The sequence below is a fragment of the Paramisgurnus dabryanus genome, chromosome 10, assembly GCF_030506205.2.
Source record: "Paramisgurnus dabryanus chromosome 10, PD_genome_1.1, whole genome shotgun sequence".
Classification (NCBI taxonomy): Eukaryota; Metazoa; Chordata; class Actinopteri; order Cypriniformes; family Cobitidae; genus Paramisgurnus; species Paramisgurnus dabryanus.
In genome coordinates, this window is record NC_133346.1 from 8318471 (window position 1) to 8462649 (window position 144179).

At 37.3% G+C, this 144179-nt stretch overlaps 8 protein-coding genes and 2 long non-coding RNA genes across 19 annotated transcripts in view; 4 read left to right on the forward strand and 6 right to left on the reverse strand.

Moving 5' to 3' along the window:
- Positions 1-9048: 9048 nt before the first annotated feature.
- ovca2 (OVCA2 serine hydrolase domain containing) lies at positions 9049-11115 on the forward strand. The gene is made up of 2 exons (XM_065260551.2): positions 9049-9419; positions 10095-11115. Exons 1-2 carry the CDS (start codon positions 9254-9256, stop codon positions 10607-10609), a joined length of 681 nt encoding a protein of 226 aa, XP_065116623.1. The 5' UTR covers positions 9049-9253; the 3' UTR covers positions 10610-11115.
- Positions 11116-11451: 336 nt separating this feature from the next.
- On the reverse strand, positions 11452-22121 carry LOC135742341 (uncharacterized). Its single transcript, XR_010530006.2, has 3 exons — positions 19519-22121; positions 13860-14184; positions 11452-11566 (listed from the first exon to the last, which is right to left on the reverse strand). It is a non-coding gene; the product is annotated as an uncharacterized lncRNA (long non-coding RNA).
- smg6 (SMG6 nonsense mediated mRNA decay factor) lies at positions 14226-43807 on the forward strand. Of its 2 annotated transcripts, none has more exons than XM_065260548.2 (19): positions 14226-16963; positions 29486-31748; positions 31937-32129; positions 32556-32666; positions 33566-33672; positions 33764-33842; positions 33970-34080; positions 34650-34862; positions 35499-35560; positions 35653-35798; positions 36596-36712; positions 36837-37008; positions 37085-37301; positions 37838-38005; positions 38162-38317; positions 41434-41578; positions 41658-41875; positions 42062-42143; positions 42224-43807. In XM_065260548.2, the coding sequence occupies exons 2-19, from the start codon at positions 29626-29628 to the stop codon at positions 42352-42354; spliced, it is 4551 nt and encodes a 1516-aa protein (XP_065116620.1). In that variant the 5' UTR covers positions 14226-16963; positions 29486-29625; the 3' UTR covers positions 42355-43807. The 2 variants fall into 2 exon arrangements, with proteins under 2 accessions (XP_065116620.1, XP_065116619.1); XM_065260547.1 differs by lacking the exon at positions 14226-16963 and adding an exon at positions 28653-28785.
- Positions 43808-43815: 8 nt separating this feature from the next.
- Positions 43816-63912, reverse strand: zdhhc20a (zDHHC palmitoyltransferase 20a). 2 transcript variants are annotated; one of them, XM_065260549.1, is made up of 14 exons: positions 63771-63912; positions 62602-62628; positions 62048-62142; positions 61479-61599; positions 61036-61105; positions 60927-60959; positions 59473-59593; positions 58754-58789; positions 57704-57836; positions 56584-56710; positions 48483-48566; positions 48085-48194; positions 46265-46312; positions 43816-45918 (listed from the first exon to the last, which is right to left on the reverse strand). In XM_065260549.1, exons 1-13 carry the CDS (start codon positions 63886-63888, stop codon positions 46269-46271), a joined length of 1119 nt encoding a protein of 372 aa, XP_065116621.1. In that variant the 5' UTR covers positions 63889-63912; the 3' UTR covers positions 43816-45918; positions 46265-46268. The 2 variants fall into 2 exon arrangements, with proteins under 2 accessions (XP_065116621.1, XP_065116622.1); XM_065260550.1 differs by lacking the exon at positions 58754-58789.
- Positions 63913-67981: 4069 nt separating this feature from the next.
- On the forward strand, positions 67982-72834 carry LOC135742256 (uncharacterized). The gene has a single exon (XM_065260546.2). The coding sequence runs from the start codon at positions 68235-68237 to the stop codon at positions 70719-70721; it is 2487 nt and encodes an 828-aa protein (XP_065116618.1). The 5' UTR covers positions 67982-68234; the 3' UTR covers positions 70722-72834.
- A 1975-nt stretch (positions 72835-74809) lies between these two features.
- Positions 74810-111873, reverse strand: phldb2a (pleckstrin homology-like domain, family B, member 2a). 5 transcript variants are annotated; one of them, XM_065260540.2, is made up of 21 exons: positions 111600-111873; positions 108630-108753; positions 107995-108162; positions 101310-101426; positions 96457-97415; positions 89580-89903; positions 86194-86328; positions 85932-86069; positions 84201-84329; positions 83740-83895; positions 83555-83665; positions 83378-83467; positions 83123-83269; positions 82911-83010; positions 81690-81740; positions 80473-80665; positions 79583-79673; positions 79375-79491; positions 78545-78764; positions 77457-77542; positions 74810-77348 (listed from the first exon to the last, which is right to left on the reverse strand). In XM_065260540.2, the coding sequence occupies exons 1-21, from the start codon at positions 111642-111644 to the stop codon at positions 77208-77210; spliced, it is 3642 nt and encodes a 1213-aa protein (XP_065116612.1). In that variant the 5' UTR covers positions 111645-111873; the 3' UTR covers positions 74810-77207. The 5 variants fall into 5 exon arrangements, with proteins under 5 accessions (XP_065116612.1, XP_065116614.1, XP_065116615.1 ...); XM_065260542.2 differs by lacking the exon at positions 81690-81740 and having other exon boundaries at positions 74816-77348; positions 86194-86331; XM_065260543.2 differs by lacking the exon at positions 81690-81740 and having other exon boundaries at positions 74936-77348.
- LOC135742245 (uncharacterized) lies at positions 92342-95792 on the reverse strand. Of its 2 annotated transcripts, none has more exons than XR_010529996.2 (5): positions 95502-95792; positions 93856-93912; positions 93655-93718; positions 93311-93372; positions 92342-93151 (listed from the first exon to the last, which is right to left on the reverse strand). It is a non-coding gene; the product is annotated as an uncharacterized lncRNA (long non-coding RNA). The 2 variants fall into 2 exon arrangements; XR_012337773.1 differs by having other exon boundaries at positions 93655-93741.
- Positions 111874-112696: 823 nt separating the features above from the next.
- On the reverse strand, positions 112697-119438 carry LOC141282902 (uncharacterized). Of its 2 annotated transcripts, XM_073816013.1 has the most exons (7): positions 119067-119438; positions 117208-117516; positions 116445-116720; positions 116039-116365; positions 115820-115927; positions 113582-113803; positions 112697-113512 (listed from the first exon to the last, which is right to left on the reverse strand). In XM_073816013.1, the coding sequence occupies exons 1-7, from the start codon at positions 119158-119160 to the stop codon at positions 113343-113345; spliced, it is 1506 nt and encodes a 501-aa protein (XP_073672114.1). In that variant the 5' UTR covers positions 119161-119438; the 3' UTR covers positions 112697-113342. The 2 variants fall into 2 exon arrangements, with proteins under 2 accessions (XP_073672114.1, XP_073672113.1); XM_073816012.1 differs by having other exon boundaries at positions 112698-113803; positions 119067-119435.
- A 73-nt stretch (positions 119439-119511) lies between these two features.
- LOC135742173 (HERV-H LTR-associating protein 2) lies at positions 119512-130959 on the reverse strand. The gene is made up of 7 exons (XM_065260539.1): positions 130797-130959; positions 123064-123348; positions 122410-122685; positions 120356-120682; positions 120189-120278; positions 120041-120103; positions 119512-119836 (listed from the first exon to the last, which is right to left on the reverse strand). Exons 1-7 carry the CDS (start codon positions 130867-130869, stop codon positions 119784-119786), a joined length of 1167 nt encoding a protein of 388 aa, XP_065116611.1. The 5' UTR covers positions 130870-130959; the 3' UTR covers positions 119512-119783.
- Positions 130960-134715: 3756 nt separating this feature from the next.
- gabrr3a (gamma-aminobutyric acid type A receptor subunit rho3a) overlaps positions 134716-144179 on the forward strand; it is a 26559-nt gene continuing 17095 nt past the window's right edge. Inside the window, exons 1-2 of one of the 2 annotated variants that reach the window (XM_065260537.1) lie at positions 134716-135246; positions 138439-138551. In XM_065260537.1, coding sequence (XP_065116609.1) covers positions 135104-135246; positions 138439-138551 — 256 coding nt within the window. In that variant the 5' untranslated portion in view covers positions 134716-135103. The remainder of the gene's footprint in view (positions 135247-138438; positions 138552-144179) is intronic. The other variant, XM_065260538.1, reaches the window with a different exon arrangement.

Here is a 144179-nt window from a genome sequence, read left to right on the forward strand (position 1 = left end):
TTTAATTTTATACCGTACACTGTCAAAAAAAGACATAGGCTATAAGCTGTCAATGGGACGATACCCTTGAAAAATGCACCATTTAGGTACCGATTTGTACTTTTTAAGTTCCAATATGTACCTTTGAGGTACTAATATGCACCCTTTAAGTACAAATGTGTACTTTTGGAAAGGGTACCATTATCGCACAGCTTTTGTCCCTTTATTTTTGAGATTTAGGCCTACTCTATATGATACCCCATACCCTAAAATTGCTTGGTTATAAATGGATGAACCTAACCCAAAATGCTGGATTGTTTTTTATATACAAACATTTTCCAGAGTCCAATTCGCTGTGTTTGTCCTTAATTTTTACTTAACGCTACAGGTTAAAATTAACCCAGCATTTTTAAAGGGGAAATATGATGAAAATCTGACTTTTTCCATGTTTAAGTGCTATAATTGGGTCCCCATCTATCAATCTAGAAAACCATTCTCTGCAAGCAGTAGAAAAAATGGTCATTGAAATTTGGCTCTCCCTGTGATGTCAGAATTAATACCGCCCCTTAATCTGCACGCTGCAGTCTCATGAAATTATGTATAGTCACATAATTTTTTTGATTCTTTTTCATGATACTGTCACGAATTTACGCTTTTTTCGTGATCGTATCATGAATTTCTGTTTATGTGTGTCATTGTCATGTATTGGTTACTCAACTGTTTTGTCCTATTTTCAAACCATTGTCGCTTTGGTTTAGGGTTAGATTTGGTGTTTGCGCTAGGATGTGACTTTAAATATTGGTTTATACAAATTTTTCTGATTTTTTTTCTATTTTCTGATTTTTAAACCATTGTCGCCTGGCGTTAGGGTTAGAGTTGGGTTTGGGTAAGGATGTCATCATTTTATGTCAATCTAAACCTAAACCGAAGCGACGATGATAAGAAAATAGGAAAAACAGTTGAGTAACCAATACGTGACAATGACAAATAATACGATCACGGAAAAACATGGAAATTTGGGACAGTATCATGAAAAACAATCCAAAAATACTTGACTATAGGTACATCATTTTTTTAAACTGGGCTGCACTATTCAGAGATCAGCTCATTTGCATTTTAAAGGACACACCCAAAATGGCACATTTTTGCTCACACCTACAAAGTGGCAATTTTAACATGCTATAATAAATTATCTGGTATTTTGAGCTAAAACTTCACATATGTACTCCGGGGACACCAAAGATTTATTTTACATATTAAAAAAGTATTGTGAAATGTCCCCTTTAAAGTGTATTTACTGCGCTATTGAAATAAATTTGAATGAAAATTGAACAACTGATTCATAAATTTGGGTATTGTTAATATTTCGTCTATGAATAATGAATGTATATCTGCTTCAGAACTTGGCCTAAATAATATAAAGTGGCAGTACAATTGAGTTGCCCACGTTTTGAAACAGGCTTCATATCAGAAGTGCTCCTATGATGCTTTAAAATGCCACCTGTGTACTCACAAGGGTTCGGAAAAATTGATTTTAGTAATTTTTCATCAAAATGTAAAAACTCGCTCCAACGGCCGATATTACAAGTCCCTATTTTCCAACCCTTCCCTCCAAACCACCTGTCACACAGAGATGTTTTACATCCCAATTGAAAAAAGTCAAGTCCTCCCTACATTTTTCTCTTTGAAATCTTGTTTCACGAATGCTGTTTCATGTTCACTGTGTCTTGCGTATTTGCGTTCCAGGATCGGTCTTGGCTACGTATCACATTGGCAAGACCGCCTCATGAACTAATTTTAGACAGGGACCTGAGCTGAGATGAAAGACTTAATCTTCGCCGGTGAATCCATTTGTAGTTAGTCGACGTAATTGACCAAATTGATCTTGGATCAGGCCAAACTCATTTCTGCTCCTCTGTTTTGCAGATGTCTGAACATTCACTCAGCTCGATTTCAGTTTTTAGCTGTCTGTCACGGCACAATCTCACAATTTAAAATTTACAAACTAAATCAGACAAATCCTCGAATAAAGTTTTCTGCAAAATAGATCATATCTATTCTAACCTGTCTGCCATCTTTGGATTGTGCCCTTTTGAACACAAAGGATATCTCATTTATTTAACCTTTCCACCTCTTAAAGTTTTTCCTTCCATACTTTTTTGATCACAGATTGAATTTATCGCTATAAATAGCTGCGGTTAGTGCTAATTATCATGTCCTCTGGAAAGACTTTAAGTATGCTTCTAATTATCAGCCTAACACATTTAGTATGCGCTCCCAGTTACAAAGTATGTAATTCTGCATTAAATATTGCAGTTTAAATTCAACATTTATATTACGTCACAGACAATATATTAAAACTGAAAATATGCACTTAATACAAAAACCACACAGATGAAATCTGACAGCATTTATTGTGTTCAAGATGCAACGTTACATATTTGTGAATTATTCCTGCTGATTCCTAACTGAGCTGATGTGAACCAAACAGAGAGGTCACTCAGCAGAGGTGTAAATATTTCGTCACAATAGCTGCGGGGAATGGGAATAGATGCATGCCACCCACAATGATAGCAGCACGGTACGATACAGACAAGCAAAACACAACAACAAATCCCCTCTCTTTGTGAGCAGAGTATTACAGATAGCACACTGTGACACCTTTCTGTGTAAAATCTGCAGCTGGTGTGCGTGTGTGTGCGCGCGCATGAAAGAAAGAGATTATAACCATATGGTTTTTAATGGAGATTGATATGACTTTGGATTATAAAGAAGCTTTGTGATTGAAATGTGCACATGCAGTAACAAGAACTATAATACTGTAATGCTTATGATATTATGTTATACATCTGAATGGTATAACAGCACTGCCCCAATTTAAATTTAACTCTGCAATAATGCATTCCTGCATCCATTGTCTATATTCTTCTAGTTGGACATATTATCTGTTATATGATATTCATAAATTTCTTATAATGTACATTAACTTAATTCACATGTCATAATGTGTTGAAAACTGACAGTTACTAAATTAATATGTGTGACTCATGGCTGGCATATGTCTAAGGATCCTATTATTGTGATCTCTTTTTTCAGCTGTCTATATTCTGAATAGTTTTTTTTTTTTTGCATGTTTAACTGATTCAGTATAAATTGGTGTCCATATTATAATAGACATAAACATCATTTGTACTCTTTCATTAGCTTGCTGGAAAGACAATATTTTTATTTAAAACATTTTTGCACAAAGATTTCATTAATATATTGAATTATTTAATTTTAACCTTTGAAATAATGAGATAAACGAAATGTGATACAATAGCGCCTATTATTGGTCAAATCAATCCAAATTATATTTAAATATATTTATAAACAAAAAATGACTGTATCTGCCACATAATCTCACGGAATGTTTTGTTAGTCACAAATTTTTTTATTAATTCATTCATGTCCATGGCAAGAAATTCAGCTTTTCTTCTATAAATAGGTTCTCGTGTCTGTGGCATGACTTTCTTTTTTCCTGTCATTTTATGTATTAATTTCTAAAAAAACAATTCCTATTTTAAAAACATTGTCGCTTGGGGTTGGGTTTAGATTTGGGTTAGGATGTACTTTTATGTATTGGTTTCTACATGTTTTTCTTCAGCTTTTAAAACTATGGTGCGACAATGCGTTAAAAAATAGGAAAAAACAATACATAAAATGAAACAAAACGAAAAAGAAAGTTGTGCAACAGACACGAAAAACTATTTATAGAAATTTGGGCAAATGACACGAAAAAAAATTGTGCTCAAGGCACGAAAAAATCTGAATTTCATGCCATGGACACAAATAAATAATCAAAACAAACAAGACATTCCCGATTGACAGGTGGCTCTTTTTTTACTAGGAAGCACGACAATCTTTTTTGTAATCTTCCTCATTCATATCAATACCAGTGACCCGTCTTGTTAATATGTATCTATATTATATATATATATATATATCGTCTTGTCCCAATATTCTATGCATAGCCGTGCGCGTGTAATGTGATTGGTCGAGCCTGGTCGAGTTCGATAAAATGGCAGCCAAGAAAGTGGCTGGAGCACAAATTTAGTGTATATAAAGTTTTATTTTCACTTTTTACACCTTTTAATTGCATTTCTAGCAAGAAATTAGTAATGTAGTATTCAAATATGCGATAAGTTATTGCAAAGATGCTCTCTGTTTAAACAGAATTCCATTACACTGCCCATGAAGGCTGTCCGAATGCCTTTCCCAGAGCTGCCTTCATGCTGGCAAAGTCATTGCTTTATGAGAAAGTGAGGCAACAAGTCAGCTGCCTAAGCTTTCGGACTCAGCCTGGAAAAAGAAAGCTGTCTTTGTCTCTCTGCTTTCTGTTTTCATGTTTGAAGTATTAACATTATTCGGCTATTGCAAACCATTGCAATATGCATAATGCAATATTTACGTTTGTGATATTTCAATAATTCCAATATATCTTGCAACCGTACTATTTTCATCCATGTTTATGGGTTTTAAAAAATTGCAAACTCTGCTAAAATAATTGTATTAAGACATTGCATGCATAAGGGGCAGTTTCCCAGACAGGGTTTAGATTAATCCAGTCCCAGATTAAAAAGCAGTCTTGAGCTGTTTTAAAGTTCAAGTTCGGTATTTTACACTTAAAGCCTGTTTTCAGATTGTTTATGATGAAATAGAACGGTTTTGACTGAAATTTCGACATATGCGGCTGCCCCGAGAATTTTCGGGTGTTTGTTTTTTACCTCCCACCTCTACAATGGCTGCATAGGTGCACTGGAACAATCCTTTCTAAAATGCATTAAACTTTCGTTTACAAAGACGTGAAACTCACCGAGTGGTCAGGGGTGTTCCCTGTTATGCTCACACAAAAATTGCTGCAAAAGATGCTTTCCAACAGATGTTTTAGCATTGGTTGTAATTAAACTTGTGGACCTATTTTTCCAAACGCCTCACACCCGTACATTCTTCCGCTGAGAGCTTGAATAATAGACACTCCAGCCCAGTTGGTGGCGATAATCCGCCTTTGCCAATTGCAAGAATACAAACAACGTTCCCGGCGCGGAGTAATACTGTACCTCACAGCACATCTAATACATGTCAATGGAGTTGGACAAAACTACGATAAAACCTGTTGGAATGCGTCTTTTGCAGCGATTTTTGTGTGAGCATAACAGGGAACACCCCTGACCACTCAATGAGTTTCACGTCTTTGTAAAAGACAGTTTAATGCATTTTAGGAAGGATTGCTCCTGTGCACCTATACAGCCATTATAGAGGTGGAAGGTGATACAAGAAACACCCGAAAATTCTCGGGCCAGCATCATATGTCGAAATTTCAGTCAAAACCGTTCTATTTCATCATAAACAATCTGAAAACAGGGCTTTAAGTGTAAAATACTGAACTTGTCCTTTAACCAAAAACTATTTGCCCTCACATATCTTAAAGAGCACCTATTGTCAGATTCACGTTTTTACATTTCCTTTGGTGTGTAAGTGTGTATTAGTACACGTTAACAATATGCCAAAGGTACAAACCCCAAAATAAATGATGATGCAGTTATTATCTTCAAAGTAAATCTAATTTCTTGGATTACAACAAACACACAGATTGTAGGCAACAGTTTACTTCCTGGGATTGGTGACATAAAGAAGACCGACATTATCATAATAACTCCCGCTTCGGACTCACGGCCTGTAAGTTAACTCCTGTTAGCATTGCATTGTGACCGAATCTTTCAAACATGGTAAGGAGCGTCACATTTCCGGCTGACATCAGAGGTATTCAGGCCAATCAGAACGTACAGATTAGCTGGCCAATCAGGGACCCAGAGCTTTTCAAATCCATGTGTTTCCGGAAGACAGTAAAATCTGGAACTACAAAAATGTACGATATGTGGAAAATAATGTGGGTTTTTTTTTACCATAATCCACGCGAACACATTGTATTATACAAAATACACAAAATAACGTCGTTTTTTAGCAATGAAATAGGTGCTCTTTAAAATATCAGTGACTTTGTTTTGTATCAAAATGCACATCAGTAATGTTTTCAGTAATATCTAGGTCTAATCAGATTCAACGGATTGTGCTAAGCTATTCTAAAAGTGCTAGCGCCAGACCCGGAGATCAGCTGAATGGATTCCAAAAACGGTAAGAATTAGATGTTTAACTCTAGGGGAGCTGGAAAATGAGCATATTTAAAAAAAAGTGGAATGTCCCTTTAAAGGGGACAGAGAATGAAAAACCATTTTTACCTGGTCTTTGTTGAATAATGGTAGTCTACCCACATTCACGAACATACAAAAAGTGCTAGACATGCTTAACATCTCAGTCTCATAGAAATTCCTCTTTTAGAAATGTCAGCCAGAAAACGGCCCAATCTGAAAAACTGATGCTTATGACATCACAGGCATCTCACTGCCCCTCCACTTTAAAATAATTGGCTAAATTTTTTGAGTGGCAGCAAAGTCAGCCAATCAGTAATGAGATTGCAAGTTAAGCCAGTAGGGGGAGCCAAATAGGTGCAAAACCACTTGTTTAAAATCCCCCACCCTAATAGAGCTATCTGAGAGAGGTTTTTAGAAAGCTTCTAAGGCATTACAGACCCAAACAAAAAATTTTTTGTCTACATGTTACATCACAGAACAAGGATAAATACTCTGTTCAATCATTCTATGTCACCTTTAACTTGTTAACAAATTTTTGCTTAATCTAAGCCTTGGGCCTAAATGACCTCTTAAAACAGACAAAAAAAATATTTTAGGGAAAAAATCACCATTACTTTTCTAAAACCCTACTTTTTTGAAGCCCTGCTTTTAATCTACTAATGGGAAGGGACCGTTTTAGTTTTATTTACCTAATTTTTTGGGTACCCTGCGATTCTTTCCCTGTGGTTCATTTGTTAAATGACTGAGTATGTTTGTGAGTGACTGTGGAATCAAGTGTGCTTTCACAACCCTGCAATCCTGTTCCTGTGAAAATCTGTGATCTCATCTGTATTCTGCACCGCCATTCCTGCAGGGTAACTTCCTCCCGCAAAGAGTGCGAATGGGGCACCGTCACCTGCCTCTAACAAGCCATATTTGAGAATAAATCACTTAAACAGCACTGGAAAGAGGGCTGGCCTTAGGGCCTGCTTTATTTATTTGCTCTCATTTGCGACATCTCTTCGGTTGATCGTGGTGAATATTAAAGAGAGCGGCAGTTTGGACAGAAAACTGAGAGGCACTGTAGTGAAGGGATGCAAACAAGCTGTTGGTTGATAGAGGAGAACCCTCGAAGCAAAATTTTACCATGAAATGCTGTGCACTGGAAAAAAATTGTTTTTTGATGCTTAAAGGGTTAAAGGAAATCTGTGTACGATGAGAGTTAGGGTGTTTACAGGGAATGGCTGTTTTTTAAGCTGCTGTGTACTTCATTTGCACAGACAAGACAATAAATGAGAGAGGCTGTATCCTTAATTAAACTTCTTTTCTTTTATAGCTACTAATTTAAGTTAACATGGCACATCACCACAAAACCCAGACTTAATTATAGCTTAAAGCATATGCTAAGTGTTAGTTTATGTTCTCGTGTGACAGAAACATTCATTTATTTTAGGGATGAGGGCCGTACCCGATACATACTTCAATTAGACGTATACAAGTAATAAACGTCTGTCACCTTAGCAATGGTAAAACTGGCCTCAGATCAGCAAACATATTCACCGATAAACTGTGTCTTGTATAAGAAGGATTAGAAGATTCCCGAGGGTCTCTACACATTTTAGATTAATTGTCAAGTGCACATGAGGCACAATCATCTAGAAAACTCTGTTGCATCAACAGAATGAAATAATCATCTAACCAAATTAAGAACCTTCCCCTGTAGGATAACATGAAATATTAAATTCATACAGATTCCTGCTAAACTTTTTCGACTCAGAGGCGTGTTTGTATCTCTTGTTATGCAAACATTTGGAAATATGAGTAACAGAGTTATGCATATTTCTTAAAATGTGGGAAGACATTTTCTTGCACTCACCTTAAATCATCTAGCATTGCATTTTATATACATAGGCCTATTTTTTATAACTTAGCCCATGCATTATGATTTAAAGGGGACGTATCATGAAAATCTGACTTTTTCCATGTTTATGTGCTATAATTGGGTCCCTAGTGCTTCTATCAACCTAGAAAATGAGATCAACTTAGTTTTGGTAAACCATTCTCTGCAAGCATGTGAAAAAATAGGTAATTGAAATTTGGCTCACCTTGTGATGTCAGAAGGGGCCCCTTAATCCGCACTATCCAACCACTGCATTGCTATTTAGTGCAAAGATCAGCTCATTTGCATTTAAGGAGACACCCAAAAATGACACATTTTTGCTCACACCTACAAAGTGGCAATTTTAACATGTTATAATAAATTATCTATATGGTATTTTTAGCTAGAACTTCACATCACACTCTGGGGACACCAACGATTTATTTGACATCTGAAGTGTGAAATTTCCCCTTTAACCAAACTGTATTAGGCTACTGTTTTACATAGAGACCTCTTCTTAATCATTGTGCACATATTAGAATGTTTACATATAAGTTATTTAAACGTGTAACTTTATGCTATTATTTATTTCACAATCACATTTGCAAATGAAAATAACACGCATTTCTACCATAGACCGTAAAAAAAATACAGTGAATGATTGCCCTCTGGTGTTTCGTTTCGGAAGTGCACTTTTATTTCCGTTTTTGTAAAACTATTAAAAAGGGTAATGTCAACTTTATAGTCATACATGCAAGTTTATTGAAGTCTTACAGTAAAATAAATATATAACGCTTTATAAAGCAGTATATAATATATATAAAGCACTAAAACAGCTTTAATGATGAATCAAAGTGCTAGTTTGTTTAAACAGTCATTTTTTTGTTTCTAAAAACATAAAAAATCAGGTTCACAGAAACGTACTAAATTCATTAAATACTAAACAACATAAACATTAAATTATAATCAAGCTGCGTTCAGCGCCCGCACAAGCGGAACCTTTAATCCGTAATGTTTCCACACGAACATGAATCAGTCGGACATGCAGGAAGCATGTCAGGTTTTAGTTTCTTTTAAATTACTTTTTAATATTATTTACAGCTGCTGTAACTCTTTTTTGTTTATGTGTGGTAAACCGGAAAAAGTGTTGTCGTGGTCGGTTTCTGATACACGTGTATATACCCGCTATAAATCACAAATATATTACGTTAACTGACAGATCGCAATGTCTAAAGCTGCGACTCCTCTCCGCATTCTTTGCATTCACGGTTATCGACAGAATGGAAACTCGTTCAGAGAGAAAACAGGAGCTTTACGCAAACTCTTAAAAAAACAAGTGGAGTTGGTGTACATTAGTGCACCACACCAAGTTCCAGCCATTAAAAATGAAAGTGAGTATAACATCGGTTATGTACCAAAACCTAATGAGTTGCCTAGCAACCTTAAACCCAATTATGATAAAAGTGCTGTAACCTGGGGGTAACTTTCCGATATTGAAGCCACTACGGAAGTGACTTAAACTGCAATTCATCGACTGGCCGCTAGAGGCTGGGTCAATTCCCATAGACCCCTATTTTAAAATGCCCAACTTTACAGCGGAAATAAATGTGTTTACAGCCTGGTACAAAAAGTGTTTTTGGTCTTTATAGCCAATTTTGCCATTCATGACAACTGTGAGGGGGTTGAATTTTTTGTAACTCATCCGTTTTAATTATATTAAGCCTTAAAGTTCTGCATAATTAAGGGCGTGGCCACTTGAGTGACGGGTGCACTGCCACTGCTGTCACTAGAGTTGAGCTAGGCGGGCATGGTTTTTAGCAACCAGCCACCTCAGCTTTACCCATGTCCCACCTTTTTACCCATTTTCGGTTATCCATGAGTGATGCACTCTGATACACGGCCAAGTTGGTGACGGCAGGGACCGCCTACTGTTGGCTTCAAAAAAGCTTTTCATAAACCTATGGGTGACATCACGGACACAACGTCTATATTTTTACAGTCTATGGTATAAACATTGATATTTATATGTATTTAAAGTCACAGTTGTATTTTTCTTATAAAATTAGCCAATCAGGAGCCAGAGAGGACTGGTGGTGGTGATGAGGACCAGAGAGGCTGGTGGTTCTCCAATGTTCAGGCACGCAGTTTCAATGCAAATGAGGAGTGTGAGAGCAGTCTGGGCCTGGAAGAGAGTGTGGATACTGTAAGGACTGCAGTGAGGGAACTTGGTACATTTGATGGCATCCTGGGCTTTAGTCAGGGCGCCGCCCTGGTGGCCATGCTGTGTGCCCTGCAGGAGCAAAAACTAGAGCCTGATTTTAATTTCCGCTTTGCCATCCTGGTTGCCGGATTCCGCAGTGCTTGTAAACAGCATCATTGGTTCTACGACGGGCCGGCAATTACGATTCCCTCCCTGCACGTGTTTGGACAGGATGATCGAGTAATTCCAGGGAAGATGAGTCAAGATCTACTGCCAACATTTGATGGAGCTCAAGTCCTTGTTCATCCTGGCGGACACTTTGTTCCTGCGGCATCATCGCATAGGCAGACTTACCAGGACTTTCTTAAAAAGTTTCAATGACAGAATTGAGGAAAATGTTTATGGAAGAATGGAATAAAGTAGATTAACTGATAAAGCATTGGAAATTAAGAAATCACTTAGTGATCTGTCACTGTACTCAGGGTAAACTTCCCTATAATAAAAACTTTCAGATTTATGCACATTCAAAGGATTGTATCAGAGTCAATGCATGTTAAGCACTGTCACAGAATATGTGTTATGAAGTTTATTATCGCAGTAAAGTCATATGTATTTATACAGCGCTTTTTTACAATGTTGAGTTGTTTCAAAGCAACTTTTATATGAAAGATGAGAAAAGAAACCACAGAAAAGGGAAAAAATATTAAACATAAAATTAATATAAACTAGACATGCCTTTCCCTGTTACATGCAAATGTCCCTTAAAGGTATACAAAAATGTTTAAGAGCAGGAGTTTTACATTACATAAAGAATTTGCAATAATATTGTAAACAAAAGTAAACAACTTATTTTCATCTTCATTCAGAATTAGTAAACAAATTAATACTCTAAAAATATTTTTTGCATTCTTTTACATGTTAAAATTGTAAAAAAGTAAAAAATTACATTTGCTGTGATTATTTACCACCCATAAATAAACCTGCATTTTAATTTATGGTGACTAATGCAGTACCACCAGTTTCCTGTGGGGGCGGTAGTGAGTGGGTGAATTTTTCATTGCAGCTGTTTATCATTTTGATTTCTCTGTTAGTGTCTGTGTGTGAACTCACAGCAGAGTGGGAACTCTGTGTTCTCTTGTAGCTTAAAGGGAATTTGCGGTCCAAGATTTTTTTATGCATGATGATTTCCAGATGTTTGCGGAAAGCACGCCTCTCTTCTCCCTCACTCTTTCCATGTAGCCAGAGCGTCCCAACACCTTCTCTTTCCGTTTAATGACCTGATCTCTCACTGTTCCTCTAAATATCTTACTCTGTCCCTGGCTCCATCTCCGTCCTATTCTTGTAAATGATAATGAAACAATTTAGTGTGAAAGCTCAGCTAGACAGGGATTTATAGTTTAAAGCCACCCACACTATGAGCGGTTAAAAGTCAAAGTGAACTCAAAACCAACAGTATAGGCCTATTTATCTTCCTAAAACACTTTTCGTTTGTGCTTTTTGATGCATCAAGGAACATTTAAAGAATAAGTAAATAAATAACTTGAATCCTAACTTTTTAGGATCCAGTTACTCATGAAATGATATCACTCAAAGTTGTAATTTTAAGGAAGTTAGATGGGTTGCAAATGACATTTTATGTCAACTGCAATTTATGAAATGGGGTTTTGGTTGGTTGTTTTGTTTTTTTGTCTGTGTGTTGATGGTGTGTATGAATACAGGCGGTCAGACAGACTCAAAGAGGAATGGATAAATCTGGCTGCAGGATAATGTGGTTGACAAGTTTGTTCATGCTTGTAATATAATTCTGATGCTTAACGAAATATAAAACATTGGATTATCCTTGCACATCTTTATTTATAGAGACCAGGGGTCTCCAACCTTTTAATCAGCAAGGGCTACCACAATGGATAAAACAGGCAACTTTTTGATATAGTCTACTTAAAACATTTTTGTTTTACTTATTTTATTTTACTTGTTAATATGTTTTATCATTGTTTAAAATGTTAACATACATACAAGCTAATATAAAAGTATGTTATAAATAAATATTACAATTGAGGCTATTTATAGAATGTGCTTTGGCGGGCATCTCACAGACTCCGTGGGCACCATGTTGAAGACCACTGATATAGACTATTCATGTTGGTTAAAATTATTAGTGTATATATTTTGGTGACAATTATCTCACCCTTAAGACCTAACTTTTTTACCATTAAAGGAGCTGTATGTAGGTTTTCGACTGTACTAAACAAAACAATTAAATATGCTAAGTTAACGTATCTGTTTCTTTGAAAAACAATGCTATAGCCGTTTTCTCTCTCTTTGAAATGCGCCTTTTGTGTCGGAATGTCTGTTGTTGTGTTAGTCTTTATGATCCCGCTCACTGCCAATTCACTCAATAGTGTATTGTGACAGCTCGGTTGCCAGTTATTACCGTAACTCAAATAAGACCTCCGGAGGGCGCAACCTCCGAAATGAGCCACAGACTGGTTTATAAAAATCTAATTTGCAAACATCAAAAAAAATGCAACAGTAAAAATTAGCAGATAAACTTACTGTGTAAGAATCAATGCTTTCAATCCTAGTTGCACTCCTGTAGGTGTCTGGCAACCCATATCACCCAACAGGAGGAGGAGGGGACAGGGTAAAATCATCTCCAATGTTTTGAATTTAGACTGCGGTATCTCTAGATCCATGGTTTTCAAACTGGGGGCCGCGAGATGGTGCCAGGGGGGCCCCAGTTATATGACATAAAAAAATACATTAATTAATCATGAATTCTGTGTAATTGAACCTAAAAAAATAAGGCTACTTACCAAAAGCACTACTTCTTTGTATAATTTAATGTTTTTTTATAAAAATGTTGAGTTTTAGAAAAGTTTTTTGTCACAAATTTTCTTTGGGGGGCCGCGAAGAAATGCACCGTACGCAAGGGGGGCCGCACGCTGAAAAAGTTTGGGAACCACTGCTCTAGATGCCAATAATACATACTGCTCCTTTAACTGTTTTTTATAATCAATAGCATCTGAAGAGCTTGTTTTGAACCCCAAACACATAAAAAACAGCATTTGTTTATTCTTAAAATTGTTGTTTGATGTGGCTAGCAAACCATTTTCCATTGCATGGCAACACAATAAAGACACAATTATTATTTTCCAAAAAGTATAGGGAACTTTTTCATATTTTACCTTTACTTATTTCAGAATTATTTAACACTGCACTGTTAGAAAAAATGATAAAAATATGTACCCCTGCTGTCACTGGGGCAGTACCCTTTAAAAATGTCCTAATATGTATGTACCATTAATACATTTGGTAACAATATATACCTTTGAGATACTAATAAACTCACTTTGGCACTAATATTTACCTCTTAGGTACTTAAATAAAATTAATTATTTAGGTGTAAAGCTGTACTTTTTGAAAAGGTACAGCACCAGGGACAGCTGTGGTACATATTTTGAGCATTTTTCTGGCAGTGAATAATACATAAAGAAGTAGTAGAACTGTCAGAAGTAGTAAAAAGGCTATTTTGAACTTATATCAAATCAATGACCAGGCCACGCACACTAAAGACCCCATTTTAAATATTTAACAGCCTATTCCAATTTGATTTAATTTCATTATTTACCTCTTTCTGTAAATCCCTCCTTTTCACGTTTGTTTTTCCATTCTTCTCCATGCCACGTGTCTCTTTCCCCAGTCAAACACATGGTTTTGATAAATGGGAGACAAGGGAAGAGGAGAAACACAGAAACACCCTCTTGCCAGTAAGTTTTACAACAGCCCTGTGACTCCATCCTTTGGAATCCATGGACTTACACAACAGCATGTGGCCAAGGTTGAGTGAGATAGTTGTGTAAGTTTGGGAATGTCTGGGGAAGGGGGAGTCGTGTGCATTAGGCTGTATTTTGACTCTGGTCGGCCACGGCAGAAGACAAGATGATGCCAGCAACCTGTGTTAAACATAACAGGAGATGGTTTTTTATCTGTGGAATGAGGAAGGTGTGGTTTGGAGAATGGGGCGGAGCTACCAAGTGTTTTATAAAAGTATTTGGACTCAGTAGCCTACTTTCATCCTCTATTACTTCAAGTGACATTTTCACATCCAAGGAATGTACTCAGGGAACGTCACCAGATGTTTTCTCTCAGTTACTGCCTCTGGACCTTTATATTTCTTCTGTTGTGGGTTTTTAGGATAATCTGAGGAGTGATGCAGTTGGAGCAATGATAGTCTTGGGTGCCTAGTATATCTGTCAACGTAACGTATGTATTGGGTCTTACAGTGACGTGTTGGCTATGGTCTCTTCTGAGGTGCTGGTAAAGTGATGTTTGAATCCCTATATTTTAGGATCTTGGGGATTCTTTTTAGGAGAAGTGGTTTATTTACCGTATCGATTTATCTATCTATCTATCTATCTATCTATCTATCTATCTATCTATCTATCTATCTTCTGTAAACTTTAGTTTGATCTTGTTTTGTCTATTGAGAGCAACAGCAGAGGTGTGAATTATATTAAATTGAAATGTGAGGTTTAAATAGGTAATTATTTCATTTAGATTAATTAAGAAGATATGAGCAGGAGAGACTGATGGCATGAAGAAATAATTACGTAAATAAAAAGCATGTAAATGTTTTTCTGGATTGAATCAGCAGACCTATATAAAGAAGCGTGACATATCATATGAAAGTTAATTATTATGAGGTTTTCCAAAAGACTACATCAAGCTTATATTAAAATAAATCTGTTATAATGAAGAGGTCAGGGCATTGCTTAAGAGGTGTGGCATTGAAAGGGATTAGACTAAATATTTATCAAAAAAAAAAAATTATTGTGAGGTCACTCTGATGTCACTCTGTGATAAAGCACATGGATCCTATTTACATTCTAAAAAAATGCTGGGTTATATTCAACCCAGCGTTGGGTCAAAAAGGGTCGAGCCCAGCCGTTGGGTTGAATTAACCCTGAAAATGTTTATATTTGATCCAACAATGTCTTTAAACCACCCAGCATTTTTAGAGTGTAAATATGGTCCATTAAATTACAACCCAACAGGCTGGGTTTGTCCCTTTTTGACCCAACGCTGGTTTGAAAATAACCCAGCAATTTTTAAAATGTACAAACAAAGAATAAGAGGGTGCTCAAGGGTAATATTGGCATGCTACTGTACTTTTGAAATTATCTTATTTTATTACTTTTATTTCAGTTACATATATACAAGTAATTTGCATGATGTTCACAGTAATTGAGCATTAAAAAAAATAAGTTAAACTATAAAAAGTAAGTCTTATGTTATTACATGACAAACAGCCCCAGAAGGCATACTGAGGGTTTGTCTCGTGGGTTTCGTGACCGGGTTTCTTTTTTGCCTTCCAAGGGTCAACAAGTGTTTTATAACCAAGCTACAAAAATTCTCAGGAATTTAGGACTTCCTCCAGCGAAGTGTGGTTTGAGTTACTTATTATTTATTTCCAGTCTGATCCAAACACACAGCTCTGCCGCTTCATGGTTTTCCTGTTTATGTGGACAGTGTGTACCATGGCAACAGCCAAAAATCCATCTGTCTTCTACAGTCATGTGTACTTGCATTTGTTTCTGCTTTATTTATTTTTTTTCAGTAATAAGTGATATCAGTGATATTATTAAGTTTTGAGGGAATACTTGTGGTTTGGCTGTTCCATCTGGTGCCTTTTTTATGGGACAGAGTGGGGTCAATTGGAGGTGGAGCTGATAAACATTGATAAATGCTACCTTTATCTTTCTAAATTTAATGCATACATTTGTATTGTATGGTGTTTATTTCTGTAAAATAGATATGTAGGCAATTAAAATCTATAAAAGGTTTTATTAGGACAGTATAATGTATTGATGACCTCTTACACTTTAAAGATTTTATTTTTTCAAATACTTTGCTATGATTATTTAGTAATATATTATTGTCAGCACTGCTATATGTCTATTTATGAAGCTTTTGGCCCTGAACAGTAAGAGTTTATGTGCTGAGGTTCAAATATTAGCACATGGTCTCTTACTTGTAGGGAAAAGAGTCTCTATCATCAACCTCTTGTTATTTTTGAGTGCCTGGATTAAATTGATGTATTTACTTGGAAGATTAATTTTGATGAATTATGTTTGCATGAATCTTACTTGGGCAAACATATGATCTTAAAGAAGAGACCCATAAAAAATGAAACATTTAAGGATTCACATCTAAACTAAGCAAGAACTAAATGTTTAATAAAAATAATTTGAAATAATGAAACAAAATCTATTGTCTTCACATGCCGAAATTTTATTGAATCATTTATATTTACAAAGATTTCACTTTTCATTATTTTATCAAAAATCTAGTCTATTCTGCAGTTACATTCTCTTTCCTCCAGAGGGCGACATATGACTGGTAAATATTGACTAAAAAAGGTCCATATTCTGTTGCTAGTCTCTGCAGTGCAAAATAAAATTATACGAGACAACCTTGTTAATTAAATATTTGTTAATTATTCAACTGAGTACACCGGGACACCTGCCCTACTATCACAGATGGCACTGCAACCAATAAAAAAACATGTGTTTTATCAAATGCATAACATATTCTGTCACTTATTTAAAATCTTACTTTCATTAAATTTGCTTCTGTCTGTTCCACAGGAATGTTTTTGGAAAAGGAGCCTTTATTGGCATCCAGTATTAGAATGAATCACTTGGCCATCAAGAAACCTTCTGTATCATCAAGGTACAGAGCAGAAATTACATTTATTAGATCAGAAGATATATGAGGTTTCATTAATCTGTATATGCTTGCTAAAAGAGTTATGTTTCATTTGTCATTCATAAAAATAAAGTTTACAGTAAGTAAAGTTTCATCTAACAGTGATCTTTGTGTTAGGAGACTTTGACCTACTTTCTGAAATCAAATCATTCTGCAAATGCCTCCTCACCATATTGTCTGGTAACACACATAAAACATCATTTAGCCTGCGAGTAACAATCATATTTGGTGCTTCTTGTTGTCGCTATGACACCTGCCCCTTGGCGACCATGGCTGTAGACTGTTACCACGTGCCGTCGCTACAGTAACAATCTAAAGCCACGGTCACCATGGAGACAGCAGAGGTAGGAAAAAGGAGGTGTTGGCATGGTAACTGGAAATAGTGCAGTCCTATTGGCTTGTCAGATGAAACGCCAAGCCTCCATAGCACAGGGCTCCCCCAATGCAGGCTCAGTTACACACAACTGTTTGCCGTCACAGCAGAGTATTTTTGATGTGTGTGTGTGTGTGTGTATATGTGTGTGTTCCCTTTCCAGCTGCTTTAGCTCTGTATAACCATCCTCTGTATCTGCACCGTCTGTTTTAAATGTGATGTTGAGACACCGTATCACTCTTTTTATACAGTAAGTCAGTGGCTGGATCCAGACTTCAGTAGCCATGACTGTAGACTGTTACTGTACTGTTGGACTCCATAATCAGTAAGCAGTCTAGAGCCAAGGTCATGAAGTACTGGCATAGTCTGTGAAGACTCTCATTAAAGGCATGTTGGGTAAAACCTGGAGGAATTCTGCAGAAGGAGAGATAAAACTGATACTGCAATTAAAGAAAAGCAATTACAAAAACACAAAATCTGTCGGATCTACACAACACAAGTAAAGCAAGTTTTATTAGTATAGGCACAAAAGTGTATGAATAAAAAACTAAATTACTGTTTAGATATCAATGATATTTATGATATTAATTATACTGTGGATTCACATCAGTGTTATTGCATTAAGGAGCAATGGCCAAGCAGAGTGTTCGGGGAACATTGTTTCCCATGGGCACAGCTGATGGGTCAGTGACGTAGATGCCGGCTTGAACCTCTTTAAACATTTCCTGTAAGTTTATTATTAGTGTTAAATTAACCCGAGACCCCCTGATTCTCGGTGTCATTTACTGTATTCACTCTTATGTATTAGTTAAGTTACAGGCAGTAGTCTGAAAGGCGGATGTTGCCGCTGTCCGTGGTGCTGAAGCACCATATTAACTATTCAGACAACCAATTTAGCATAGCAATCATCACATGGGTAATATTGAAAAATATTGCAGTTAAACGTATGCCGGATTAAGTTGTTATTAAGCATATTAACCACAGCCTACTAGAAGCAGATGCAGTTGCTTTGTTTGGCTGGCGGATGCAACTTTGGAGAGTTTTACAGTTCACGTGAAGGGTAACCAAAAATCGTTCTCTAAAATACGTTTTAAATATTTGTTTTAGCCTTCCAAAGTACAGACTACAAGAGGCACAGTGTCGGCTATGCGAATTTAATTTTATGGTCATTTATATCAATAAATAAAGGTTTTCTATTTGAATGCAAAGCAGATGCCCACTTCATTTCAAAACACCCCCGCATAAAATTAAAATAAAGGTCTGTACTGCAGTGTGTGTGTGTGTCAATGTGTGTGCGTGTGTGTGTGTCAATGTGTGTGTGCGTGTGTGTGTGTGTACTGTCTCTTTAAAGGGTTACAGTAGGTGACTACGAATCATCTGCAAAGTGCGCAAGAGTGACGCAGACCTGACTTCAGAGCTTGAAAATACGTCATAGGATCCATGTAGAAAAAAAGGTGAACGGAAACGTTGGGTAGGAAGGAAAACTCTACGTTCAAGAGAGGGAGGTGAAAACCCAATCTGTTGGATATAACGGCGACAATTAAAGGATGGAGGTAGAGGTACGAGGGCATAGACCGGAAGGGTTGGGGGGAGTCTAGAAAGGTGTACAGAAACACAACGAAAGTGGTCGAAATCTACGGATGTCACACATTGGCGAATAGTAGGGGTCATTGGATCCTTTATATGTTTTTGACATTAAAGTATTGGCGTTTTACATAAAATCAGTCAATAAATACACATACATTAAAAATATATATTTGACCTCTGATGATGTCACTATAGACTGCAAATAATTCTTCAAGAGGTCACAAATTAATTATCTTCTTTATAATTTTTTTTTTTGAAACATTATTTAATTGATAAACTCAAGAATGTCTTTCCTTTTATTCCCTCGCCACCTGCTTTATTCATTTGTTCGCTCGCTTTAATGAAATGAGCTTCATGCTGCCCACGTGCGATAAAAGTGAGTCACACTGCAGTAAGTTTCGAGTCATCTGCAATATGCCGTACAGCATTTAATAAACCCGCATAAAAATGTGTCTTATGAATAATAAAAACTTCTAAGACTTTTTTGTCACATTTGAATCATTCCCACATAAATAAACAATTTACCAATTTAAACCAAAGAGTGGCAAATCCCACTTACCTGGAAATACAAGTCTCCTTGTGAAAAAAATAGGATTTTAACGGCTGTCCGGATAGCTGGTGCTCCAGGTGGACAGCTCGCTTTCCACCGGTTTACACCTAACTGAGTGAAGAGTTTAACCGGCCGGTTCCCTCTCATCTGAACGTCTCCATATGGGCCACTGTCTACATTCGTCGTTTTCCTGGTAGAAACAAGCAGCTCTCACCCGTTTCTCCATCTACCGTGCGCTTTTTATAGCTATCTGATAGTACTAGTAAGATGGAGAGGGAGGGGGACTCATTCACTAAAAAGCATCACCTACTCAACTACGTGCGTGCACTACGTCATTGACGGAATTTTGTCAACGGGGCTGCTATTTATAAAGACCAAGCGGAGAGTTTGGATTTTCACAGTGATCCTGAAGCAGAGTTAAACGAGCAATGGTTTTTGTATATTTATATGTCCAATTCCTGTTAGTTCCTGTTTTTGCTTGTGCCATCCATTAAAAAGTAGTGGTTGATGTTTAACCTATTTATATGTGCATTTTGTGTGCTGTACTTTTAAATTCGATTTAGAAAAAAAAAAACTTTCTTCCAATTTAAGTACATCAATAATTTATTAACCCAACGAAAGTCTAAACAGGTGTTTATCTCAATGTTTATCTCCAGAGTGTCTTTGCGAGTGATTCTTTGCTTATCGTTCACCATATAGCGCGAGGGCAGCTTGGCAAACTGGCGGTAAAATAATAATTTTATATCGATATGGACAAGGGTTTTAATCTTGCACCCATCCGTCCCATCCAGTAGGATTTTTACCGTAGCGCGCAATCTCTGCGTATCGCGTCGTTAAATCATTCCCAATTGCTGCGTTTTCACATTACTTATTCAGATAGACGTCATACGGCACAGGATTGTAAGCATCCTTAAATCGATACAAGTGTAACTCGATTTGAAGTCTCTAGGTGCATCGAGATCACGAAAATACGCACAACCGTAGTCTACGTCCTCATGACCAATTCTGGATAGAGATTTGGGGAACCCGGAGACGTAACGCTCGTTTGAGACGCTCTCGTATTCTCCTCCTGGACGTGGGCTGATCGAGACCGCGGAATACACCGCGTGCCCCCGCAAAGGGTACGTCCCCAAGGAAGTTTGCACATTTTCGCACTTTTGCTGTGCTTTTTACTACCACCTTATGTACAATATAATAACATATTATTTAAAATTTCATTTATCGAATTTAACATTTTCATATTCTCTCAAATAAATGTAAACATATAGCTTTGGTACCAATTTGTACATTTTAGGTATTAATATGACTATTTAGGTATTAAGGTGTAGGCTACTTTACCACCAGCTTTTGTACTTTTATTTCTGAGAGTTTATGCTTGGTCTTTACTGAGATAATAATGTTTTAATAAACTAAGCATACTATAGTTTTAAACTAACTTTATTAATTATTATATTTTAATAAAGACATTATCTGGCAAATATTTTGGTGTCAGTTCTACTATTTTATGGACATTGTAAAAATGTGCACAAGAAATACAGTATACTGGCTGTCAAGTAGGTAGGCCTATAGAAAATTACAGCTAATATAACTATTAAAGAATATATTCGGTATACTGCCACCATAAATACAATACATCCACCATACAAAGATACAATTATTACACAACTTGACACTATACGGGGTAAGTTGTCACATTCTGTGTGTATCATTATGTTTGCAAGTGCCAATACCACTTACCTATTTGACATATGCTTTGATCCAAAATGACTTACAGAGCATTCAGTTATTCATCAGTATGTGTGTTCCTTGGGATCAGACCCATGACCTTTGCTTTGCTAGCACAATCCACTACCAGTTGAACTACATGAATGTATTACATGAACCCATTATCATGTAGCTAAGTGTATTCTATATGTGTACAGTAATTAGTACTTATAATTATTAGAAATACAGTACCTACTCTATAATTATTACTGGCTGATCCAAAGTTACTTTGTTTGCCTGTAGTATGACTAATAGCTTTATTATTACAGTAATACAATCATTGAGACAGATCTGTTGAGAGGCTCTGTTTCTGAACCCTGAATCTTCATTGACAATTTTTGTGCATCTGTATCTTCAAGAATTTGGAAACTAAAAACAAAGCAGGTGCTACAAGAAATGCTAATAGGACAATATGACATTTATTAGCTTTTGCTTGAGGTTTAACTAGCTTTTTAAAAAAATATTTTGGGTGAACACATGTTATCCTCTTCTTTGAAACATACAGAACAGATTGCAGGAAGCTCAATGGCACATTTTAAATCTTTTTTTATTTCAGAGCCGTCGAGAGAAAATAACTAAGGGAGACGCTGAGTGGGTCGAGTCTTTGGGAGGCTGCGTTTACTTCCGTTCTATTTTCAGAGGCCCATGTATCTCCTCATCAGGGCTTTCTTTTTTTGTCATTTCTGCCTCCTCTCTGCATCTTTTGCTTGTTTGATTCAAATTTGCTTATGAGTTTCATCCAGCTGTGATAAGTTTTTATATTTTTGGACTGTACGCTTTAGACTGCAATACAGAGTTAATAATTTTAAAAACATTTTAAACTCCAAATTAACTCAAAAAATATATATATAGAGTTTATTATTTATTGATTTATCTTTATATATTTATACAGGTTGTTGGTGGTGTGTGGGCATAATTTGCACTGTGCTGTCTGTTAAGCTTCCATAAAAGAAATAACTAGATGCTGTATTTTGTCATCAACTCTCTCTCTCACTTTCTCTCTCTCTCTCTCTCTCTTACGTTGTCACTTCCGCCCACCCCTCTCATCCTGCTCTCTTCCTCCCTCTCCCAATGTAATCGCCCCCACAGAAACTGTCACCTCCCTCTCTCTCTTTTTCTCTACCTCCTTCTCGTGTCTCTGCTCGTTGTCGCTGTATTGTTCTGTCTTCCCACTTGTGCAGATGTTGTTCGGTTTGCAAGCAACACTGATAATGATATCTGAATTTTTGATGATTGATTCCGAACAGCGAGACTCACTGTCTGGAATCAGTGACAGTAGCTCGGTATGCCCTCTGTCTTTTGTTTGCCTCGCTTTTCATTTTTTGTGTCTTGGTTTGTATTCACCACACAGAATGCATTCAGATCAATATGAAAACCCCACAACCCTCCCTAACTTTCTGCTTCCCTTCTGTTCACCTCCACCCACCCACCATGTCTCTGTCTCTCTCTCTCTCTCTCTCTCTCTCTCTCTGACTCATGCAGAAATCCCTGCATGCCTGAGCCTAGTTTGTGTCTTCTCTCTCTGATTGCAAGGCTGACTCGCATATAATGAGGTTTGCTGGAGAGAAAGAGAGAAAAAGCATGAGGGAGAGGCAAGTGGGTTCTGATTGGTAAAACCCCCTCCACCCCCGCGTGTTCATTCACACACGCACACACCTTTAGTCCCCCTTCGTACACATGCTCATATTCGTATTCCACCTGCCACACCCACCCCATCACTCAACACATGCAACCACGCATTTACAGATGCAGGCAGAAAGTTAGACATCAAAAGAAGTTCTATTAGCATATGTGTGACCAAAAATGGTCCAGTGCACAGATGACTGTATTGTCACTACAGCAAATGAGTGTATTTGTGGGTGGAAATGTAGGTTGTGTGGTCCACCAACATAGCAGCCACATAGTGACACACACAAAAAGAAAAATCAGAATGTGCAGTTATTGCATTAAGGAGTTTTGGAGTTAAATGAATATTTCACACAAAAATAAAAATGCTGTCATTTCATGTTATTCTAAACCTGTAGGAGTTTCTATCTTTTGAAAAGAAGATCATTAAAAAAATGATTGTACTGTAAGCACACATGATGGTACCCACTGACTTCTATATTAAAACAAATATTTGAAAGTCAATGGGTACTGTCAAGAAGTCTTCATGGTCTACTCAGATCCGAAAACCCGAGGTCCGACCCGAGACCCTACCGGGTGATTCTCACGAAATCCAGACTTAAAAGGTATCCAGCATCAGATTTTTTTTTAAAGCCATTGAAGCCAATAATTTTTTTTTGCACATAAGGTCTGAACTTACTATAACCATTATTTTGAAAGGATTTAAAAAATATTTCCTATAGAATTATTTACATTTTTTAGATTATCATTATCAAAAATTATCATTACCGCAACATGATATTGCATTAAATATATGCATTTACAAACTCATGTTTTGGTAATGAGAACTAAAAAGTTGGTACTATGACAAACAAAATGTAAACTTTTATCTGAAGAGAAAAAATAAGAACTGCTTACCTGGTAGCCATCTTGAGTGTCACAGTCAATTATATCCAGTGTTGTGGATAACGCATTACAAGTAATGTGCATTACGTAATAATATTACTTTTCTGAAGTAACGAGTAAAGTAACGCATTACTTTTTAAATGTACACATTAATATTTGAGTTACTTTTTCAAAAAAGTAATGCAAGTTACTTTTTTAGTTTAATTAATTTGATAAAAAAATTATGTACTGAATTAAACTAAACATAGTCACGTCATGCATTCTATGCGTACACACCTGTGCAGGAACAGTTTTAGTCAGAAACTGAGATGGTATGCCAAAGCTCGACATTTTTGTGATGAAATATGCAATTTCTGAATGCAGAACTTTTCAGTCATAAAAACACCTGCAAGGCATGAAAGAGATCAAGCCTCAGCCAAGAAAAAGTAACGCAAAAGTAACTAAAAAGTAACGTAAGCATTACTTTCCATGAAAAGTAACTAAATAACGCAATAAGTTACTTTTTTTGGGAGTAACTTAATATTGTAATGCATTACTTTTAAAAGTAACTTTCCCAACACTGTTATATCCCTTCCAACATTTTTTTTTAAATGTTAGTTCCTTGAGGGCTTAAACAATGATTGAAAATTGTTGCGGAGGATGAGAAAATTTTTCTTGGACACATTTATATTCCTTATTATTGTCTCTACATTTACCAATGATCACCAAATACCACATGTTTCTTTACTGTAAATGTTTATAGTAAAACATGCACTGAAGCTTTTTATTTTTTTGATTTTTTTAATTATAAATATTTCCATGTCAAGGAACCCAAATCCAGTCATGGACACATTGCCGTAATGAACATTTTCCCCTTAAATGTGGGAAAAACAAAACAAAATTTTTTGTATGATGTCATTTGAAATCATGTGCAAAATAGTACATGAAGAGATGTTTGTAACTGTATGCTTCTTATTTTGATACTCTTACATTGCATTTACTTTTTTTATCAAAATGTTTCATGACACCTCATAAGTCTAATTTCACGAGAATCACCCTATTATGTTCGGATCTAAAACTTTCACATGCGCTTCGGACATGGGTCGTGTATAATATTAGTGGCATCGGGTCTCGGGTAACGTAAAATGAATGTGTTTTTGCCGAACAAACCTGAGAAGACCCTAACTACCTCACGGGTGTGCATCGAGTCCTTTTCCAACCCCTCCTCTGTTTGCCAAGAGCGCTTGTGACTTCATGTGACTGGCGGTAGGTGCCTGATGGTGCGTGTGGGACTGCAGACTGCACACACGTTGGTTTCATTTACATTAGGGTCCAGTCAGGTTAAAAAAAATTGTCACTGGGTCGGTTCGGACTCAAGTCTAATTTTCTCAGGTTTGTCTTGGGTCAGGTCTTTCTTTTTTATTTTTTATTTATGCACATCGGGTTCAGGTAAAAAGTGATTCAGGTCATTTCTGGTCAGGTACATTTCTCTGGACCCAAGAAGACCTCTACTGTCAAGTATGTGCTGACCAGCATCATTTATCAAAATATATTTTCTGTTCAACAGAATAAAGAAACTAATTCATAGAGGATTAGAGAAACATAAGGCTTGAGTAAATGACAGAATTTTTTATATTTGGGTGTACTATCCCTTTAAGAAGCTATCTGGTCTTGCTTAATGTAGTCAGGTTGTTTTTGACTTCTATGAAACCAATTTATTTAGATATTGCCAGCTTACCTCTTTAATAAATTTTACAGTGAACACTAACTATGCACGGTATTATACACAGTATTCACATTATACACATAATATAACCATTAAACATATAATAATTTGTAAAAATCAGTTCATTGATTAATTTATATGAGTACACTAAAATATTTAACACCATTGAAATAAACCTAAATACATTAGGTGTAGTAACAAAATTTAATGAAATAAATAATCAGCCAGAAGTAGATTTAAATACCAGTACAAATGTATTATAACATTTTATACTGAATACCAATTTTTTGTTAGTACACTAAGCAGCTTGCAAATTAAACACTTCCTTTGCTTTGTAGGAAGTTCAGTATTTCTGCTCTCTCTCTCTCTCTCTCTCTCTCTCTCTCTCTCTCTCTCTCTCTCTCTCTCTCTCTCTCTCTCTCTCTCTCTCTCTCTCTCTCTCTCTCTCTCTCTCTCTCTCTCTCTCTCTCTCTCTCTCTCTCCCCTTTCTCTTCTGTACATCCTCCTCCCTAGAGCTTTACTGTGAATTAAACATTAAAAAGCTTTCAGAGGTTTGGGGTTATTGGGATGCATATGTCATTGCTCTATACCTTCACTCTCTCTCTCCGTTTACTAATTCCTTCGCCTTTCTTTTTTTCTGCCTGGCTGCTCTCATCGCATTATCTCTACCTTTCTTATTGTTCTTTCTGCACCCTCCACCTCTTCATTTAATTCTCTCATATTAATCAATGTCTCTTTTTTACCCATGTGTCACCTGGATCACTTCATACCTCTGTTCACTATCATCCACCTCTTCCCTCATTACTTTTAAAAGTTGGCTTCAGCCGATCACCCACCTCCCCTCTGACATCCCAAGGGAAAGCGGGGGAGAGAACGACGGGAAGGGAGGGAGGGATAAATGAGGGGGCAGGAAAAACCCCTGGTGTTCTGAATTCACCTGCAGAAAACTCCCTGCCTTTCCCACCTCCGCTTTACTCATCTGTATTCTGATCCTTTCTCTGTGCTCTCCCTCCCTCTTCCTACCTTTATATCCCTCACACCCCCTCCTCTGTTGGCCCTCTGTATTATTTCACCTGCAACACAGTGCAGCACTCAAGCATCAATGGCAAATTACTACTTGACAATATGTACGTCAGAAATGCAGTTTTACACTTTTTATGTGGTAATTCACAACAGTTGAGATGTACTAGATTAGTGCATAAACTGGTATAAAATTAAAAGACAGCTATTTAAAAGTACTGTTGTGGTGTGTACCGGTTATACTATAGTACTAAGAAGCTACAATAAAAATGTGTTGATTTTTTTGTGATGTACTATGGTAATTTAAAAGTGCCAAGATGTTATATATATATTATAATTCACAGTATAATGGTATTGTCAACTTGTACTTTCACTTTATATCATCACAAACTATCTAACTGACAAAAAATATGTATTCATTTGCATTATAGGATCCCTGAGTGCAACACATATGTAACATCCTACATAGGTCACGTGATACTGTACAGTTGAGAGGAAGATCTTCCATAAATGACGAATTCGGACAAAAATGGTGCCTGTCTCTTTAAATGCCTGGCTGATGCCATGTTGCTAGGGAAATGAAGCTGTTTACTCCAACATCAGTGTGAGCTGTCCGAGTCTCCTGTGTCCATGTTTTCTCTCTTTCTCTCTCTCTCTTTCTCTCCCCCCTCTTTCTCCAGCGTTTTCTGCACTTCTTTTTCAGTCTAATGGCACTGTTTTCCTCCTATTTGCCCCATGCTGTCAGAAAATGTCATTAAACAGGACCAGGCTAAGTTGTTATTAGTGATTTGCAGAATCTGTCGTACGGATCTCATAAATGAGTGTGATGAGTGGAATAATAGCAAACTGATCCTATAAACCACATTTAAATAAAGCTTATTATCACTGGAATTCGCCTTTTTTCAGCTTGTATGTGTTTGTTTAGACATAAAGTTAACACTACAGAATGTAATAGGTAATGTGTAATGCAATAATACAGGTCAACATAGCAGTTCAAGGAGACGTGAGAATTAAAAGATAAAACTATGCAGAGAAATGTCTGACGGACGTCCTTGAGGATGCACTCTATAATGCAACAACACTGACACCTCTGGCCATGCGCTGGAACTACACTTCACAGTTTTAACAAAAAAAAGATATATATTATTACAAACGAAAGAAAACGTTTTAAGATATATATATTTCAAGTGTTTTTCTTGTTTTTGTTCCCGGTTTGTCGTGATTTTTTCCCACTTCTCCCATTTACACACACGCGACCACATAGCACATGACTCACAAGAATGACTCATAGTATCCACCTCTCTGTTCTCACTGAACCCTGCCATCCCTTAGAGAGAGAAAGAGAGAAACAGAGAAAGAGACTGATGTAGTAGGTGATGGCTGCGTGAGACAGGGAGATATTTCATTATTTTCATTAAGCTGTCATCAGGACTTGATAGCTGAACAATGTAATTGCTGGCTGTGAGGCTGTGTCCAAGCCAGAATTTTGTAATTTGATCTGTGATTTGCTTAGATTCAAGCTGTTATTGTTTTCTAAACGGTGTATTTTAAATGATAATCAAATCTTCAAAATAAAACCCACAACCGAGTGACACGTTAATTTCGGCTTTTTCCTCACTAAGAAAATGATGCTTCATTTCCCATAATAACCTGACTAGAAATAACATGTTTTTCACTGCAAGAGTTGTTAAAGTGAGAAGGGAGCCGGGTCTAATTAAAGTCAAGGGGAGAGCAATGTTTAGCAGTCTATTTTAATCACTGAATATACCAGTCACTATAACAAAGTACTTAAGAACCTTGTTCATATGAATACTATGGTAAATGGTTAATTTCATTTGATAAGCATTCAAAGCTATGATTTAAGCCACTAAAACAATAATTTGCATCATTGATGGCCAGTCATTCTTTGTAAAGTAATTATAATTCCATTTTAAACCCTTAAATATTACAAAATAAAGAGCTTTTTTTTATTTGTTTTGTTTGCATAATAATATATTGATTATTGTTTAGTATGTGTATATCTAATATATTTTGTGCATTCATTATTTATTTTTCTTATATAATAAAAATAGCCTACAAGCCACTCCGCCTGTGATTACGTCAGAAATTCCAAACGCGTTTTGATTGCTCTCAAGATTTTTGGCCCGACAGAGCCACCGTGTGTTTGTGTTTGGTTCCGACGAAAATGGCGGACGAACTGGAGCGAGTACGAATTACAGCCGCGGAGCTACGAGCAGAAGCGGCGAATTTCATTACACAGTGCGATAATGTAAAAGGTCAGAGTTTCCCTAAGTATTTTTGCAAAAGCAAGGACGACAGTAGTCAGGCATTAGCTTAATTTTGAGATGTTATTGAAAACTTACGGTTCAGTTTGCTAATGGCTAACTAGCATAACAGTTAATAATAGTCTTCGCTCATGTGGGTTGAGCGGCGCCTGTTTTAAAAACCTTTCCCATCTTTTGCGTGATTTTTCACAAACGTCACGTAAGCAGTCATTCCATTCGTACGTTTCTGTATTTGTGTTGACAAGGAAGTCTTATGCTAACTATATCAACAATGAAGGCGGCAAACTAAATTAATGAAGTAAATTCATTAATACCGTTTAACTTACTAGAATCTAAGTATCACCAGCTTTCAAAATCCATCTCTTTATCTTCAATATTTACGATTGTTATTGCTGTCTATTTGAGTTCAGTTAATGACAGTTACAACGCTAGCCTTAACAGTAGGCTACATGGCAACAGGTTAGGATGTCATAGCAACAGCGTCTAGTCTAGATTGTTTGATCACCAACCGCATTATACATATTGTGAATTATCACATTTTCTCCATGCTTGAATAATAAATAAAACCAATGTATTATTTTGGTATTGTAACAAATTATCATAACGCATGTGTTCCTTAAAATGATATGTATGGTAATTGTGATGGTGTAATTTACCCAGTAAAATTATTAAAACTTTCTTTTATTTCCAGAGTTCAAAGAGGAAGGTAAAAAACATCGTCCACGAGAGGGTAAACATCCAGACCTGCAGCGGTACAAACCTGGTTCTAGTCAGCCACGTAGACACAAGGACAGCATTGAAGAAGACACACACGGTGCTTGTTCAGACCCTATGCACACGTTTGGAGACTGCAGTTCTGAAACTGACATCAAACGTCCTGACAGCTCACCTACAAGTACTGGGTGCTCTTACATCCCTGTTGTAGATAACACAGACTCAGCGAGTGAAAGTCAGCTGAAAACAAAAAATCCTAATACTAAAGAATACCCAAGTGGTAAAAATCATCAGCTTACAGACGAAAATGCTGTTAAAAGCACAGATGCACCCAGATCACCCAAGCAGTCACGCAAGATGCGCAAACCCGACCGTGAGATATATCAGCCAGGTGGTCGAAGATCTCAAAGCAACAAAGAAACTGGGTCAAGCAAAGAACAAGAAGCGGTCGCAAAAGAGGAGAGAACGAGGAAAGAATCCGTGAAATCTTTAGAAAAAGATGATGATAAGAATTTACCGGTGGAGGAGGGGAGGGACAAAGAGGAAAAGAGAAGAAACAGACGAGGGAAAGATGGCAAGAAGAAGCAAGATCCAGGAAAACAGATTAAAGGAACTGTAGACTCCCCTTCTGCAGAAAAAACTGAACCTGATGTCGAGAACATTGCTGGGAAAGTCAGAAATCTTAGCATCCAGGCTGGGGTCGAATCTGAGGAAAGCAAAGAAGGAGGAGGCCGGGATGGTGCGAACATGAGGAGAAAATCTGGTGGGGAAGGACGACGAGAGCAAGCAAGTGGAGGTGATGGAGGAGTGACGGAGGATAAAAGAAAGGAGAGAGGAAATGGGAAATCCAGAGCTGGAAATGAGAAGGGTAACAACCATGCAAGGAAAGATAAAGGCGAGGGAAGAGGCTCTGAGACAGCTCTGCCTGACCAGAAAGTAGATGGACGACAACAGCGTAATACTGGAGGAAGGGACGGGAATCGTGACCAAAATGTGAATCACGATAAACAAAAAGGCAACAAACCAAAAGATAATAGAGGGGAGAGAGGGAAAAGATCTGAAGGGACTGATTCCAACCGAGGTAACTCGGCTTCAAAGCGCTATTCTCAGTCCGATATCCGAAGACCACGCAATCGCACCTGTAGCACAAGTTCTGCCAGTAGTGGGACTAGTATGGACGGGTTTGTTGAAGCTGAGATACTGCGGGGAGATGGCCAACAGTCAACTGCACGGACTGTGGAGAGGACAGTTGGACAGAGAGAGTTTGTCCACGGAAGTCATATGCGCCCGAGGAGACGGACAGCTCGAACTTTGTCCTCCACAGACTCGCTGGAGGAAAATGAATGTTGGGAGAGAGAAGATAGAAGGGATGTTGAAGACAGCCGGAGCACAAACAGACGTCTGGCAGGCGGCAGTAGAGGTCAAAGATCAGTTGCCGCTTGTGGACGAGGAGGAATCTTGAAGGTTACTTTAGACAAGCCTGCATGCACATCATCAGGTGCCAACGAACAGCAAGTGAGCAAAAAAGCTCAAAACCCTAGAGGTCGGGGCAGGGGCATCCTGATACTTCCTGCCCACACTGATCTAAAAATGACCTCTGAGCCTAGGCCTCAAGTTAGCGGCATGAGAGGTGGAATGAGCCTTGGCAGAGGAAGAGGGGGCCGTGGTGGAGGGACGAGACGACTGTGGGACCCAAATAACCCAGATAAGAAACCAGCGTTGCAGTCGAGCCAACAATCCCAGCATGCTTCTGTCCAGCAGGCGTTGTACTTACAACAGGGTGGATGTGGGCCCTTGCATTTCCTAGACACCGACGATGAAACTGCAGGAAGTCCTCCGGTTCGTCAGGGGGAGTATTTCCAAAATCATCAAGCTGCTGCGATGGCTTACTACAAATTTCAGAATTCGGACAACCCCTACTGCTATCCTTTACCAGCGACTTCACCAAACACCCCACAGCGCTATCCGTACCCATATAATTTTCCTTACCAAATGCCTGCCGCTAATGGGATGTATCCAGCCACTGCTATGCCACCTTTTTATGGACCCTATGGGCAGGGTGGGCAAGGTTATCCTTCTTCAGGTGGGTCTGCGCTCACTCCAGAAGAGGCAGAGGTTCAGGCCAGAGGAGAGATGGGAAAGTTGCTGCGGTTGACTGACAGTCAGGAGCTACAACTGAGTAACCTGCTGTCCCGGGATAGGCTGAGTCCAGAGGGGCTGGAGAGGATGGCCCAACTCAGGTGAGGGATAAATTCGATTTGATATTGCATTTGGGAAAACCTTGAATGTATTTACACATTTGAATTTTTTTTATCTCTAGATAGATTTGTGACTTTATATCATATTTACTGGACATTATTATAGTTTTACAGTTAAATGTAAGTATCGTTTCAATTTTTAACTCATGCTCCTTCATGTTGTTTTTCAGGGCTGAGCTCCTGACATTATACGAGCGCGTGATTTTAACAGACATAGAGTTCTCAGACTCTCAAAACGTGGACCAGGCGCTTTGGAAACATGTGTTTTACCAGGTTATAGAGAGGTTCAGGCAGTTACTGAAGGACCAGTCATCAGACACAGCCCCACATATCAAAACCATGTTAATGACCATACTGGAAGAGGTATGTATGCGCAGAGCTTTCTCCTTTTTGTAATGTTTTTAATTTTCCTATAGGTTTTACAATAATATTGTTCATTTCAGATGGTTGCAGAGAGTTTTTTCCAGATTGACCTAGAAAAAAGTTTTTTAGCTTTACATGTGACACTCTTGTGATCTACAGATGGCTGGCATTTTTGATGTTTACTATATCGTATGTTTAGCTGTCACAGCCACTAGCTTTTATGGAAGTCAATAACAAATTATGAGATTAGGACAGAGTTTGATTTCAGTCAATTACTCAGTCAATATTAAATATCTCAAATTTATATCTTTACATTATATGATTTTATGTAAAAAAAAATGGCTTTAGCTGTGTTTTCCACAGGCAGTTTCACACATTATGCATTACTGTATGGGGAAATAATGCAGTGTTTATTTTTTGCTGTAGGGGGCGGTGTTCTTCGATTCACTACTGCAGAAATTGCAGACTGCGTTTCAGTTCAAGCTGGAGGATTACATGGACTGCATGGCAATACGAGCGAGACCCTTACGCAAGACGGTACACATCTTCTTTTTTCTAAGAACATTGTGTGCCCAGACATGAGAATGTAGTCCTTTGTAGATTTTTTTATTATGTGTAGTTTATTACGGTATGTCTTTTTTATTATGTCCCAACCCAGTCCTATGTGGCACCCCTCCCAGGATGTTTAGATGTCTTCCTATATATTATTATTAGGGCTGGGCATAGATTAATCTAGATTAATCTATGACCAGCTCTAATTATTATATATTAAAGGGATAGTTCACCCAAATATTTAAATTATTTCATAATTTTCTCATCCTCATGTTGTTTTAAACCTGTATGAATTTCTTTTTTCTGATAAACACAAACTAAGATATTTTAATGAATGATGATAAGCACACCATTGACTTCCATAGTAGGAAAAACAAATACGAGTGAATTCAGTGGGTACCGTCAAATGTGTGCTTACCATCATTTACCAAATTATCTTCTACATCATTTATCACAATACTTCCATAATATTTGTTTTACTACTATGGAAGTCAATGGTTACAGCAGCTGCATGCCTAACATCATTTATCAAAATATCTTCTTTTGTGTTCATCAAAATAAAAAAACGTATACAGGTTTAGAATAACATGGTGAGTGAATGACAGAATTTTCATTTTTGGGTGAACTATCCCTTTAACTCATCAGCTTGTTAGTGTGTAAATTATGGGGACATCTCCAACATTATGGGAGGAAGCTGATGAGCTGGTCTAGACGTTAGTAGTGTTTTTATCCATGCTATAGTGTTTGCTACTGTAAATACAGATCCCATCACTTCACATCATTACTTTACAATCAAATGGCAACTGATTTCTTACAGTTTATAGAGGTTCCAGGTCACACAGACGCATTTACCCATCATGAATTCCCTTTATCATGTGTTTCAGGTCAAGTATGCTCTGATCAGCGCTCAACGCTGTATGATCTGTCAGGGAGATATTGCGAGATATCGTGAACAGGCCAGTGAGTCTGCTAACTATGGGAAGGCACGCAGGTATGTTTCAGTAAAGGAGCTGTGTTTTGCAAGTGCTGTTGTTGTATTTTCTTATGTAAGCATTTAACAATGAGTATCTTGTTTTGTGCAGTTGGTATCTGAAAGCTCAACAAATTGCTCCAAAAAATGGTCGACCATACAACCAGCTCGCCCTGCTTGCAGTTTACACGGTGAGACCACCAGTATACTAGACAGTTTATTGGCCACCTAATCACTTTGCAAAGAAGTTTCAGAAATTTGTTGAAATCAAATCTTAAACTTGAAAGTTAAACAAGTACTTTACTTTTTGTCTATCAGAAGCGAAAGCTGGATGCTGTATACTATTACATGCGCAGCCTAGCGGCGAGTAACCCGATCCTTACAGCCAAAGAGAGTCTGATGAGTCTGTTTGAGGAAGCCAAACGCAAGGTAACTGACAGAATGATTCGATCTTAACACTTTAATGCATTACAGCTACATACAAAGAAATTAGTCTGTGTTGAAAACATAAACTGAGCAGCTTCTTGTGTCCTAAAATTGGTAAGGAATACACTGTTCACAAATCAGATTTTTTTTTCAAAAACTGATATCATATTTGTACGTTTTTGCTTCCTGTTTTAATGTTTTCAATTCAAAGAGAGTCATAAGCCCTTTTCACACAGACATTACGGAAAATACACGAAAAATGCATCTGGATTTGTCCGAGGTCATTTGATTTTTGGTTCATTCACACTGCCAATGATGTTCCGGAATCTGTGCATGCTTTCACACAGATACTGTGAAGATCCCGTAAAGACGTGACGTGTTTAAGGTCCTTCACTTATTTTAAGAGATGCCATAAGACACTTATCCGGGTATCTTATGGCAATGTTACTAGGTCCTCTTTCCTGGAGCGATCCCAGAACATACACGAGACGTGTTTGCGTTCACACTGCCAATTTTCTGGGACCAAAGTGCTGTGTGAATGAGGTTTTATTTGTTTGTCTCTGCCACTCCAGACTGACCAGATTGAACGTAGACAGAAGCAGGATTCAGATGGTGGTACCCGCGGTACACAAGGTCATCCAGGTGGGCGTCGAGGTGAGGACACTGCCCGTGTTGAGATTTGGATACGGCCGAGCGGGCAACCAGGAACATCTCGTACAGGAGGCAGCGAATCGGGCAAAGACTCTGAGCATGATGGAGAGTTGGGCACTTTAAGTGCTAGTGATGTGAGTACCTCCAATACCTCCTTACAATGTGCCCACCTCAACCAGACATTGTTATAAGCAGACTTGTTGCAACACACTGTAGCTCAAATTGTGGTCAAATCTTTCCACATAGCTGTAAACAAATGGTATGGTTCTTTCAAGCAAAATTTTAACAGTAAATGCGTTTCTTGATTTTAGAAATTTAATGTTCAAAGTTTTAGGAGCCCCAAACAAAAACAGGTGTGCTCATACACAGATGCACATATCCAGAAAGCCAAAGAGGTCATCACGAGCTGTTTCCCACAGATTGAGACTGTGAGTCACCCATCAATAGAAAATAAAGGGCATCAGTGGGCCGCGATGCAGCGTCATCTCCGTAACCTTGGATATTTGCCCACGTCAGTGTTAAATACACATTAACGCTTCAAGAAAGCTCACCTCCTCACCCTCAGTTTGTCATTTACAAGTGTTTTGGGATTTTTTCCCCTCGCTTTTGTCTTTAAGCAAGACAGTGATGTCATTAGATGGGAGCATTAAGTTCTTCAAGATGCTTGTACTTTTAAAGTCAAGGTGTTGGTTTAAAGGGGATAAACATGACCTATTTTTTCCATAAACACCCCAATTTAAATAAAACTATTTTTGTGCTTTTGTTTGCAGCTCAACAAGAGGTTTATTTTGAGTTTCTTGCACGCTCATGGAAAGCTCTTCACTAAAGTAGGGTAAGTCCTTATGTTTCGAGGTCGAATCGATTATTCTTTTAGAAATTGTTGTCGTACTAATTTGCATGATGTGTTGTGTGATTGGTTCTCAGGATGGAGAGTTTTCCTGCTGTAGCCAGTAAAGTGTTGCAGGAGTTTCGGGCCCTCCTCCAGCATAGCCCTTCACCCCTCGGCAGCACACGTATGCTGCAGATTGTCACCATCAACATGTTCACCATCCATAATGCTCAGATCAGAGGTACAACCACAAGTCAGTCAGGTCCCGAATTGCTTAGTGGTAGACCATTGCATTAGCAGTGCAAAAGGTCATGGGAAGTTTTTGAAAATATACATGCATAGATACAGGTCATTGAAAGTGCTTGAATCTATTTTATGCTAGAAGTTTTCTGGGAAAAAAATCCAGATTATTCCCTGTGTAGTGTAGGATAATATCATACAAATTCTAGACTTTTTAAGCACACGTGCTAAACTGTTCGCTTTAAATGCTTATATATTCTGTATGCGAATGTTGATTCATACCAAAATGCTTTTTTGCATAGTTGTGTTTGACACATGAAAATGTCTCAAGTTATATATGTAACTGTTGTTCCCTGAGAAGGGAACGAGATGCTGCGTCTCCTTTGCCATACTTCCTGCGTCCCTGTAACGCCATCTTTGGCAATATTTCAGATAGCAATATACTTCCTGGCTCCTGCGTCAACCTTTCTTTGTCGTTAAGCCTCAGCATTGTTTGAATTTGATATACACATTTAGACACACTTACCCCTGGAGGCGTCCCCAAGGTGTCACCACAGTGACGCAGCGCGAGTTCCCTCGAAAGGGAAATGTAACAATGTATCTTAAAAAGTAACACGATGTAACCTTGCTCTCACTTGAAATGTGTCGCCACATTTACTCCTTGATTTTGAGGGTATTGGACCTGGAAGGTCCTTGAAAGGTCCTTGAAAGGTCCTTGAATTTGAAGTTAATTAAGGTATGGAAAGTGTTTGCCAAATGCATAAACGTACATTTAATTGTCTGTCTTTTCTGACTTAGCTCAAGGGCAAGGTGAAGCTCGGTCCGTATTGGAGGAGCAAACCACATCTCTAGGTTTGGCTATGTTTGGTCTCCTAGTCCAACGTTGCACTGAGCTCTTGAAAGAAACGCCTGCCGGTGAGTGAACCCGTTTTGAACTGCCTGTGTAGTAAATTGAGTAATTTAAAAGACATATTTTACTTATCTGTTACATCAGTGCTGCAGTTTGATGTATTGAATGAAGGTCCCTGTCTTTTACCAGAGCCTATCCCAGCAGAAGAACTGGGCGAATTTGACGAGATGGACGATGAAGGGATGGTACGCGTCTCCGCATTCCCGTCTGACCTCAGAGAGCTGCTGCCCAGCATTAAAGTCTGGTCTGATTGGATGCTCGGTCACCCGGATCAGTGGAACCCTCCACCATGTAGCATGCAGTGAGTTCAGTTCTTCTTAAGCACTTTTTCATTTTAAACTTAACTAGATTATCTAAACTATGATGTCTGTGTGCAGGGGGAGTCCAGACGTGTGGCAGTGCCTCGCAGACCTCTGCAACTCTCTGGCACGCGTGTACGACGGCGAGGCTCCGTTGTATAAAGCTGACGCAGATGGGGAAGGAGACGAGGAGCTCAGAGTCCTGCAGCTGGAGGAGGACAAAATGCTGGCTGGTTTTGTCCCGCTGCTCGCCGCCCCACAGGACCCCTGCTATATAGACAAAGGGATAGATACGGTAATACACAAAGCATCTACCACATGCTGCCTGCTTTTAAATCTTATAAAACATACACTGAATGAGATTACATTTAAAATCTAAATTAAATTTCCAAATAGACCCACAAAGATGAGACTTGACAACTTGAGAGGAATTATACAAAATCTATTCCTTTGGTTTAATTTTTGGGGCATTTATTTGACAAAGTAGTTAAAGCTATGCTCCAGACAAATCTCGGATTGTTTGAGGTTCACATTAAGGGGTCATTTTGATATGTGGCTGGCTTATCGCTTTTGGTATATGACAGGTAAGTATATGGCAGGAAAAGGGGTAGGGGACCAGCAAAGGACCTTCAACCGGTAATTGAACCGGGGTCACTGAAAGCATTAAATGAATGAGCACATTAGTGATATTTTCTGTGTTCCTTTGTACAATAGGTCAGATTTAGTTGAATCCCACAAAATGTTTTGAAACATTCTCAAAGTATGCTGGGAAACATGAATCATCTATTGTTGCAGACTTCTTTAAGTGTTTACCATCATTCTGTATTGCAGGCCATAGCAGCTGACTGTAAGAGGGTGACCGTACTGAAGTACTTCCTGGAGGCTCTGTGCGGGCAGGAAGAGCCGCTGCTGGCATTCAAGGGTGGAAAGTATATTTCCATGGCAACGCCCTCGACATCCAAAGAAAGCACAGAGAATAAAACCCAGACACAAGAACTGGTACGGCAAACTTTTGATTAAAGAGACTTTATTATGGTTATTATTTGTGAGTTTTACTGGGCTTTTCCCAAAAAGCTTCTTGTTGTGTGTTTTTCCAGTAATCCATGCGTGGTTTACTTTCTGAGCAGAGCACTTCTAATTCTGTTGTTTTCTCAGGAGGATGATGTCATTGTGGAGGAATCTTCTCTCTCAGCATCTGAGGGAGAGATAGATGGAGACGGAAGTGAAGATGATATCAAAGAGCTGAGGGCGCGCCGTCATGCTCTCGCACACGAGCTGGCACAACAACAAAAACGCAGAGACAAGATTCAGGTTTCCAAATATTTTTCCCTTTTATTGATTACGTCCCTAGGCTTTTTTGTCGTTTACATGGATTCGTTTAGCAGATGCTTTTATCCAAATCGATATTGGCTTAAAGCAAAACTCCAGCCAAATATCAAAGTTACCACATGATTTACTTACCCTCATACACATGTCCATCATCTTTCAGACAAACACATTAGGAGTTTAGTAAATGTCCTTGGTTTTCCAAGTTTACATTGTAAAAAATGATTTTCAAGAAAAAAATTCTTAGTATAAGACAAAATAAGTCTAGTTTTTAGACCAAAAATATCAAATGCAAGTGATTTTGTGCTTAAAACAAGCAAACAAATCTGCCAATGGGGTAAGTAAAAAAAATCTGGAAGATTTTTCTTAAACACTAAATTCAAAAGTTTTGCTTACCCCATTGGCAGATTTTTTTGCTTGTTTATGCACAAATTCACTTAAATTTGATATTTTTGATCTAAAAACTAGACTTATTTTCTTGGGTCGTTTTGCTCATCAAGAAAAAGCATCTTAATTTAAGAATTTTTAGATATTTTTAATGAAAACAAGACATAAATAATAATTTTTTCTTGCTGTGTATACATTGCAAAAAGTACTTTTTTTCCTTGTATTTTTTGTCTTGTTTCCAGTATAAATATCTAAAAATTCTTAAATCAAGATGTATTTTCTTGATGAGCAAAATGACCTAAGAAAAAAATTTAATTTTTAGACAACAAATATACAATCTAAGTCAATATTTAAGATTTTTTTTTACCCATGTATTTATTATTTGCTTGTTTTAAGCACAAATTTACTTAAATTAGATTTTTTTTGTCTAAAAACTAGATTTTTTTCTTAGGTCATATTGCTCAAACAGAAAATGAACACATTGGAATTATCAAAAATGAACACACAAGGTTTTAGAACATTTCAGCGTGATACCTTTTACCATTTGGTCATAAGGCTACTTTAGACAAATTGAGATGTTTACTTTGTTTGCACGGGGTGTAACTTGTGCCAGGGCTAGCATCGCTAATCATAGCTTACATCAACTTTTACTAGCAGTGATTTTAAATGGATTTCTCCAAATAGCATGCCAAACTTTACCTCTCGAGTAGAAACTTTGCGACTGAGACATCAATGGGAAGCCAAAACTGTGCTTTTAGCGCACACCACAAGTGAAATATTCGTCTGGCCTTGTTTCTTTCCTCAAAGGCCTTTCTCTCCTTGTCATACAATTTGTAGACACTTTTTTCTTGCGACCCTCAGACATTTTGAAAAAACACGGTGAGAATGGAAACCGTAGCTCACCACACACTTGGGTCACAAACCGACCCAAGAAAATAAGTCTAGTTTTTAGACCAAAAATATCAAATTTAAGTGATTTTGTGCATAAACAAGCAAAAAATCTGTCAATGAGGTAAGCAAATTTTTCTTGAATTTAGTGTTTAAGGATATTTTGGATATTGGTTTAAGATTTTTTTGCTTACCCCATTGGCAGATTTTGTGCTTGCACAAAATCACTTAAATCGGATATTTTTGCTCTTAAAAACTAGACTTTTTTTATTGGGTTGTTATGCTCATCAAGAAAAGCATCTTAATTTAAGAATTTTTAGATATTTTTATGATTTTTTTTCTTAAACAAATATTTTTTGCAATGTGATTTCCTTGTTTTCTACCATTTATAAAGCTTGCACTGCAAAAATTATTTTTAAGAAAAAAAATTCTTAGTATTTTTGTCTTGTTTTCAGTAAAAAACATCTTAAACATCTTAAATTAAGATGCTTTTTCTTGATGAGCAAAACGACCAAAGAAAATAAGTCTAGTTTTTAGACCAAAAATATCAAATTTAAGTGATTTTGTGCATAAACAAGCAAAAAATCTGTCAATGAGGTAAGCAAATTTTTCTTGAATTTAGTGTTTAAGATAAATGTTCAAGATTTTTTTGCTTACCCCATTGGCAGATTTTGTGCTTGTTTTATGCACAAAATCACTTAAATTTGATATTTTTGCTCTTAAAAACTAGACTTTTTTATTGGGTTGTTATGCTCATCAAGAAAAGCATCTTAATTTAAGAATTTTTAGTTATTTTTATGATTTTTTTTTTTCTTAAAAAAATATTTTTTTGCAATGTGGTTTCCCTGTTTTCTACCATTTTATAAAGCTTGCACTGCAAAAATTATTTTTAAGAAAAAATATTCTTAGTATTTTTGTCTTGTTTTCAGTAAAAAACATCTTAAAAATCTTAAATTAAGATGCTTTTTCTTGATGAGCAAAACGACCCAGGAAAATAATTCTAGTTTTTAGACCAAAAATATCAAATTTAAGTGATTTTGTGCATATAACAAGCAAAAAAATCTGCCAATGGGGTAAGCAAAAAATCTTGAACATTTTCTTAAACACTAAATTCAAGAAAAATTTGCTTGACCCATTGGCAGATTTGTTTCTTGTTTTATGCACAAAATTACTTGCTTAAAGGCAAGTAAATCATGTAATTTGGATATTTAAAGGAACAGTATGTAAGAAATGTATTTCAATTAATCATAAAATGGCCCTGATATGTCACTAGATATTAAGAAATCATTTTCATTTCAAGTACTTATCTGACAACAGTGGTCTGGGCAGGATATTGTCATTTAAAAAATGGAGTTGCAGCCCTCAACTGATGTTTATGTTGTCATTTTGTCTATTGGTCACCAGTTGTGTGATTGCAGTACCAGTTTTAGCCAGAAGTTTTGTGATTGCAGTACCAGTTTTAGCCAGAAGTTTTGTGATTGCAATACCAGTTTTGGCCACAATCCTACATACTGTTCCTTTAAGTGGAGTATTGCTTGAAGAGCCAACAATAAGCATAGTAAACTTAACTACTAAACTAAAGTTGAAGATGTAGTGTTAATCTGACCTTATATTAGGTTTCTTTCCACTCTTTTTACTGCCTTCTGACATTTACACATGGATGTCTTAAATGTTGATGTGCTCACATCGGTGACATCATCATCACTATGACAGTTTAGTTAAATGGTCTTTTTGCAACCATTGATCTTTACTTTGAGAATACTTTTTAACAGCTGCAAAAAAACATTTTCAGAGGTCTTAACAAGTATCTGGTTTTGCTCTTCCAGGCGGTTTTGCAGACTGGTGGGCAGCTGGAGATCGAGATCAGGCCTTTTTATTTGGTGCCCGACACTAACGGCTTTATCGATCACCTTGACGGCCTGAGGAAGCTGCTGGCCTGTGGGATGTACATCCTGGTCGTGCCTCTTATAGGTGAGGCCATTTCTGATTTATTTTTTATTACGTTTTTTTTCTCTTTTTGTTTTTCAAAAATGTTTACTCTCCTTTACAGTGATCACCGAGTTGGACGGCCTGGCTAAAGGGCAGGACAGTCGTGAGGGAAACGGTAATGACGCCCACATCAGGCAAGTGCAGGAGAGGGCCAGGGCGGCAGTGATGTTTTTGGAGAAAGCATTTGAGTCTAGAGATCCCTCTATCAGAGCCCTCACCAGCAGAGGAAACACATTGGAGTCCATCGCCCTCCGCAGCGAAGACACATCTGGACAGAAGGTGTGTCCAGATTTTTAAAAAAATCCCCTTTTTTAGCCATTATTTCACATAAAAACAGTTGATAAAGTCATGTCTGATGCCTTTTCTTTTTGCTGTATTTAGAGGTTCATTTCAAGGTTCAAAAAGGCTCACTGCACTTTAAAATCTATTTTAAGGCACTCATTCATTGTGCATCTCTCTCTGCAGGGTAACAATGATGATGTCATCCTGTCCTGCTGTCTGCATTACTGTCAGGACAAAGCCAAGGACTTCATGCCTGCTGAGAGAAGTCAGTTACTTACACCTTACTTGTTAATTTAATCGATCTTATTTACCTCCCTCATGACCGACGTGTTTTTTTTTTGACAGACGGTCCAGTGAGGTTACACAGAGAGGTGGTCCTGCTCACGGACGACCGTAACCTGCGAGTCAAAGCTCTCACGCGCAACGTTCCGGTACGGGACATCCCCGCGTTCCTGAGCTGGGCTAAAGTGGGCTGAACCGCAGAAGGGATTTACAGCTGTACACACCAGTCGTCCTCCACGGCAAGTTCGGAGGAAGTGATGTCAGAACGGGAGGATGAATATAAATGGAAAATTAACACAAGCTGTTTGTCAGGTTGTCAGAAAGAGCGAGACATCAAGCCACTTAATAAGAAACATGCATTTTTTGCCCTTAAAAATGCAGCGTGCTAAGATGGCAGCTTGCTTCTGAGAGAAAAAGAGAGAGAGAGAGAGAAAAGGATGGAGGGGTTTGAAACGGATTAGCTGATTTAGGGTGTTGGTTTAAGCGCAGAGAGATACGAATGCACGCATCTCATTGGGTGTAAGTGTGAGAGTAACCAGCGTCAGCTGTTTAGCGTGTCGGCTTGTAGTGTTTGCGTGTAATCGCGAGTGGCCGGTTGTGCTGCGGATGAATTCATTCCGGTTCAAGATCTCTCTCTATGCAAGTAGGGACCTTAATCTGTTCTTAAACAGCCTGTAATGAGGCGAGAGCTCCAGTAGGGGGCAGTTTGATGGGATCAGGGTGATGATGAGCGATTACGCTCGATCTGATCTTGATCTATGGCCTGGGTGGCATGTGTGCAATGTGTTTTTTTTATTGCATTGTTTCATCGCCTCAGCGCATGCTTTGTTTGCTTCAAGCAGGATTGTTTTAATCTTCTTTGGTTTTTACTTGTGTGTTTGTTTCGTGTTTCGATTCGGCTAATTTAAAGTTCTTATGTGCATTTCTCAATGTTTTAGTTTCTAATGTTCAACATCTTTTTTTTTTTACCTGGCCAGAAGATTGGACACTGTATCATTGATCATACATCGTTTTCAAACTAATATATAAAGTAAAAACTGAACTGGTTATGTACGAAAAGATTCAATTGTCACAATGCTTCCTTTGTATTAATCACAAAATGTGTCTGTACACGGACAATAAAATCACCTGGTGGCTTTAATTGCGATTTATTTTAACAAATTATTTGTTTGAGCTCTGTGATTGGTTGGGACATCTTTCCATTACAGCTGTCATATTGGTTGATGAAATCAAATGTTTTTTCATTTTCATTGATATTAAAAATGTTAATTGCTTGATCACAAGCAGCGTAGTGACAATTTGTGGGTCATTCACCTTTGTTAATTATTATTGCTGCCCTGCATTAATAAGTGCTTCATCTCAGTTTTTTCTGTGTTTTTGCATAGTTAAATATTACGGGACCTACATTTTTTCGGTTTAGTAATCCATTGTAGTGTGCATGTAAATTACAAATTTATTTTGAAGCAGCATCTTAAGTACACGTTGATATGTCTCATTGTAATGAGGGATTTGTTTTTAATGTTTGATATGTTTTCATGTTTGGTCTGTAGATGTTGCTGTTTTTCATTTATGACAAATACAATATCACATACAATGTTTTAAGAATTTTAACCCCAGTCACTGAAAAGCAATAAATTCATATTTAGACATTTGCGTGCATTTGTATTCAATATGTTTTTACTTTAATTTCAATCATGTAGAAATGAATCATACAATGTTCCAAAATTGTGTTTTACAATGCATACACTGAACACTTGATTATTTTAGATAATACAAACATTAATATTAGTTAGATTTGTAAAATTTGTGCAAACTGTTCAGACTTCAGAAACATCTTTAAATATAACATCATGAACCGAACCGGCCTGGAGGCGAGTACAAAAAAGCAGAGAAAATTCTGTACAAGCTTGTAAATATAACAAAATCGGGCAAAAATTAAAATGGTCCTATATATGATTCCAGTAATATTATGCATTCGTTTAGGATTAAACTATAGATTAAAGAGTAAATATCAGTTTTTGGCATAATTCTCCCCTTAAAAGGAATACGCTATCGTTTTTTCAATATTTTACTATGATCTTACCTCAACTTAGATGAATAAATACATACATACATACCTACCTACCTTGTTTAAATGCATGCACTTTTAATCTTTGTACAGCGCCTCGTGAATGTGTTAGCATTAAGCCTAGCCCCATTCATTCCTATGGCTCCAAACAAAAGTTTTGTTGGTGGCTTCTAAATTCATCCCTGTTTGGATCCTAAGGAATGAATGGGGCTAGGCTAAATGCTAACACATTCACGAGGCGCTGTGCAAAGATTAAAAGTGCACACATTGAAAAAATAAAGGTATATATTGATTTGTCTAAGTTGTGGTAAGAACATAGTAAAATAGTGAAAAACAGTGGTGTTTTCCTTTAAAAACGTATCCAAAAACGTTCATAATAAAATGCGATGACGCATCTGATTAGTATTTTAAACCACAGATTTAGGTACAATAATGTTGCTATGGTTACATCAGCTTGGTTCTGTAAAATGCTGATGTAAGCTATATCAATTGGCAAATCACTTTCCAATATTTTTCACATGAACATGCAATAAATAAAAAATGTATGCTGTGCAATAGAATCAAAATTAACTATAACATATAAAAACTTAATTAACATAAGACCTGAAATGGCAGGACAAAACAACCTGGTTTTGTTAATCCTCATCATCATCATCATCATCACAAAGCAGAAATGTGCATTTTTCAGTTCAGGATAGAGTTTCTATAACAAACGTGAGGTCAATATCCCAAAAAATAAAACCAGCAGAGTGCAGTTGTAAAGAGACCACAACAGACTCCTCCCACTTTGGGGACTATAACAGCACAAATTTACACCGAAAACACACAATTATGTGAAATAAACTCGCTCAGCTAGTGTTACACATAGGAAACTATTGCTTCATAGGTGACAACAGAAAGCACTTCTTGTTTCTTGGCCTGAGATTTCAGCGTCACATTTCACACCAGCTGCCAAACAAAGCTTAGAGTAAAATGCTGATAGGGATGCTGACGGTCAGAAAAAAATAAGTCTTTTAAAAAGAAAAAAGAAATTAGTGTTGATGAAAGGGTGAAGCGAATGTTAAACTGGTCCATTCAATATCAATAAATACAATAAAGACTATTTCTATCTAGGTCTAGTGAATGCATTCGATGGGCTCCAAAGAAGTTGTTGACTAACATTACTATTCATCAGTTACCCAGGACGCTGCTACTGCATGTAGTAAACATAACTCTGTTACTTTGGATTAATACATTCGAATCAAATACTGCATTACATGTTACTTCCCAATCTTTCCTCAAAAATCCCTGGTGACAAAAAGTCACCACATTACCATGTTTAACTTTTTTTTGAGTAGTTTAAGAGGTTAATGAACAATAAATAACAAATATAATACACAACAAAAACCTGAAAACGAACTTAAGGTTTTTGGTCAAAAATATGTGTGTGTCCAGAGAAAACATGTCTAACTATTACCTATCATGAAATAAGCACTGATGAAAAAGTTGATAAGTCGTTCAAATCCAGTCAATGTTTGGTGCAAACAACCTGAAAGTCTGTGCTGATATTAATGTGGTTGAAATACAGCACCCACGCTGCAGGTCAATTCCATACAGATGAGATAATGCTGCTGATCTTAAGGCTATCACATGAGGTCTTCAAACAAGTGCATCCTTCAGAGGAAAACCAAATGCGCATCACTGGAAGGTCCTAAGGGAAGAACAAAAAATAAAGATCATGCTTTAAGGGTAAACAAACACCAAGATCAAGATATTGTGAGTTCAACAAACAACTTTTAGATTCCAGGCATTTCAGATTTTGCTTCAAAAACGGCGCAAAAAAATGCAACCTTGCCGCTTTTCCTCCTTTCCAATGCGTTTGGGTGACATGTGTGTCGCATTGCTCTCTATTTGAGCGACATTAAAAATAACATATTTGTCACTTTGATTGAAGTGTATGGGGACTGAGGCACTTGGACTAACATCCTTTATGTTTAAACAGAAAGTCATATTAATACCAATACCCGATAACTACTACGCACCTGACTGAGACTTACCTGACTAGGACTCGTTCTCCATGGTAACGGAAACAGCATGACATCCCTCTGGAATAGAAACAGAGACAATTCAGGCCTTTATAAAACACGTTGATTTGTACGCATTTTAGTGTAATAAAGCCGGTTACATCAGGGTAGTAATATGGTGCATATAAAAAGAGCAGTGCTGCTGAATAAATAAGCCCAAGGATAAAAAAGGAAATCATACCCTGTGGTGTCTTCATATAAAAAACTAAAATACAATTGCTACATCCCAGTGTGCCTACTTATACTTTGCCCTAAAAGTATGTACTGTTTTCGTTAGAGATGCAACAAAATACATGCATTCGATATCAGTTGGTAAAAACAATTTTTGACCCTAAAGCTAGAAGTATACATAAGGGGTCCACTTACAGTGCGCGTGAGGCAAATTTCATCATCAGAGTAATGTGCGTATTCAGTAAGTGGACCACCAGATTTTTGTAAACGCACATTATTATTTTTTTTTTTTTGAAGCAGATGGTCTGTTCTTTCATTTGATATATAAATGTTGTATTTTACATATGTTTATATATTTTAAGAAGATAATTTTCTGTAAGGCATTAAACTTTTGTGAAAATCATGAAAAATGCTGGCCCTACACTGCAAAAAAATTATTTTCAAGAAAAAAATGTTCTTAGTATTTTTGTATTGTTTTCAGTAAAAATATCTAAAAATTCTTAAATTAAGATACTTATTCTTAATGAGCAAAACGACCCAAGAATATACTCTTTTTAGACCAATTTAAATATGAAATTTAAGTGATTTTGTGCATAAAAAAGCAAAAAAATCTGCCAATCGGGTAAGCTTATTTTTCTTGAATTTAGTGTTTAAGAAAGATGTTTTTGTTTACCCCATTGGCAGATTTTTTTTGCTTGTTTTACGCACAAAATCACTTAAATTTGATATTTTTGGTCTAAAAACTTGACTTATTTTCTTGGGTCGTTTGCTCATCAAGGAAAAGCATCTTAATTTAAGAATTTTTAGATATTTTTACTGAAAACAAGATAAAAATACTAAGAATTTCTTTACTTGGAAATCATTTTTTTGCAGTGTAGCTGGCAACTTAAAAAAACGCTGGCGGGGAAAGAGTTAATCATCGTATCGGCAGAGAAATTTAGTATTGATGAATCACTAGTTTTGTTATAAGAAAGTATACACATTTTAGTGCAAATCAAAAAAGTATGCAAATATCGAGACATACTAACATGCAAGTGTAATATTTACTATACGTGACCCTGAGCCTCAAAAAAGCAGCACGGGTATATTTGTAGCAAAAGCCAAAAATACATTGTATGGTCGAAATAATAAATGTTTCTTTTATGCCAAAAAATCATTCGGATATTAAGTAAAGATCAAATTCCATCAAGATATTTTGTAATTCCCTAACATAAATATATCAAAACTTTCTTTTTGTAAGTGGATGCAGTTGCTAAAGACTTTAAACAACGATTTTCTTAATATTTTAATTTTTTGGACCCTCAAATTCCAGATTTTCAAATAGTTGTATCCCAAATATAGGCCAAATATTGTCCCATCTTAACAAACATCAATGTAAAGCTTATTTATTAAATGATGTGCAACTCTCAATTTCAAAAAATGTGACCTTTATGAATACATTTTTTTGCTGTCTTTTTTACAGGAAAAAGTAGACCCATACTAGAACACATACTTCAGGGATACTAACTTCAACTTATTACAATGTGGGATATAATAAATCTAATTTTGCATACTATTTATAGCGGATAGTATTCAAACTGGGACACAGGTAATGTCGTCTAGAAATAGTTGTTGTGACGTACCGATGTTTGCACGACTGCCGTCTTTGGACTCTTCAGAGTGCATATCGTTTCCTAGGAGATGATTCTGTGACTCACTCAGAGGTCTGGGGTTTGTCTGTCCATCAACTGCGCTGTTACCATGACAACAGTTATGCCATCAGTTATAAAACACTTAAACCACCCGAAAATAAACCTCACCCTGGATGACATTAAAGTGATAATGTTTCTAGGAAAAGTAGTACTTTAAAAATGCTTGGAATTTATAGCTCATTTCGTCTTTACATGTACATACAAATCAATAAAACAATCATGGTTTAATTTGTCCTCATGACTGTAGTATTAGACTGTACTGTAGTTTCTCATACACTAAAATAAGAGCAAAATAACTGATACTGGAAAAAAATTAAGACTGTAGTTACCATTTAATGGATTGATGTTCAACATTGCCTTGTTCTGAGTCAGTGTTGACTAGTCGAGTGGGGAATGTGTAGCCATCTCCCAAACTAGAGAAAGAGAAACAATAGCTTGTGCATAGCTTCCCAAAAACAGTAGACAGGTTTTTCATACGATTAATAACACAATTATTAATATGTAAGCCAGTCTGCAAAAACCCAGTTTAAAGGTGCATTGTGTAGCTTTAAGAAATGCATATAATATACATAATTATATTATCAGTGGTGTATAAAGACCTTAGATCAGGGGTCTTCAACGTTTTTTGGGTCGGGGACCCCTTAGATGAGAGAGGCATGGAGCAGGGACCCCCCTAATACTAAATGTGTAAAACAGAGATATTTAAGTAAGCAGTAAGGTACGAGAGGCTGCCTTTTCGTATTAGGCACAACGCAAAGTGGAGTAAAGTACAACTGATGACCAATCAGAATCAAGGACTGGGACTGTTTTATAAATAGAAACAAACCATATTGTCACACAGCCATACTATTAACATGCATAATTTTTTTTTGATAAAGTAGATTTAGTTTTTATATTACTATAATAATAATAATAATATTATAATATTATTTTAAGGTATTTGCAGTGTAATATATTTTCATTTTACTGTGAATTGGACAAGGGCTTTCAGTTTATAAAGAAGACTGATCATGGTGAATGGCACAAAGACTGTCTATTCTGGTGGGGATAGAGGTTGTGCTACTTTATAATTCTGAGGTCTGTTGCCTTTCTCGTGTATCATCATTGTCACGAGTTTAAGTAACGCAGGTTTATTTTCTGTATAGCTTCATATCAGACTCAGGAGAACAACATGCAACGAGTCCGAGCGCATCTCTTTGGGAAAACTTTTTGAGAGGCGGATTTCAACATGACTATGAATCTTGCACAAAGCACGGCGCGCGTTTCATTCATTTTTAAATGCGAGCGATAATTTTGTCACAGTTTAAAATGCAGACGTGGTGTGGTGTCATTTGCCTGTTGAATTAGCGCTTTAAATCTGAACCGCGTGAAACAGCCGTACGTCCAAGTTCAGAAATATAGATGAGACATGTCGCACTGATTCTAAAATGACATTCTGAAAGAAAGACACACATAAGATTTACCTGTTTTATGATGACTTTTCTGTCGCTACTGCTGCTTCCTGAGTGGACATTTATAATCTTTAGATATTGTATTTTGGTCTGCTGGCTAAACTGAACGCGCGCCTTCAAACCTATGCGGCCACGCACGTGCACAACTTAAAGGGGACATGTAACGTTTTGTACATATATTTTACGTTTTAAGCAAAAAATAGCTTGTCGTCAAACATCCTTTGGCGGACCCCCTGCAGTTCCGTCACGGACCCCCTGGGGGCCGCGGACCCCCGGTTGAAGACCCATGCCTTAGATAATGAACTGTATTGTTTTTATTACCGAAGAATGAGCCAGTTTTATCTACATACACCACGGGTCCCCTTACATGAAAGTAGCCACCATGTTTTTACAGTAGCCCTAAACGGACAAACTGTTCTACAAAGCATTGTCTCAGATGATGACATGTTTGTCCTGTGGCGGCCACCGTAGCTTCACTCCATTTAAAATGGAGGGGTGAGATGTTGACTGAGTTGTTGGTTGAAATTCACAGTCTCACCACTAGATGCCGCTAAAAATCTACACAGTGGTCCTTTGAGTCATTTTTACCCTTTTAGTTTCTACATAAAATCATCCTACATAATGTTAAAATAATTCTTTTTTTTTCTTTTTTTGACTGAGAAAGGTCATGCGAAAGAGTAAAATCAAAGAGTAAAATTAAACTTTGATGCTCCTAATCTCATAATTAACAAGACTTTTTTTGGTATAGCTGACATGGACAAAGACAGGGTTCTTGCAGGTTTCAGCAAGTTAAATTTAAGACCTTTTTAAGACCTTTTAAGACCATTATGAGTAAAATTTAAGACCAACACGACACATTACTAGAAGCATTCAAATGATCTCAGCAATTCTTAAAACGTTCTATTTTTATTGATTCAGCTATAGAAAAATATATAATGAACGCAGTTTTAAAACAGATAATCAAAATACATGGAAATACATTATGCTTCACTCTATTAGACCACGAGTGTTGGCGCCGACAAATTTTACCCATAGCCCTTTAGGAAGAGACTTCTGACAATGGAAGCCCAAAAATGGCTCATAGTGAGCCATTGAAATACATTGAGTTAGAGGCAAAGAGCTGTGATTTTTCTTAATTAATAGTCAAGAAATGCATTGATTTACAATATTTATACCTCACACTAATATGTGTAAGTAGTATTTTTATAAAATTCTATCAACAATGTTTTTTGACTAATAAAATTCACTAATATTACATCACTTGGTATGGTCAGCTGCTGGTTTGTGCCTAGTTTTACATTGCCTCATACAACTTTAAAGCTTTAAAATGCATCACACTCTGTAGTACGTAAGCTTATAGGGGAGGTTAGAGTCGTATAATAATAGAGTTACGACACTCACATAGACGTCCGTTGTAAGAATGGAATGCGGAAGTAACAGCGTTTCATGTAGTGACCGACGCATAGTTCCAAACGCAGCACTGAAGCCCATTCATTTCAATGGCACCTGCTGGTAAATCGATGAAATTACCGTTTCTCTTTACATTTTCGGACATTTCATTAATATAGTCAACAGTGATATTTTATGAACTCTGCTGTAGGTAATGATTATCGTTAATAATAACTAGTAAAATTTTTATATTTTAATGAGTTGTGTATAATGTGTGAATAATATAGATTTAATGGTTTAATATTTTATTACTGGTGGCCATCTACTTTATACTTATCTTTTTTATATATTACGAGTAACACTAGGGGGCAACAGCGACAAGCTAAATGCCTTATAAGAAAGTCACACTGCTTCACAATGCTGCTATGTGTTTCATTGTGTTTGGTAAGTAATACGAGTGATGTATCCTCGAAAATCATGTATGATTATATTATCATTTAATGTGAATTTAAAATATGAATTTAGTGTGTTTCTGTTATGCTTCACTGTTACAAATAACCGCGTTGGCGATCTTTTTTGTGATTTTAATATAGTAAAAGTGTAGGAATTATGTTTTTAGCAGATTGATAGCCATTTATATAGCCATATTTTGCTACAAAAATAAAAGACAAACTGTGTTGCTGTAGTTGGTATAGATAACCACAGTTATATTTGGGCCACAATTAACTGTTTATCTTTATTAACTGATTTACTATATTTCCATCACTCCCTAGTAAAAAAACGTTATAAACATAGTAAGTATAGTGATCAATTCACATTACAAGCTAATATTTATCTAAAATAGCTGAAAACCTATGCAAACAGATTGACAGCCCTGCTTGGTTTGGAACTGCAGAACGTTACATGAATCACGTGACCGCACGGCGGCGAGATCAAAGCGTTTCGTAACTCTGTTATTATACGACTCTGGGGGAGGTTTCCCAGACAGGGATAAGAGCTTTCCAAACTTGAAAACAATTTGCACTGACATATCTTAAAATACATCAAAATGCACACAAGTAATGGTTTTAGTAAGGCATGTTTATTAAAACTAGTTATATGTCATAATTAAACTAAGGCCTAGTCCTGGTTTAAGCTAATCCCTGCCCGGGAAACCACCCCATAATGTTTAATGTACAACTGACTGTGTGCTGTGTATGTATCTTGTGCCTGTTTATAAATATACAAAGAACAAAAGATCACTTTCAATTATTATTAATCCCTAAAAGCATTAATAAATGCATTTTATGAAAACAAGTTATTAATAAATTAATGTATTGCATTTAATTGAATACAGAATCACAGAGCCAAAAAAAAAACACTCCACCCATACGTTTTATGCATAAATATGCACTATATACACCGCCATCAGGTTTAATAGCCTCTCTAATTACACAATAACGGATTAATCTGCATTAAGAAAATGAAATTTACCATTAAAAGGCTGTTTGATATGTTTGATATGTGTTGCTAACGTTAGCTCGGCTGTAGCATCCGAAGAGTCGCATTTCTTATTTCAGAAATGGTTTTAGTTCAGAATATTAACTTTGAAATTAACTTTAAAATATTAATTATTATTCGTAGTTAATCGTTAATTGTTGTAATATGCTTATGACTTGCGAATGTAATGCTCAGTTAAATAAACCAGGCGATGCCGTATGCAGCAGCCGCCTATGCGAAAGGGCTCTGATTCTACCGCTGTTCATCTAACCGTAACTCCTGAACAGAGGCGATTCTAGGGTTAGAGCTTTAGGGGTGCTGAGCACCCAATGAGCTCCGCTGCCACCACCCGCTCTTTTTTCCTACAGAAACCAATAATATGTTTATTGTAAAATAGCTATCATTTTAACATTGGTTCAACTAACTCCAAAATAAAGATTTTTTTGGAGACCTTTCAGGCATGAAAATGGGTCAGGGGTGAAAAAGATGAGAAGAGAGCATGCTCCCCCTTAGAATTTTTTTTAAATAACATATTTTAAAGCATCAATCTGATGAGTTTTCAGATGCATTTTTTTGCCAACCTTTTTATTTCTAATTAATGGTGAGCTAGCACATTTTTGCCATTAATGCCATATTAAAGTCTCAGGACAAAAGGTGGGCTACACCAGCAGTGTGGGTAAGGTTTTATGTGAATATACAGTGTATCGTTTTAAGCCTTTGTCAAAATGACAAATCTCCTAATTTATAACTTTTATGCCTACAACATATGGTAGGTTTATTAATAGTTTGTTAATTTGCAGCTTTTCTTTTAACAGTCCTTTAATTGAACCATTACCTTTACTATATGTCTAAAACAAAACACTTGTGACTCCTGCACTAAGGGTTAAAAACGTTATCCCCTTCATATTAGTCTACATGTGACAAACTAAAAAATATTTATTGTCTAGTTTGATAGTCAGACAGTTAGTGATTTCACACATAACTTACCGGTAGCCTACTGGTGGTATACAGTGATATGTAGTTTGTTTTCACTCTGTTCCAAACGCCATGTTTTCATGACGACTGACCAGAAAAGACGCACGTGATGTCATGTTTACATGACTCCCGATTGTTAAAATAAGTCTCAAATTAATGATAAATCATACAATAAACTTTAACAATGGAGACACACGCATGCAACTACCCACTGAGACGCACTGCATGCGTCTTGCGGAAGAACATTGTAACCGGCGCTACTTCTCTCCGTTTAAGTCTATTGACGAGTCACCCAGCTACTGTGCTACTCCGCAGCGCGCGGGTACCCGCCGGACTAAAATAATCCGAAAAGAAACAATTATTATACGTGTACCATGGTGATTTATTATAAGACAAAAACACGGCTTGAAAGATTGATTTGTGATGTACTCGCTCATTATAAACATAAAGTAAACATTTTGTAATATTTGAACAAAAAAGTTGCATCTCAACACTTTTAACTGATTCTCACTCTGCGTGTGTTTCGCACTGAATGGTCGGGCTAAGCGATGCAGGTACGGAGAAGTAGAATAAGAGGATGACACCATTTGCTAAGCGGGGAGGTTTTCATTTTCTACCTTATTATTCATTTTAAACCACAAACTACGGAGTATGTTTTGGACATTATTTAACCTGGTCAAAGACGAACGAACATTTTAGAATAATTAAATTTCTTGCCCCAAGTTTTAGGGGTGCTGAGCTCCTTTTTAGGGGTGCTGAAGCACCCCTAAAAAGGGGCTAGCCTCGCCCATGCTCCTGAAGCATTTGCGCAATAAAAAAGTTTGAATTGTTCCTAAAAGAAGACAATTGCACTTTTTTGAAATATATGGTTTATTACGGTACTTTCTTGCTTTCCGTCTGCCAATCGCTGCTGTTTGTGGAGAGCTGAAGGGAAAGCGCGTTAGGTTCAAGTGCATCGCAGCAAAGAGCAATATTAAAGTCTAAAATATAAAACTGTGTAATACTAAAGTTGACACGCTGTTGGTGGCTCGTGACTCGACGGCCCGACTGTTTAAGTTGATTTTCAATAAAGCAGCATTGATTTTTGTTCGCTTCTGTGTCCTCTATGTTTCAGAACCTGGCAAATGCTCAGGTAAGCCACGGGCTTATAAATTACCCCGAAAAAGATTTTTGCTTATACAAAACTAAATTTAAGGATTGTTTCTCGCCAAACCCACAGTAAACAGTCAGATCACAACACCCAGGCACGTGCACACATAGACATCAAAGGGGGCTTGAGCACCTGCCCTTTTTATTCCTGGAGAGAAAGTGCCCTTTTTTTCTGGGGTGCTTTTTAAAAAAAAAAAATAATATGATCTTTATTCATATAACAACTGATGTTTGTCTGTTTCTTGTGTTTTTTACTTGTTGCTTATTTAATTTAACATGAATTTATTCAGAAATCATTTAAATGAGATTTAAACTCTTATATAAAGAAAAATAGCGCTATTTGTGGCACACAAACGGTTAAAAGATGAGTCCCGCCTCCAAAATTCAAATCGCTAATATGATTGGCTTTACCTTTCCTTAGTCCCGCCTCTCTAACTTACTTCGCTTTATGATTGGTCTGTCTACACTCGTGCTGCATCATTCAGGCTTCAAGCGCCAAAGCTCAGCCTGAACGAGACGCGATCATGTGCATGATTATGCAGGCAGCTACCGGTAAGTGTGTGAGGAAGAAAGCATTCTTATATTAACAGTTTTATGCACAAAATATGGAACACGTTGTTACACATATCGATTCAGGGACATTGTTTTCCATGGCAATCCCATATTAACCTGAAGAGTTGCAAACTTGTAACAGTGTAGTGTAGTTTAAACAGACTGCTCATAAAATAATAAAGCACAAACAATAAAATAATTGCTAACTGCCGTTGTTAGCTTTTTTGTTTGCGTTTTTTGTAATGGCTGTTAAATAAGTATAATGTGTTATACTGGAGTGCTGGAGTAGATTGGGAAGAAATCTGATGGTTCAGTATTTTCACTGACATCACAAAAAAGTAAAATATAAAATACAAATAAAATAGGCCTAATCTATATTTGTTGTTTCTGACATGTGTAACCCTAATAAATATGAAACCTAAGATTAAAGGTGCCATAGGATGTGTTGTCATAATATGTTAAATTGTTCTTTGACAATTACATAGAAGGTATGTTGCTTTATTAAGTGCAAAAATTATCCAGAAACGTTTTTACATGTCAATTTACAACCCTAGAATTTGTCATTTTAATGAAATGGTCTATTTTTGCCCTATTTGAAAGGGTCATGAATAATAATGTTGAGCTCTGCTCTGAGGCTCATGCCAGAAGCTCACATTAGTAAACAGACCTTATATTTTGAGCCCTTATCAGACAAAAATACATTTTGAGTAACAACTAACAACTAATCAGCTAAACGCTAGCATATGATATAGCATTTATTGGCATGTAGCGCTTACTCAGCAGTCACAACTTTGTTTTTAGCATTTTAACAAATTTGTAATTAATGTGTAATTTAATGTTTTCAAAACATGCACATTGTGTAATGGCTTCCTTTGCTGCATTATAAACCTAGACTACTAAGGAGACCATGGTGTCTGTGTGAACAACTGATTATTTTGTAGACATCTTTTGAAAATTAAACAATTGCGTGAGTTTGAGGAAGATAAAATTAATTAACTTTTTAAATATTTTTTTAAAAAGGAAGTCAGAATTGCGTTAATATATATACTTTTTTATACATAATTATGAGAATTGCCCTTTATTTCACTTGAGCCCCTGCCCCTCAAAATGTCTGTGCACGTCCCTGACAACACCTGAAATATACCTTATGGCACGATTTGCGTGGATTATGACAAAGGGCAGAAAGTTTCTTTTTAGAGACCCACCATCATACACTTTCTGCCTCCGCCACTGATTAAGTTAGTTCTTCAGCAAAGAGGTAAGAAATTTAAGACTTGGGTAAATTAAATTTAAGACCTGGGATAAAAATCTGGGTGTTTTTAAGACTTTTTAAGGCCTTAAATTTAACATTCTGAATTTTAGACTTTTTAAGACCCCGCGGGAACCCTGAAAGAAAGATAACTGCTAAACTGATTGTAAAAGAAAACTGTTTTACCTGCTGTAAATTGGTAAGCACCAGTATTTCTTCTGGTCTCCAAACACCTGGGTAATATTCTTGCGACAGCCCAAAGTGAAACCGTTTTTATCCGGGCCATTTCTGAACACTGGCGCCCTAAAAGCCTCTAAACGAAAGAAATGAAAGATGAGATTGAGATCTTTTTTGCACAACAGACGTCTACCACATACCATCACAAAATCAAAGCTTTCATTGTGAGTAGGTCAAATATAAAGTGTGACCTGAACTTTCTTCATGGGCGTAAGCACAATAAACCCCTACATTACACTTCTAATAGCTTGAATTTTCTTAAGTCACATTTGACTGTTATAGATAAAAGATAACAAATAAAGACTAGAATTCATTTGGCTTCACAACACTTAAAATTAAGCATTAATGTGATGTTCAAACTACTTTTATGACACTGGAGTAAGGCAGCAAGACTGTACACACATTGCAAAGGTTTGCAATAACTGAATAATTTTAATACTTCAAAATATGTTTAGCCAAAGTTTTAGGTGGTTTTTAGACAGAGAGACATGTGACACAGAGAGAAACATGCATGTTGTATTTTACAGTTTTTAAATATATTTTACCATGATTCAAACAGACTATATAAACGTAAATCATTATTGTATTGCATATTGTATCATTCAGCAAGTTATCACGTTTCTTAAAGGGATAGTTCACCCAAAAATTAAAATTATGTCATCATTTCCTCACCCTCAAGCTGTTATAAACCTGTATAAATGTCTTTGTTTTGCTGAACACAAAGGAAAATATTTGTAATCAAGCCGGAAACAGGAGCACCATTGACTTCCACTGTAGGAAATAAAAATGCTATGGAAGTCAATGGTGCTTAAAAAAAGGTTTGATTACAAACATTGCCTAAAATATATTTGTTTGTGTTTAGCAGAACAAAGAAATGTATACAGGTTTGTAACAACTTGAGGGTGAGTAAATGATGACAGGATTTTTATTTACCTTAAATTATTATTATATATTTTTTTTTGAGATTGAGAGCAGAAATGAACTCCTAACTAAAGTCTGCTGTGATGACTAGGCAGCTAGAGCTGATTTAATCTCAGAAAAATGGAGAAAGTGAAGGGGAATCACTTGCCTATAGTGGTTCTGTTTTTTGCCACGAGCCAGAGGTGATAGCTGAACAGTGACAGGACGCTGATGAAAAACATGGCCGCCACAAAAAAGAGGAACAACACGTGGAACTTTGCCTGAGTGTTCGGCAGCTGATTCTGTTGAGCAAGACATCAAAGATGTGACAACGACACAAACTCAGATCCTGTGTCAAACAAATATCAGTGTAGCTCAGCTTGTATAAAGCTACAATGAACCTATTGACACACACACAAAAAAAACTTACAATACAAATGGTTACAAATGGACAGCTGATCTGTTTAAAGTGCACCTGTTTTGACCATTACTACATGTGTAATATATGTCTCAGGTGTGCCCAGGATGTTTCTGTGAAGCAAACAGGATACAACTCGCCTGTAGGGTGGAAACTATGGTAATGCAGGACTGTGGGCGGGGCTTTACCAGTGTGACATCATATTAACAAAGAGAATCAAAACGGCATGTCTAATGAGACTGCTTGGTTTAATGGGGATTAAAAAAAGTGAGTACATTTTCTTCATTGTAGGATGGTTGTGTTCACAGACTGCCAACATACATTTATGTTTAAACACCGTTTAAAAGTGGATTTTGCATAATAGGTGCCCTTTAAAGGTGAAGTGTGTATTTGTCTTTTGGTGCATTAGGATTAAATTGTTATCATCTGGACACTGCAGTGATTGCTGTAACGTCGATCATAATGATGTAATAATAACTTTAACTTGAATCATGAAAGATTACAGCTTCTCGTCAAAGCATTACAACTACATTCCCAAAATCATTAAAAGTTACACACATCACCTTTAGCCTATGCAAAGTTATCCAAAATGGTTCACTGGCTACACATGCATCACTTTCTTTGTTCACCAAAAACTAACCGTTGTGCCACCAAAAAGTGTTTGGATTATAAAAAAAAAATATATATATATATAATTTTGCAACAACGATTTATTTTTGACAGTGAGAAAACAAAGCAACAGTGTAACATCAAACCAACGCCCACAGTGACAAAAGAGCAAAGCAAGCCGGCCTGTTTTACCTCTGGGCATTGCTCTAAAGCCCTCCGTCTGCAAAGCTTCAAGCAAAGTGTTAAAAACACAGACAGAATGTTAGGGGCACAGAAATCTCTTTGTTTCAATATATGTGACCCTGGACCACAAAACCAGTAATAAGTCCCATGGGTATATTTATAAAAACAATGTATGGGTTAAAATTACTTTTTTAATTCCAAAATTATTAAGATATTAAGCTAAGATCATAAAGATATTTTGTACATTTCCTACCATAAATGTATCAGAATTGACCCTTATGATTGGTTTTATGGTCACTTTCTCAAACAGGTGCGAGTACAAATCTCATTATTCTTTAACAAACATGATTTGGCTGCAATATAAAGTTAAGTTGCCAACACTAAAATTTAGGCAGTTAACCGCCTACAGTCAACGTTTTTGTGAAATAACTGATCAACTGTATAATTTAGACATATTGTGATCTCACAACTGACTTTCTGCTAGCTCTTTCACATAATAAAATAACTTCTACTTATTTATTTTAGTAAGTAGGTGTGTAAAAGCATGATCATTTGCAGTCATTTAACACCTTCACAAGACCCTGTTTACCCTAATTTGGTACAATATTCCTCACTTAATTGTTTAGATCTGATCTGATAGGCGAATAGCTACAGCTACAATTATCACTGTAAAACATTACAAGGTGCAAAGAGTAAAAGTGTGAGAAATTGTGGATGTGTTAACTTACTGTCCAAAACTTGATAAAGTACTGCAAAACAGTGGCGGAGATGTAGATGCAGTACAGCATGGAGTACGCCAGAAACAGCACAAAGAACTTATAGTTGGAGAATCCGACACAGTTATTAACCCTGAAAGTAATGAAAATGGTGAAAACTGTCAAATAAGCAGAAACAAATCAAGCCAAGGTCATCATATTCACCCACCCAAAAACCACTTAAAAGAAGTTCTGCTTTAAATTAGTAGTTTACTATTGTTTCTAAGGTCCAAAGTAAGAGAATTACTGTGGGTTTACACCAGACGCCAGTTCAACCGCCAAGACACGTTCAGACGCGTTATCGCGTGAGGCAATGCGAACGACACGTTTGCCGCGAAAACATGCTATGCGCCTCAAACTAATATTCAAACAAAAAAAATATTCAACTCGAGCGAAAAATTCGTATGACACAGAGTTAAATCCCACAAGTAATCTAGAGTGAGTAACGCAATGCCCCGCGTTTGGTGTGTACGTAGCATTATACTGCGTTCACACCAGCAACGGTAGAGGCATCAAGCGCGAGTGATTTCAATGTTAAGTCAATGTAAAGAATTGTTTACGCGCGTCTGGAGGTCTTGCAGCGCGAATGAGGCGTTTAGCGCGACACGACATTCAGGCAGAAATTTGCGTCATGGGAGGGACTTCTGCGACTCCGCTCGCTTACTGTACTAGAGTCTAGGAATGGAACAAAAACCGGTTTCACGATTAACCACGATAGAATGCCCTGACGGTTAGTATTATCATTTACAATTTAATTATCATAACAACCATGTTTGATTACCGTGATTTTGAAAACTCGCTGTAAATCCTGTCCAGCCAGAATCTGTTTGACGCAGGCGTGCACATGCAACATATTTTTTTGCACAATAAGGCATTTAAGGGATAATGTATTGTATTAATTCACTGTAAACTTATTAGACAGATTTTTTTATTTTTTACCACAGAAATAATTTCAGGGACATGAAATATTAAATTGAGATTTTCAAAAATAAAACTTCTTCAAATGTTTTCAGTGTGTGTATCAGCTCTTTTTGAACATTTTCATCTCATTTTAACAAAACCATAATAATACTGATAACCGTGATAACAGCAGAAAATGTGCGAGTTGAAAAATCTGAACTTTGGTGGAAAATCGTGCCGCGTTAACCAATCAGGAGCTTGCTCTAGTAATGACAGGATTACATGAAGCGAGCGGAGTCAGAAAAGCCCCTCCCATGACGGGAATTTCCGCGTGAATGACTAGAATTTCACTCGCTGCTTTTAGTCGCGAATGAAGCGAGTACACTCAAAATGTTCAACTACGTGCAAATCGTGCTTTTGCCGCCTCCTATACTGCGTATTGTGTGAATCCAGCATGAAAGTAAGAAACTTCGAAAATCTGAGGTCATTCATACTTCTCATCAAAAAAGAAAATTTAAGTTACATACCAGGGACAATGGTGATCCATTTTCAGGACACATCTGGAAAAACAAAAGTGATGCAAAAATAAATATAAAAAAGATTTTCAACAACACGATGAAATCTGCTGGAACTCACTTGTCGCAGGTGGAGCAGTGATGGCATCTGTCTGGTTTAATCAGCTGACATCTGTCACAATAACGGATAGCTGGAGAAGATAAAGAAGTCATTATTCATTTAACAGCATCCTGCTTCTAATAGCATTGATGGACAACCAATCACAAAATTACAATGTTGTCATCACTGTTAGATTTTAATGATTTTTGAATCTATCCTACTGCATTTTACGTAAGCCATTTCAGTTTGTTTTTACAAAATAAAATTCCTAAAAGCCTTCCTTCCGCTGAACAAAACAGTCCCTGACTGACCTTGCTAAGGGTGCTGCGCAGTGATACGCAGAATTGTTGGATGCAGCGGTCATAGCTGTGTTTATCATAAATAAAGGACTGGAACTCACCATTTTATAAAATATTTTAAATTAAAACGTAGATAAAGTTTTTAAGTTGGAAATATCAGCTCACCTCCAGAGCCTGTGCGTGTATATACAGGCAGATCTCGGGCCACTCTTTTCAGGATTTCCTGCTGACCCTCTGGTCTCTCCTCCTTCTCATACAGCTCTTTTTCTGCCTTAGGGAGACAGAACTGGGACAGACAACAGGATGTTAAATAGATGCTTTCCTGATCTTCAACTCGAAGCATACGAGCAAAAACAAACACAACCACAATTGATAGTCTGCTATATTTTTTGGCCTTTTCACCATCTGTACTGACAGCACCAGTGGAGAGATGACAGGAGAGGTAATGACATGAACAAGACCCAAACTGAAAATACCCACATAAGCACCACAGCTTGTTGTGTCAACGCGGGTGCACTCACCAGGCTACACCTCTGCACCACAGGAAGCTAAAAAAAAGATCTAGTTTTATGCCCCTCCCTCCTCCTGCTCTCCTTTTCTCTGTCATTATATTCTGTGGTAATGAAACTACAGAGCAGTACATTTACAGCTCCCACTGCTGCACTGCCTCCAGATGTGAGTACTGAAGCTCAGTCTGTCTGAGAGAGAGCGAGCGAGAGAGAGAGAAAGAGTACCTCTTTGGAGGGGCCAATAGGCTTGGAAATGATGGCCTTCCAGTAGGACCACATGAAGATAAAGAAGAAGATGTGAAACACTATCAAATAAATAACTGCAACAGAAAAAAAAGAGGAAAAATTATAATTTTTTGGTGACTTCAGTGCTTTGTACTTTAACCCACAATAAAATTCACAAATGCAAAGGGAACATTAGTTCACTTTGGTATGGCAAAACATGTGACTAAAAACAGAAGGAGGCTGGATTAGGAAATGTAACTGCTTTTGCAATACTTTGTGGTTGGTAAATCTTATTAGTCCTGTTAACTGGGATAAATTTTCCCCAAAATCATTATGAAGAAAAAAAAATTTAGCATAAAGAAATGTGTGATATTTAAAAAAAAAAGTCATATGTCATAAATCTAAATTAACTCTACAAACTCTAAACTCTACAAACTCTACTATCTAAAAAGGTTTAATTTCCTTCATACAAAATATTATTTTTATTCAATGAATTGTTTTTGTGATGTTCAATGCTTATTAAATTAAAAACTTTTTGCATTTTTTCCTCTTACCTTGTTCCTCAGTGTTAGTGATTGTATCTGCAGAGAGAAAGTAGCCAAAGGTTATTCAGCAATCTCATAATAAACAACAATAGGCATCATTTACAAAACCATCTGCTGAGTACTGGGATACCACTCATGCTTTCTGTAGCTTCTCACCAGCCAAGCCCGAGCGGCGCAGTATGGCCGGAGCACTGGGTGACTGGTACTGCCATCCGGCAGCATTCTGCCCATACAATACCCTGGTTGCCAAGACAACCCAATGAATGACTGACAGCTACATGGTATGTGGGCACAGTCTGTGCAATCTATGACATTTATGTTTTTAAGGTTAAAGATTGCTCACACATAAAGGTGGTGGTGGTGGTGAATAAGGAAAGGATTTTAATATATGACAGCACTTTAGTTTACTAGGGCAGTAATCACATAGGAATGCACAATGAAGCGAGTGTATGGAGACTGATGGTAAAGTAATGACTGGGTGGAGTTAGCGTGTACGTACAGCTCACTATGAAGTGGTTAACAAAAGCTCAAGTTGAAGACTTGAAAGAAACCCGACTTTTATGAAACAAATTCACATTCATGTCTGCACATATCTGCGTAGCTTTACTTTAAATGTTTATAAATATGGGAAGTAAATGTAAATAAATGAGTTAAAGATGAAATTCAATGTCAGAATGAATTCACTGCTCTACATTTCATTCATCAGCTGACCAATGATGACAAACAAAATGTTGATGTTTAGTCTGAGTCTTCCTGGTAATAAAGTCACTATCAAGTCTACCTTTAGATTCAAATAAAAGCGGTGTAATTTAAAACTATAATAATAATAATAAATCACTCTTTTATGTAAAGTTAAGACATAACTCATATTACCTCATAGATATTTCTCCTAAACCTGCTCTTAGTTAGTATCAAAACGTCTCGAACGTCTTGGCTTAAGACTTAGCTTTTATCTGTTTGACAAATTGTAAAATTGTTGAAATCACACTGCAGACTTTACAAACACTGTTGACTTCCGATATAAATGATACACATATTTCCATACGTAGTAACCGAGCGGTTTTACAGCACTAATATCTGGTACCAGTCAGTCGCAGTCACTTCCTGCCCATATCACCATTCCAGTAACTTTTAACTCTGTGACATACTTAACCAAACAAACTGGGATGCAAACTTACATATACAGAGCTCCATCACGTAAGCGTAGTAGGACCAGCCCACGATCAGGTTGATAAAAATGACAGGTATCCAGGATAAACCCCGTTGACAGCATCTTACTGCTTGAGAGGGCGCCATCTTTAATCCGTCCGACCCTCGGGAAGGGTGCCACTGACGTCACGGCACGAGGCAGTCCGAGCGACGGGCGCGAGGCAAAACAAAGAATACTCTTCACACCAACAGCGCATTAAGTCTTCATTATCGTACAATTAAACGATGTTTGACATTAAATTTAAACTGGAGTTTATAAAGTTCATTATAAATGAAGGACTGATACAATTACTGCTTACATTTCCCTATATAGGATTTTTGTTTAGTGTTACATTGTGTTTATTTTGTTTACAGTAACTCTCCATATCAAGAAATCTTAAACAAAATTAAATCGACAGACATTGTTTTATCGAGTCAATATGTTTAATAAAAACCCACTGGACATTTACTGTGCCTGTTGTATGAAGCCTAAACACAAATAAATAGCAACGAATAAAACGCTGTGTTTTTACTTTATCTATACTCTATTTATTATATAATGACCTAGATTATGTTATATTAATCGTACAAAACGTTATTTGCAATTTTATGTCCGGCCAGCAGAGGGAAGCAGCACAATTGTTTTAAGTGGCCGTTTCTCAATCGGAAGGCTGCAGCCTCCGGAGGTCGCACTTGTAGGCTGCATATTGCATACATCATTAAGATTTATGTTTTTTTTTTAGAATATTAACAATTATAAAGTTGAATGTTATTCTTAGTTAATCGTAAATTGTTGTAATATGCGTATGACTTGCGAATGTAATGCTCAGTTAACTTAAATAAACAGGATTGATGACGTATGCAGCCTGCATATGCGACCTTCGGAGGCTGCAGGCTCCCGATTGAGAACGGACAGTATCGGCGTTGTGCGTGGGCGTTTCACGTTTCATACTCTTTATCCTTCACCTTGTGTTAATAAATAATCTTTGTCAGTAGAGTTTGAACGTATTCAATAAAAACATAATTTGCATATATAAACTCAAGTAACAATATACTTGCATTAATACAAGAGCTCACGCACCATTTTAACTTCTTATCATAAATCCATTTTTTATATATTCTGAACATGCATACGCAAATGTATAACAGAGTGTCGTCTTTATTATATTAACAAGGTCACTTTGTTGATACTGTTTAATATTTACATTTACTCAAGTAAATACAGCGCGTGGTTCACAGCTTATGAATATTTACAGTTTTTCTGAATTGCTAAAACACATTTTTTGAAACCATCACTCATTTTCTCAAAACCTTAAACACAAATCCCAATTTTAAACAAAATTCACAGAACCTCTGACTCTTCTAGCAAAATCAAACAATTCCTTCAAAACCATTTCACTTGTACTCAAAATCAAACTAAGCTTTCAAATCCTACACACATAAGTCTATAATATAAAACACTACAAGCATCCATTAGACACTACCTTAAAAAATGGAAAACACATCCAGGAGATCTGCTTACAGAAAAATACATGTTTATTGTACATAACAACACATACTGTTAAAAATCTCTATTACTGTAATCACAAGTTTAGTTCAGTGAATATAGTGAATACTTTACTGTAAGTACTGCAAGTAATAGTAAGTTTTCAATATTACTGTAAGCAGCACTTGTATTTTGTAAAAAGTCAGCAATCCAACTGCAAATTTTGCCAATTGCATCGTCTCTGGTGTCCTTTTCTTCCTCATACTCTTCATCTACCTCTCAGACTGTTTCCAATTCACACAATTGGTAAAAAATACCATTAGATAAAAGTGTGTAGAATTTTGAGTTGTTGTGTTTACTCGATGATAACAGTGTTGTAATTGTGTTCAACTTTTGCCTGCCTGTGTTTAGCATTTATAAAACAAGTGCATTGCAGTGTGAAATGTGTGTTTTAGTGAGAAGTTTGTGTTTAGAATTTTGCAAAAAGAGTGCATGATTTGACAAATGGGTTTAGGCCACTATGAATTTGGTTCAGAGATTGAGGTTTAGTGTTTTAGCAATTCAGAAAAACTGTAATAAGGTAAGTTCAAAGGCAATTTATGATTGGTTACTTAAGACTGCACAGTACAGCGTGCAAAGCCCTTTGTTTTCTAATTGAGAAAGAGATGAGACAACTGGCTGTCAGTGTAAGAGATCTTATTATCCAGCTGGAAATGACTTAGGAAATGATTGATATCCTTTGAAATGTGGTCCTTCTAATTTTTGCATTATGTGGAAAATTGAAAGTTTGTTTTGTGTTGTTGCCAGATGTGTTGAATTTCTCTGTACTGAATGTAGATAATAGATGTTTTTGTCCTCATTTTCTTTAAGAGGTTTAGAGAAGTGAGTTTGTCAGAGAACAGCACCAAGAACAAAGAATAAATTGTCTGTTCATACTCTTGTGATAAAGAGATCTTGTGCTGGGCCTGATTTAGATGTCTTGCTTGTGATAACACACACACACACACGCAGTTTTTTTAAGGTTCTCTATTTGCATGACAAAATTTTGTGCATTCGCCACATTGTTCACAGCTGCATACAAATAAGACAGTGAAAATCGTAAAAATAATGGTAGAGATGAAGACAAAAACTAAATTCAGATCACGTTTTCCTACATTGTGGTAGAGAGACACTCTGAGCTTTCTTTCTTTTCCCTACTGAAAAATCCAGCTAAGACCAACATAAGCTGGTAGCTGGTAGCTGGTTTAAGGTGGTTTACGCTGGTCCTGCCACCCTGACAAAGCTGGTCATGCTGGTGGGCCAGCTGGTCCTCCAGCCTGACCAGCTAAGCCCAGCTAGACCAGCTTAAAAAGTGACCAAAACACTAGACCAGCTTGCTACACCAGCAAAACCAGCTTCATACACCAGCAAAACCAGCTTAAACCAAGCTGGAGACCAGCTAAAACCAGCTCACCAGCTTCTACGCTGGATTTTTCAGTAGGGTTTTGTTTGACCTCCTAGATACATTTTTGTAATTCTTCTAATAATGCATTATGCCAGCTTGTATGTGATCTTTCGAAAGTTATAATCACCAGTCCCTTATGTCTCATACACATATTGTTTACACAGATATAAACAGTTTGATGTGTTGTTTTGTTTTGTCTGGCGAGTCTCTGTTTACTCAGCCCAGCACCACTTGGGGAGGGAATGAATTCATTGTTTTGTTTTGATGGGATGAAGAAATTAGGAAAGATGTCTTTAAAAAAAGAGAGAGAGAATACTAAATAGATAACAACTGAAAAGGAAATGGATGGATCATGCAACTACTAGGGGTATTATTTATATAAGGTACAAGTTGCTTCTGGCTCAACACCCACTTGATCCACAGAGGGGACACGTGCAATTTAAATGGCAATGACTATTTAAAAATATATGTATACAAGAGGGCAATGATGAGAGCAAAATGAGTTGTGATGACTGGAGTCCTCATGTCAATAAGGCCCTAGAGAAATGTATAAGGTGTGACATAACTGAGCAAAGCGTGAGCATATAAGTACATAATGTATATAATGTACTGATTACATATGGGAATTTTGTTTGTGTGTGTTTGTGTGTGTGTGTGTGTGAGAGAGAGAGAGAGAGAGAGAGAGGGAGAGATTCTCCAGAGATTTTGGGTGATTGCTGGATGTAGACAAAGACAAAGTAAGAAGATTGAGTCTGGAATCGAACTCGGGTAGCCAAAAGTGCATTTGCACCATATGTTGAAGCACTGCCCGAGGCTCAAACTATTTAGGACTATTTAATCCTAAACAGTTCTCATGTGTACATCAGTGGGTCCGTACAGAAATTTAACACATGTGCTTGGAGTGGTAACATGTTTTGTTCAGATATTGTGAGTTTGTAAATTCCTCTAAACAGAAGTGATTGTCTTGTCCTCTGTTCCATATGCAGGAGAGATGCTGATATAAACAGAACAGTCACAAATATGAAGGATAAATCTGAATGAGTAACTGGATAGAGAGACGGATGAACACTTAGCTGGAAGAAAAGAGGGAGTGGATGGAGAGAGAGAGAGAGAGGGAAGGAGGAGAGTGTAGCATGATGACAGTCCCTGGCTCCGCTCCATTGCTGACGAAAGCTTAGACCCTCAGTTGCCATGGCGACCATCTGGAGCAGCCAGAGGAGAGTAGCAAAGAGAAAGAAAGGGAGGGCGGAGGCTAGGGAGGGAGGAACAGAGCGAGAGGGAGAGAAAGAGGGAGCGCTTGAAAACGAGCAATAGATAGAGGGAGGGAACGACAGTGGAGACGGAGATAAATACGTAGTGCTAGAAAAAATATTCTGCAGACATTTAAAAGCAAGAGGTAATTGTTTATTTATTTTCATTGGAACTGTTTTTTATTTATTTAATTGTGAGGTTGCAAAGAGAGAACGCGTGCGTAGACAGTCAGATCGAGACGAAGGTGAAGACACACTGCAGTGGAGCTGGAATATGGATGCACAGTCTGAGAGCTGTGAGCCGCCGCCATGTGACCCGCAGCCTCCAGGTAAAATCAGGAAAGCCTTCAAGCTGTTCGGCAAGCGGAAACCAGGCAGCAGTGTCACCAGCATCTTTTCCATGCGTGGGAAAGGAGATGGAGGCCCCAAATCACCGCCGTCGAGGAGCGATACTCAGGATGGATTAAATGAGCCTAGCGCCCCAGAAGCAGAAGCAGAGCAAGTGGATCTTGACCAGGAGGAGGAGAGTCAACAGGAAGATGCTCCGATGGGCGAGTTTACAAGTGAGAACATGAGGCAGTCCATTTCCTCTCTCACCTCAGCTAAGTCCCTGAGCTTCCTAAATGTGCTTCGCAAAGGCAGACGAGGAGTAGCGGGAGAACGGCAGGCTCAGACTGAGTCTCAGAGGCCCGGACGGCAACGAAAAGGCCTAAAGGGATTGTTTAGTAATGTACGCTGGCCTGGTAAAGAAAAGGAGGCTGAAGAGGAAGGTGAACCTGGTCCTCCCCTTGTTGCTTCCCGCTCCAATAGCGTTGAGATTATAAAGGAAAGCCTCACGTTGACACCTGGCCCAATACCTCGCACTGTGGAGGAACAGCAACAGGAGGAAAAGCAACAGCTTCACACACCACAAGAGGGCCCCACATCATCAAAGGACTTTTTAAAGGTAAGCGAGGCAACAATACCACCAACAAATGAACGTTTGAGCACACTGCTTGGAGATATTTCATCAATTTTAAGCTTTGATACGTTGACGCCGTGTGGAGATATTGTAGCAGACGTTGAGGCAGAATGGGTCAAGGCCAGCAATCGAATGGGTGGAGATACCACGCTGAAGGTGGATGATTCTGACAAAACTTCTTCTGCTTCGATCAGATCAAAGCCAAGCCCTTCACCTACATCAACTTTGAGCCCCACATCCTCCAAGCCTTCCCCTACTTCAGCAACCAAACCTATCCCTTCACCTATCATGACAGCTACCAAACCCATCCCTTCACCTATCACTTCAGCTACCCAACCCATCCCTTCACCTATCACCACAAAACCCATTACCAGCCCTTTGCCAAAACCAACAGTTTCCTCACCAACATCCTCTCCATTGACCAAAACGCCACAATCTATTTCGTCTCCCCCTATTTTTCACACTCAATCTAGCCCTCCCGCCAGGCCGACACCAACCCCAGCAGCTACGCCCATAGCTCAGCCAACCCCAACACCAATACCTACCCCAGAAGCTAAAGACACATCTACCCCGATTACTCACTTCACTCCAACACCCACTTTATTCTCTAATACACAGTCTACACAGAGTGCTACATCAAGCCCCACCGCTAAACCTATTACTTCCCCAACCAAACCTGCCCCGTCCCCTAAATCTAGCCCTGAACTCAAACCCACCACAATTACATCATCTAGCTTCACAGCTGTCTCCATTACCAAACCTATCCCAAGCTCAACACCTGCTCCTCTCTCAGTCTCTTCCCCAACTTCTGAATCCTCCCCTCCATCCTCAAAAAGTACCACCCCGACCTCTGCTGCTGTTAGCAAAATAGAACTGGCCCCGACCCCTGTTGCTAAACTCACCCAAGCTCCAACTCCTGCATCAAAACCAACTACCTCTGCAGCTAAACAACAACCACCACCATTTGTTATATATGGTAAAGCTCCTCCAACCAGTGCACCAATACCAAGACCAAAAATTATAACAACATTTGGATTATCAACAAGCCGCAATACAGCCCCTATTACCAAGCCTGATCCGAAGCAGCCAACGGGACAAACTACAAAATCCAACACCCAAAGTGACAAAAATGTCCCAACTGTAAGGAAATCCTCTAGCTCTGAATCGTCTTCTAAACCACTATCTCCTGTTGGCTACACAGTAGCTGCTGTTTCATCAAACTCTTTTCAGAGAACAGAAGAGCAGACAAGTATGAGTTCAAGGAAGGATTTAAGGACTGATACACGAGACTCTGTGGCTACCCAAAGCCTCACCAAACCAGTAAAGAGGGGCACCGCAGTCAAGCCCACAACTTTAAGCAAAATACCTGTAAGTGGCGGAGGCAGACCTGCAAAGCAGCAACATCGAGAGGCCCAGCCCAATGGAGATGAGGACCACTCCAATCTTTCCACACCAGTAAATGAGGAGCTGGGTCAATTTTCTCTCACGCGGGAAAATAGCAGCAAGGAGACCCTCAGTGATATCTCCATAGAATCAGGCGCTGTCACACCAACCGCCGGTCAAGAGGACATTTTTGACTCCAACCTTGGTTTGCAGAGTTCGGCATGCGGTGCAGCGGGTGCCACAAGCTTGTCCAGGGAATCAAAGATTCCAGTCAAACACGGAACCACTCCAACCTACCATTCAATGCAGGGAAGGACAGAGGTTGCACGTTCCAGGATACCCGTGTCCAAAGTGCCCATCCGCCGGACCAGCAATAAGCCTGCACCAACAGCTACAGCTGCCGCCCCCAGAAAATAACTGATGATCTTGTTCGGTTCATGTCGAGACCTAAAACATTTCACTGGCAACTATTTTCTCAAGATCTTTGATATTTAGTAAGGCATCACTTTGCCTGGTGCAAGCCTTTTGCAGCTAATTTCTTCCCAACTGGATTGTTACGGTTATTCGAACTAATTTGCATCACACAGTTACCTTTTTGTATCAACTAGATGTTTCCGTTCATTTCATCTTTGCACAGACTGATTCTTTGGATTTAACCCTGTGTGCCAACAGGAACAGACGGCACACACACAGCCCCTAAATGTTTCCCGTGGCAACCTGCCGTGCAAATTAAAAAGCAGGCACTAAAGCACAAGAGCCCTCACCTGCAATCAAAAGCCACGTAGGCCTTCTCTGTAGAAACAAGAAACGCTGTCCATTATCTCTGGAGAAGAGCATCAAAATGATCTGTAATGGTTTTGTGGTACTTAAAAGCCTCAGAGAAGAAACAAGCAATCTAACATGGAGTCTTGTGGGTTTTTGTCCAGGTCTACAACACCCAAAGGGCGCAGCATCATCCGAACGGTGCTTTTCTTTTTTGGCCTGCCACACTGGAAAATATTGTTATAGAGAAATGAAGCCTTTGTAGCCTTTGTTACTTTAAGATTTTCTCGTCTTGACTTTCTTTTTCAAGTGAACTTTGTGGATCAATGTTAGTCTTCTTGGAGCCCCCACGTGTTGTATGCAAATAAACAGAACCTCCCAACGTGTACAGTTGACGCCAAGACAGGATATTCAGCAGTATCTTTCGAATGTATGTAGCAGAACGCATGCCCTTCTTTCTCGACCACATGAGCCATCTCGGTTTCTGTCTCTCCTCATCGTCCTTTTCTTGCTGTTTTGAACACTGTGCCAGTCAGCTGTATGTGTATATAATGTGCCATCAAAGACCCATAAGACTTGTGGATATGAGGACATGATTGTTCTTCCTGCCTGCAGTGAACATTGTGTGAGACTTCTAAATAAGTCTGAGGACAATATAGGTGATGTTTCACAGGCAGTTGGTGTTATACAGTACTGTAGGTAAGCTACTGTAAGATTTTGTGGATGACAGCAGTGTCCTGGTTCGGATGGATGGATAGATCATTTGTTAAGTTACCGTCTTAACATGGACATGTTTAATAGAGGTTTATTTTTGGGTGTCTGTGTGAGTGCGTGGATCTTGATGTTACACTGTTTCCTATTTAATCAATAAAATGTGATTATACCTACGATGGAATGGATGTTTAAAGTGGATTCCACTTCCAGCATGATGGAAGCAGAGACTGAATTAGCAAGTGGGTGCTATTGCTATTTCTTTACGAGTTGCATTATGTAACCATGTTAGACATTAGTGCCTGAACCATACTGAGCTTTTCACTAAAAAACCCCTGCCCCCTTCCTCCGCAGTGCCATGCTGTTGTGTTGAAAAGCCCACTGACCTGAATAGGAAAACACATGAATGTCAGCGCTCCCGGTCAATGGGCTGTATGTTAAGATGCTCTAGGACCCCGACACACAACCATGCAGCCTTGTACTTTTCTAATGGGTTGACACGGGTTGAGTTAGGATTCTGTGTAGTGCTGGACTTTAGCCACATCAAGCATTTAAAATGTATTTGTGGAGGGAATGAATGAGGGTTGGCGATGGGTAGAATGAAATGACAGTGGGCGCACAGAGGGAATGGAGAGGAGACAGAGAGGGATTGTGAAAGAGATGGAGAGAGAGAGAAAATGGAAAGGGAGGGTGAGGAGAAAGCCCATTGTGGTTTCATCACAGCTGCGTTTTGGACGGCCGTGACATAGCAAGAAAGGATACTCAGAGACAGCATTAAGTATTTCATAATAGCATTGTTCAATTAAATGTTGCATGTACGATTCAGGTATTACGATAGATAAATATTATAAAAATTGAAGATTTACACACACTTGGCAGATGATTTTATCCAATGCATTACAAGGTATATTTTTTTTCCAGGATGGGTGTCCCCTGGATTTGAACTCAAGACCTATTGTGCTGCTATCACAATTCTCTAGCACTGAGCTATACAGGATCAGCAAATAAAGCTCATAAAACTAATGCAATTGATATTTTTATGTCTCCATTATGGGGATAAAAGCAGATAAGGGGGGAGTTGTGGTTTTCTGACAGAGAAAAAGATAAACAAAAGATGGATATTAACAGATGGATGTTTGTCTGATTCAGAGCCCTGGGCTTTCAGTCTGGAGGAACACGAGGACTCACAGGGTGATTAACCACAAAAGAGCTCACTGTTAAAGGATTAGTCCATTTTCTTAAAAAAACCCAGATAATTTACTCACCACCATGTCATCCAAAATGTTGATGTCTTTCTTTGTTCAGTCGGGAAGAAATTATGTTTTTTGAGGAAAACATTCCAGGATTTTTCTCATTTTAATGGGCTTTAATGGACCCCAACACTTAAAATTTTAATGCAGTTCATTATGGCTGTTTCAAAGGACTCTAAACGATCCTAAACGAGGCATAAGGGTCTTATCTAGCAAAACGATTGTCATTTTTGGCAAGAAAAATAAAAAATATGCACTTTTAAACCACAACTTGTCTTCTTCCTCCGGTGTGTGATGAGCCAGCTTGACCTCACGTAATTGCGTAATAACGTATAAAGGTCACGTGTTACATATATGAAATGCACATTTGCGGACCATTTTAAACAATAAACTGACACAAAGACATTAATTAGTATCATTCCACATACAACAACGTCGGAATGGTCCTCTTTCTCCAAACACTGGGGCATAGTTTCGATATGTCATCCGTGACCTCGTGATGACGTATTACGTGAGGTCGCGCTGGCGCGTCACACGACTGGAGGAAGACGAGAAGTTGTGGTTTAAAAGTGCATTTTTTTTTTTTTTTGCCAAAAAAGACAATCGTTTCACTAGATAAGACACTTATGCCTCGTTTAAGATCGTTTAGAGTCCTTTGAAACGGCAATTTTAAACTGCATTAAAACTGTTAAGTGTTGGGGTCCATTAAAGTCCATTAAAATGAGAAAATTCCTGGAATATTCTATTTCTTCTCGACTGAACAAAGAAAGACATCAACATTTTGGATGACATGGTGGTGAGTAAATTATCTGATTTTTTTTTAAGAAAATGGACGAATCCTTAAATAGAAACCATCACTTGCTATGAATCTGCCATCCTCCCACCCTTCAGCTTTGAAAAAGATGAAAGCCTCATGCACTTACTCATATGTGAATTACCTTCATAAGTATCTGCTTTACCGATGTCTCCAATCCAGACATACTGTAGATCAGCACCTGAGGTCTGATTCTGACTGTGAATGATGAAAATGATGTGAAATATCAAAAGGAGCCTGCAGCCTGAACAGGGTGCAGAGAAATTGGGGTTGCAAGGTAGAAGGGACATAAATCCTAAATGAGGGACATAAATAATGATAGTATGCTACGCAGTAAAATGGGTTATACACAGTAAGATGCTGTTTCACTAAAGCAGTTTTCACACTTATACGTCGTCCATGCACGCAGACAAATGCAATTCGGTTAATGCAATGGATGAAGTCATCAAGGATGAGCTGTAAGATTATGTGCATATGCTTAAAATTCATTAACATGAGATTAACACCTCATCTCTCTATAAAGAGATTTGTGTTGAACATGAAGAAAAAAAAAGCGTATGAATGCAAATACGATCATGGGATCAAAACAGATCACGACTACACAATCCTTATGTGTTATTCCCCACTGTGTATATTCACACTCCAGTGAAGAGATGTTCTCTGTTAGGAGATGCTTTACTGAAAATACGTCGCTATGGCAACCTCACTAGGTCAGCCAATGGGGGGCTTGAAAATGGAGGGGTGTGGTGAGGCGTTCTAAAATGGACTCTCGCATTACACACATAACGTAATTTTCGAATGGGGTGTGTTTAGTGGCACATACTGTAATTTTTATAGTATTAAGAAGAAAAGGCTGGGAAATGCACTGTACAGTATGTGGCAGATGGACTGTGCAATGAATTAATTGAATCACGTGTTACTGAGCGAAAGGGAGGTGAGAGGGTGTCAGATGTATCAGGACCCACATATTGAGATTTGCCGCAGATCCTAAATCACAATTTTCAGCAGTACTGCAGTTATTCATCATAACAATGATGCATGCATGCAAACAAACAAACAAACAAACATTCAGCTCAAAGCCAATGTCATAAAGACATATAAAAAAATCAAGCTGTACTTATTTAACTCATACATATTTTTAATTATAGTTCACATTTAAATGAGAATAAAATTCATGCTTATGATAAAAATATTGCTTTTATCCCATAAACACTTAGGGGTTTAAAAAATACTGAAAAGACTGAATACAAAAATATCATGATATATATATTAAATAGCTAATTATTGTATGCTACTGTCCATATGACACTTCTGTTCTTTTACAGGAATGTGTTGTCTACCTGCTGAATCTGATTAAGGACACACATAATATCTGAAGATATGGGTTCAGTATTATTCAGCTTATTTCATTCTTAACTATTGCTTACATCTATTCATAAAATGCATATTTGCAGTACCCAGGGTTCCCACACCGTAGTTAACTTCAAATTCAAGGACCTTTCAAGGACTTTCCAGGTCCAATACCCTCAAATTCAAGGACTAAATGTGGGGACACATTTCAGGTGAGAGCAAGGTTACATCGTGTTACCTTTTAAGATACATCGTTACAGTTCCCTTTCGAGGGAACTCGCGCTGTGTCACTGCGGTGACACTTTGGGGACGCCTCCAGGGGTAAGTGCGTCTGAACGTGTATATCAAATTCAACCAATGGTGAGGCTTAACGACAAAGACAGGGTTACACGGAAGCCAGGAAGTATATCGCTATCTGAAATATTGCCAAAGACGGCGTTACAGGGACGCATGAAGTATGGCAAGGGAGACGCAGCGTCTCGTTCCCTTCTCAGTTGCATACGTAACCCGAGACGTTTTCATGTGTCAAACACAAATATGCAAAAAAGCATTTTGGTATGAATCAACATTCGCATACAGAAGATAATATAAGCATTTAAAGCGAACAGTTTAGCACGTGTACTTAAAAAGTCTAGAATTTTGATGATATTATCCTACACTACACTTCAGGGAATAATATTGATTTTTTTTCCAGAAAACTTCTTATATAAAATAGATTCAAGCACTTTCAATGACCTGTATCTATGTATGTATATTTTCAAAAACTTTCCAGGGCCTTGAATTTTTTCCCCCCAGATTCACAAACTTTTAAAGATTTCAAGGACCTGTGGGAACCCTGAGTACCCCAGTAAAATAATGAAGTACTGATAAGTCAGCTAAGACTCTTTTTGCATTTGCCAAACAGATGTCTGATATATTTTTATATCCGGATGAATAACAGCTCACAACACAGCGTGATGCAAAGCTTTGTTTACCATATAGCGCCTGTACCGACATCTTAATAAATCAACCCTTTTTGCATTAATATTCACGAAATCTAAATTCAATAAATGATCCTAAATACTTCATAATATATTTTAGATACTAAATATTAGCTTAGTCATGCATATAGATTTGTTGTTAAACCATTAACATTTTACATGTTTGACTTTTTCGGTCACATAAAAGTAACCCCTACAACGTGACTACAAGAAAACTGATCTCTGCTGGTCAGTTGTGGTACTGCGCTCTCATTATAATCAATGACAAGAGGTCAGTGCATCTAATAATACATCATCAGATTCAGCTTTGTCCACATATCCCTGTCTAGATTTTAGTGCTATAAATACATCTGTTAGACACTTATCTGAAATGATGGGTATATGGCATTACATTCAAGTATGCTGAAATACAAATTCAGCTCGTCTTTGGTGTATATATATAATAACACATCCGTGATATTCCTGAGCAACAGGGAGGCACAACTGGTAAATACGAAATAACACTAATAAGTGTTTTAAGTAGTAGATGCTACAGCTAAATTTATGTACAGAATATAAAAACAGTCCTGAATACTGATTTGTTAAGGTCCACTGTGGTAACGTTACAGTCTGTTTGGCACATCAGGAAGTCTTTGGCATCATTTTAATGAGCAAAAGAGAGAAACACCAGTTGTTTCATTGAGGTATATTCAGGTCAAAGCTTCGTGGCCAGTTTGCACTTTGCAGAATGCTTTTAAAGACCACACGAGTGTTTTCTTATACTGTGTGTAGTCCTATCCTGGAAATGATGGGCAAGGGGGTCGAATATGGTCGAACAATTCAAAAGCTGTTAAAAGATACCTTTGAAGTCTAAAAGCTGCCTTTAAAACATCAAACAGGATCGTTCTTCCAAAACATCTCATGGTTGAGTGCAGGACTTCAGGCCAGGCCGTCTTCCAACCTGCTGATTTCGAGATCAGTCCAAATATTTGAGAAATAATTAAAAAAAAATGTCAGAACCGTGAAGGTCACTTTGGGTTGTTTAACAAAGACCCGATCACACCAGGAAGTGGGTGTATCCTTCCGCTCCGGTGACGATAACATCCATCCAGATTCTCATGGCCTCTGGAGAAGGAGCAACCATGTAATAGACTCGATCGTGCGTCTTCACGCTAAACGTCAGGGAGGGGTTCGGGCTCTGACGGAGAGCAGAAGCACGTGTAACAGAGAGAGAGAGGAACGTGAGATGCTAGATGCGCTAAGATCTGTATATCAAGCATCAGTGTAGCAGAATGTCGTGTCTCACCTTGTGTGCATTCTTCAGATGGTCATAGTACACTTCTTCTATGGCTTGGAAGTATATCACACCTTTCATTTTGGTTTCATGTTTATCTGGAGAAAAATTTAAATTAGCTGTAATATGGATGTTGAATCTATATAATCAAACACACACACATATATATATACACATAATATATATATATATAAATAATAAAAAATGTGTACAATAGGTGTAAATAAATATATAATACATTTAGTGTATCAAAGTATACAATATTGGTGAAAATGGTACTGATGTGGGACTGCTTTGTCTTCTGGAGTCTATGTGAAGGGTATGGCTCAGTGCTGCCCCCTTGTGTTTCGCTCAAAACAAATAATGCATTTTGCAGCTAAAATATATTTTTTAATAATTCGTTTTTACAAACTAAAAGACGAGCAGACGTTATTTTCTGGGATCATAAACACGATGCCAGAGATTAGTATACAGTCTATGTATGTATGTACAAACATATGTACATTTCCAATACAGTCATGCATTTAGTAAAAGTTCCTATTCACATTGATTCATTGAGAGTTGAACCCCATGACCTTAGCATTGCAAGACCCACTAAACTAAATGCATTTATTTTATACTTATTTACAGTGGCGGCTCGTGACTGCTCTTCCGAGGGGCGCAAATTCAAGTTTTTTCGGAGTGGCATGTGTGTTGCTCGTGTTTTCAAAATATGTGTTTGTTGTGGCATGTGAAGCATGTGCATCACGTGTCTTGTCAAAATAAGTGCCTGCTGCACACGCGTCAAACCGTTTATGATAAAAGAGACGAAATACACGCAGACACTCCCTTAACAGTAAACTCTGATTACGCATGAGATTATGCGAGTATCTGGCAAACGCGAGCGTCTCTTTTATCATAAACCCTTTAGACGCATCTTCAGCAGGAACTTATTTTGACAAGACACGTGATGCACATAACATCACTCGACGCGCCGAACACATATTTTGAAATTACGAACCACACACGACAGGCTACATACATGTTGTGACGAACTTCACATCGTGCGCCCTCGAAAAAAGAAGTCACCAGCCGCCACGGCTTATTTATGTGTTAATTACCAGCATAATACGCCAGCGTCCTGCGGTTACGGTCAAAGACGAACCAGCGCTTCTTCCAGGTTTTGATCTTTCCACCCATTTTGACCAGGAAGCCTCTGCAGGTCTTCTCGGTGATGGCCAGGTGAAAACATGTCCCGGGATGATGACCCGCTGCCTCGATGTGACCTCTCAGGTCAAAATCATCTTTCCTTACCGGCAGGTAACGTGTCAACGGCCGAGACTGGAGACATGACGGCCAAAAATCAGTCTTAACATCGAAGTAAATATGATTATGTATGTACATTAGTAGAGAGTTTTTTTAACTTGACTCTGCATTAATACCATGAGATCTAGCAAAGAAAAGACAATAAGACAAACAATATAAACTAAAATGACTTTTTTGGCTATCTATGCAATGCTTTTTGTCTGCCAAACATTGAAATACGTATTTATTAAAGTGATAGTTCACCCAAAAATAAAACTTCTGTCATTATTTACTCATCCTCATGTTGTTCTAAACGTGTATGAATTTCTTTTTTCTGATGAACACAAAAGAAGATATTTTGAGAAATGATGGTAAACACACAGTTGATGGTACCAATTAAATTCCATCATATTTTTTATTCCTACTATGAAAGTCAATGGACACTGTATGCTGTGTGTGTACCCTCATTTCTCCAAATATCTTATTTTGTGTTAATCAGAAAAAATTAATTCATGTAGGTTTTAAACAACATGAGAATGAGTAAATGATGACAGAATTTTCATTTTTGGGTGAACTATCCCTTTAAATTGGCAAATCGTGCCATTTATTCCCTCTCATCCTTTGCCAATGGTCTCTGTAGCTTCACCTCTCTCTCCACCATCTTCTGTCGTCTGTTCGTCTCCTCCTGAAGTCTCCTCTCCAACTCCTCTCTTCTCCTCCTCTCGTCTTCAAGAGCCTGTCTCCGCAACTCCATCTCTCGCTCCTATCAGGAACAAACACACGCATGAACATAAAGTCATATTTCTACATTTCTGGAAGAAAAAATCATCATCAGTAAAAATAGGTCGATGTACCCTGTGCTCCAGTAATCTGTGCTTCTCGGCTTGAGCTTCTCTCAGCATGCGTTCCATCTCCTCTATCTTCATCATGTTAGCTGTGCTGGTGCTGCATAGACCACACAAACCATTTCTGTGATGATTTTTTCATGCCAGGTCAGTTTGGGGAGTTAATAAGATATATGTGTGGTACATTTTATCAGCATTTTTGTGTTGTCCAATAAAGTTAAGGTTTAAACACCTCCACCTTATTTGGAAATGTGAATTGGAGCATTTAAAGGTTAAAGCTACTTGGAGACCACTTGGAATGCAATAAAAATTCCACAGACAGGATATGTGTATATTTGGGCTACTTAAATGGAGATTCCTGTCTATCCAGCTTCCCTAAACACATATAAAGGCTTTTAAACTCAAATAAAGCACACAGAACAGAGACGCCACACGATTTTAAAGGGATAGTTTACCCCAAAATAAAAATTCTGTCATTATTTACTCACCCTTTAAACCCATATGTGTTTATTTATTCTGCTGAACATAAAAAAATATATTTTTGATAAATTATGGTAAGCGCATTTGGCGGTATCCATTGACTTACATAGTATTTGTTTATCCTACTATGAAACATAATGGATAGAAATATCTTCTTTTGTGTTCAACTCATACAGGTTTAGAACAACATGACGGTGAGTAAACGGCATCAAATTGTTTTACCATTATTATCAACAATGCCATTAGAGATGTATTTTAAAGCTGCATTTAAGTGAATGTTACTGCTGCATTAAAAGACTTTAAAGTCCTGTAAATATAATGACTCACAATTTTGTGAAATGAGAGGAAGTAACAAGTTAAATGCGTTAATAAAAACTGCTAAGAAATTTGCACTTGTGTATAAATTTATCTAAATATACCTTGAAATGTTGTCAGGTGAACATGCGGAAATGCTGGTTTCCAGGCTCTCCGCGCTGTCCACACTCATCGTGTCAAAGTTGTGTCCGTTATCCATGTAGTGAAACGTATCCAGGTAGACGTTTGTCTCTGAAACCGCCCTATTTGACATCTCACTCATTCTCTGCCTCTCATCATTTAGAAACATCTGACCTGCTGCAGAACCAAAGGAAGAAAAAAACATTGTTTTTTATTGATTTATATTGTCTGAAAGCTGAATAAATAAGCTTTTCATTGATGTATGGTTTGTTAGGATGGGAAAATATTCGGCCGAGACACAACTGTTTGAAAATCTGGAATCTGAGGGTGCAAAAAGGAAAACACAATACAGAGAAAACCGCTTTTAAAGTTGTCCAAATGAAGTCCTTAGCACCGCATCAACTCACAAAAAGAAAAGTTTTGATATATTTACGGTAGGAAATGTATTAAATATCTTCATGAACCATGATCTTTAAAGGAAAACACCACCGTTTTTCAATATTTTACTATGTTCTTACCTCAACTTAGATGAATGAATACATACCTATCTTTTTTCAATGCGTGCACTTAATCTTTGTACTGTGCGTTGTGAATGTGTTAGCATTTAGCCTAGCCCTATTCATTCCTTAGGATCCAAACAGGGATGAATTTAGAAGCCCCCAAACACTTCCATGTTTTCCCTATTTATAGACTGTTACATGAGTAGTTACACGAGCAAGTATGGTGCCACAAAATTAAACGTGTGATTATGTTAGTGCGCCAAAGGTAGATGTGTGGCAAACTAGTTGCTATTCTGCCATACAATATAGTTCTCATTTTTATCTACTTAAAAATTCCCAATTTTAAATAGGGAAAACATGGAAGTGTTTGGTGGCTTCTGAATTCATCCCTGTTTGGATCCTAAGGAATGAATGGGGTTAGGCTAAATGCTAACAGATTCACAGCGTGCTGTGCAAAGATAAAGTGCATGCATTGAAAAAGATAGGTATGTATTTATTCGTCTAAGTTAAGGTAAGAACAAAAAAATATTGAAAAACTGTGGTGTTTTCCTTTAAATATTATCCTAATGATTTTTTGCATAAAAGAAAAATCAATAATTGTTGGTTATTGCTACCAACATACCAATGCTACATGGTTTTGTGGTCCAGGGTCATATGTGTATATTTATAAAATGCACATAAATAAATTTAATAATACGTACAATACTGCGCAAAAGTCTTAAGCCACCATGCCACCATTAGATTTTTTGCTTCTGCAATTGTGTAGAAAACAAACCATATACTTACTTCTCAGTCTCTTTATTAGAATAGAACCAGAAAATACAGGAAATTTGTATGCAGTATTAAAAAAAAGTGTTTAGTGGGAGCAATCCTTACACTTGAGCAAATGCATGAACGTGCAGGCTCTCTTAAACCTAATTGAAATGAAAGCCTTAAAGGAATATTCCATTTTCTTAAAAGAAAAATCCAGATAATTTACTCACCACCATGTCATCCAAAATGTTGATGTCTTTCTTTGTTCAGTCGAGAAGAAATTATGTTTTTTGAGGAAAACATTGCAGGATTTTTCTCATTTTAATGGACTTTAATAGACCCCAACATTTAATACTTAACTCAACACTTAACAGTTTTTTCAACAGAGTTTTAAAGGTCTATAAACGATCCCAAACGAGGCATAAGGGTCTTCTCTAGCAATACGATCTACATGACGAGAAGTTGTGGTTTAAAAGTGTATATTTGTTATTTTTATTGTCAAAAATGACAATCGTTTCGCTAGATAAGACCCTTATGCCTCGTTTGGGATTGTTTATAGTCCCTGTTAAGTGTTGAGTTAAGTATTAAATGTTGGGCTCTATTAAAGTCCATTAAAATTAGAAAAATCATGCAATGTTTTCCTCAAAAAACATAATTTCTTCTCGACTGAACAAAGAAAGACATCAACATTTTGGATGACATGGTGGTGAGTAAATTATCTGGATTTTTCTTTTAAGAAAATGGACTAATCCTTTAAGTCTCCTAAAAAAGAGTTCAAGATGTGTTTAGCACCAAGAGGGGTCAAACTAAATACTGACTTTTACCAGAAGAAGCCTTTTGTTCAAAAAATTGTGGGTTTTTTATATTTTGTGTAGCTTATTTTCAGTTTATTAATAAATATTATAAATTTTTTAACCATTATATGGCGGTTTCCTGTACAGGGTTTATCCTAATCCAAGACTAAAATGCATGTTTGAGCTGCCTTAATTTAAAAACATTATAACATCAGTGCCATTGGTTTGTCTCAGGGTGCACACCATGTATTGTTTTTTGTAAATTTTGTTTAAAAAACTACTTTAAAGTCCTAATAAAACTAAGGCCTAGTCTTGGACTATTCTAAACCTTGCAGCTTTAAGTGTGAGACACAGTATGAGGGGAATTAACGTTACCCTTGATCAGTCGGCGAGTGTCCAGGTCACGGGAGGTGACGGATAGGGTACGAGGCAGTACACTACCACAGCTTGAGCTCTGAGACAGTGGCATATGGGACTACAGGATTAAAAGAATAAAGAAATATTTAAGACACATGAAAACCTGCAGTTTGAACTTTATGCCAAGTTATTTTAGGATGGTACCAAATGTGGTGTATTTGTTTTTTCACCTTAGGAGACAGACTGCGATTAAGAGTGGCGTTTAAAGTGCCGGAACTCTGCCGATCTCTCTTACGGGACACTCTGCTGTCACTCATAATAGTTCCGCCCTCTTTAGTGCCATTGCTCCGCCTCTTTTCCTCCAGCGAGCGAAAGTGCTGGGACGAATAAACTTCAGTCAGAGCCTCAATTGTCTGAATTTAAATAATGAATGCACCTTTGATAGTTTATATCTTTTCTCAGAAAAATAGCATGGTTTACATTACCTGCTTCATAGACACAGGATTGAGAGGAAAGGCCTGACCACCTGTAAGTTCAGCGTACTTTCTTTCCAGAGCAGAGAGATTCTCACGCTCCTGCAGAGAGATAAGACTTAATACAATTCTGGAATACTTGATTCTGATTGGTCAGTTACATCCACTCCTCTGAATGCATAAACTCACCCTTTGCAGCATATAAATAAGATTGCTCTTCTCCTTTAAAAAGTTTTCTTTTTCCCGCTGAGCCTGCTGGGTAATCTGAGTCGACTGCTTCTTAAGAGTAAGCAGCCTCTCCTTTAAAAAAATATTTTTTATGGTTACAGCAAGAAATATCTCTATGTCTCTTAAAGGACAACCATTATATTTACCTTGCGATTTATGAGAGACCTCTGATATTCAGCCATCTCTTGGAGGAGATGTTGCGTCTGAGTCTCCTTCTCCTCATCTTGACGGCTTTCTTTTTCTAACTGCTGAAACTCCAAGTCTTCAAAACGCTTTGTCTGTATTTCCAAAGCTTCGTTGTCCTATTAACACGTACAGAATCTCTCAACAACGCTTGGCGGGGGGCAACAGATCACATACTTTATATCATCTGCAACTCCAAACTAAACTAACTTAAAGAAACTGTAAACACAAAAGGCGTGCAAAAATGTAGCAAAAACAAACTTTTGTAACAAAGGAAAGTGAAAACACACAGAGAAGAAGAGAAGGCCTACCAAGAAGTATTTCCAGAACTGTTGTGAAGAGGAAAGAAACAATAGGAAGTCAACAGGAAGCAGAATAGTTGGCCGCATAGGTGGGCGCAGGTAGACCGAGGTACCTGACTGACCCTGGATAGCTGATTGTGGAGCTGCTCCTTCAGTGCTTCTGGACAGTTGTCCAACTGGGTCCTCTGTTCTGAGATCAGCTCAGCTAGCCTCTCTATTTTAACTCTTTCTGCCTCCAACAGGGCTTTGTCCTACAGCACAGCGGCCAACGTAGGGATGTATGTGAATGTAAGACATATAGAGCAAGCAAACACAAATATGATGGACAAAGGGATGGAGAAAGTGCAAGGCTGGGTTAGAGCAAGAAAAAGGTAAATGGTGAGAAGGTTTAAGTAGAAGTAAATTTAGTAAATTGTGATTGCTTATGTGCATCAATACTGAGGTGAGTACTTGCAATAAATACATTTTATTTAAGCCTTAGACTTCACAATCATCTGCATATTGCTCTTAAATTTACCACATACCTTTTTGTATGAACCATGTATTTTAAATGCAGTAAAACCATGGTTCATTTTCTTCTCAATACTGTAAGTAGCCAAACTCGCATAGGCGATGTGAATGACGCAAATTAGGCGCCGTAATTGCCGCAAAAACTTGTGCGATTGGCCTCAAACGCATCTTTGCACAAGTTGAAAATGTGCAACACAAGCGAAAAATTTGCATGACATGAAGTAATCTAGATGCCTCGTATTTGATGTGTACGCACTACGCAGCATAATGGGGTGTACACACCAAACGCAAATTCAACGATTTGCGTGAGTAGATTACATACTAAGCTAATGCAAAGGCGCGTCGTTCGGAGGCAATGTGAATGACGCAAATTACGCTGGCGCGATTGCCGCAAAAACACACGCGATTGGCCTCAAGCGCATCTTTGCGCAAGTTGAATTTGCATGACACGAAGTGATTTAGAGCGAAGAACGTGATACCACATGCAATGTCAATGCATAGACGCGAATAGGGCACTAACTCACGCCAGGCGATGCGAATGATGCTAATTGGGGGCGCGATTGCCGCAGAAAAACATGTGCTATTCGCCTCAAACGTGTCTTTGCGCAAGTTGAAAATTTTTAACTCAAGCGAAAAATTTGCATGACATGGGAGTTAAATCCTGCGAGTAATTTAGAGCGAGGAATGCAATGCTTAACGTATGCAGCATAATGGGGCGTACACACCAAACGCAAATTCAACGATTTGCGTGAGTAGATTACATACAATGTCAATGAAAAAGACGCGAATAGGCACTAATTCACGCGAGGCGAATGATGCGAATTGGGTGGCGTGATTGCCGCGGAAACATGCGCTATTCGCCTCAAACGTGTCTTTGCACAAGTTGAAAATATTCAACTCAAGCCAAAAAAAGATTTCATAGAACGTCAATGCAAAGACTCGAATAGAGGCTAACTCGCGCGTGGTGATGCGAATGACACGGATTTGGCGACGCTATTGGCACAAAAACATGCGCTATTCGCCCTGAAATGTGTCTTCGCGCAAATTGAAAATATTCAACTCCAGCAAAAAAATTGCATGACACGAAGTTAAATCCCGCGAGTAATCTAGAGCGAGGAATGCAATGCTTTGTGTATGGCGTGTATGCAGCATAAGAAATCCCTTATATTTCTAAATAAAAATGTATGCATACAAATTTTATACACCTATACATCTGTGCAACCTGCAATCGAGACCCAATCATGTTTGATCTATTTGAAAACACTAATCTTTTTCCTGTAGCTTTATCTATTTAAACGTTTGACTTGTAAACATACATCTGTCACACAACTGCTGGTGTTCACCTGAGTTTGATTGTTTTGAGCACTTTTCTCCATGCTGCCCATTTTTTCCTTGAGTTGTTCCAGCTCGTCTTTATCGCTTTGTAGCTGAGCCAACTCAGCCTCCTGCTCCCCATCCAGAAGAGCTCGCTCTACCTCCATCTAAAGAGAGAGAGAGAGAGAGAGAGAGAGAGAGAGACAGATGGAGGGAGAGTGAGAACTGGTGACAATCTAACACACATTTATGTGAACTTCCATACACATAAAGTGCATTGAGCCCCCGTACCTCCCTGATCGACTCGTCCATCTGTGTGTCCAGATCTCTGATCTTCTGTTCCAGTTCCTCAATATTGTTGAGCACCTGAATTCTTTCCTCTTCTATACGTGTGACCTCTTGTCGCAGCTGCATGTCTTCAGACACCTGCTAGCAAAACACACAACACAATGTGAGAAACCTGAGAACAGACATGCGTTGTGTTAACAGATTTATAAGAGACTTTACTATCGTAAAGTCCCCCTGTAGTTGATCATTTTATCACTAACAAATTCCTGTTATAGTACTTTCTTCATGCTTTAAAACAGCTTGAATGTAACTCCTGTCTCATTTAGTATACGCATATCAAGGAATATGCAAAATAGTCCCCTGCCTCTACACAAAAAAATATATGGAGAAAATAGTGTTGAAAGATGAATTTTCACGTGATTTGCCTTAAAGCATAATAAAAACACCACATATACAGTACAACATACAACAATAAAAACATATTTTTTTACCACAGGGGGACTTTAATTATTTAAATTTAAAAAAATTTGAGTTTTTTATTAGATTGAGATGGTCTAGTTCAGGTTAGTTAGGGTGAACAGCCATCTACATCTTTACTGGTCTCCAGTCAAAATATTTAACTTACTAAGAACATTTACTGATGTTAAATATTAGATATTTCGAATTGATATGATATCGCGCTTTACAACGAAAACCCAAGTTCCTCGTAAGATCATTATGGAGGATTGTTAACTTGGCAGCCCACGAGTTTTCCAATGACAGCACAGAGGAATGTAGCTGAGCAACAGATGCAAGACTATACAGAGTCGCCTCTGTCTGTCGTTCCCATTCTGATAAAAGTGTCTGATCTCCATGCCACTGAAATTTTCCAGAAATATCCACCAGCGGATGAGCATTCTGCATTTGTTTATGAGATTCTGCAACACTGCTTGTGATCAAGAGCAGCGACTTTGTGAAAAAACATGGGTGTATATTAAGAAATGTTACGTGGGGGAAGAAAATGTTCTCTCTTTAAAAGATCTTAATCATTAAAGAGACCCAAAATGAAAATTCTCACATCATCACTTTCATGTGGTTCCAAACCCAGGACGTTTTTTCTTCGGTGGTAAACCAAAGAAAAGCAGCACTATCATATAGACTTGAAATCTTTGGCTTGAATAATATGCAAACTTTCAATCTTCATTCAGTAAATGAGGCAGCCAATACAAATTTTTATATTTTTGCATTCCACGCATAAATAAATGAATATTCTCATTTAAGGGTGAACTTAAAGGGATAGCTCGGCCAAAAATGATATTAAACCCATGCATGATTTACTCACCCCCAAGCTGTCTGAGTTGCATATGTCCATCGGATATTTTAGAAAATGTTTTAGATCTTTCAGTTGATTAAATGTAATGTTACAGGGTCCACGACCTTCAAGTCCAAAAAAAGTGCGTCCATCCTTCACAAATTAAATCCAAACGGCTCCAGGATGATAAACAAAGGTCTTCTGAGGGTAATCTGCGCGGTGTTGTTGTAGAAATATACATATTTAAAACTTTATTAACGTAAATAAATACCTTCCGGTAGCGCCGCCATCTTAGACTCCTCTGTATTCAGGAGAGAGTATTAGCGTAGTGTACGCACTTTTCTTAGTGACGTATGACAAATTCGGAGGGCGGGGGCACAGAGCAGCAGCAGAGTAGCCTCCGTAGGCTGCGTAAGCTCTCATCCTGAATGCGGACGAGACTAAGATGGCGGCGCTACCGGAAGGTATTTATTTACGTTAATAAAGTTTTAAATATGGATATTTCTACAACAACACCGCACGGATTACCCTCAGAAGACCTTTGTTTATCATCCTGGAGCCGTTTGGATTTAATTTGTAAAGGATGGATGCACTTTTTTGGACTTGAAGGACGTGGACCCCGTAACATTACATTTAATCAACTGAAAGATCTTAAACATTTTCTAAAATATCCGAAAATGTGTTCGTCTGAAAAACGATGGACATATGCAACTCGGACAGCTTGGGGTGAGTAAATCATGGGTTTAATATCATTTTTGGCCGAACTATCCCTTTAATGTGTACGTTTTTGTCTAGCAATTACAGTCACATGTGTTTCGAGCACACAGACACACCAAATCCATTGGGAGTAGAGATATTTCCTGTTCCTCTCCTCCTTCAGGAGGGGCAATAACTGACCCTGTCTCCTTAGTAAGTCTATTAAACTCATCAAACACATCCCTATATCATTATACTGAAGCTATCCAATAGAAAACACTTCTTTTACAAGTTCCCTATCAGGAGCTAGAATTGGCACCTTGTGTGTTTAAAATATCTGATTAAAGACTCTTTCAGACCATCAACACCTGATAAAATAAAAGGTCAAAGTTCACTCCGGCATGCCAATTAGAGTAAGAGATGTGTCGGGTATTAAGACTCCACAACATTCCCAAACTGTTCTGCATACTTTAAATCCCAGAAGACTACATAGTTTCCATTGCCTTATTAACTCAGTCTGAAAAACAGATCAATCTACAAATTCTTAAATTAAATAAATGAAACATAAATAGTTATATTCAGTAAGAACTAACATCATGACAAAAGCGCAGATTGAAACAAATGTCCACATTCTTCTATGGCACCATGCAGCACCTTTATTTTTAGGTGTGTACTGAATAAAAATGGACACATTGCAAAATATCTTAATGATCCTAAAAATACTGCAGGGTATATATTCTTCTTCATTTTTTATTTAGGGGTTTGATTATTTGTTTATTTATTCTTAACACCATCCATTCCAGCATCTATGGTTATATTCATGGCGAGAACCATACACAAATAAATCCAAGGGCAATTCTCCAATTGCTTGAATCTTCAATTTACATAAAAAAAACACATTTACACATGTAAGGTTCCAGCGACGTTGCCAGATCTTCTTGCTGCTGAGGACCTTATTGTTACCTCACTGATTATTTAGGGGTAAAACATGAGCTGTGCTTGTGGCATTTTGCCACCAAAATTTGAGAGTGTGCCACTGAATTATACATCCAGTCGCGACCAGTAAATTTGACATTTTTTTGTGATGTGACACTGAACAGCACATTGTACTTTCTGCATCTATCATCAAAGTATGTATTAGTAATACAGTGGAAATTAGTAGGAATGTGGATATTTGGTTAGCATGTTGATTTTCGGTGTGTGCCCCTAAATTTTCTGGTTGTGCCCCTAAAATTTTCAGTTGGGAGCCACTGTGCTCCTAGTGAAAAAAGTTAGTCTGGAGCCCTGTTGTTGTTGCTTGGCTATTTGTTTTCAGTATTAGCAATGGTAGAAGCAAAATTTCCATTTTATACAGCAGATAAATACATTTACTTATCATTGGCAAACAGTATGCGCAACTCACCTTGTTGCGAAGATGTAGCGAGGGTGATGGGACTGAGCTTCGCATGGAAGTTGTGGGTGACTGGGGTATGTGTCCACTGAGTCTGCGCTGCCTCTGGGTCATGATCTCTCCCCGAGTCTTACCCACAAACCCGCTCTCCACAGACACTCCGGCAGAGTCCGAAAACACGGACTCGTCATCCGACACCTGCAGCTTCTCCAGCTCACGATTGATCTTCTGCAGGTCAGACACGGCCGAGACGCCCGAGTCGGTCTCCGTCCGACTGAAATCAGATCGGCCAAGCTCAGAGCATAGGCACAGGATGGTTTCCAGACGCTGTCGTTCCTAAAGTGGATTTAAACGCAGATCTCAGAACATCCATTCTGAAACACTAAATGGAATTAATTACTGTTGCTTGCTGTGCAAATATTGTATAAGCAATACTGATTATATCTGCCTTTATACAGTTGTTATGTAAATACCTGATCCAGCTTTTTTACTGGACTTGTTCTTGGATACACTTCATTGTATGCAAAATATATGCTGTTTAGATTAGTTTAGTCAGATCAGATGGTGTTGTGTACTTCAACATGCAACAACAATTTAAAATGAAAGCTAAATAAGTCCTCTTAAACACATTTCAGATTCTTGTAGAGGTAACAATGGATTAAAGTAGGTTTACCAGCTGATTCATGGATTTAGTACACACTTAGCTGCAAGCATAAATTCAGTACAGTAAATCTGCATTGCATGAAAGAGTTTGTATAATCCAGTAAACCTCACTTTGCTCGCGGCTAAGCACATGAGACACATCAAAGCCCTCGAGACACTTTTATGTCTCACCACTGTGTCTAAGAAAACAAATTGAAACCCAGAGTTATATTTAAGCCTGAGAATTCAATGTATTACTATATTTTTAATGTAAATGTTAATCTATCCTGACAAACTATATATTGTTGGAAAGGTCTAAGAATGTAGTTTTCATATTTCAAAACCTTTTAGCAGTTATAATGATGCAGTAACCGTAATTTATTCATTTGTGACAAGAGTATACAGCAAACCTCACAGCAAACCAACACAAACCTCAGTTTTTTGATAATTGTATCAATTAAAAATAATATATTGCATTTTTTTATTCATTACAAATAAATGTAAACTGCTAAAAAAAAAATTCACCAAAAAACGTTAAAGTGTCTTCTTTAAAACAAGATCAAAATTTGGCTTCTAGACCAAATAAATGCCAGAGTTCCCCCCACTCAAAAAGGACTGCGCCAGTTAAAGGGTTAAGCACGTAAATATAATCTCTTACCATGGCACTAGTGAGGTTTAAACCAAAAGATTTAAAAGACCGATTTTAGGATATGGAGATCTGTTCTGTTTGTCTCAGATAGACAAAACAGCTGCATAAAAATCTATATTAAAAGGTATAGCGGAAGATTTTCCCGAATTATTTAAAAGAACCGCCCCTCGATATTTTTTAAAAAATGCTCCCGAGAGGGAACGCCTGTTAAACGCGTGTACGAGACAGAGAGAGAGCATGCAGGAGCTCAGTTCTTCTCTTCGCTCTGTTTACAAGTTTCTGTCGGCATGTTTACCGTGTCTGTGCGGTTCGTGACTTGTGCCAGGGCTAGCATCGCAAATCATAACTTACATCAACTTTTACCAGCAGTGATTTTAAATGGATTTCTCCAAATAGCATGACAAAATGTACCTTTCCAGTAGAAACTTCGCGTGGGAAGCCCAACCTGTCCTTTTAGCTCACGCCAGCGTGTGAAATAGTCTCCCATAAACATTCTGGTCTTGTTTCTTTATTTATAGTCCTTTCTCTTCTTGTCATACAATTCGTAGACACTTTTTCTCTTGCGACCCTCAGACATTTTGAAAAAAACACAGTGAGAACGCGACCTTCAATGAATGGTTGAAACCGTAGCACAACACACATACACGTGAAAGTGCGCATGTGCAGAAAGCGAACGTAGAGGCGAGCACGTACAACGGTTATACGTCAACATATAATCAGAATGATTGACATCTGGGATGACCAATAACAGTGGTGATCCACCCGGAAAACGAAAATCTTCCGCTATACCTTTAAGTAAAAGCTACTAACTGTTTTGTAATATAGACGGAAATAGTTTATAACATACAGGTATAGAGCCATAAAGTTCATATGCAGTAGTAAGCACACTTAAAAAATGTACATGAATTATGCATTTGGCAGACACTATTATGCTTGATGCCTGGGATCGAAATTATGATTTTTGCATTGCTAATACAATACTCTACCAACTGCTTTAGTAATGGGGCGTACACACCAAATGTGAATTCAACGATTTGCGTGAGTACATTACATACACAGTCAAAGCAAAGACGCAAATAGACGCAAACTTGCACGAAAACGCGCGCTATTCGTCTCAAATGCAACTTTGCGCAACTTGAAAATATTCAATTCAAGAGAACATTTGCATGACACAAAGTTAAATCCTGTGAGTAATAATCTCTCGAGTAATCTAGAGCGATGCTTCGCGTTTGGTGTGTACGCAGCCTAATACTTAAAGGGATACACTCTAAAAAAACAAACGGTGCTATATAGCACCAAAACTGTTGATTTGAATCGTAACCATAGAAGAACCGTTTTTAGTGCCATATAGCACCGGTGAAGAACCGGTGAAGCACCTGTGTAGAACCATATAGGGGCCATATAGCACCACATTTGGTTTTACATACACTGTTAACGATTTCCCTGTATTTTTACAGTACGGTACTGGCAGCACGGTTGCCAGTAAGTTACTGTATTTTGGTTTTACAGTACTGTACTGTAATAACATTTTACAGTACACAAACTAGTACTGTATAGTTACAAAGCAGTACTGTACTGTAATTTTACAATATTTTATTACAGTAGTCTATTTTTACAGTAATTTACTGTAATGTCTATATTGACCCATAAATACTATTTATTACTTATTACAGTTAATACAATAATATTATATATAATAGCTAGATATTTAGGTTTAAATCTATAGTTATTAATATGGTAAAAATGCTAAATTAAAACATAATGAATTAAAAGGCAATCCAAGCAATGTATGTATCAAAATTTTATTTAAAAAAACATTTAATTGAAACAAAACATATTTAAAACAAGATTTTAAACAATAATAAACATATAAACAAGTTAAATAAAATAAAATCAATAAGTATAAACAAGTTTGGAGACCCCTGCTGTAACATATTTAACTCTGGCAAATAGAACACTGGTCCATAGTTTGAAGTTTTCAGTTTAATGTCCATCATCGACTAAAAGGTAACATTTCACTGTGGTAAAAACAACACTGGCCCATAGTTTTAAATATTCTACTTGAATTTCATTTAACACTAAAAATAAATTAAAAATTAAACTGTGGCAGACAGACCACAGTGGCCTTTACTTTGAAGTCGTCCATTCGAACTCAATCAGGGACTGCATGAAGCTGTTCACATGGGGGTTAATGGCCACAGCTTTTCTCTGCACCAAGTTCCTTGTCTTTTTGCTTGCTCCTTGTCTGGATGTGCACTTCTTCCCATCTTTGGAATTAATTATATCCAGAAACCTGTTAGAAATATCATAAACATTAAGTCAACAAATATAAGATAGAAAAAGATTCTTAAAAAACTAAACTCAGCCTTGAATTTACTCCTATTCTGAAACCTTTTACTCTTATTCTACTGTTCCACACCTAATTACATAAAAATACAGAAGATTCACTTACCTCGGAACAAACTCTTTCCTCAATGGACAGCATCCACCTGGATCATGTCATGATTGAATGTCCTGAACAGAAAGAACAATTGTTACTGATTTGGACACAACTTTTTATTCTGAAAACAAAATCTTTTGTCAATAAAGTCCAGGGACACCTCTGCTAAATAAATACAATTATTAAATTTCTTATAACCAAAGTCTGAATATTTCTGTTTGTATATTTCTACATGGCAAACAAAGACAATTGTGTACATGTTGTGTATGGTCGTGTTACAGTGTTGTGTGTGGGAATTGTGAATGAGTGTATACATGGGTATTTAAAGAAACTGTAGTGGTAAAGTACAAACTTACCGAACATAATGTGCTTGGTGTGTGTCTGGTATCACCCGTTGTGCCTCCACATCTGCCTTAACTCCTGAAAAGTGCCACTCAGGTAAACTAGAAATAAAAAGTGATCAGCCACATTCCTGTGTACTTTTACATGTGACGTGAAAGCATTTAATATTGCAGTCAAAAAAATACATGACTTGTAACTGTACATCATGTACTTGCCTGGTGCCTTTAAAGATGATCCATCTTACCCAATCCAGCTTACAAGCAATGGTAAGACTGTAAAAAAGACAAATGTTACAAAATCTGTTAGCCATAGAAATAAGTAGACATTGTGAAAGAAATGGTAAAAGAAAATTTAGTAACACTTTACTACAATAGTTTATTACTTAACATTTGGTAATGCCTTAGCTAATATGAACTAACAATGAACAATATATTTTACAACATTAATAATATTTGATAATGTTCATTGTGCAGAGACAAAGTGATTGATTTAAAAATGTATTAATTATCATGCTATGCTAACAAATAAAACCTTTCTGTAAGTGTTTAGTCAGTTGTAAAACAAATATATATATATATATATATATATATATATATATATATATATATATATATATATATATATATATATATATATATATATATATATATATATATATATATATATATATATATATATTAGTTGTTATATTATATATTATATATAAATATCTAAATAAGTCTTTTTTTATTATTATTCTATAACATCTTGTCTACAGAAAATCTCTGAAAATGTCTCGTTTAGTGCAGAAAATAGCGATTTATAGTGACAAGGTAAAAAGACTGCCCCTAATGTTTAACCCGGACCGGCTGCGGTGTAACACGCTATTTCACGCAAAGTTTTTTAACTAAGTAGCTAGCTGCTCACTTTAAAGATAAACATGATCGCCTAAATCTGAGCAATCCTGGTGATGCCAGTTTCCTACACGATGTTATTATGGACTATTTTACATCCAGAGATGAAGGATCAGATGACAGAGACGAGAAGACAAAGGTACGTAAATGCGGAGCCCATTCTCTTTTCGTGCATTGATTTGATGTGTTTTGGAAACTTATATATACTGCATGTAATGCATCTGAAGTGGTGGAAACAATATGTCATAAAAATGTATTGGACAACTTACTGGACGTGAAAAACGCTTTAGAGAAGATATTCTCTGCTTTTGCTGATATAACGTTACCGTAATATAATAACAACAACAATAAGCGCGGCAATCCCTTCCGTTATCTGATATTAAGATGAGCCCAGGTCTGAATGATATTTGGTCGAAGTTAAAGCTGCGATGAGTTCGATGCATGTATCCAGTTAAATATGAGGTTTCTTGTTTTCACTTCTGTGGAGGAGGACTGCGGTACTACAGTATGCTGTGTACGGCGTGTCAAGTCCTGTCTGTTTACAACCACGAGTCAGCCTTGCCAAACAGTCGAACTTAATACTTTTCTCTGACGCTAACTGAACGGATGAAACGCAGATATAAACGACCATTATGCCGGGACCGCAAGATTGCGCTGGCGGGTGGTCTTTGTCCATTTCGTTAAAAATAGTTTCATTGTCACCACACTTTCAACACAATATAAACTCACCAAAACCCTCATAATTTAGTTAAAACAACCCTATATTCATTAATAAAGGTATAAAGCGAGTTAAAGCAGCGGTAGACATCTGGTGGTAACGTTAGCTTACTTTCTGAGGGAGATTGAAACTTTGTTGGCGACCGTTTTTCTCTCTCATTGCACGTTTAAAACAATATTGTGACAAAATATTGACAACATTCTTAAACTAAAAATTAAGTTTTCATGAAACAGAAATATTTCAAACTTACCGAACTGCCAGAAATCAATCGTCCTCCTTCAGCTGCAGCCAGGAGTTGTGCTGTCTGTGTGATTTGACTCTGGCGCACTTTCTCTGATTATTGCAAGTACACCTGGCACATTACAGCAATGGCTACAGCAAGGTTACATCAAGACCAAAATATACTGTAAAATTTTCCCGCTCAAACAAATTTACCCAGAATGCATTATGAACTGCAGTACTGTACTGTAATGTACACATACAGTATAGTACTGTGGATTTTTACAGTAATGTACTGCTAAATCTACAGCGACATCTAACAGTGTAGCACTATATGGTTCTACACAGGTGCTTCACCGGTGCTATATGGCACTAAAAACGGTTCTTCTATGATTACGAGCAAAGAACCACTTTTGGTGCTATATAGCACCGTTTGTTTTTAGAGTGTAGTTTACCCAAAAATGTCATTATTTATTCAAATATCCTATATTTTTTGAAGCCTGTATACATTTCTTTGTTCTGCTGAATTTAAGGGTATATATGTTTTTTAACCAAGCAGATCAGGGGCACCATTAACTTCCTGCAGTAAAAAAATAATAATACTATTATGCAAATGAATAGGGCCCCAGATCTGTTGGGTTCGGATTTACAAAATATCTTATTTTGTATTCATCAGAACAAGAAAATGTATACAACTTTGTAACAACACAGGGGTGAGTAAATAATGACAAAATTTTCATTTTGAGGTAAATTATCCCTTGTGTGCAGGTGACCCTAGTTCGAATCCGCCTCTTGTCTTTCCTCTTAACACCATATCATAACTTCTCTACTGTGTCAAAGAAAATCCAAAAGAACAATAATTACATCACTAATGCATAATTTACACCTACTGGATAGTAGGAATACTATTTAAAGCCAGTCCATTTTTGTTTAATTTGAGGGTGTGCCAAACGTTTTTATTTTTGACCCTGGGTGTGAGTGCTTACCAGTCTCTCCACCTCCTGTTCTCTGAGTCTCTCATCTCTTTGTCTCTGATGATAATCTCTCAACTCTTCTTTTCCACTCAGCGAACTGATACTACCCCTCCTCTGCCCCATCCCTGGCCCCACTCCTCCTTTACCAAAAGACTGGCGCCTTTCTCCTACACCCAGGTCCAAACACGGGGCCGAGCCCACAGAACAGAGGCTGGCCCTACGGGGGCTGCTGGGCATGCTGGCTATCACCGTCACATCTGGGGGTTTCTCCATGGCTGGAAGGCTGCGACGTGGTTTGGTGCGACGGGGTGGCAAAGAAAGCATAGGGGTGTCTCCACGATACAGCCGAGGCAGAGAGCGGCTATGTCCTCCCAGGCCATTCAGGGAGCCGGTGGAGTACTTCCTTTGCCGGAGCGTCGGCTCTGCGGCTAAATCCCCGTCTCTGGCGAACAACCTCCGCCCCAAGCGAGGGCTGGAGGGCATGCTGGCTGCCCCGCTCGGACCTCGGCGAGATGGAGGAAGACTTTCGTTCACGTAGGACGAATTGGAGCCGTTCCACATGGAGAGAAGCGAGGTGGTAGCGTTGGGTTGCCGCATGTCAGAAGATTGGCAAAGTAAGAGGTTGTCTTGTGATTGGTGACGGGTTCGGGATTGGTTTGGGACTGGGCTTAATGGACGCTCTGATTGGTGGGGGGATGGTGGCATGCTCAAGTTGCTGGTTGGTGTGTAAGGAGAGGGGACTCTGATTGAAAGAGGCGGGCGCTCTTGTAGATAGTTAGAAGCTGATTGGGGACTCGGGGGTGAGGACAGAGCGATGTAACCTCGTTCTGCTGTAGCCTTTAAACTGGCTTCCAAAGCTGATTTCCGGCGCTGTAAGCTTTCCATCAACTCCTGAAGCTCCGCCTTCGAGCGAGTGCCACGGACACTTGATCCACCCAATGTGCCACCATTTGAATGAAGCTTGGTTGCATCTGAAAGAAATTAGAGGAATGGTTTGTGAACATGGTACTTCAAGATATGTAACTTTTTAAGTTTTTTTTGGCTTTGCTGAAGAAGGCCAGAGTTCACATCAGCCCAGCCTAATGCATAGCTTAGAATGCTTTCTCAGAAACTGCAACCCACACAAATATGGATGCCTTGAGTTGTAAAGAGAAAAAAACTACTTCTAAAAATGGAAGAGCCAAAGCCAGAACGGGTTGTAGTTTCTGGCACTGAAGCAGAGAGAAAGATGTGGGCCAGAACTTTTCTGCAACCAAAGTTTGACATGTGGGTGTTGTGGTGGTCTCTGTCAGAGAACACACGCATATAGGCGTACATTTTTGTGGACCACCTGCACTCCAGCATGTTTATCTACGTTTTGGATTGTAAATCATCTTAGCTAAGAGGTTGACCTGGAGCCATATGGATGAGATTTCACGTTGTCATTTATTTACAACAGAACAAGGTCATTTGTACAGCTGTGGCAACATGGAGGTTATGTGACCGTTTGCATTAACTGAAGGTCTCTCAGCCAACACAAAGCCCACAGAAGCCCTTTTCACACAGAAATTCCGTAAAATACACGTAAAATGCATCCTGGATTTTTCCGGAATAGTTAGAGTTTTTGTTCGTTCACACTGCCAAGATTACACGGCATCTGATGGTCCCGGAAAGACACGTGACATGTTGAAAGTCCCGCCCTCTCTTCTACGCAGCGTCTGAAGTTTGCATATTATTTATTATTTCTCTCTCCAGAAACAACTCGCGTGCATTTTTGTTTATGATAAGACTACAAAGGAGCGCGTGAATGCACAGTTCTATTCTGGTGAATGATCTCAGCTTCAGAGTGGATATTTGACAAGCTCCCTGATTTCTGCTTTGATACAGTTTTCAGACATTTCTCATCGTGATTGTTTATATGCATTTAAAACCCGCATTTTGAGGAGCTGAACAATATATCTCGTTGGGATGACATGCGGGTATTTTCGTTTATTATAGCTCAAATGAGCACGTGACGCGATATTCTTTTATGCTGCTGAATGATCTCCGTTTCAACGCAGTAAGTAACGAGCTAACTTACCTTATATCTGCTTCAGTCCAGTTTGTTGACATTTCTCGTAGTGAATGTTGTAAATCCCTGATTTTAAAGAGTTGAACCAACTTCATGTTGCCATGACACGCGCGTCCTCACTACGGCACGTGCGTCATTGTTTATGCGTCTCATATATCATTTCCTGATAACTGCTTCAATCTAGTTTGCAACATTTCTCGTGGTGAATGTTTATATACATGTTAGTTTGCAACATTTCTCGTGGTGAATGTTTATATACATGTTATCTCTCGTTGTAAGGAGCTGAACCATAACTTGTGTTGTGATGATGACGCGCGCGTCCTCACTTCGACACGCCCTTTATGGCATTCTTGTTCACACAGAGGGTTACCCACGTATCTTACTAGGTCCTCTTTCCGGCAACGATCCCAGAAGATTAACGGAACGAGTTTTTGTTCACACAGACTGGCAATTTTACGGGTATTTTCTGGGACCAGAGGTCTGTGTGAATGAGGTTAGAGAGAAAAAGACGGAAGAAAAGCAGAGGTGGCATATGTTATGAATACGGTTCACATTGGTTTCCAATTATTTGCATTATTTTAAGAATCAGAGACACAAATCACATGTTTTTTGTTGTGAGGTCTATTAGATCTGTTTATGAGTTATTAACTAAAAATGAACATTATGAAAGTCAAAAAAAGTCCCAAGCTGTCACTAGGGGCAGTACCCTTTAAAAAGGTCCTATATGTACATTTGATGTACCTTTGAGGTACTAATGTCTACTTTGTGGGTACTAATATATACCTTTGAGGTGCCAGCATGTACCTTTGGGCTACCTTTGAGGTACTAATATGTACTTTGGGGGTGCCAACATGTACCTTTGATGTGAAAATATGTACATTTTAGGTACCTTTAAGGTACTAATGTGTATTTTGGGGGTACTAAAATGTACCTTTAAGGTGCCAATATGTACATTTAAGGTACCTTTGAGGTACTAATGTGTACTTTGGGGGTACTAATGTCTACTTTGTGGGTACTAATATGTACCTTGAGGTACCAACATGTACCTTTGAGGTACCAACATGTACCTTTGAGGTGCCAACATGTACCTTTGATGTGCAAATATGTAAATTTTAAGTACCTTTACAGTACTAATGTGTACTTTGGGGGTACTAAAATGTACCTTTGAGGTGCCAACATGTACCTTTAAGGTGCCAATATGTACATTTGAGGTACCTTTGAGGTACTTATATGTACTTTGGGGGTACTAATGTCTACTTTATGGGTACTAATATGTACCTTTGAGGTGCCAACATGTACCTTTGAGGTACCAATATGTACATTTGAGGTTCCTTTGAGGTACTAATGTGTACTTTGGGGGTATTAAAATGTACCTTTGAGGTGCCAACATGTACCTTTGATGTGAAAATAATGTACATTTTAGGTACCTTTAAGGTACTAATGTGTACTTTGGGGGTACTAATATGTACCTTTGAGGTGCCAACATGTACTTTTAAGGTGCCAATATGTACATTTGAGGTACCTTTGAGGTACTAATGTGTACTTTGGGGGTACTAATATGTACCTTTGAGGTGCCAACATGAACATTTGAGGTGCCAATATGTACATTTGAGGTACCTTTGAGGTACTAATGTGTACTTTGGGGGTACTAAAATGTGCCTTTGAGGTACCAACATGTGCCTTTGAGGTGTCAACATGTGCCTTTGAGGTGCAAATATGTACATTTTAGGTACCTTTAAGGTACTAATGTCTACTTTGGGGTACCAACATGTACCTTTGAGGTACCTTTGAGGTACCAATATGTACCTTTGAGGTACCAACATGTACCTTTGAGGTGCCAATATGTACATTTCATGTGCCAATATGTACCTTTGAGGTGCCAATATGTACCTTTGAGGTGACAATATGTACATTTCATGTGCCAATATGTACCTTTGAGGTGCCAATATGTACCTTTGAGGTGCCAATATGTACATTTCATGTGCCAATATGTACCTTTTAGGTGCCAATATGTACCTTTGAGGTGCCAATATGTACCTATGATGTACCAATATGTATCTATGATGTACCAATATGTACTTTGATTTACTAATATGTACCTCTGAGGTACTAATATAAACTCTTTAGGTACACGTGTACTTTTTGAAAGTATACTGCCCCAGTGACAGCTAGGGACCATTTTTCGACCATGTTTTCTGACCGTGTACCTACCTGTTTAAAATAGTTTTCATATAGACTATATGACTTGCTAAGATCAAACATTCAACTCTGTAATAATTTGTTACATTTGTCAAGCTCAACTCTTCAAATCTTCAAGTGTTTATAAAAAAACTGTAATAGATTTCTGTTTAACTGTAATGTTTGTTCATTGTTTATTGTTAAAATCAAAGCTATACACACATCAGGACTTTAATTTAATTTTAGACAAACTGCACATGTCCTGTTTAGTTGGACCTCCTGAGTTTGACAATGAACATTTGCTAAAGATCAGGTACCTCCTTTCACTGGCATTGACTTAAATGATCTGGTTCTACTTTGTGAAAAGTGCCAAGTAATGGTTAAAAGAAACAAGAGAGAAGAAAACATCATCGATGAGATTAATGCGGATATTTACATGTATAATAAACAAGCAAATAAACACAAACTGGAATAAATGAACAGATGGCACTGAATTGCGCTCTTCCTGTGTATAAACCAGCGAGGAACGATAATGGATGGGTCCAATTAAGCTTCAGGCAAGTGACTCTTTGTTTACAAAGACAGCAAAGTGGATCCAAAAGCCAGAAGTGAATGGGGGGAGGAAGACCTCACTTACCCGTGCTAAGGGACAGCGTGGGTCCGGCAGTCTTCTCCTGCAGCATGTTCTTCATGCGTTTCGCCTCTTCTGGGTGGTTGAAACGGAAGAAAGATTTACCCAGACAAAGAGCGCACCCTGAGAAAAACCAAATCACACACACATAGTCACTTTACCATGAAAATATTATGTTTAAGTCTAAGGCGCTCTAAGGAAATGAGGCATTAATAAATCAAGAGTTCAGAAAGTACAGTACACATTCACTTTAGCTTTTATGATCACATAAAACTACAGTATTCTACAGAGGCATGGTAATGACATTATGAAGACAAAACTTTTTTCCCTTCTCTCAGGAAAAGAGAGAGAAAGGGAGAGAGACAGAAAGAGAGACTTGAATAAGTGAAAAAACAGATCCAAAAATGGCTCAGATTTCAGAACCAGTCTGAAGATTCTTCTGATGCAAAGTTCACGGAGTCTTGCAGAGGACTTAAATCCACAAGATTGATTTTCCACTCAAGTCTGGGACAAATCTTCTCTTTCTTAGTCTCCGCTTATATATTACTACTGAGTCTGTTTATTTAGCTACATTCACAGCGATGCCATAGAAGAACCATTTTTGGTTCCCCAAAGAACCATTCAGTTAAAGGTTCCTAAAAGAACCATTACTATCATACATTTTATAGTGTATAGTACCTTTACCCACCACAAATAACCTTTTGTTTAACAGAATTTTTTTTCAGATGTTAAAATTTGCTTATGGAACCAGAAGTGGTTATGGAGCCAGAAATGGTTCTTCTATGGCACCACGCAGCACCTTTATGGGGACAAATAGGAGTTGGTTTAATCTGACAAAACCTACAGTACCTTTAAAAATGCATTGATAAACAGTCTATAGCAGTGGTCTCCAACATGGTGCCTGCATGGAGTCTGTGCTGGGGAAATCACTTCTTTAAGCAAATGTAATATGTCTACATCTAACATTTACATTTATGCATTTGGCAGATGCTTTTATCCCAACCATTTACAACAGTGGGAAGCAAAATATCCCATATGTAATCAAAGAATGCACAAAAAGCATGCCGTAAGCATACATGGTTTCTTGAAACATGCATAAACACAGACATGCGAATCTCTAAGCAGCCCACTCCTGCAGTCTGTGGCTGCCTACGAGGACTCTTTTCAGGAAGTGGGAGATCATTTTACGCTGTCAGCGACACAATCCTTTACCATGAGTTCACCATCTCCAGCCACCTGAGAAAGCTTTGGTTTTCCTAGTATAGACCAACAAAGCAGCACGTTGATTGTCTCATCCAGACAGAGAGGCATGGATTCAAGTCAGGAATTTCTTCCATCTTCCTCCATATGGTAATAATTGCAATCCGTTAACTTGCATATCAATTGATTCATTGTAATTATTAACACAAAGTTGTCACTTAGGAGGAGGAGACGGATGTAAATCAGCTTAAATGTTATGATATGTTATTATAATTCTGTCTCTCTTAGATGTGCCAAATACTCTGTTGCTGATGTGTCTCTCGCACTCTCTCCATCATTGGCAGACACTAACTTTCAGACACATGGACACCCACCCCTCCTCACTCACTATAGTTAACTCACATCAGTTGAATAGCAACGTTTTGAAGTGAAGGGGTGTACAATTACACACTATATGTAATAGTATCTTGTAATGTAATCACTGCTTTCTAAAGTTTTACGGCTTTGGGAAAGTGCATTTTGCTAAACTTTGGGATTTCCAGCTTTACACAGACCACAGTCTTTCTCTGTGTAATGATTTGCAGCTCTTGTCAACCTATCAGCACAAGACTCCGGTCAAAGTGATAAAGTGTGTTTTAAGACAACAAACAGATGCCTGGTTTAAAATTAATATTAGTTTTCCATTCTTAAGCTTAATCTGCAAAAAAGCCTATAAACTTCAGCACAACCCCAACACTGTGGCCATGACCACAGTTTCATTCAAATAACACTGTTATACTTAATATACATAGTGTTGTTGTGGCTTAGCTGGAAGAGCATTGCATAAGCATTGCAAAGGTTGTGGGTTCAATCCCAGGAAACACACATAGTAAAATAAAATAATAAAATAAAACAAAACAAAATAAACACATAATAAAACAAAATAAAGCTTTTGTTCTTGTAACAATAACTGTAGTATTTTGGAACAAACTGTGGTTATCATAGTAAATTTTTCAGGATCAAACTCGCCCTTGACAAAAAGTTAGTTACATCAAATTAACAACTCGCCAGAAGAAAAGGGGCGCACAGAAGTGACAAATATCCACAATGCAGCAGAAAAGATCAGTGAAAAACACAGACACCAGTGAAAGCAGTTTACTCTGTCTCACCGGCGGCAATCACGTCGATATATCGCGATTGTATGGGTTAAATATCTCGCGTGCCTCTCATCGACGCAAGCAAACAAGGCACGCGCACTGTATTTCTGTTTACACAACATGATTTACTTTGTGCTTGCCAGTCTAAAGTCCCATCTATTTCCACAAACAACATTTTATAGTGGCTTTACAAAGCGAGCAAATTATTTCGCTGTAGCTTTTGGACCAGAACATTCATTTAATAAGAATTAAAACAAATTGTTAAACAATATTACACGACTGACATCGCATTAGTAATATCTTGAATGACTTTATTAGAAGTTCGACGAGAGTTTTTATTTACAAGAATAAAACTCACCTTTGTTTATCGTCTCATTTAAGAAGAGTGATGCCCGTTCTGTCACTGTCTCTCTCTCTCCGGCCGGTTTTGCATGACAAAAGACGCGACAGACGCGACGCGATGCTGAGTGCGGTACGAGACCTTGGCCGTGTCTGCGCGGACACTCCTCCTCTCAGCGGGGACGTGCCTGAATGGAACTCAACTGGAGCTTTTGGCGGATCGGGAACGCGCGTTAACGGAACTCTGGCGTTTATACTCTGACTTTATTTATACATAGAAATAGACGACCTTTTTTAAATAAAACTGACTCACACTTTTGATCTCCTTTCTACATGTGTGATTAAATTGTTTTAACTCGCAATTTATTGTGATTCAAAACAGAATGGGAATAACCGAAAATCTCTATTACTGTAACTATGACAAATATCTTTGGGTCTGGTAACAATTACAATACGACTTCTTTCACTGGGAGTTACATTTATGTTAGCCAAAAGAAACAAAATCACTTGATTTTTAACCAGCTTTTTCATCTAAAGGTACTCTGTAATTTTAAGTCCTGCAGATGGCTCAAACATAGTAGCTTATATTATAGGACTATATACAAATGTGGGAAAATCATGTTTTAGGAATAAATAAGAATCAGCTTTTATGCTACAAAATCTAATTTGCAGCCAAAGAAAGCTTTAAAATACACATACAGAGCATTGCGTCCATGCATTATCCGTGAAAAAGGTTGAAAGTTCGGTTTTCCAAAGAATGCAAATACTGTTAAAAAATGTATATGTATTATTCACTGCAAGTCACTTCAGATAAAATCGTCTGCTGGATGCATAAATGTAACGCAAAAGATCTGTTCAATTGTCTACTCTTATCAACAGAGCAATCCAAACCCAGCTTGTGGTTGACTGCATGCATTATTTCGACCTTGCATTATTTGATTGGAGAGTGCGCTGGCATATTTTCCATTGTAAAGTTCCCTCAGTCTGTATTTGGAAGGGAGATTTGGGGAAAAAGAAGACAGACCCTCCCCCCGCCCAGCGGGCACTCTGGGCTCCATCAGTCTAAGAACTCCAGTTGCATCATGGGGAGGGGGAGCTGGAGCGCAGCCCGGCGACTCTGATTGCTTCCAGACCTCAGCTCCACATTTTAACACAGACTTTCCCCATATCACCATATTCATACGCACACACCTACAATTTAAACTCACGCACTTGTACACAAACAGATTCATTTTTAATTCCCTCCTAATTTAACTTGATAGATACCAGATGCAGATTTTTGACTTTTTCTCACTTGTTGTTAGAGGGATTTGAAATACAAAGCAGATATTAGGTCTGGAAGACGATGAGTGAATCAAAAGGAATGCTTATTTATGCACGGTGGAGATACATGAGACACTGAGTAATGTCTTTTCTGAAATTGTTTAAATGTTAGTCTAGCTCTCTTTATGCTGATTTTAAAAAGTTGCAAACTGATAGGTGTATATGCTTGTGTATCTGTCCTCTATGTTTAATAGAGTTCTTCACAACATGTAGCCAAACCTTCAAAAACACGCAAAAAACCTCAAGCAATAAAGTGAAGGGTGAGAAATTGAGGGAGAAAATAAGGAGGGGTGTGTGACCAATCAACCATTAAACACAACATTCTCTGGAAATCTAGAGTCAGATAGAAAGTGTGTGACCTCATATCACACTGATCAGACACACAGAAAGAAAAAGAAAGAAAGGGGGAATGGAGTGAAAGAAAACAAACGAAAGTTTCCCAGAGGAAATTTTTATTGCTCAGAGGTTGCTCTTTTATAACTCAGGAGATATAAGTGAGTTTTAACTTAAATTAGTATCAACTTTGTTTTAGTTTTTTTTCTAAAATAGTTTGGGGAGTGTGAGTATAGAGCTATGAGTTAAACATTTGATTTTTAGCATTTTTTAATCCATTCAGCTGATCTCTGGGTCTGGCGCTAGCACTTTTAGCATAGCTTAGCACAATCCATTGAATCTGATTAGACCATTAGCATCACGCTAAAAAATAACAAAAGAGTTTTGATATTTTTCCTGTTTAAAACTGATATGGTAAGTAATAGTAAGATCATTTGGTTTCGGGAGAATTTAATGAGAAATAATTGAGTTCATACTGAAAACTTTTGATCCAGGACTTGATTTAGATATTTTGGCCAACAGAGTTTGGGACATTATTGACATCTGATATTCAGAAGACTAAGGCAGAAGTCTTGATTTGTCCTCCATTTAGTCTAGAACAGTGCTTCCCAATCCTGGTCTACCCCCTTCCAGAAAGTTTTAAATGTATCCTACTTAAAACACCTGATTCAGCTCATCAGCCTCCTTCCAGAAAGCTTAACATGGCTAAGTTAACACTGCCGACACTCCACTTTAAAAAAATATATATGCACAGTTTTCAGCTCCCCTAGAGTTAAACATTTGATTTTTACAGTTTTGGAATCCATTCAGTTGATCTCGTGGTATCACTTGTAGCATAGCTTAGCATAATCTATTGAATCTGATTAGACCATTAGCATCACGCAAAAAAATTATCAAAGAGTTTCGATATTTTTCCTATTTAAAACTTGACTCTTCTGTAGTTACATTGTGTACTAAGACCAACGGAAAACTAAAAGTTGCGATTTTTAAGGCCGATATGGCTAGGAACTGAACTCTTATTCTGGCGTAATAATCAAGGACTTTGCTGCTGTAACATGGCTGCAGCAGGCGTAGTGATATTACGCACTGCTCGAAAATAGTCCCCTTGGTTACTTTCAAGAGCAGGGGCTATTTTCAGGCGCTGTGTAATATCATTGCGGGGATACTACAGAAGAGTCAAGTTTAAAATAGGAAAAAATATTTAGCCCGATTTTTTTGCGCGATGCTAATGGTCTAATCAGATTCAATGAATTATGCTAAGCTATGCTAAAAATAGTACCGCCAAACCCGGAGATCAGCTGAATGGATCCCAAAATGGTAAAAATCAAATGTTTAACTCCAGGGGAGCTGGAAAATGAGCATATTTTCAAAAAAGTGGGGTGTCCCTAAAATGCACAGTTCGGATTTTTGGCAGAAATCCGAAAATCGGATATTTGCGCTATTGTTTACTTTACATAGATTTGTAGAGTCCGTCGCATTTCACTGATTTAAAATCAAATAAAATGGGACATGGGTCTTCAGACTGAAGTTGCTTTGCAATACATCAGATATTTATCCGATTTAGGACCACAAATGAAAGTGGATTTGTGCTAAGAAAATCAGATATGAGTCACGTTTGGGCAAAAAAAGTCAGATTTGGGCCACTTTCGCCTGCAGTGTAGCCCATGTCTCCCTAACATATGGATGAATTAAATCAGGTTTTTTAAATAAGGAGACATTTAAAACATTCTGGGAGGGGGTACTCAAGGGCCAGGATACACTGGTCTAGAAAAAACATTTAACATAACTCACAATTGGTGTCCAACAAATTGTTTAAAAAGATTATTAAACAAATGAAAGAAAATGAAAGCGCCGTGAGAGAAATAAAAAGAAAGAGAGAGTGGGCGAGAGATGTTATTCTTGTGGTGTGTCAGGCCAAAGTAATCGGTGTATAGGAAGTCATTCGTTGCTATTGTTTGCTATGAGGTCTCTCTGAGGTTTCAGCAAACAAGGTTAGATCCACAGAACCTGCTGAGTGGCCAAAAAATACATGCCGGCATCAAATAGTTGAACTTCTCTCATAACTATGACCCCTCCGGACAGCTTTAAACATGAAACCTGGACTTAGCACTTTTAAAGGAATAGTTTACCTATATACGTGGAATAAGTATACCTAGGTCATTTGGACTACTTAACAGACACAGTCACAAGACATTGTGCTACTCCTTTTGTGTTTCACAGAAATGACCAGCATAAGTCTGAATAACACAGAGGAGTGTACATTTTTTTGGATGTAGTAGACTACATTAGGGGAATTTTTAACTGCATTTAGGTTTAGATGGCAGATTAAACTCACAGAGTTAAATCTATGTGTGCATTACCATGTGTGAGCTCCGTTGGCTTGCTGACACGAATTCCATCCAGACTGATATTTTCACCAGGGTGTAAAGTTATTACTCCATCTCTGTTGGTGATGACACAGTGGTGCGGCTGCAGCCCTGGATTATCTTGTGGTAACCCTGCATCCTCACAGGCAATGTGATTCAATTCTATATTCAGTAATAAAATGAACATTAATGACTTCTATTCAGCAAAAAGGCTGCAGTAGTAAAAATGCAACGTTGGAAAGAAAGAAAGAAACGCATCACTTTGGAAACCCCCATATTAAAAACCTGATATTAAAGTCAGCAGGGGGTCAGGGCCTTTATTCAAACTTAAGTACTGTTTAGCCATCATGGACTTGCTTTAATGGGTTATTTTATTTTTATCCAGCTTCATATTTCCTTTACAGAGCCTGGCATGTTTTTCATGAGGTTTAAATGTAAAAACAGGGTAAACATTCATGATTTTGCATAAATAAGTGAAAACCTATGAGCAGCCAGGAAAATTCTGTAGAAGTAAACATATGTATAATAGTCTGTACCTGTATTAAGGACTGTAAAAGTGCATGTACTGGGTTTATGTGCATGAAATATTATATATCAGAATATTTATAATATTTTTTAAACATACTTACCTTTTGTAAGCGCTATTAAAGTTATGGAAAAGTTGAGATGCACACTGCCCAAACTGATCAGGTGGGGTGTGGCTGTCATCAGCTTTAGGCCACTCCCAGTGTCAATTACATCCAACAGGGTTTCCTGAAGATGAGAGCAGGGGTTTTAATACAACTGACTAATAAGATTTTTTATGGGATGCTAGCTGGAGCCATTTACTTCCAGTCTTTGTGCTAAGCTGCTAGCGGTGGGTGCGTCAGACAGAGTTACGGAGATGAAAAAGGTATGTATGGACTTATTTAACTCAGGGGGATAGAGTGAATAAGCTTAAGTCCCCTAAAGTCTGCGTGTTTCTTTAACTATAGTCACTGTCCACTAACACCCCCACCACATGCATGCACATGGACACATTTAGCCCAAAATTGCATATGGCATTTTGTAGCACCTTTATTATTAAGATTGATTTGATGGTGTGTCTCAGGTATAGCTATAGTAAAATAACCACTCTGAGCCATGGTAAAGTAATTAGATTTTGCAAGCTGCCAAAGCAGTTTTATAGGTTTTTAAATGCAGCCTGAGAAAAGACCTCTTTAAACCTACACATTCATGTTAAAAAAACATGTGTATTAATTCATAGATGTACACATAATCACAGACACAGTAGATTTTTAGAGAAGAATGTGATGTGAAGATTGTGGAGGAATGTTTTCCCAGGATATTCTAGGACAAAGTAAGAGAAAGGGGACATGTGGTGCGGGTAAAAGAGGCCTGACTATAAATTGTCACGATGAAAAACAAATAATTGGAGAGAGTACCATGGTTATATGCTGAGGCACAGGATATGCAGCCAAAAAAAGCAAACACAGAAACCCATGAAATCAAGTACAATTAACTAAGCCAACCATTACACCAGTCTGATTATGTAAAACAGAATGCAAAGAATTATGGGTAAGTCAAGACTTCTTCCACGAAATGCAAGAGTTGGCTGTAATGTGGGTATTTTTTTACTTTAATTTCACTTTTAAATGAAATAATAACAGAAGTACATTATTTGTCCAAGTCACACTTTATATGCCACTTGGGTTTATTGGTTGTGCTGTAGGCATAATGTCTCTATTAAAGGAATTCTGTCTGGGATAGTTCACCCCAAAATGTAAGTTAGCCCACATTTTACTAACCCTCAAGCTATGCTAGGTGAATATGACCTTCTTGTTTCAGCCAAATACAGTTAGAGTTTTATTAGATAATATCCTGGCTTTTCTCAGCTTAGTGCCCCATTTTAAAGCTCCCTCAATCCATCAAAAACGAATCCATACGGTTATTAAATGTCTTCTGAGGTGAAGCGAAGGGTTTTGTAAAATGATGACGTTTATCTCTCTCATGTCGCTTTATTATCACGTAAAAACTGTGGACGCAGCAAATCTGCTTTGGATGATGAACAAATCTTGTTATCCTTCTCCAGTTGGATGGATTTCTGGGTGTTTCCTTTTGGTCCTTGGGGAGGAAGTGGGGATCAGAAACAGCTGAAAGCATTTGAGTCTTTCTGTTTCCAAGTTTCTCAAAGTGAGGTCATTGGGCTGGTCCAGTTCTCCCCAATAATAAAAAAAATGCTGAAGGGGAAGAAACTTATTTTTTGGAGTTAATCACCTTGACAAGAGCAAAAATGGGGTCATAATCTTGAAGAAAGAGCATATCTGATCCATCAGCTATGTTTTACGTCATCTGTGCATGTGACTGCAAATAAAGAGCCTTTAGAAATCACAGTCATTCTGTAAGAGCAGCAGAAAGAAACTATTTGCATGACATTTATTTAACAGCTAAATCATACAAATAATGTTTTTGTTGCTCAGTTGGTAGAGGATTGCGTTAGCCACGCCAATGGTCATGCGTTTGATTCCCAAAGAACACACGTATACTGATAACAATTTAAACCTTGAATGCACTGCAAGTCACTTTAGATAAAAGCATCTGCCGAATGCATAAATGTAAATAACACTATAACTTAGGTTTGTATGAAATCTCTAACACAATGGCCGTTTCTCAAAACCAAGTACGCCGAACTCGGACTTGTGTCCTTCGTAGTTCGAACTTGCAAGTTCAGACTTGGAAGAACGAACTCCTGACGCGAAATGCATTCTGGGAAACTTCGCTCTCATTAGTCCACACAAGTCTCCTCTGATGCATCCTCGATAAAATGGGCGGATCAAGAACACATCCGGGGATTTTATGTGAACTTGGGCTTGATGCGAACTTTGAATTGGAACAGTACTTGGGCCGCGACTGATGACGTTTCACAAGTCCACAAGAACACAAGTACAGACAAGAATGCATATTAAGAAACGGCTAATCTCTTTTGCAAATTAGTCTTGAAAAAATGTGATGATAAATTTGTCCAACCACGTCTGCTAATTTTTTAAAGGCTTGCTTTCCCACAAGATTAAACGAGTCAATTAACTGTATCATTAAATAATAGGTCAATTGGTGCCAAGGGATTCAATTAAGTACAATAAGGTCTGCACTTTATTACAGTAAGGGCAAATTCCAACTAAGATTGAAATCTCTGTGCTAGTGGGAATTTCCTGGTGATTTCTCTAAGTGGAAGCAGCTCTGAAGTTTATTTGCCCAGGTTTTTTAAGTTTCTTGTGATGCACTTTCAATGGACCACACCTATATAGGCCTACCGCGTAGACAACTAAATCAACCGGGCACTGACTTTGTATATACCCTCATGAAAAAAATAAGGTAGAATATTTGCTAGAGTAAACTGTAGTATGTTGTGGTACATTAACTTTGTTAATGTATACTAGTATAGTATTGACTGTTATGAAATGATAAACTGTACAAACATTTGACAGGTCGGGTGTGCGTTTATGAAGGCTTACACTACAATATCTATGTAATTTACTACAATTTAAAATGGTAAATACGTATACTATAGTATTTTTTCAGGTGGTATATTTCTTATTATATTATCAAAAAATGAATCTTACCTGTGATGTGAAAATGTCGCTCGTGTCAGTACCAGTAGAGCACATAATAAGCTCTATGTTTTTAGTGTGTTTCGTTTTAGTATTCAGTCTTCATGCTGTGAGCTCGACGGACGCTTTGATCCCTCATTTAAATCACCCTGTAAACATCTCCGGTTTCTTGTTTAACGAACTGTTGTGTTTTTATAGTGAAGTACCACAGAAAAACTGCTGAATGAATTTCCATCTCTTAACATTTAAATGTCCGTGAGAAGTTGATGTCGCAATGTAAACAGGAAGATGGGATCAAGTCCTTACCAAACTCTTCAAAGACTAAAGATCAGTCCGCAATCTGAAATATATTATTTATTTATTTTTGACAACTCAAGCAGTAGCTTTCATTCAGCATAGCCTGTAATTCATGTCAATAATATTAAAAATATTTTTGATATATTAAAAATCCACTATGGGATCATACGAATTAACATCAAAGACGAGCAATGGAGGCTACACAGTACACACTAAAGAAATATACAGTAGCCGTTCTTAAGCGGAAGTCCGCATCCTCCGGAGGTCGCATATGCAGGCGGTATACGTCATCAAGCCTGATTTATTTTAGTTAACTAAGCATTACATTCGCAAGTAATACGTATATTACAACAATTTACGATTAACTAAGTATATTAGTCAACTTTATAATTGTTAATATTGTAAAATAGGACAGTATTTATGACGTATGCAGCCTACATATGTGACCTACAGCGGATGCAGCCTTCCGTTTGAGCAACGGCCAAAGAATACAAAAAGAAATATCGCCACCTGCTGGTTAAAGACTGTCACATACTCATACATCAGTAAATCGCTTCTTTTTTTGAAATAAATATTTCAGATTGGCATTACTAGGAAAATTTCGTTTATTTGTCTTATTTAAAAATATTTTAAGTCATCTTGAGGCCCCATTGGAAGTCTGGTCCTGGTTGAAAAACACATACTTAGTTTACTGGTGTTATCTGTCCACACGGCCTTAACAAAAAAGAATCTTAAACGATTATTAAATTATGTAAATAAGAATAGAGGAGGAGTGATATGGAGAAAGATGATTGACAGGACAAAATGATCACACCCCTCCCATTCCTCTGTTTTGAACTTTATTTATTCATGAATCTCACATACCTGTAAGAATGAGACTTAATCTTAAACATTTTAAAACAGAGATAAATAAATCACAAATGAACATAGTTTAACAAAAAAAATATTTGTTAATGTCATTTCAAATGTCTAATTTGTAGGTCTATGAGCATTGTTTAAAGAAATGTAAATTATAACAACATAATACCTATAATGAAACCTTACTGTACTAAAAGAGACATTTGAGTTTGAAAAACCAAAGGTTTTGACAACGTGTTAGCATGTTTGACTATTCTTCAAAACCCCAATGTCATTATTTACTCAACTACTGCATATATTTCAGGAATGAAAATTGAAATTGAGTTAAAGGCGGGGTGCATGATTTTTGAAAAATACTTTGAAAAAAGGAGTCGGGCCAAGTACCAAAGCACTTGTAGCAATCAGCAGTAAGGGGCATGTCTACTAACCAACATTGTTGCCTGGGTTGCGTATGTGTGTGGCGGGTTCATTTAAAATAAGATATTGGGGTAGGGGGCGTGTTTGTTTGGTGATTTCAAATGTCAACGGCTTTCAGAGATCATGCACCCCGCCTTTAATATAATTATCCAGCACCAATTAAATTAATTCAGTTAAGATCCATCACCTAAAGCCATTTATCTGTGAGTGCTCAGGCATTGCCGACACATCATTGTTTTGAGTTACTGTACAGTCCATCTCTATGCCATCTTCTGCATGATGTGAATCAGATATATCAGGAGCAAGTTCATGTTTCTCGATTTCTTCATTATCACCTGCTTCTGAAATTATATCTGTGAACAGAGTTATGATGCCATACGTTGGTGTTTGTGATCTGGATTCATTGTCTGGATACAAATCACCTGTAACCAAGCAGGTATTTAGCACAGTGTGCTCTGTTGATGTAGGTATTGGGTCATTTTCAACAGGTGCTACAAGTTGTTCAGTTGTTTTAGATGGTGCTTTGTGAATTTCTGTCTGTACAGAGTCTAAACCATTGTGCCTGTTTCTGATTTTACCAGTTTTGTTGCCATGTCTTTTGATTCTTTTATGGACCTCTGAATGGGTGTGTACAGGTCGTTCACCTGAAAGAGAAAACAATGTGTATAAAGTGAAAAGTACAGGGACATTGCATAATACTGTGTATGTTATTCTTTAACAGTGACTGCATAAAAGAACTTTAAGTAAAGAAAACACAACTTTTTCACAATGTGCTATTTTGTCCCTAATTTACAAAACAATAGTCTTTAGTACTTCATAAAATAAACTTCATCTTAATCTAGGCCTACAGGTGTACTTAACTGTGCTTTTTGTCAAATCAAACTGTATGTATGTTTTAAAGGGATAGTTCACCCAAAAATGAATAATCTGTCATAAGTTTCTGACTATTAAACCTGTATAAATTTCTTTATTCTGATGAACATGAAGGAAGATATTTTGAGGAAGAGGCCGTGGCCAATCATGAGCCCAGTTCACTTCCATAGTACAAAAAAAAAACAGTGAATGGTACTCATTTCTCAAAATATCTTCCTTCGTGTTCATCACAACAAAGAAATGTACACAGGTTTGTTACAACACGAAAGTAAGTAAATAATGACAGGACTTTTACTTTTGGGTGAACTATCCCTTTAAGTAATGTAATATGAATGTATAACAGTGGCGTTTGTGAGGGGGGGGGCTTTTTTGTTTGTTTTTTGGTGTCCCCAAAAGTTTTGTCAAAAGCCCCTGATCTTTTGAGAATTGAAAACGTTTTAGTTCACAAATTTAATAGATTTTATCAGCTGTAAAGCTCGTCGTATGTGTCGAGTTTTGCAGTACAGTTTCTGCTCTGGCCTGCAGGTGGCACTGTTGACAACACACCGTTAGACATTGATCACCGTCTTTCATCAGGTAAAAATGAAACAAATTAATTTAATTAATAACTAATTTCAATTATAAATAGCTTAATAATTTAACACAGCTTACAATTTCAATGTGTACGTATGTAAAAATAAAATAACTCAAATCAATAAAATGCACTTATGCAACAGTAATGCTGTTGAAAATGTTATGACCTAACATTTTTTCAAGTTGATCAAAAAAAAAAAAAGACAGATGAAATGACAGGCAGAAGTGAGGGGGAAAAGGATTAACATAAAAATCAACAAGACCACCATGAGGACAGGCAGACCAAAGAAAAATCTGGACAACTAAAACACTGTGAAAGTTGTTTTTTTCATGCAAATATTTGCTGTGTTTGTGGGGTCAAGACCCTCATCTCATCTGACTCTACGCCCCTGATGTATAGGGTACTTATCAATTTAATACTATACTATTTTACAATATTATACTTGTTGGCAGTGGCGTAGCGTCTGGGCATGCAGGGTATGCACGTGCAAATGGGCCCGAGCCAATAGGGGGCCCGGCCCAGCTTTTAATTAAATCTTTTTTTAAATAAAATTTTTTTGTGGTCGCAATATTTATTTAAATCTACCATTAAAAGTAAAAAAGTAAAGTAAAAATATTTGACTCCCTTATTAAAAGTATATGTTGTTAACAGACCTGCGCGCCACAGTTAATAGTGCCAACGGGCAAGGTTGGGGGGGCTTTGGCTTAAGGGGGCCCGTAATTTTTTTTTGAATATAGTAAACTTCAAAACCAGAGCTACATTTGTAATGCAACTACTACAAGTAAAATAAGAGGTACAGTGATAGTTTAAAAGTTTAACAGCACATTTTTTTAGTTTATGAAAGTATACTTTGAGTTATTCTATATAAATATTTATAGGTAAATATTTTTTACCCATACTGGGAAAATATTGGACAGAACACATGCCTGGTTAAAAATTACACAATGCTGGCTTAAAAAATTGTTATGCAACCAGCAGTGGGGTTAAAACAACCCAGCATTGGGTCAATTTTAACCCAGCGGTGTGTTCTGTCCAATATTTATTACAGGTATTACCATACATACTTTATTACTGTACAAATTAATAACATAGTACAAATGCTGTGTCCACATAATAGTTAAAAACTAAGATTTACAATTTGGGACAAAAAATATAATGTTTGTGTGATCAGATAATCAAAACTTTATATTAGTGTTTAAGGTATTTGATTTACCTCTCATCCTAAAGCATCGTGAGAGGGCTACAGATATAGTGATGAGAAATATGAAGACAGATGCAGCAGTCCCCCACCACGACCTCCTACAGTCATATTCACCATCATCTGAACCAAAATATTACAATCATTTAATGCACATTAGCTAAATCTATGTTCCATTAACGTAATGAATTATCAAATTAAGTCAAATTTACAGTATTTTTATTCCAATCTTACCTGATACCCGAACAGTAATGTTGACAGGTATTTGAACCTGGTGTCTCATTTGAAAGCCATAAAATGTGCACAAATAAACACCAGAGTGTCCCAAGCTGTCCGGGTTTAGCAAATGAAGAGAACCGTTGCCTAGATGAGCCTGATCTATGTCTATTTCAGCTTTACTTTCCCACAAGTTAGCGATCCGGTGGGTCCGGCTGTCGTAGTTGAAGATGACGGTGGATTCTGTGCTTCTGATGAAAGACCAAGTAAGGGTGAAATTGTGGCGAGGTTGAGGCACCACGCAGGGGACCATGAGTCCGGCACCTTCTTCACCAAACAACTCATCTAGAAGATTGAAATATATTAAAAGCAAATGGATTTGTAACTCCGAAACAACACAGATATGAAAATGCATCTTTGTTACCTTGGTGTTTCAGTGATGCGGTCCAGACCTGCGCTCCATCTGCCGAGACAACAGAGCAGAAGTATGTGTGGTCAGAGATGTTGCCCGTCATGTTGATGGTACTCTCGACGGTGAAGAGACCTTTGGTGTCTGATGTTTTACGAGTGACGTTCTGGAGGCTTCTGATAGCACTAGCAGGTTCAGTGGCCCAGGTGACCTCAGGAGCTGGATAGATGTTCTGGGACAAACAGGTGACCCTGTCCTCCACCATCTCAAGCTTCACAAATTGAATTAAGGCTGTAAATTAAAGCATAAAACATTTATTATTTGGTTCTTTTCTTAGTATTTTTGTCTTGTTTTCAGTAAAAATATCTAAAAATTCTTAAATTAAGATGCTTTTTCTTGATGAGCAAAACGACCCAAGAAAATAAGTCTTGTTTTTAGACCAAAAATATCAAATTTAAGTGATTTTGTGCATAAAACAAGCAAAAAATTCTGCCAATGGGGTTAGCAATTTTTTCTTGAATTTAGTGTTTAAGAAAAATTTTCAAGATTTTTTTGCTTACCTCATTGGCAGATTCCTTTGCTTGTTTTATGACATTTTTTCTTGAAAATAATTTTTTTTCAGTGTAGGGACCATTTGTTTAAACATACTACTGTTTTAAATGCATTTACATGGCCAATCAAAAAGAAGCTTTTATTGCACTTTGTTTCTGAGAAGGTGAAAAGAAGCTTTTAAAGTCAGTTAACCATGCAGTACAGTAAGCGTGACCTCTTCACTGACCTTTCACCCCTAGGTTAACAAAGGTTTCCTGGTTTCCCTTCTTGGTGCTGGTGTAGCACTTATATCTCCCCTGATCCTGAACCTTTACTTTCCTCAGCACCAGCGAGGCGTTTCCCTGCGCGATCTGAGAGTTAAACAGGTTTGTCCGTCCACTGAAGTGTTTGTTCTGAAGTCCATATTGGTCTTTATAGTAGTAGTAGCTGTGGACGGGGATCTGTTGTTTGTACCAGTGGATAACCACAGCCCCCGTGGGCCTGAAACTGCAGGGTAACACACAGTCTTCGTAGAACAGACACGTAACGTGTGCATCTAGATTGAGACGAAGAAAGCTTAGTTTATAGGAACAAATGTGAGCCAGTCTGTAAAAAATTTGATTTATTGTTTTTTTCCATAAAATCATTTTATGTAAAGAACATACTTGATATCTTTAATACTGACTGAGTACATGTCAAAGATTGATTTCAATGTGAAATCAATGACTGAAATCAAACTTTGATGCTTTAATGAGACTTTAGCCTGAATTTCACGGACAGGGTCAGATATGAATTATATTATTTTTAATAAGAATTAATGCAGTATGTTTTTGATCAGTTTTACATCGGATGCAAACACAAAAACCTAAATGTACCTCAACAGAGCATGTTGTGATACATTTTTTGCAGTACAAAAAGCATGTTCTGTCCATTTTATGAATTTAACCCTATAAAACACTTTTTTCGAGTGTTTGTCAAACAAAATCAGATTCTTAAATAAAGCTGTCCCCTCCTGAACCTGTTTTTTCAGACAGTCAGCTGATTATTTCCACACTGTAGGTGTTTGGATATTTTCCTGCAGGCTGCAGACAAGGATGAATGAATCCCAGAATCTTATTGTTCTCTTTAACCAGGGTCATTAAACTTAAACTAATGGAGTTTCCTACAAGTGCTGCTTTGATTCATGCACCGGGCCTACAGCTAAACAACAAGATAGTGTAGTTAAACACAAAGTTTTGACAAATAATCTTTAACAGTTAAAAAAAGTATTTATTTGCATGTCTGTAAAAAATACACGTATCTCCATCTCATTAAGTTAAATGCTTAATTGCTAAATAATTTAATTGTTTTATTTATTATAATATAAACACTTAAATTTATATAATACATAAAACATTTATTTATTTATAGACTTATTCTGGGAATATAACTATTTGTGCAATAAAAATGCACAAAAATGTTACTTTAACTTAACAAATTAAGTTAAACAATTTCAACTTGTTTTTTTAAGTTATGTCAACTTATCACAAGTCAAGACTTAAAATAGTAGGTTGAATTCACTTGCAAAAGTTGTTTTAACTTAATCCTGCTTTTTTTACAATATGTGTGACCCACACTTTTTTGAATAAGTTTTACTTGAAATTTTAAGCAATTGCTTAAAATTTTATGTAATACTTACTTTAAAAAATGAATGCAAAATGATGCACTATATTTATAAGTAAATCCAGCCTTTATTTTTTTCAGTGCAATCGGTGAAAACCCAACTAAGGATTTTTTGTGATTTACATTTATGCATCTTTTGGCAGATATTATTATCCAAAGTGAGTTAGGAGTGCATTACAAGTTATAATTTTTTTTAGCTGTATGTGTGTGTGTGTTCCCTGGGTTTGAACCCATGGTCTTTTGCCCTTCTAATGCTCTACCACGAAGCTATACAGGAGCATAAGTACCAAGACAAAAGTAACATTTTATCTTAGAAAGCACTGAAAGTTTGTAACCCTTTAAATCAAGGCCAAAGTCTTTTAATATAATTATGATTAAGTGTATCAAAGTTAGATTTTAAATCATCTATTTTACATATATATGTGTGTGTGTGTTTGTTCTTACCTTTAGTAATGAGTATACCAGACACCCAACTCCGAAGAAGCACGAATGCAGCGTATAGATGTAGCACCTCCATTACTGACAGACTGCGCCACATTTACCAGGACACCAAAACCTCTCTCACCTCTCCTTGTATGTGCATGTGTTCTGAGTGTGTGTGAGAAAGGGGGAGAGAGAGAGACCCTTGTGGACATATCAATTAAACCGGTAAATAATTAACCAGTTGGTGCATGAGTGGACATATAGTGACCAGAACTGGTTTGGTCATGTTAACAGGTGCAATTAAACTTCAGGGAAAAGAACACGGTGAATTTAAAGCTCAATAAATACTGTTGTGTGATTGTCTGTCTGTGTGTCCATATGTTGTGTTGTGGTTATAAATAAAACTGTTTAAGGGCTAAATATATATTGCTGATAATATTAAAAAGAAAGATAAAAGCAGTAAGGGTTATGGAAAATAACACATTTTTAATAATAATAAATAACTTTTTTAATTATAGTCTTTCATTTCCATAAATTATTGAAGAAATTAAGGCATAATTATAATACATAAAATGTTCAAATTCATCTTAACATTTTCCTGGTTATCCTAAAATGTTGAAATACTGTGCTGTTTAGAAATGTTGGTCTATCCAAGCATATATAACTGTGCTCCAAACGTCTTGACTGTTTTTTTAATGTTCTTTCATCTCTCAATGATTAACTTATAAAGTTATTATCTCATGGTTGTGACATAAGTTTATTTTCTGCTTGCTGTTCTCCTGATGTCTTGGCTATGAACACAAAAGACAACATACGTTGAAAGATTAGATGTTTACAGTCCATCATTTGACAGCATATTTCTTAGTATGCAATACGACATTTTAACTGAGATTACCAAGATAGACTTAAACTAGTTGCACTGTGATGCACTGAGGTGACAGCTCTTATGAGTGGATTATAAAACACAAGGCATTAAAACATAGATAGTACGATACCTGTGTTCATGTTTTGCATCTCCTCATCTGCCTGAGCTCCTTCTTGACTCCTTTTTGATTTAGCTAAAAACAGAAACTTCATAGAGTACTACTGATTATACTGTATGATTACTGTAATGATTATACTGAATTGAGTTCTGTGTATTACCTCTATATCTTTTTATTAGTAAAGTTAGCCCTAAGAGAGCCAGTAAACCCAAAACAATCCCCAACATCCACAGATTATATTTGGCAGAGTCTGCAGAGAGAAAGAAAGTTGTGAAACTACATCTGAATTAATTCATCTTTGAATTAGTACATAGATGAAATGCATACCGTTGCTCTTTTTGGACTGTGTCAAATCGACATTGGTCTCTATGCGATGTATTGTCGTTTCCCCATAAAATACACACGAGTAGATTCCAGAACGATCCGGGCCAACAGGATTGTCCAGGGTGAGAGATCCATTCCCTTTCCATACGAGGTCATCCTTTACTTTAGCATAATCTTTGAAGCTGGTGGTTTTACGTGTCAGGCTGTCATGCCTAAGGACATCTGTGGTTTTATTGTCTTTGGTTAAGGTCCATACGAGTGTGCTGAACTGAAGGTTTTTGGGAGCTGTACATGGAATTACCAGGTTTTGCTTTTCAAAGCCAATGATCTCTGTGATGTAAAAAGGAAAAATATATTATCAAGAATTTTCCATTATCATTACAGTTTTTGGAGTTTTGTTAAAGCTGAAGTGTACCATTTTTATCAGTGATGGTTTCAAATAATTTTATCTCAGCCTTGTTTTCAGAAAGTCATTTGAAGTTTGGGATGGCCAGTCAAATGTCGGGGGGTCCAGTGCCACCTCGGACACCTCTCTGGCTTTGCCACGGTTTTAAGTGTATTTAAAAAGTATATGATGTATATTTATGAATTGATATCAGTGAAAAACCTATACCAGCATCCAAGTAGAAGTATGTTAAATGTTAAGTCATTGCAGAAGTCAAGTGGTGCAACCAGAAAGTCTAACGCTGGTTTCACACCGCAAGCGTGAGCAGCGTTTAAGGAAAGCATTTGCCACGCGTGGCCATTGTGCTTTCACACTGGCTGCGTTTGCAGTGCATACTGTGCAGTTTAATAACAGTCTAACAATCTAAAGTTCACATTACTTTATTTTACATGCAATTATGAGCAAAACCTTTTCAATACGCTTTTTGAAGTTCTGTGTAATTTATATAATTGTGATTTGTTTAATCCACATTGTTTTCGTGCTGTTTTGGTCCGTGTAATGACAGATATAGACACAATACACAATTATAGACATAAAAAGCCCACATTATTAAATCTGTTTCTCTGAAGATTTTTAAGATATAAGCTGGTAGCTCGTTTTAGCTGGTTTAAGGTGGCAGTACCTGGTCCTCCCAGCCTGGCAAAGCTGGTCAAACTGGTGGGTCAGCTGGTCTTCCAGCCTGACCAGCTAAGTCAAGCTAGACCTGCTTAAAAAGTGACCAAAACACAGCTAGACCAGCTTGCTAGTTGCTACACCAGCAATATCATCTAAAACCAAGCTGAGAGACCAGCTAAAACCAGCTCACCAGCTTACGATGGTCTTACCTGGATTTTTTAGTAGTTTTTTTTTTTAAATATTTCATTGCTTTCTGTTAAATTGCTCAAAGCCATGACCGTTTAAAACAAACTTGGCATCACAATGATATTTTTTCCGCGTGAATCAATCCACAAGCATTTAAACCATAAACAAAGCACTGTCACTTTAATTGAGCGTTAGCAGCGCAGCAAAAATAGATCCGACGCCGAAACGATCGCAGCACTGCTGCTTCAGCGCCGCTCCTGCTACGCGCGCACGCGTGATGTGCATGCTTGTTAAAGGGATAGTTCACCCAAAAATGAAAATTCTGTCATGATTTACTCATCCTCATGTTGTTCTAAACCTGTATGAATTTCTTTTTTCCTGATGAACACAAAAGAAGATATTTTGAGAAATTATGGTAAATGCACAGCATATAGTGTCCACTGACTTCCATAGTAGGACAAATATGTGATAAATGATGAAGAAAATATTTTGATAAATGATGGAAAGCACACAGTTGACGGTACCCATTATATTCCATCATATTTTATTTTTTACTACGGAAGTTAATGGACACTATATGCTGTGTGTTTACCCTCATTTCTCAAAATATCTTCTTTTGTGTTCATCAGCAAAAAAAAATTCATACAGGTTTGTAACAACATGAGGATGATGACAGAATTTTAATTTTTCTGATATTATACACTTCCGCATTAAATTAGGGTCAAATTGTTTAAGCTGCCTATTTGACAGCTCACTTAATAACATTCAAGTTATCAATCATCACATTATCAAGTCCTTAACATCATCTTACCTTGTAGCTGTAAAGATGCTGTCCACGTCTGTGTGCCATATTTGGAGGTGATCTTACACACATACATCTGATCAAAGCTGTTGTTAGGCAATTTCACGATGCTCTCGACAGAATATAAGCCCTTCTCCTTTGAAAACATACGTGTGGTTGGGTTCAGAGGGGTTAAACTGGGTTCTGTGGTCCACTGTAATGCTGGTGCTGGGTAGACGTCTTTTGTAGAGCACTGAATCATATCAGAGCTGGGCTGTTTGTTAATGGAGATCATTCTGATGGGAGCTGAAACAATAAGATTTATTTGTATGCGCGTTTTACATTTACAGAACACTAAAGACTACTTTGTGCTAGAAATGAAAACATTTTCTTTTGGGAGCATATATGAGAAAATACTGTGGTACAATTCAGTATTTAATATCGATTTAATACATTTAATATCATTAAAATATTAAATATAAAAAATGAAATTTAATATCGATTCATACTTTAACAAGTAAGTGTAGTAATTATTACTGTAATATACAATTACCAAAGTATACTAAAGATGTTGAGTCCCACACAAGAGGGTGGAGCTTATGGACATCACCTATGAACACCAGCCACTTAAAACCTCAAACTTTCAAGATAAAGTGTTTTCATATTCTGACAAAAGAAACAAACCTTCCACTGCCGCTATAACATGTCTCCAAATTGCATTGTTGACCACACATTTGTATCGTCCTTTACTCTTGATGTCTACGGGGTTTAGAAACAGCGTCGCATTGCCATTGGAGATGTGGTCGTCAGGCACCCGTATGTTGCCGTTGCTAAGGAGCTTTTCTCCCTTTTGTAAATTGAATATGAGCAAGCCCTGATGGTACCACTGAATGCTCCCAGCAGCATCAGTGGCGTTGAAAGAGCAGGGCAGGGCACAGCTCTCAGAAAAGATGCAGGTCACTCGATCCTCTGCAAATGAAAAAAAGCCAATGAGATATTTCTAGAATAAATAATTTGTTGTAATAGCCTTTTAAAACCAAACCACCTACTGACACCTAATGCACTTATTTAACACAGGAAGCCTAACTGTGGGTTCACACCAGACGCGAGTTCAACAATTTGTGCGACAAAAGCAATGCAAAGACCCGATCAGACACGTCCTTGCGTAGGGAGATGTGAAAGAAGCGATATGAAGCGCTATTTGCCTCAAACGCATCTTCGCCCAAGTTGAAAATAATCAACTCGAGCGAAAAATTCACATGACACAAGTTTAAATCCCGCGAGTAATCTAGAGCGAGTAACACGATGTAACATGCGTTTGGTGTGTACGTAACATAACTGTGGGTTCACACCAGACACATTTAAGGCATCAATAAAGCCCGATTTATAGTCGTGCGTAACTTCTACACCGTAGCTACGACGTATATCCGTAGCCGGTGCGTAGCTCTGCGTAGCCTGACTTGCACCTCAGAAAAATTTTAACAGCGCGTCAGTTCTATGTGGACTGTAAGCACTGTGATTGGTCCACCAGAGCCCCTCCAGTCATGTAAAAAAAACTGCGTCATAGGTATTTCCGTTTGCGACGGTGAAAACAAAGATGAGCCAAGTTGAGGAGTGATTTAACTCAAACTGCATCAAAAGTCACTGTTTATTTACTTCCATCATTGCTGGTCTTCTCAAATCATACACAACAAGTTGCTGTTTCTTCTTCGTTTGTGGGTTAACTTGCCAAGCTTCTTCTTCTTTGACGGTCGCGCTGCTACTGTGGTTACACACGTGGTCTGAAGGTTGAAAAATTACATGGTGTCGCTTTAATTAAAATATTACATTTTAGAACTGTTTTTGTCATAAATTTTCTTTCGGGGGGCTGCGAAAGAATACACTGTACACAAGGGGGGCCGCACGCTGAAAAAGTTTGAGAACCACTGGCTTATACATTTCACATGAGCAATAGATACTTTAAAAAGGATGTGTTCATTTTTTGCGCATTTTTTGAGTTATGCTATTTAACACATTGTTTGTCATTTTGTGTTGATTTTGTGTTAAAATAATTAAAAAGTGACATCACGAATTATGGTAAAAGTAAAACAAAATGTGTTATATAATAACACAGAGATGTTTCTAGTTTTGGACAACGCATTAAATGCATTTGTCACATATGCTATTCTGAGCCACCCCCAGGTTTCCAAAACACACAATGGGTGGGTGTGCATGTGTACAGTACATACATGTGTACACACAATGCATGGCAAAGAAAGTACTCTTTTAAGCATTCTGCTGCCCCTTTTTGCTACTTTAATGTGGTTTATTCCATAACAAACCATCCAATTTCACGGTAAGAGGTCATTTATGACCACTTGTTACTTCTTTTGTTTAGCCTTCAACACACTGACCTTATCTGACTCACAAGATCCTTTCCAATGAAGATTGTTTGGCTATAAATACAAAAGAGCCGTGCCTGTGACAGAATGCATGATGGTGCACACTAAGAAAGGTTGTGTTCATTATTTACACATCTTTCTGTTATCCTATTTAGCACATTTAGGGTCAGATGTACTAACAGCTTGCACCAGCACAAACCACACTCTTAGAAAAGATGTGTTACTTTTTTACAAATCTTTGTGCGTTAAGCTTTTAACACATAATGTGTAATTTTAACACATTATGTGTCATTTTGTGATGAATTTGTGTTAAAATATAACACAAGTTGTGTTAAAAGTAACACATAGGGCCCTATCTTGCACCCAGCGCAATTGACTTTGTCAGTGACAACAATTGCGCCACTGACCAAAAAAACTAGTCTAAAGTCAGTGGCGCGTTGTTCATTATGCTATTTTAAGGGCGCATGCTTGACCATAATATAGCGTGCACAACGCGCACACACTTTGCTTATCTAATCTACACAGATGCAACAGTTATTTTTGCAAATCATAAATTGTTACAATAAAAAATATTAACATGAGATAAGGGAAATCATAGTGGTGAGCATTGTAGTGATAGTTTTTATTTATTGTGTGGCTGCGTTAAAAAATTCTCATGCAAATAACGATTAAAATATTTTCATAAGTTTGTTGTGTGGCTGTATTACGTTTATTTTATGTAAATAATTATTAAAATGTTTTCATAAGCAACCTTAATGTATATGAACTTGATTTGTAAGTGTACTTTGGGGTTGGACCTTGCTTGCGTTTCTTGGGTCCGATTTCAAAGCCCCCAAACCCTTTCAGTGGTGAGGGTGGACGCAGCGATGTCCTCTGCTGGCGTCAGGTCCTGTGTAGAGGCAACCTCCCGTTACACGGCGTGCCCGATTTATGCTGGCAAGCTTGGGATTCCCCCGTCTCCTGACATCATTGTAGCGCTTGGCGCAACAATGGGGATGCCAGCTGATGAGACAATTGTGGCTATTTCCTCTCACGCCTGTGTAACCTACGCTGATTTGGGCAGGTTTCTCCTATCCCCATACAAAACAACTTCTCTGTCTTTGACTGCTCTTACAAGAACGTCGGTCTCCTCGGCTGTGAACCGCTCCTGGCGTACGCCTGGTAAATCCGTCATAATAATAGCAACCCGCCATGGAACTTGCGCCCTTGCGTTTAAAGGGAATGTTGGATAGCGTTCTGATTGGTTTATTTGACGTTACGCCCAAACCACACCTATGAAAAATGAACCTACTTCAGACCAACCCCTTATTGATTTGCGCCCGGCGCAAGAGTTATTTCTCACGCCAGGAAAATAGCAACAGCGCCCAAGATCCGCCCACAAACTCACTTGCGCGTTGCGCTTCGCACTTGCGTTTCAGATCGTTAAAATAGGGCCCGTTGTGTTAAAAGTAAAACAAACTAAATGTGTTGTCCCAATAATAACGCAGAGATTATTGGGACAACACATTAAATGTACTGGAACTGATTGTGTTGTTTTTAACACATCCGTTTTAAACTACAGTAGACACATCTCTGCGTGACACAAAACTAACACTAATTGTGTTGGTTTTTAACACATCCGTTTTTCGAGTGTGGTTGATCTTTCTGTTTTGACAGAGGCACAGTTCTGCACGCATTGTGGGACTACAATTGAGGAAATGAACATTGTGGTGTTGTCACCATCTGAGAACATTGCTGATGTGCATGAGTGTGTTTGTTATCTGATGAATGAAGTCTGACACAGACATTCCAACCTGCAAAAAGTCATTTCAGGGAGGTATCCTGAAGCCTCCCCAACCAAAATAGCATCATATTTTATAGGCCTCTGTATGCCTATTTGTTTAACTAGCTAGTTATTACTACCATAGGTACTGGCACCTTCTAGTAACAAATCTTCTCCGGATAAAAACACAGGAGAAGAAGCTGAAACAAGTGATGGAAGAAGAAAACTTATAACAGTCTAAAAACAAACAGTGTTATATAGCACCAAAAGTGGTTCTTTGCTCGTAATCATAGAAGAACCGTTTTTAGTGCCATATAGCACCGGTGAAGCACCTGTGTAGAACCATATGGGGGCCATATAGCACCACTATAGCACAAAATATGGTTCTACATGGTACTATGTGGTTCTACACAGGTGCTTCACAGGTGCTTCACCGGTGCTATATGGCACTAAAAACGGTTCTTCTATGATTACGAGCAAAGAACCACTTTTGGTGCTATATAGAACCATTTTTTTAGAGTGTACTAAACTAGTAGTTTACTAAGAGTACACTTCAGTGTGTACTTTCATAAACCAAAAAATACTAATTGTACTACTACTACTAGATGTATAGATCGAGAGAGAGAGAGAGAGAGAGAGAGAGAGAGAGAGAGAGAGAGAGAGAGAGAGAGAGAGAGAGAAATTGAAAATTGAATTGAGAGAGAGAGTATCAGGGTTCCCCACACCTTGGTTAACTTTAAATCCAGGTCCAATACCCTCAAATTTAAGGACTTAATGTGCGGACACATTTCAAGTGAGAGCAGGGATACATTGTGTTACCTTGAAAGATATATTGTTACAGTTTTCATGTGTCAAACACAACTACGCAAAAAAAGCATTTTTATTTGGATCAAAATTCGCATACAGAAGATATAAGCATTTAAAACAATTAAGCACGTGCGCTAAAAAAATCTAGAAATTTCATGATGCATCCTACGCTACACAGAGAATAATATGGATTTTTTCCAGAAAACTTATTGCAAAAAACAGATTCAAGCACTTTCAATGACCTGATTTATGTACCTCTATTTAAAAACTTTCCAGGGCCTTGAATTTTCCCCCTAGATTCACAAACTCCGTGGAAACACTGGTGTATGTGTGTGTGCATAATGTTAAAAATGTAATTTGAGGTGAAAATAAATTGTTACTGTAATAAAAAAAACTCTGATCCCTGTATTTACATAAAATGATCTGGGCTAAGCCCCGGATATCCTTCAATGCTGGAAACGCCCCTGTTCTTGAACAATTATCTCATCGAAAATAACAAATGTTTTGGTTTCCTAGGAATCTAAATGTTGTTTATTTTGCTTGATATAAAAATAAACTAACCTCCTACGACCCGAGATTTGGCTTGTCTTTTTTCAGATTTCTACCAGCTATTTTGGGGTTAGGAAGAACCAATAAATATAATAACCAAATATTTTTCTTAGAACATGAAGCAGTGTATTTGTCCATGTTTGTGAACAGCAGGTTCCAGTTACACAGAATTAACTATTATGGTGCAAAACAACAACAAAAAATTTGGTCTAGGAGGTTAAAAGGACTTTGTTGTTATTTATTCTTTACCGGAAGTTACGTGTTTTCCACGAAAGCCGCTAGTTTATGTTGTTACTGCTGAAACCGTATATAAGCTCCTTATAATATTTATGTAAACTGTTTTTATTTATATTCCATTGCAACTTTAAACAGGTCTAACTGTGGGTTCAAACCAGACACGAGTTCAACGATTTGCGCGAGTAGATTACATAAAAAGTCAATGCAAAGATGCAATCAGACGCGTCATCGCGTGGGGCGATGCGTATGACGTGATATGGGCAGCATGTTTGCTGCGAAAACACATGCTGTTCACCCCAAACACGTCTTTGCTCAAGTTGAAAATATTAATTTTGAGCGAAAAATTCGCATGACAAAAAGTTCAATCCCGCGGGTAATCTAGAGCGAGTAACGCGTTTGGTGTGTACGTAGCATAATGCTGCGTTCACACTAGCCGTGGTAGAGGCGTCAAGCGTGAGTGATTTCAATATTAAGTCAATGTAAAGATGCGTTGACGCGCGTCTGGATGTCTCTTGGCGTGGTAGACGCAATTCTGCCTCATTTGCGAGTCTAGTTTGTGCGAATGACATGAATTGAGTGTTACCGCGGGAAATGCACGAGTTGAAAAATCAGAACTTTGGTGGAAAATGCAACGCATTTACCAATCAGGAGCTTGCTCTAGCAGCGACGTGATTACAGGAAGCGAGCGGAGTCACAGAAGCCTCTCCCATGACGTGGATTTCCACGTGAATGTCTCAATGACTAGAATTTCATGCTTGGCTTTCACACACGCATGAAGCGAGTACACTCAACATGTTCAAGCGTCCAACTATGTGCGGTAGACGTGAATCTAACGCCTCAAACGCATCTGGTGTGAACCCACAGTAAGGTGTTTGTTTTTTCATGTAGCCTTAAAAATATGCACATGAAATTAAACTTGTTGAACTCACCTCAACATGTCTTTTACAATCATTTAACCCGCCATGGGTAGTGCTGAAGTCACTGTTACAAACTGTACAGCGTGCAAGATTCTCATTATTTTTAACTCTTATAAGACAGGGGTACACTTTCGTGTAGTCTGGCATAAAATGTGTCTTATATTTTTGGGTTACTCTCCCTCTGCCATGGCGCTCCTGTTTCTAGAATCTAGATACACTGATTAATTCATTTCAGGAAAAGAGATAAAAGCCCACCAACGATGACAACTGATTGGTTGATTTACCGAAACCAGCCAATCAGGATGCTATCTGTCTTAAATGCGCTTAATGAGGCAACACTAGCACACACACGCTGGGTCTCCCCCTCCCTCTCGGCAGTGCGCACGCTACACGGTTTGGAGCACAGTATCTTCTGTCTCGCATGAGCGCTCTTGCTCACTCGTTCTAGATTCCGGGAGAGATTGTAACTAATTTGCGGGCACCGGGGAGCCGCTATCAATATGCGAGAGACTCCCGGAACTTCCGGACGACTTGGGATGTTTGGTGTCTGATGACAAATGTTTGAGAAATAAATTGGTCCTTAGCTTTTACTGGGATAGTACTTTTTCAAAAAGTACGCATTTTCATCTAAAGAGCTCATTAGTACTGGTAGGCTGATACTGATACCAAATGTATACATTAAGGGTCGTTTTTTTTGGACAGGGGTAAGACTAGTCCTAGACTAAAATAAATGTCCAAAGAGCTGTCCAAACTGAAAACAACTTGCACTGACATATCTTAAAATATATCAGTGCCCATTGTTTTGCCTCAAAATGCACCCAAGTAATGTTTTTAGTAAGGCATGTTTGTTAAAACTAGTTATATTTCCTAATTGCTAGTTTCCATTTAAGTCATTTTTGCTAACAAACTTTACGAAATATAATTCTGGTGAGAAACTGGCTTATGGAACTAAATGGTACATATTTTAATAGGTACTGCCCCTATTGTCACTGGGGCAGTACCCTTTAAAAAATGTAGGTACAAATATTTATCAATATGTACCTTTGAAGTACTAATATGCACTTTTTGGGTACAAAGGTACTGTCCCAATGACAACTTTTGTACCTTTATTTTTGAAAGTGTATACAGGAACAGAATAATACAAATTACCATAAGAAAAAATAAAAAAATCTTACTGCAACAGTGAGATTGACTGCCGTGTATGTTTGCTTAATATAAGTCAGATCTGATCAAAGTCACACAAACTACAAACAGGTAATCTCTTCATTTCTAATAGCTTACACAATTATTGTAACTTTAAACATAATAAGGCCATGGGAGTTATAAGATAAAACACATATGTGATAAGTAATGCTTATGTATTTAAATGTATTAACTCTAAAGACTATTTAACCATAACTAGAAAACGTGTCTTTGCCTGTTCCTACCAGCGTTCATTCCTTATCCAAGGATCTTTCCTGATTTATTGTCAGTTTATCTGTTGTGACATTCTGTGCAAACTTGTCCCAATTAATATTGATCTATTAAAGTATTAACATGCCCTTAAAATAGTGACAGAGAGTACAAAGATCTCACTCCTAACTTAACAGGTTATTTATGAAGAAAGTGAAGCGTTTAATTTAATTAAAGAAAGTGGTGATTAGCTTATAAGAGCCTTGTTTAGCTTATAAGTTTTGAAACTAACAATCCAACAAAAACTGGCATACAAGAAAGAAGTTACTTTTAGGAAAGTCTTCAAAAACTGCCAATAAATTTCCATCTTACCTGTAATCTTAGATTCCACCAGGGAAAAAATCCATAAAAGAATATAAATGCTATAATAAGACACCTTTGACATTCTCTCTGAAAGCAATGTGATATAGCAAAGAGAGAGAGAGAGAGAGAGAGAGAGGTATTGAGCTAAAGAAAAGGGTGTACAGAAGAAAATCTGCTAAGAACCATCAAAGAGCCTCTCTCTCTCTCTCTCTCTCTCTTTCACACACACACACCCACCCAACCACACACACACACACACACACACACACGCACGTACGCACGCACACACACGTACACACACACACACACACACAGTGTAATCAGACCCTGTTCTCTACTCTAACTGCTTTAATAGAAAAGAGACAACCGAAAAAGTTGCTGGATCGGATAAAAGGATTGGTTAATATAAAGAGCCACACAATTTTGGGTTTGTTCATAAGGTGTCTTTAGGCTATTGACTGGCTGTGAGTAGTTTGTTGTGAGGAATGAATGACAGAGTGTGAGTGAGAGAGAGAGAGAGAGAGAGAGAGAGAGAGAGAGAGAGAGAGAGAGAGAGAGTTGGCAGACAGGTTTCCACGCCTATTTTAAAGATCATGAACTGAGTGACTACCCCTACACCTCTACATAACTTTATGATAACCTTCCCATATCTTCACAAGCTCTTCTTTTTCGATAGATCTGTTTTCTCGCCACCTTGCAATTTGTTGAGTGTTTATAGAGTACTGAGGTCATTTTCCTGGCAACCTCACTTGCAAATGTGGCAAACTAGCTGTGTAGTAACTTTGAGCTCTTTGAGTAACTTCAGGAAATATATTGCAGTAACCCTGATGGTCTTAATGATTTTTAAGACAGCAGAACATGTAAGATGGGTTTCCTTCCCAAAGCAGACATGTAAGGTAAAAGTCTTGTGAATTTCACACTCTGTTCCTTTTGGCATTAGATAAAGAGGTGTTTAAGCTTGTAGTATTAACAGAATAATACACCCTAACATGCATTTCAGAATTTATTCAAATAATGAGTTGTAAATGGCTCAACTTGTCTAGGCTGATATACTATAGTGCCCTGGGCTACAGCTGATGACATGGCTGAAGTGCCTACATTCTGCCACCAGGGGCAGCACAAAGCACACAGGTATACACACAGGCCTCATTCTCATCATGGCTAGGCAATTTAAGTTTATTCAGCTTGGCAATGCCCACAGTCAGGTATTTTCCAGGTATGAATATGGTTTATAAGTTTTTGGAAAAGTAATGGAGAATCTGTATGCTTATCCTGAACCAGAAAGAGAGGACGATCCCTTGCAAACAAGGCAGTCAGCTTTGTAGTTTGGTTAGAGGAGACTTAAAATACAAGATTGATATTCACCTAAAATATTTTTTTCTTTAACTTAAAGTAACTTTTTTATTTGTAATTTTATTTGTAGATCCAACTTTCACTTTTTTCTAGAATTATCTTTATTGCAGTAAAGACCACCACATGGATGTAAAAAATATAGATTTGTTTGAAAAATGTATTCCAGCAAGTCAAAGTCAAGATTTTTGTCAGGGCAATGTAAAAAACAGAGCCGGCGCCAGACCATAACTAACGGGGGCACGCCGCTTCCAACGGGGGGGGGCATGTAATTAACAACAATAACTTGCAAAAACAAGGCATTAAAACAACAAATACAGTCCAAGCACACACTCATACAACCTGTACAGACTGTCAGCTCATCTCCCGTATAAAGTGCAGAAGATCACAAACTAATCAGTATTACCATAATCACCTTGCAATGCTGTTAACGGTCTATAATCCACACATTTAGGCTTGCTTAAATTAAAACAACGCTACTTTACCTTTAAAAAAGCTGAAGGCGGCGTGTCATGTAGATTTGAAATTTGAGCCAATCGGTGTTTGCATGAAGTCAGATGGAGCAGGCAGTGCTGGTTCGTTTTAAATGTTCTAATATCCATATTTTACACAATCCATAAAATGCAGCGAAAAAACACGTTGCTAGTAATAAATCACATTAATATGCTAAAGACGTAAAGACGCATGAGACGCCGCAATACAACAAATCAGAGAAACTGGTCTATTTTAATAAAAAAAAAAACATATCTCAACTATATTTTCCTCAATTGATTACATTAAAAGTCATTCAATATTTAATTTATTTGAATTATTCTTGATATATATTAAATTAATAAAAAACTGTGTAGGGGACACAACAACCAGTTTGGGGGGACACGGGGCGCGAATGCCCCCCAGACGCCACCCCTGAAAAAATAAACATGGTTCCTACAGAAAACTACAGCGAACACTTATTAATTTAGCAAAAGATGCGCACGTACAACGTTTTTGCAAGCATGTAGGTAGATATTTTAACTCAAAAATTTTATGAAAATGCAAATCTGTTGAGCTATTCCTTATTAAACAAATTTTCCTGAATTAGGTCGGAGCCAATGGTGTAGTGGACGGTGCTCTGACACATGGTGCAGACGCACTTCTGGTGACCTGAGTTCGAATCCCGGCTTGAGGTCCTTTGCCAATCCCATACCGCTCTCTTTACCCTATACTTTCCTGTCATCTCCTTAATTACTGTCTATCCAATAAAAGCAAAAATGCCCCCCCCTGAATTAGTTTGAACACTGCTAATGACATATTCAACAAAAGTCTACCAAAGTTCTTGCGCTCTGCCACAAGTGTCCACTAGGGGCATCATGCTGTAAAAAAAAATCAACTGGGTTATGCAATTCAACCTACAATTTTAATTTTTGACTTGTGATAAGTTGGCATAACTTTTTAACAAATTTAACATTTTTCAACTTAATTTGTTAAATTAAAGTAACAAAAATACATGTTCATTTGATATAATTTTTTTGTTATACATTATCTGACCACAAGAGGAAGTCCATATAAATTTTATTGCTATAAATAGCCCTTTGTGTTTAACGATTAATGATCTGAATAGTGAAGGTTGATCCTCTATCAGTGTTAATGAGCAGATACACTGAGGCACGTGCACTTCACCCTTAGATGGCACCACTCTTCAGTGCCCTCAATCAGACTGTAATCCTGGATTAAAGCAGCATGTTACTGGACTGGGATTACTGTTCTGGTCCTTGCAATTTTATTATTGATTGTGGTGGGCTACTGTATTCTGCAGACTCACTCGTGTTTATTCTCAGGTGAACTCTCAAGACTCTGTCTATCTCTTATCGGTTGAAAAACATAATCTTTTTATTATTCTCATTCGGAAAGACAGACAGACATAAGATGCGATTCCATGAAATATCCAAAATTTAAGCGTTATTTACTAAATGTCGACAAAAAACTATTGTGAATTGACAGCGTTTTTCGTTAACCAATGTAATTTTTTTTCTTGCAATATGTAATTCCAGGGTCATTAAAAATTCCAATGATCATGTGACTTTTACGCAGATCAAATAATCGTAAATACGCAGCAGTGCAGTTTTGCAATATATATCGAATTGCCTGAAAAAACACATCACCAAGTGAAACAACTTTTTTGCAATATATGTGAATTGATGCAATATTGCAGCGTTTGCATTGGGTACATTTTCAATTTACCATTTCTATTTCCCCATTTTGAATGGTAGACAGCCAGACAGACAGATAGATAGAACACTACTTTTAAAACACTAGCAGAGATGTCAGGTCTATGTTGATAAACATGAACATATCAGTATTTCATCTGAGAGGCAGGAATGCCAGGCAGCTGTGCAGATTTCCTAACTTTAGGTACATGGACACATACGTCAGGTATCATTAGCTGTCCCTTCAGGGATGTGTTTGATCTGAAAAGGAAAATTCCTGGGTACATCGTCACTGTTCTCAGAAACCATGAGTAGCTGCATTTTTAACAACCCACTGGTAGTTGCAATGCCCCCCTTCCCATGAAGTTTATAGGTTACTGAAAGATTTCAGCAGCTGCACGTAAGGGGATTAGAGAGGAATTAACGTCATTCTTTTGTCATTATAGAAATAAATTGATATTTGGTTTTAATCAGAGGGAGGTTGGACAACCAGACAGGATTTTCGGAAGGGTGGGGTGACACAACTGTGACAAACACAGTATGCACGCAAACACAGTGTTGTCCGAAGTCACGAATCATGTCGTTGGGTTTTTAAATATTTCAGCCCTGTGCGGATCTAAAGGTCATTCTGAAATTTAAAGGGAATGGGAATCACTTTGAGGCGGAAGGGATGCTCGGTATGGTGCTCTGTACCGGACTGATCCTGTCTCGGAGCCTTTGTGACCGGGGAGCATCTCTTTATTTCTCCCCATTTAAGATCTTGGAGCTCAGGCCTCGGTCATGAACTTGGTTCTCCCGGCACTGAGGCTGATGTGCCTAGCCTGGCTGTGGCCCGTCACCCTGCTTAAGGGAACCAACACTCCAAACCACCGCAGACACAAGGACGTCTACTTGGGGGAAAATGCACGACACAAGCATGGAAGGTGAGGACAGCTGATCTCACTGTTATTTTGTTTTTGGCAGATGTGATTGTATTCCAAAATGCAAAAATTAACAGACTTGCTTGATAGGTTACATATGATAACACAAAAAACCGTACCCGTACTTAAAAATGCTGGTTTATTTTCAACCCAGCGTTGCATGAATCAAAAAAAGACAAACCCAACCCACTGGGTTGTAATTGAACCTATGCTGGGTTGTTTTAACATATGGTTGGATTTTTTTGGGTTAATTTAACCCAATGGCTCTTTTTGACCCATTGCTGGGTTTGTGATGCTTAGTGCACAGTAGGTTTTTTGGAAAAGTGCAAAAAAAATGCTGCAGTTATTGTTTTCAACACATGATTGAGATTAAATTAGCCTATGATTGGTTGTTTGTTTCAACACTTGGCTGGGTAAAATAAGAACATTTTCTAGGTTAATTTAGACCACATGTTGGGTTTGTCAATATTTTTCCCAACCATGTGTTGAAAACAACAGCATTTTTGACAGTTTTAAACATCCATAAACTATTTTTTTTGAGTTTAGGAATGACAGACAGCAGACCAGTTTACCCTGAAGTAGACCTCACAGTGTTCATGTACAGCTCCTAAACGCATGTCAAATGCTCTTGTTTGTTGTTTATTTTTCATTGTATATTATCACTCTATTTAATGTCCATGTTTAAACAGCCATATTTCATAGATGATGTTTCCTTTAGTTTGATGCACAGAGCACAGAGATTTATTTGTGTAAACCAAGCTGTTGTTGTGATTTTTGTTAAAGGCTGTAATTACAGCTTGTGGTTGAGCAGGGAAGGTGAGGAAAACACAAAACAAAACACTGGGGTAGTAATTTTCATTTTTGTACCACTTGTGCTAAAACATTTGTTCTTCTTTCTATTTCAATGGAAAAGGGTACTGCTAAAATTTCAAGAACTTCAAGTTCTAATTTTACTTTAAAGACAAAAAGGCAAAAAAACTTTTTGCTGTCGTACGTTTTAAGTTTAACTAGATTTGCTGTGCAATACATTTTAACTTAAAGTTTTAAATTTCGGATAGTGATTTTAATATTAAAAAGAAATTATTAAAATTAAGTTAAGAAAACTGTTTTCATAGTGTTAAAGTAACGTACAAGCATGTTGATATGACACAGTGATCACATAGTTTTTATATTGTATAAACATTTAGTATGCTCAGCCTTGAACACATTTTATGAGTTGGCTAATTCATTAATCGTACAAAAATGAACAATAAAAAAAAACAATACTGAAACCCCAACCCCAATGTCACAGGTTGCACAAAAGTAGTGAATTAGCCACTTCGAAAATACATACAAAATACATACATGTGTTGGTGTTCTTGTGTTTGGTGTTAGGAATCACACTGTAAAAATGTGCTGCCTTAAATTTGAGTATTGTCAGTATAATCAAATTGAATGTATTTAAACTTAAAATTTTAAATCTTTAAATCATAAATAGTGATGAATGGCAGTAACTTTTAAAAAGGATAAAATTGCTTAATTCTGATGAGTTAAAGTAATGCACTGTAAAAAATACTTTGCTGCCTTAAAATGTTTTGTTGAATCAACTTGGATTTACAAGTCATTTCAACTTACTATTATTTATCTTGACTAGATATCTGTTGTTATAACTACAGGTGAGTTGTTATAAATTATAAAATTAAGTTAACTATCTTTTATAAGTTGTGACAACTTATCTCTGTTGACATGACTTGCAAATCTGAGTTAATTAAACAAAACATTTTAAGGCAGCAAAGTATTTTTACAGTGTGTAAAAACATATTTCCATGACTTTCCATGAAATGATCAACTGTCCAAAACATGATGAAAGAACCAGGATCTACATGCAGAGGATGAGGTGGTTTCATTTAAATAAAAAAGAATCGATGAAACGATAACAAGGCCAAGGCACTGAAACATGACAAGACATAACACAGCACATTACTAAAAACTACAAAAAACATAACATAGAACTACAAAACCGACATGACAACTTAACCAAAGCTGCATTCCGATTTGTCTACCTAACCATATGTGCTCTATTTGTGTTAAAAAACCACTTACTTTTGAGTACAAAGCAACACAGTATGTATGCACACACTGGGACATATTAACGCAAAACGGAAGTGACGACTGTTGCCTGGACGACGCTGTAATCCTTATGAAATTTAAACATCAGAATACAACCCATCGTTGCATTTAACCACTTCTTTATGATTTTTTTTCATGTAATGTTTACTCTGTAGTTTAATTTATTGATTCACTGAGGCATCTTTTATTTAATTTGTTAATTCTGTGTAGCGCAACTAAACTGATATCATCCGTTTAAGTGTCCATGGATACACTTCGATTTTTCACCTAAAACAGTCGACCATCCGGGAACTTTACGCATACTTATTTTAACATAATATAATTTGGGACGCACTAGTTCTAATTTCAAATACTATTTAGGGTGGATTGTTTGCAGATTGGGACGCAAGGCAAGACTTTAAAATAAAAGACATAACAAAAACAACAACATACACAATACCCTTACAATTGATCACATGATTTATTTAAGTTTTTATTTATTCTGAAGCCTATTTACTACAGTACATATGTATAATGGTAGAAAAGAGATCGCACTCAGAGACTGAATCAAGTACAAAAACTGTATAAAAGTACTGAGTGCGGTCTCTTTTCTACCATTATACTACTTTATCTTGGAGTTACGCACCGGGCATACAATTTGGACATTAGGCGCAGACGCCACTTTTCTCACGTCTACAGTACATATGTAAATACAATGAAAAAAAAAGTAAGATAAATTTACCTATCTTTGAATCACATGGTCAGATGTTTTGTTATAATGTTACTTTTTAAAATGTCAAAAAATCTGTCTGTTAGTCAGACAAATGTTAATGTGCTAGTCAGTGGTGGCCAGTGACTTTTTTTTCGAGGGCACTCAATGAAAAGTTTGTCAAAAAATGTATGTAGCCCGTCATGTGTGTGGTCCGTAATTTCAAAAAAAAAGCAACACACATGAAACTCCGAACACATATTTTGAATTTGCGCCCCTCGGATGAGCAGTCATGAGCCGCCATTGGTGCTGGTAGTAGTAAATGTTGGCAAATGCATGTTAGTGTAAATGTAAAACCAGACATCAGACTAATTTTCTTTATTTTGTGTTTCAAACAGCCGAATAGATTTTAAAACAAAGAAGTCAGACAGTACCAAATCTCTACTGATTAAGTCTGAGCAGCTCCTTCGTATCGAGGATCATGACTTCGCCATGAGACCTGGTTTTGGAGGTGAGGATCTTGACCTTTCAAATGCACTATATAAATGTCTATGCTGTAAGAGGTCTTGCTTTAGACTTCCTTAAAAAGACTTTGGGTAGACAGAGAGTTCATTCTAGTACTTGTTCTAGCTTTTGAAGAACATAGTTATGTTTTTTTAAAGATTTTAAACATACACTCTCAGAAATAAAGGTACAAAAGTTGTGACTGGGACAGTACCCTTTCAAAAAGGCACACCTTTGTACACAAAGAGTGCATATTAGTACTTCAAAGGTACATATTGGCAGTTCAAAGATACATATTTGTACCTAAATGGTACATATTGGTACCTTTTTAAAGGGTTCTGCCCCAGTGACCGCCTTGTACCTTTATTTGACAGTGTATGGTTCAAAATATATTTTTCCGGTGTCCTTGGAGAGTTCTGCTTAGTTTGATAACCAGACATTGTCCTAGTAATTTTAGTCTCAGTTTTGAAATTTTGTCATTTAAACCCCTCAAGCTTTATACTATTAAAAGCTTTGCTTAAACATTTCATTAAAGTATGCTTGTGCTATCCTTTAGGGCTTGATTTTTTGTTACCTAATGCCAATGTTGTGTCCAAATACTGTGTGATCTTATTGCATTTATACACTTATGAACATTATGTGCTATTTAATTGCGTTTGTGCTTGAATGAACAGATAATAAAATATTTCACCGGGAATAGAGGAAAGTTGGCACAATTGGGAATTTTTTGTCAGAAATGTTTACACAGACCATTTCAGATCATTTAATTTGATTATTTGATCTATAATACACATAAAAATGTTCAGATAGCGCTAAACACTGATCATAAATGCTGATCATATTGATTAAATGGTCATTACTTATGATCACTGTTAAGATGATATATCTAACATCGTTTTGTTTATTTTAGATTTGAAATATACCACTATATTCTCCACAACAATCTTCTGTTCTCTCATGCATTTTAAGCAGCTTACATTGTATGAAACATGTTGTGCTGATAAAGATATCATCCATTCTTGCTGCTGTTATTTGACAGTATTCAGTATTTCTATGTTCTGCCTCTGTCATATTGAATGAATTTAAGATCAGGGGATTTAAAAATCACAGCTAGGGAACTGAATAGATCGGGATTCTGACATGAGATCTTTAAAAAATGTAGGTTAGAGTGTCATATGTAATGCGTCCAGATCAGCCCTTAAATAAATAAATAAATACTCTGACCCAGATTGTAGTAGTGCCAAACAGACAATACACAGAGGACAGCTGTGTTTTTGTACATAGTAATCTGGATTATAATCTCAGTCGGTCTCTGAGAATGCCTTTTGAATGTGACTGAATCTTACTGGATAGCTGAAGGGTACTGATTTTAGAAAATGTGACCCTGTCTATGAAAACCCAGATAAAGTCATTTTTGTGATTTACTGTTTTTTTTTTAATCATCCTACATGATGTTAAGAACATTCTGTGAAAATATATTTTTTTATATATAATATTTTCGACATCATTCAGTGATATTTCAGATACTAATATCAATTTTGTACTTAAATAGACATTGTTATTGAGTGGTATTGCTGATATATGAATGACATCATTCACTGTACAGTATTTACATTACTCAGAGGTAGATTATTTTAAGAATGGCATTGTTCTACTATGGTCCAAACCACATAGTAGTCTTGTTAGAGCCATTTTAGAGTGTGGTGATTGTAAATGTGAGGCTAATCCCTGCACAAAAACACTGAGAGCGAGTTTTATTTTATTATAGTCCAGATTATAGTGCAATGCCACTGGCACTGGCGCTTCTCCAAAAACAGCACAAGGATAATCATGCGTCACAGTCATGTGCACAGCAATAAAGTTGTCTGCAGAAAACGTATCCATGCATGTTGGTACATCAGTCATGAGTCTACGACAGCGTTTTAGTGCCAACTAGAAAAAAATAAATAAATATAATGTATAAAATAAAGTCATTATTATGAGAATAAAGTCAAAAAACGTTTTGAGAATAAAGTAAAAATTATGAGAATAAAGTCGAAATATTTAGAGAACAAACTAGAGTTCACACACTTGACTTTATTCTCAAAATGTTTTTTATTCTCAAAACGTTTTGACTTTATTCTCGTAATTTTGACTTTATTCTTGAAATGTTTTGACTTTATTCTCGTAATTTTGACTTTATTCTCAAAACGTTTTGACTTTATTCTCGTTTTTTTTACTTTATTCTCTTAATTTTGACTTTATTATCGTAATTTTGACTTTATTCTTGAAATGTTTTGACTTTATTCTCGTAATTTTGACTTTATTGTCGTAATGTTTACTTTATTCTCGAAATGTTTCGACTTTATTCTCGTAATTTTGACTTTATTCTCAAAACGTTTTGACTTTATTCTCGTAATTTTGACTTTATTCTCTTAATTTTGACTTTATTCTTAAAATGTTTTGACTTTATTCTCGTAATTTTGACTTTATTGTCGTAATGTTTACTTTATTCTCGAAATGTTTTGACTTTATTCTCGTAATTTTGACTTTATTCTCAAAACGTTTTGACTTTATTCTCGTAATTTTGACTTTATTCTCTTAATTTTGATTTTATTCTTGAAATGTTTTGACTTTATTCGCATAATTTTGACTTTATTGTCGTAATTTTTACTTCATTCTCGAAATGTTTTGACTTTATTCTTGTAATTTTTACTTTATTATCGTAATTTTTACTTTATTCATTAAAAACGGTTTGACGTTATTCTCGTAATTTTGACTTTATTCTCTTAATTTTGACTTTATTCTTGAAATGTTTTGACTTTATTCTCGTAATTTTGACTTTATTGTCGTAATGTTTACTTTATTCTCGAAATGTTTTGACTTTATTCTCGTAATTTTGACTTTATTCTCAAAACGTTTTGACTTTATTCTCGTAATTTTGACTTTATTCTCTTAGTTTTGATTTTATTCTTGAAATGTTTTGACTTTATTCGCATAATTTTGACTTTATTGTCGTAATTTTTACTTCATTCTCGAAATGTTTTGACTTTATTCTTGTAATTTTTACTTTATTATCGTAATTTTTACTTTATTCATTAAAAACGGTTTGACGTTATTCTCGTAATTTTTACTTTATTCTCTTAATTTTGACTTTATTCTTAAAATGTTTTGACTTTATTCTCGTAATTTTGACTTTATTGTCGTAATGTTTACTTTATTCTCGAAATGTTTTGACTTTATTCTCGTAATTTTGACTTTATTCTCAAAACGTTTTGACTTTATTCTCGTAATTTTGACTTTATTCTCTTAATTTTGACTTTATTCTTGAAATGTTTTGACTTTATTCTCGTAATTTTGACTTTATTGTCGTAATTTTTACTTTATTCTCGAAATGTTTTGACTTTATTCTTGTAATTTTTACTTTATTATCGTAATTTTTACTTTATTCATTAAAAACGGTTTGACGTTATTCTCGTAATTTTGACTTTATTCTCTTAATTTTGAATTTAATCTTGAAATGTTTTGACTTTATTCTTGTAATTTTGACTTTATTTTCGTACATTTGACTTTATTCTCGAAATATTTAGATTTTATTCAGTAAATTTAGTAATTAAGTGGCACTTAAACGCCGTCTCACGAGTCAGGTATAGTAACACTTAAAATATACTGTATATAGCATTAGCTTCATCTGAGCTGTTTTTGTTTACTTTATTACTTGAAAATTTAAGTCAAAATAATGCACTTGTATATGAATAATTACATTTGGCAGATGCTTTTATAAAACAAAATCTTCAGTATGTGTGTTCCCTGGGTTCAAAACCATGATCTTTTTCGCTAGTGCGAAGCTCTACCACTGAGCTATGCAGGATTAAATAAAAAAAATATGACAAACATTAAAACTAACATCTAAAGCTGCATCCCAATTTGGTATACTATCCATAATAAATAGTATTCAAAGTTAGATCCCAAACTGTAGCACTGAGTATACTTAATGTACCCGGGTGGTCTACTATTTTTAGTGAAAAAACAAGTGCAGATCTGCATTAGGCATACTCGGCTGATAATCCCAACAATTTATCAAGGGAGGAAGATGTTCAGTGATGTCACACTAAGTGAACTGTGAAATACTGTACTTAAAAACATTTTTAAAAAAGTACAAAATTTGTAACTAGAGCGGTACCTTTTAAAAAGGTCCTAATATGTATCATTTTGATGTACCTTTGAGGAACCAGTATAGTAGGCGATAGTCGGTGAAACGGTGATTACCGGTGCTTCAGCCTCTCACCAGTTGGATCACTTGCCCACCGCGACACCGTCTTTCACCGTCGTTTTGATATTTTCTTGTAATTAAATCATTTAGTTTCGTTAGAAAGAGCAAACATTAACAACTGAATGTGTCTGCTGCCTGAATTCAGCGGAGCTCAACACGCGTCACGTCACAGTGCAGCAAGTGTCAGATTTCATTTATTCCTGTCAGACTGCGGCGAGCTTACTGACCAGACGATCATGGCAGAATCATGACGATCATACTCGTTTTTGTCATGATATACATATATGATGATGTTAAATATAAGTGAGATCGTTTTGTTGTTGTGTTTTTCATTAAGAATAATAATAAACCCATCATTCACGCAGCGCTTTATGGAGGAAGAGCCGGTTGCTCTGCTTGGGACTGGTGGGTTTCTGTCAGAAGTACCTGTGCACATTGACTCAAGCACTTAAACCAGCTGTTGCACTCGCGATTGCACGCAAATTCATACGCAATTTAACGCAGCGTACGCAAGCGCTGCACTCAAAAAAATGATTCATTGGATTAACTCAATAAAATTGTGGGCAGGATTTCCATCCAATATGAATGTGTACCCTTAACTCATAAAAAACTGCTTTACACAATAAAAATATATTGAGTTAGTCCAACTCAATTTAAAGTAAATGGCAATACTCAATTAGTTGCCTCAACTCAATTTAGTGTAGTCTGAATAACTCGATTTAGCGTAGTTTGAATAACTCAATGTAGGGTAGTCTGAATAACTCAATTCTGTTATTTTATATAAAACTTTTTTTATATCTTACTAATTAGCATAAGCACATGTTATCATGCTAATAATAATAACATATGATACTTTGGATGAGCATGTGAGAAGAGACTGATCTCCAAACAGGCATTAACACATAGTGCTCATTGAGATACATCACATCCACAACCTAACCACAAGCGCCACTCTTCTGCACGATGGTAAACAATTTGAAAAAATATAACAAAAACGCTTCTAAATCAATAAGATAAATGGACATTAAACACTATTAAGTTTTTCTCTTTACCTAAAAATGCATAAAATAACACAATTTAAAAAATACTCTCCAAAAGCAGTTGCATGCAAACCATGCTGGGAAATTCTTTTTCCAGAACCCAAACTCAAACTAATTGTGTTAACACAATTAAAAAGAAATCAATAAATTATAGGACATATTCATTTTGTGTTAGACTAATTAAATATATATACTTATTGCTCTTAATGAGGTATTTTAGATTAATTGAACACAATTTTAATGTGTTATTTCTAAGAAGGGCTTGAATCATTTCTTTGAGTGTGGATTTAAACAACAGTTGCATCTAATTCATAAGTGAAAGTAAAATGTGCACGTCTGTATG

Excerpts from the sequence above, each read along its gene's own strand:
- ovca2 (XM_065260551.2), top strand. The coding sequence starts at position 9,254 with ATGTCTAAAGCTGCGACTCCTCTCCGCATTCTTTGCATTCACGGTTAT. Across the intron at positions 9,420-10,094 it reads TCCAGCCATTAAAAATGAAA|CCAATCAGGAGCCAGAGAGG; the intron begins GTGAGTATAACA and ends TTATAAAATTAG.
- smg6 (XM_065260547.1), top strand. The coding sequence starts at position 28,695 with ATGGCGGACGAACTGGAGCGAGTACGAATTACAGCCGCGGAGCTACGA. Across the intron at positions 31,749-31,936 it reads GAGAGGATGGCCCAACTCAG|GGCTGAGCTCCTGACATTAT; the intron begins GTGAGGGATAAA and ends GTTGTTTTTCAG. Across the intron at positions 41,579-41,657 it reads CCTGGTCGTGCCTCTTATAG|TGATCACCGAGTTGGACGGC; the intron begins GTGAGGCCATTT and ends TCTCCTTTACAG.
- zdhhc20a (XM_065260549.1), bottom strand. The coding sequence starts at position 63,888 with ATGGCGCCCTCTCAAGCAGTAAGATGCTGTCAACGGGGTTTATCCTGG. Across the intron at positions 57,837-58,753 it reads CTTTAGAGCAATGCCCAGAG|AATCAGCTGCCGAACACTCA; the intron begins GTAAAACAGGCC and ends CTTGCTCAACAG. Across the intron at positions 56,711-57,703 it reads AAAAAACAGAACCACTATAG|AGGCTTTTAGGGCGCCAGTG; the intron begins GCAAGTGATTCC and ends TCTTTCGTTTAG.
- LOC135742256 (XM_065260546.2), top strand. The coding sequence starts at position 68,235 with ATGGATGCACAGTCTGAGAGCTGTGAGCCGCCGCCATGTGACCCGCAG.
- phldb2a (XM_065260540.2), bottom strand. The coding sequence starts at position 111,644 with ATGTGCTCTACTGGTACTGACACGAGCGACATTTTCACATCACAG. Across the intron at positions 89,904-96,456 it reads AACAGGAGGTGGAGAGACTG|GAACGACAGCGTCTGGAAAC; the intron begins GTAAGCACTCAC and ends AATCCACTTTAG. Across the intron at positions 83,011-83,122 it reads ATCGCAGTCTGTCTCCTAAG|TCCCATATGCCACTGTCTCA; the intron begins GTGAAAAAACAA and ends TTAATCCTGTAG.
- LOC141282902 (XM_073816012.1), bottom strand. The coding sequence starts at position 119,160 with ATGTGGCGCAGTCTGTCAGTAATGGAGGTGCTACATCTATACGCTGCA. Across the intron at positions 117,517-119,066 it reads TGGTATACTCATTACTAAAG|ATGCACACGTTACGTGTCTG; the intron begins GTAAGAACAAAC and ends GTCTCAATCTAG. Across the intron at positions 115,928-116,038 it reads CATTACTGTTCGGGTATCAG|ATGATGGTGAATATGACTGT; the intron begins GTAAGATTGGAA and ends ATTTTGGTTCAG.
- LOC135742173 (XM_065260539.1), bottom strand. The coding sequence starts at position 130,869 with ATGTCAAAGGTGTCTTATTATAGCATTTATATTCTTTTATGGATTTTT. Across the intron at positions 120,683-122,409 it reads AGCATCTTTACAGCTACAAG|AGATCATTGGCTTTGAAAAG; the intron begins GTAAGATGATGT and ends TTTACATCACAG. Across the intron at positions 120,104-120,188 it reads ACTAATAAAAAGATATAGAG|CTAAATCAAAAAGGAGTCAA; the intron begins GTAATACACAGA and ends TTCTGTTTTTAG.